The sequence below is a fragment of the Cuculus canorus genome, chromosome 6, assembly GCF_017976375.1.
Source record: "Cuculus canorus isolate bCucCan1 chromosome 6, bCucCan1.pri, whole genome shotgun sequence".
In the NCBI taxonomy this organism is placed as follows: domain Eukaryota; kingdom Metazoa; phylum Chordata; class Aves; order Cuculiformes; family Cuculidae; genus Cuculus; species Cuculus canorus.
The window spans coordinates 33,882,178-34,026,356 of NC_071406.1; the positions used below are offsets into that span (position 1 = coordinate 33,882,178).

Sequence of the window (144,179 nt, forward strand, 5' to 3'; positions counted from 1 at the left end):
CCCTCTGACAGCATGTATTCTTTCAATGTCTTTCCAGACACTGTTCATTCCTTGAAGGTGATAACATCTTGTGTTCAGTCTGATCTGCGCTGAACAGATGCCTCTTCTCTGGTCACCTCTGTTTGGGGTTTTCTTCGTAGCTCAAAGGCAAGGCTGGACAGAGCTGGAGCAGCTCCAAACCAGCGAGAGTTTTGACTGTTGTGAGGTTTCATAATAGCATTAAAATTGGAAAGTAATAGAATAGGCATAAGATTCCTGGGAAAGTTTATCCATATGCCTGCAAGTGGAAAATCCATCCCAAGTCCTGCCTGGCTGCACACATCGATGGGGATCGCTCCCTCCTGTTGCCCAGGCTGAGAAAGGACTCTCACTTTCTAGAACTCCTAAGCGAGTGCTACTGTTTATCTGCGGCCGCTCCGGGTCTGACGGTGGGGCGGGCACTGCCCCGTGGCCCCGCCCCACCGGTTTCGCTTTCGCCCCCCCCCCTCCGCACCGCCCCTTTCTCGTTCCCCACCGCCTTTCCCCGAAGTCACGTGGTGCGGCTGTTCCCTCCAGGGCTCTTCCTGCCCCCCCGCTCCCAGGCGATCGCTCCGCATCCCGCAGGCGCTGCCGGGCAGGGCGCTCGGAAAGGCTTTAGCAGCCCTGCCCGAGGGGCGAGGGGGAGGCGGCAGGTGGCCTGGGAGGAGACGCCCCAGCAAACATAATGCGGCGGCGACCGCAGCTTCTCCCCCCGGCGGCGGGGGGGAGGTGGCGCTGCTCCCGGAACAGACGCCCTCGGTAGGTGGGGCCTCGCGGCGCTCCGCGCGCCCATTGACCGAGGCGGCGGGGGCCGGGCCGCGATTGGCTGCACTGCCCCGTCCTCGCGCCGCGGGTCGCGGGCAGAGTGCGGCGGGCAGCGGCGGAGACGGCGACGGCGCGCAGCGGAGACCCCCGAGTGAGTGCGGGGAGCGGGCACGGGGGATGGTGCTTGTCGCGGCTGCGTGAGGTTCGAGCTGTGGGAGAAGCCCTCGAGGGTCAGGGGCGTCCTCCTGCGGTTTCCTTCCCAAAGCGAAACGGGCTTTCCATGCTCCGAGCCCTCGTCCCGGTGCTGCTCTCGCTGATTGACAGGCTGAGAGAGCTGGGATTGTTCAGCCTGGAGAAGAGAAGGCTTAGAGGAGACCTTATAGCGACCTTCCAGTACCTGAAGGGGCTACAGGAGAACTGGGGAGGGACTGTTTGTAAATGCCTGTAGTGACAGGACTAGGGGCAATGGGTATAAACTGGAGAGGGGCAGATTTAGACTGGGCATAAGGAGGAATTTCTTCCTCATGAGAGTGGTGAGGCACTGGCACAGGTTGCCCAGGGAAGCTGTGGCTGCCCCATCCCTGGAGGTGTTCAGGGCCAGGTTGGATGGGGTCTTGGGCAGCCTGATCCAGTGGGATGTCCCTGCCCAAGGCAGGGGGTTGGAACTGGTTAATCTTCAAGGTCCCTTCCAACCCAAAGCTTTCTGTGACTATGAAACCAGACTAACTTCATGCAGTTCAAAAGTTCTTCGAGCTTTCCTCACCCGTGTCATGTTTAACTCTTTGCTTTGGTGCCACTACAGCATGCTCAAATGCTGTGTTACCTATAATCCAAGTCCCATGCACATCAAAATCCTCAGAGTCCCTGCTTTAAACATAACAGCATTTTAAACTCCTGCTTACTTCTTACACATCACATGTGCCACTCAGCAGCTAAAGAAACTGGCATGCAGACACTAATTGGTTTGGATAACAGATAGCCCTTCACTGTGGAGCTGCCCTGTTCCTTGGATAGGTCCTATTCACACTTTTGTAAAAGCTGCAGGTACAAGTGGACCTGCATCCCACCACCCATGTTCTCAGCTTGGACTTTGACATGTCTTTACATGCCATTTCCACTGCAAAATGCTAATCTGCAACCCAGTGAGGAGACAGTAGCAGATCTGCAGCTGGAGATCATGCATCAGAACACGACAGGGTACCTGTATAGAAGTGCTATTGTGCAGCGCAGCAGCTCACAGTCATATTATCTCACTGACATTACTTAATTTAGTCCAAAAATTTGATCATGGGAACTAAAGCATATAGTGCAAAAAATAGCTCTCTGACTGCATAACACTCCATTTGAAGTGACTCAACATCTAGTCCATTTTCAAAGCAGGTAAGTGAGAACACAAATAGCACCTGAAAATGGGCCCCTAGAAGATTTTTTTATTTGCCCCTCACACTTTTCCCACCTCTTGCTGGTGGGGAGCACATCATGAGCAAGAAAAGGTGAAACTCCATGTGCAAGATCTCAACATGCAGAGTACATGTATAAAACAGGCAGGTCCTTGTTCCCATTTCCCTGCTAAGCAAGAGAGCGGTAACACTACCAGTACCCTAAATGCTGTAAAAAGGGGTTTAAAGGGGAAAAAAAATTGCAGGTTTTCATAGGGAAGGGTGATTTTCATGAAATAATGCACTGTCTTAATTTGCAATTTTAAAAATGTTTCTTTTCTTCTTAAAAAGCACAGAAGAAGCAGTGTTCCGTTTTAATGATTAGCTTTCTAAAACTGTTACAGCTGAGAAGAAAGTGGTTTTGTTTGCTGGAAACTTTTCCTTCTTACTCCAGTTTTGCCGTTGTTCATGAAAACTTTGAGTCACTTTTCACCAGTTCAATCAAAATACTGCTTAAATATTTACATTGAATTTCCCCCCTCAGGATGACTCAGTGGTTTCAGCTACAGCAACTTGATTCCAAGTTTTTGGAACAAGTTCACCAGCTATACGATGACAGCTTTCCTATGGAAATCAGGCAGTACCTTGCACAGTGGCTGGAAAACCAGGATTGGTAAGTATAGAAATTGGCCTTTCAGACGCTTCGGGAGCTGTACAGGTGCTCTAGCCTGTGTGTCTGCCCCTCTTCAGGACTTTGAAGGGCCTGACTCTTAGAGTAACAAGCTTGCTATTTCATATTTCCTTCAGTTGGTCTGTAACAAAAACAGCTGTTTCAAGACCAAACAGTTACTGCCTTGTGAGGTCAGTCTCTTGCTATTTGCAGGCTTTGAACTTTTTCAAAAAGAAGACACTCCACAGAAGTCTTGGCAGAGTGGTGTAGTGTGCACATGCATGAGGTTCACTTTTTGCTTCTTGGTGTGCATGGAATGAGTAAATGAAGTTGCACAGAATATGTTAAGAATAATACAGAGAAGAAAAACGTTTCTATATCAAGGAAAGTAAAGTCAAAGCTGAGAGAATGAAAGTGGCTTGTGTTTGAAAGTAATTCTTGCTGCTTGCATGTACTACAGTTGGAGTTGGGAATTAAAAATTAAGTTCTCCTGCATGCATTTATTGAATGGTGTATTGAAAGCATATTTAACACGAACACACCTTAAATTATTCTAGGGAACATGCAGCCAACAACGTATCTTTTGCTACGGTGTTATTCCATGACCTGCTGTCACAGCTTGATGATCAATTTAGTAGGTTCTTGATAGAAAACAACTTTTTGCTGCAGCACAACATACGGAAAAGCAAACGTAACCTTCAGGTATGCCTGGGGTATATGCCTATACATTTGCTTGAATTGCTTTGGTAGTGCAATTGGATGCCTCTAAGAGAACTACCCTACCGTGAGGGATTTTCACAAAGAAAGTGTGAGAATCGCAATGTAAAAGCCAGAATTCAAGCATTGCTGCGTTTTTGTTTTAATTGGCTACAGTTTGAAAGTTTCAGTTTCATTACCAGTACAGTTACAGTTTCTGGGAACTCTAGAAAAAAGAAAGTCATGGTTCGTAAGGGATGTACTGTACATATTTTGAGCACTTGCTCCAATGCAGTGTCCCTTACTACCACCCTTTCCCCAGCCAGTTTCCTCAGTTCAAGCTTCTGATGCAGAAACAACACAGGAGGAAATCCATGCTGTGTAACTGCAGAATTGCAGTTAATAGAAAGGACTTGTCATTAGATAGCACTTATGTACAGTGGATTTTACTGACAAAGAAAGGGGGCCAAAGCAATTAGTAGTGAGCAACAGCACAGAATGTCTTTTTAGTGGACTTAATTGCTTTCATTAGTCAGTCCTTCTCTCTGTAGGGTATTCCACATAATCGCCTTCTCCACAGCTTATTTCCTGAACACCTGTCTTGTCCTCACCTCGAGTCAGTGACTAGGGCAGTGTTTTCCAAGGAGAGGGGAACTTGACCAGGCTGTGTTTATCTAGCAGTAACTAATGATCAGTAATGAGAGATCAGTCAGGAAGACTGGTACAGCTCAGCAACCCCCAGGGCAGCACCATCTGGGGTAGAGCAGGGCAATACTTAATCTAGGGCATGTTTCAGCTTACGGATGTACAACAGTAGGCTTGAATTTGTATCCACCATTGACTGTGTTCATAAATAGCAGCTAACGTATCTCCTTCACATCGCTGTGCAAGAGCTCTACCTGTTGAACTAGAACAAGCCCCCTTCAAAACCAGCAGCTGTACTTCAGAGGTGTGGGAGGGTGGTTCTCAGGGGATTATGAGCTCTCTCTAGGACTGTAGGGTAGCATCTCACTTCTCCCAGGAATGTCTCTGACTCTTTCCTGTTTTGTGCATAGTCCCATCTCTCCATACACTAGTGATCAAAAATAGAATCTCCTTCTCGGACATGGTTGCAGCTGTCGTGCTCCCTGTTGTCTTGGAGCATGCCGTGACCGAGGCTCACACACAGTCACTCGCTGATCTTTTTGCCAATCAGTTTTCTGAAGGACAAGAGATTATGAGTATGAACTTTAACAATAGACTGTTTCTAATGCTAGGATAACTTCCAAGAAGACCCGATACACATGGCAATGATCATCTACAACTGTCTGAAAGAAGAGAGGAAGATACTGAACAGTGCCCAGTTGTCTAATCAGGTAACTTAGTCTTGGGATGTCTACTGGAGTTGTACCTGCCCTTTCCTGTCCCTTGGGAAAGGGGTGCAAACTGTGTAGCTAGATGTAATTCACTTGCGTAGCAATGAAGTCGTGCCTGACTCATATTAAGTTTTGATACCCAAATACTTCCTGATAGAGCAAGCTTTTGAATGTGTGTCGTAGAGAGTGGGAAGAGCACTCGGGCATAGACTTTCGGCAAAGGGCCTAATGCAAGTGTGTCCAAAACCAGCTCCTCTAAAAATGTGACTGTCAAAGACATTACCCAGTACCTTGTAGCTGTAGTGCAGTGGTCCGGTTTCTTTTCTGACATGTGATGTAAAGCACACACAACTGCCTTTCCAGTATATGAGATATTTGTGGTGTTAGAAAGGGAAATAGACCCTCCTGTACTTACTGTTGGCACCAGGTGCAACACCACACCCTACCTCTGCTTTCTGGTGAGTGTTCTCATTTCCCAAAGCTGAGAAGATAAAACGCAGAGCGAGCACAACTCTAAGCCAAAAACTGAAGGAGAATCTCGGGTATTAGAGTATGCTTGGATTGCCTTAATGACCTGACTATCTATCTATGATTGATGGCCTTTGCCAGTTTGCCAAAATAATTACTTCAGATGACAATACATTAAGTTGAAGCATTAGGCAGAGCAACAATGCATGCTTGACTATCCCACATTAGAGGAGCGCAGGTTTCTAGCAGTACTATTGTGTTGATGTGCGGAACAAAAAATCCTGTGTTTAAATTACTGCACCTCGACCCCTGTCAATTCATGCAATAAGCTTCCTGAATGATACAGCGATCAGCTTTCAAACTATATGGAGATCTGAAGTGTGCTTGAATGCCCTGTAGGAAAGAAATTGAGTACCAGATTTGCCTGTACGCAGACCTGTCTTGTTCTTGCTCATGGCCCATTTCTCCCCATATCCTTGTGGATGAATCTGACATTTAATGTTGATGTCATCCAGTGTTCAGGGTTGCTGACTTCTTGAAATATGTTTAGAAGATATGTGGAGATAAGCAAACAAATGGATTTGTGCAAAGCAAAAACAGAATATATTTATATCTTTGTATTGCTGTGATGAAAAAATGCAGCAATACCACACGACAGGCATTTTTGTTCCTCCTTTTTTTTTTTTCTGCATATCACTTGAACTGGATTTTATATTATAAAACCTTAGTATGATTTATCAGAACAAGCCATACAAAAAAAAAAAAAACAAGCCAACAAAAGTCTTCCATTAATGAAAAAAGCACCTGCTCTCATGGGTCACTCTGGTTTGATTCTCTTGTCGTTCTGCTTGCCTCCCTCAGATGGAAGTGGGAAGCATACAGAACACTGTGATTGGGATGCTGGACAAACAGAAGGAGCTTGATGTGAAAGTTAAGGCTGTAAAAAACAGTGTTATAGTAAGTATAGTATAACTATTTAAATGGTGTTTCTTGATTTATACATGTTAAAAAGCTTTCAGTGCATAAAGTAATTTCATTCTGAAATGACAAGTAAAAATAAAGTATATTTTGTTTTTCAACTCTTATCACCAGTACCTGTTTGAAAATAGAATGTAGTTACTTGTCAATAGCACTGTAATACAGACTGGGATTTGACTGGTTTAGCAAGATACATTTCTTGTGAACTTTGTCAGCAAAAGCATTTTGGTCATCTGAAATACTAGCTGAGGAAGAACTCTTAAGAAACCATATACTGACCATTCTTCTGTTGAATAGAAGACAGATTTTCAGTTAGCATATAAATTTTTTTTTTTTGTCTTAACAAATACTGAGATGACAGAAAGCTTTTCTCCAAGCTATACCTAAGAATATGAAAGTTTAAAACGCTGTGTTCTGTTCCAGGTTTTTCCCCTGGTGCTTAGGTTCCTCTGAATTTTGTGAACTTACATGGCTAGGCAATGATGGCTTTTCCATATTTTATAATTAACAGATTTCAGTTAGCCGAGAACAGGAAGCGAGGATAAATGGTGATTAAATTTAGGGGTATTTCCTGTTAGGAAGCTCCAAAGGCATTACTGTAAAACTGGACTTCATTTCTGCAAATGGCTGGTAGTTCTTGATCAGAAGTCTTGTTTTACATGAAATTATTAAATAGTTGTGGCCACTTTCATTTGTGCTTTATAGGATGTGGAGCAAGACATCAAGACATTAGAGGATATGCAAGATGAATACGACTTTAAGTATAAAACCTTGCAGAACAGAGGTGAGTAATTTATCAAGGACATACCCTATTGTGTATATTATAGTTTGTAAGAGTAAACTTTGCCATCTTGCATCAGGAAAATAAGCCTAATGATATATAGCCAAACTTACTGGTAATGTCCCTCCTTTATTAATTCTACTTTATGCTGTAACCTAGATTTCTGAAAATGCATTCTCTGCGTATGTCTCTTCTTACAGTAAGAGAGCCACTTTTTTTAACACAGCATTCCTTTGTCCTTTATATCCCTTTGCTACTAGCAAAAGCAAACCCTATAAACTCTGTGACCATTCAACCATACATATAAATAGTTATTTTTACACTTTTCTTTGCCATCTTGAATTTCACAGATGCCTTTCTGGCTTCAAATTCTGTACACCCTTGTGCACTGAGGAAAGCACACACACTAATTTCATTATATAGATCCGTCTCTCTTTCTGACTACTTTGTTCTATAAAAGGCTTCCATTTTCAAGACAAATTGGCAGTTGTCTGTCCCTCAGAAGAGGCACATGTTCAGAAGATACTAAGGGTAGCACTAAGCCACAACTTTGCTTTTTGTACTGGGGAACAGGTAGTGCTTCCGCGAGGCAGGTGTTAAAAAACTTTCAGTGCATAAAGTGCACCTCTAACTTAAGGCCAGTAGGCAGCAGAGATAGTAGCTAGGGCAACTATGCAGGATCTGTCAGCATGGGCTACCCCCAGGAGGCTGTGAACATCCTGCCTTGAAATAGCAGTTAACTTCTGTTGCCAGGTTAAGTAACATGAGTGATTAATGTCCAAAGTCACCAGGAGAACAAGTTCCTCTGTGTATATCTTTACACAATGTAATCATTATTTTAAATCAGGTTCTTGCTCTAAAAAGCAAACAAACTCATGTCTCAATTACTTCACTGGGATAGTGGCTTTTCGTTGCTTTAGGGCTCTGAGTGTAGAGTCTGTCCTTTCAGAATGGGCAAAGGAGGAATCACAAAATGGGTCTAGGAGGCAGTAAATATTTCATCCTGTAAGCCTTAAAGATATATTTCACCTGACATAAGCCAGGCAGGTTCTCTCTTAAACCCTGTGATTCCCCTACCCATACTTCCCTTTTCTCACAAGGCCATGACCTGTTGCAGTCCTTCAGCCTCACCTTCACAATTTGGACTTACTTTACAGAGCTTGAGTCAAACGGTGTGTCGCAGGAGGAATATAAGAAAGAACATACGAATCTCCAGAAGATGTTTTTATTACTTGACATCAAGAGAAAGGTAGCACTCTAGTTTTCTTTCAGAAGGCAACAGCACTTCATTTTGAACACGTGTTCATTTTCAGGGGGTTGACATAACAAATTATGTAAAAGAAAAAGCTTTTCTACTACTGTCAGTTGAACTAAGATTCTTTCCATCCTGACTGAAAATCTAGAATCCCTGTAAGCAATTCTGTTCTAGCAACCTTTATCAAACTCTGTCAGATAAAGCTAAAAGAACAGTGAGAGGGATAAGTATTGTCTCAATAGTCAAGCTCTTGAGGAAAAACTGATTAAACATTTTGCAGCTATGTTAGAGTTAAACATGCTCACTCTTGTTACAGTGCTCAGATCTGCAGCAAGCACTGGGGTGATCCCAGATACACTCTTGGCACATATGAGTCTGAAACACTGGCTCTTTAGAATTCAACAATAGTGAATATGCATTTTTTCTCCGGCTAATGTAATAAATTCTCCAGCTAAAAAGAAGCAGGTGTTTTAGGAAACATCCTCTGTTGACAAACTATTACTTTGAGATTCATGCAAAGTTTTGTAAGACAGGTAGCATTAGCTATAACAGTACTTAGTTTTCCTGTAAAAGTATTTTTAATAAGAAGTAATTTAATATTCTCTATAGGAAGTGGTGAACAAGATAGTACAGCTGCTGAATACCACAGAGCACACGCAGAGCGCTCTTATTAATGAGGAGCTGGTGGAGTGGAAACACAGGCAACAGACTGCATGTATTGGTGGCCCACCCAATGCCTGTCTTGACCAGCTGCAGAACTGGTAAGTCTCCAGTCAAGGACTGCATTAGCCAAGAACTTGAAAGTGTGTTACAAAGGAACACCAGATCTGTGAAATACACTGATTGTTTATATTACACATTTCATTCTGTCACAGCATAACTACATTTCATTAATTTTATTGCCTCACCACATTTCCAGTTAGCAAGAGATGTTCTTTATGCGCTGCTTAGTCCTTGGGGACAGTCACCTGGCTGGTGTCTTGCATTATTGCAACACAAAGACATGCTAAAAGTAATAAGACTGTGTAATTGTAGGTTCACCATTGTTGCTGAAAGTCTACAGCAAGTTCGTCAGCAGCTCAAGAAACTTGAAGAACTGGAACAGAAGTTTACCTATGATGCTGATCCCATCACAAAAAATAAACAAGTTCTGCAGGACCGAACACATAGTCTTTTCAAACAGCTCATCCAGAGGTATCAAACAAGAAGGGTCTTTATGTGTTTGCATGACTAAATGACAGAAGGCACCTTTCCTCCTTTTCCCTCAATATTTCCTGCATGCTAAATATTTTTGAGGTTTTCCTGTGTTTGGTACAACATTAAGCTAAATGACTATTTGTGAGATTTACTCCATTTATGGATTCCGCAGACTTAGGCCATGGAAAGAGTTTGTTATCAGTTATCATTTAAGTTAGCAGGAGCTATGCTACAATATGCATTGGTTATAGAATCGAACTCCTAGTCTTGTTTTAAGCTTCAGCCCTGCAAAGTTGAAGTAAAAGGAGGCAAAAACCCATCTGCACCAAGCTATGCCTGAGATAAACACACACTAGATTCTATAACTCTTTGTCTCTGGATGCATTCTCTTTGTCTCCAGCACAGGGAGACCAGCCATATCACTATATACCATTGCTGTATAAGTTTTACTGTAACTGGTAATTGCCCTACTTAAGATGAAAGTCCCATTTCTGTAAGTAGACAAGAATTCATACTGCAAGACTTGAAACTAGCTTAGATACAGTAGGTAACACCCTGTTATGGAGGGCTAGAACCCAAGTTTCCACAGTTCCATTTAGATGCTTTCACTACTAATCTTTAACTGGAAAATACAGCTACTGCTTTTCATTTAAGTGAAGGCAATGAGGAAGAGCTGTAGAAATCCAGCTGCTGTTTAGTTATGTTGCCTCTGGGTAGAGTAGAAGGAAAAGTCTCCATGCTTCCTAGAACTTGGTAACAGTAGAAATACTTAAGATTTTTGTGTCTACACACAGCACAGTGCTACAAAAAAGGTGGCCGAGACAGCAACAGTTTGTGGTGCATCAGAACAGGCTAGCATCAGGAGCTTGCTTTGTGGGGTTAGCTAGCCGTCATCAAATCTCCAGCTACCGTATCTAGCTTTTAGGCATTTGTTACATAGCACTGTAACCATAAGAATTTAGCAAGCACTGGGAAGTAGCAAACAAAGCAAGGCTCCTCTCTTGAATTATGCTAGTTATGTCACAGTGTTTACATACTGTTTCTTTTCAGGGAAGTTTGAGTTAGCACTCTCCCTCCTCAGGGCATCAATGTATTTAGGAAAAGCCAGCTCTTATGAAATCACTTCATACTTGCAATATTTCTAGTGCTGTTGATAACAGCTAAAAGAAGCCCATGCACAGACCTGTATGTAGATTGAAACAGAATGAATAAAGTCCATGGTATTACTGGTAAATCACCATTCTTTTAAAGTTCACTTTTGATGTAATTTCTTATTCGTTAAAGATAACATTGGTAAATCAAAGTGCCTTTAATCTGTTCTTCACATAGCTCCTTTGTGGTAGAGAGGCAGCCTTGCATGCCAACGCATCCTCAGAGGCCATTAGTTCTGAAGACAGGAGTACAGTTTACTGTAAAGCTGAGGTATGTTTTCCCTTTCCCCCATCTTGTTTCATGATAAGCCCGTCATGTCATTGGCTTTCTACAACTGAGAAGTTTGCAGATCTTACACAGTAGCCTAAGTGCTAAGGTCAGGAGGAGGAGGGAAGTGCTGTGTGGCAGGGAAGTGTATTTTAGGCAAGATTCACTTGCATTTAACTTTTACCCTTTACCAGAAGTGCAGGGGTTTAAGCGTATGAGGAAACGCAACAAAACAGCAGAACAAACACATGCAAACTGCTCTGTCATGTGAAAGAATAACTCATTTGCCCATCTAGTTTCCTCTCTAAATCAGGACCTAGGATCAGGTCTGCAGATCTTGCTTATTTGTCTTGTCACTGCAAATACAATGTCTTCTATGGAGCAAGCTTGGAGTCTGTATGTGGCCTTGAGTTGTGCAGCTTGAATATACTTGTGATAAGCAGTGCATTAGAAGAGAGCCTGTCTTTTGTAACTACACTTATTTTTCAAAAAACCTCTTTCTTTCCAGATTGCTGGTGAAATTGCAGGAATTGAACTACAACTTGAAAGTGAAAGTTTTATTTGATAAGTATGTTGCATTTTTCTTATCCCTGCATATATTAATGGTAAGCAGTCCCCATGTTCAGAAATCCAAAAGGCATTCATATTTTAAGTGCTGAGTTGGTCAGGAGAGGCTGGTTCTCCATTGCAGTGGGTATATCCTGCCTTTTTCTTACCCGTGCTCTTGCTCTAAATCTCTCTCTGCCATTAAAGACGTGTCACAAAGGACAGAGGGCCTCAGCGCTTGCTTTAAGGGTAGGGAAAGAAATGTAACAGGCTCTCCAAGATGATGATGCTGCCTGTAAGGTCATGAAAAGGGTCTGTGTTTTTAAGAAAGCTGGTGGGGTTTTGTCTTCACATTCAAATCTTTAAGGGACATTTTGTTCGCTTCAACCAGCTCCAAGGTCCAGAAACTTGGGTGAGGTGGGAGAAAGGAAAGTACTCTTACATGGATATGTGTGAGCTGAGGCTTTGAAAAGGGCACCAGATATAATGCAACTCAGTAAAATCTCAGGTGACTGGAAAACTGATTCAAGTGATGCAGCAATTTATGGAACTAGTGGTATACTTTGAAAGCAGATTCAGAATGACAGTACTAAATAAATTTCTCAGCAAGAGTTAAGGCCTCTATAGCAAAAGGACTTGTTTCAGTTATAAAGCCCCCATAGCACAGTTTAAGTCTTGCTAAAAAATACCCTGTGTAGTACAATATTTATTTTGACTGCTTGAACTAATTGCCTCCTTTGCACAAAAGATTTCACAGAAGCATTTTACCAGTTCTCAGTCAGCTACTGAAACAAACCACCCACATTTTCTGTGTTCGTGGCAATATCTTTAGAAGGTATTTTTTTTGTCATTTTTGGTTTTTTTTTTTTTGACAGAGACGTAAATGAGAAGAACTCGGTCAAAGGGTAAGTGGCATTACAACTTGGTATATTAGTATTGAGTTCTTTTAGTGAATTTGAGACCACTAATTCTCCTCTCTCTGTGAAGGTTCAGGAAATTTAATATTTTGGGAACAAGTACAAAAGTAATGAACATGGAAGAATCTACTAATGGAAGTCTAGCGGCAGAATTCAGGCACTTGGTAGGGTTGTTTTTCTTCTATTGACATATCCAGTTAATTTTGTGGGTAGAGGGTGTGGTAGGAAAGAGACAAATTGGTTTTGTTATTGCAGTCATTGTTTACTTTTGTATAAGAGGAACTGTGAACATCTCTGGTTTTACTTTGTTCTTCCCTTTTTGGAATCTTCAGCCTGTTTCAATTGAAATGCTACAGCTTTTTTTCACTGAAATACGTCCAGAAAGGCAACAGAGTATTTGCTGCCATACAGTTTATGTTGTAGTGATTTCTTTGGAGAAGCAAGAAAAAGAAGCTTTGAAAGGTCAAAAAAGACATTTTGAAGGAAGGCCCATAGGTAGCAAAGCTTGGAGTAGTTTAAAGAGCTTTGAGACTGGAAAAGGAAAGTTTTTGAGGAGAGGACAGCTACAAGAAATTCAGTGCCTTCAGCAGACTATCCAAAGCTATCTGCAGATAGTGAGATAAATCAGATTGGTTCCATTGTGAAAATAGGAAAGGAAAAATGCAAGTCTCTCTTCCTCACTGTCTTCCAGAAAAGATACTGTGTGGAGTTTATTATGGAGTTCAGAGGAGTACTTTGATAAAATAGTATTTCACCTGATCTTTCCTAATTTCATGCTGCTTCTGTTCTTATCAGGCTGCTTATGTAAAGGCATTACATCAAAAGGGTACAGTATCTGTTTTCATAGCCGAATGGTTTATTAAAGAGTTTATTAATCCTATGACTTTCACAGCTTAGAGCCAAATAGGATCAGTCACTACTGCAGCAGGTTTGCATACAGTTGAACAACTACAGCATGCAAACATTTGCATCCCTTATCACTTTCATTTGTGGTTAAGGTAGGTGAATGAGTGTGTCGTTTCTTCTTTTGCAGCAACTGAAAGAACAGAAGAATGCAGGAAGCAGAACAAATGAGGTGAGACTTGCATAACACTACAGAAGTGTTCAGGCATTTAAGACACTGCTCTACTCCGTGCCACACAGGAGAACAGATAAGTGTTTCTGGGAAAGGATCCGTGTAGGAGTTGTCTACAAATGAGAACTATTGTCACAATGGTGTCCCGTCCCCCAGACTCACTTTCACCTTTAATGGGACTTTCTGGCAAGGACAGTTTTTTCTGTGGCTTTGGGGTGGGTGCCTTAAGTACCTATTCTAATTGGCAGTTTTAGATAGTTTGCATTGTCACTTGACTTGACCTGTAAACTGTTACTGAGGTCCACAGCAAGTAACCTTGGGCAGAAAAAGTTTTTTCCACCCCGATGATAAATCTTTTACTTTCCTCTCAAGAATTTTCAGTCCTTGAAAGGATGGTGTTTTTTTTTTTTTTTTTTTTTATTTTAAAGGGTCCTCTTATTGTAACAGAAGAACTTCACTCTCTGAGTTTTGAGACACAGCTGTGCCAGCCTGGCTTGGTTATAGACCTGGAGGTACGCCTTAGATGAAACAGAAATGGACTTGAATTTCTCTATGTTGCTCATGCTGACAATCTAAATTGCTTTATTTTTTTCATAAAACGTATTTGGATATCAAAACACTCTCAATTGTTTTGTCTCAAAATACATGAATGACACTTCACGATATCTCTCAGTTCTCAGGGTAAATAAAAGTAGATGTGCTTTGCAAAGTGTGATAACCAACCCTTTCTTTTAAGCTCTCTAGGCATCATCTTCTGTTTATTTCAGAAGCTATGGTGCTAAAAACGCTGTTATTGTCAGTGCTATCATAACTGACACAAGATCAAAGTCTTTATCAGACAAAAATCACCCAAATCATTCTAGTACTTCATCGTTACTGACACACTTTATGCCCTACATACAAAATCCAGGAGAAAAAATTAAGACCACGCAAGCATGGCATTAAGAGTGGAAATGGTTTTGTGGGTAATGTAGAGTAGGACTGCAGCGGGGTACAGAGTAGTCTGACATGTCCTTTTCTGTCCCTTTCAGACCACATCACTTCCCATTGTCGTGATCTCAAATGTGAGCCAGCTTCCAAGTGGTTGGGCTTCTATATTATGGTTCAACATGCTGTCTACTGATCCCAAGGTATTTGAAAAATAAGCAAACAAAATAACCCCCTCACACACACGTCTACCTCCTTATGTGCAAGAAGAGGAGCCTCCACAATTCCTGAAACTGTATCTGAAATACTGTGTAATTTTCAAACATTGTCTGTATAAGAGTGGCTGCTGCATTTTTTTTCCTTGCAGATGACTCAACAGAGGGAGAAAGAGGGAGAGAGAGAAATAGGGAGGGAGGGGGCGAGAGGCATAGCATCCTACTTACCTATCCTAAACCGAACAATGTTTGAAACACATATAAAGATATTATACATTGTAGTCAGTATATGAGGTACACAGTGTGAAGCCAAGTCAACATTTAAGAATTCAAATACAGTGTATTTGAATAATCTAGGAATCCTGGCCACTGGGAGAAGACATGTCCAAAGCAATGTCCCAGAGATTGCTTTTCCTGGTAAAGAGTGCCTGTCAGAATAGCAGCCTGCTATTCTAGAGTTGTCTCAAGCGGTTCTTAAATCTGCATTTTGTTTGGGCAGTACAATTTTGTAAATTCAAGTGGCATTCCAAAATTAATGTTTTTTAATTGTAGATTGTATTTTTCCCTTCCATTCTAGAACTTGTCCTTCTTTCTGAACCCACCTTATGCAAAGTGGTCTAAACTTTCTGAAGTTCTGAGTTGGCAGTTTTCTTCTGTGACAAAGAGAGGACTTAATGCAGATCAGCTGAGCATGCTGGGAGAGAAGCTACTTGGTATGGTCTGATTCCATCACTTCAAACCTTTTGGTTCTACTGAACAAGCAGGTGGCCTGTTTGAATTGAAGCCAATTCTACATCTTTTCTACAAACTATTTTGAGTTTACATTTCCTCTCACACATTTTCACCTCATGTGATAACACTTTATAGCAATGAAGTGTTTTCCAGTTTTCAGTAGAGCTTGCAAATGAAGGCCAGGTCATGAAAAAAAATCTGCAGTTCTAACTTACGAATTCTGTGCTTGAGGGCAGCGCAGAGGGGCTGCTTCTGTCTTTTGAAGAGATACTGAAGTAATGCACGTGTTTAGTCAGTCTTTGAGGTGGCTATTTCTTGGCTTTTTTATGGTATTGTTTTTGGTTTTGTTTTTAAACCCATCTCCATTAGTGTTAACTTCATGCATGCCCCCAAGTACAGGGGAAGTTTACTCTATCTGCATAAACACAGTTGCAATATCAAAGTATAAATACTTTGAAACTATTAAAGGATATCAAATTGAACGTATCATAGACAGGAGTCCTTAATAAAAGCCTAGTCAGTCATGAATTTGGTTTTCCAAACTCTGTCAGTTTGCCCAATAGGCAGTGCACTTAACGCAGCTACTGAGTTTGCCTAGTAGATTAAAAGATAAAAATACTGTGGATTCGGTATAGTCTACTAACTTTTATTTTCAGGAAGCATTTTTATTTGAAGGGATTTGACATTAGTGGGTCTTAGTGGCAGGTACAGCTTTCCAGTCTCTAACTCGCTTCCTCTGATTTCCCCAAGACATAAGATATGACAAAAAGCTTACTGATTTAATGTTACTCTGTAGAATTCTGCAAGGAGAGTAATTTTCATTAGTCTAATTAGCCATTGCAAAGACGAAGTGACTACTGATGTATTTCTATGGTTAGCTTGCATTTTGGAACATCAAAGATTCTTAGTCAAGCTTTGAGTAACAGTAGGAAAGCTATTTAAATCTTATCTCTAGAGGTATAGAAGTATTTCACTACTGATAAAAAAAAATCTAAGTAGCTGAACACTATATATTCAGGATCACTTAGTACAAAGGGACACAGAATCTAGCAGGATGCTGGGGTATAAGTCACCTGCTGTGTTTGTGATGTTGTGATCAGGAAAATTATTTCAACAGGAATGAGATAAGTCTTTGGTTGGGACAGACATAGGAGTCCAGAGTTCCTGGGACAAAAGCCTACAAATCACCAGAACAGTGACAGGAAAGTGCTTAATCTCAGAAGTTGTTTGGCCTGCTGAGCTCCTCCAGAACAGCTTATGGATTGGAGTTGTCTTGTTTTGCTGGAGAAGAGATGCGCAAGATTTCAGTCTCCTTCCTGGAAGCATTTTAAAACTGGCAAGTGCTAGATGTAGCACAGCAGAGAAAATGTCAGAAATTACTTCATCCCCATTGCACAACATCTGTTTAAATACATTTGGTCATTGTCATGCAGTGAACTTCTCCAGAGGGGAACTCTGCAAGCCTTCCCTGCACTAGCTACGAAAATACTCTAGTTTTGTTCTTCTTTCTTAATCCAACAGCTCAGAGTTCTAAATAAACACTCAGAACTTGGAGCTGTAAGTACTTTTCTTTCAACCTTACCGAGTGACTTATGGAACATGACCGAAGTAAATTTATTCTGTTCAGGGCCAACAAGTGGTGGCTCTCATGATGGCCTGATTCCTTGGACAAGATTCTGCAAGGTATGAAAGCAGATTCAAAATTCAGACGGAACAGGGAGCTTTGTCTTGATGTAAGGGGGTTGGTGGGTTTGCTGTTTTGTGGTTGGTTGGGTTTTTTTTTTTACTCCTCTAGAGTGCTTTCTTTTTTAGTAGAAAGGTATTATTCTAGAGCAGATATAGTTGTGGGAGGTTTTGGTGGTGGTTCAAGGAGCAACAGCAGGAGGAGGAAAGGGCTTGTAATAGGAAGGAGTAGATGATTTTGAGATTGCTTTTGAGCCATGTGAATTGTATAGAAAAAAAAAGGCAGCTTTTAAACGCAGCATATTCATTATTAATGCAATTGCTATTAACAGCATAGTTCTCAATTTTAACTATTACAGAAAGTGTCAAAAAACCCCAGCAAGATGAGCAATTCTCTGTCATAAGGAAGGACATATACCAGACCAGGGGCAACAGGATTAGGGTGTGCATTAGCACAGGGCAGCCAGAAGGGTCAGTATGATGGTAGAAGGCCACAACATGAGATTTCATAACTCTGGCTGCAACAAGACCGGAGAATTCTTCTCATGCTCTTTGGCTTTAGACCCTAAACTGATATGGATAAGCAGGAGATGACAGCAGGTAGGAACAGAGTCTAGCAGAAGAGCAAATCTCTCATTACCTTTGAGCACTCGAGTTTATTAATAAAGATTTCATAAGGAATTGAAATCAGAGTCTGAACAGAAAGTATCTATAACCTGTTCTGCTAAGCAGCCTGGTTGAAAGCACCATGGGATGGTTTGAATGTCCAAGAGCTCCAATAAGGACTGTCTCTTCTCTTTTTAGAGTCACTGCATGAGGTGATGGATCACATTTGTGGGTGCTGTAGGCTTAGGCAGGCATTTCTCTCACACTGCCTCTTGCCTTAAGACTAAGTAAATGCTTCATTCCTAGTAGTTTCTGTCCTTCTGGACTAGAGAAACAGAAAGTAAAATGGAAATCGTAAGAGAATATGGAGATGGTAAGAAAGAATACAGAGAGGAGAAAATGCAAGAAGTAGATGCTGGCAGGATTCTGAGCTTGCTTCCTCTCTGCTTGGAGGAACTCATGTTTCTTTCTCTCTTTTTGCCTCCCTCTCTCTCATGCTTTTCCATATTCTGAATTTCAGGAAAACATAAATGATAAAAATTTCCCCTTTTGGCTGTGGATTGAGGGAATCCTGGAACTTATTAAGAAACACCTCCTGTGTCTCTGGAATGATGGGTAAGACCTGAGTAAAGTTTCATTTAGGGTAGCATCTGCATTGTTGGGTTGTGAAGTTGGTTGTGCCGATACTTTGGATACAATAAAGTGGAATTTGCAACCAGATCTGAGGCAAATTCTAGTAGTGATGAAGCCTCTGAGGCAACTGCTTTTAAGGAAAAACTTCAGATGACTAAGCTGTCCCATTTAAGTCACAGAGCAGGACTCTAAATGTTAGTTGTTGGGTTTTTTTTTTCCGCTGCTCCCCCACTATAAGTGGGTTCTTTCCACACTGTAGAACAGAGCTTCTTTTGTGTTTGACAGGGAAGACTAAGATGCAAAGCATAAGTCATCAAGTCATCATCCATCATAAAAAAAAAAAACCCAAAAAATTTCCCCAAAAGCAAACATTATTGTGAGCCTCCTCCAGGTGGCAGCAGCCAGATTCTAAACTTCTGTGTCTGCAATAAGAGTCCAGAAAGTAATCTTTACGAGTTTTAGTAGAATATTTTTAATTAGTAAGACTGCCAGATGGAAAACTAGTTCTATTTGCCCTTTAATACTGGTTTAGTAAACATTTAATTCTGGTATTGCCAATTCCAGAAGTAATTGCTGCCAGAAGGAGGTTCAGCCAAGGTCGCAATCCTGCCTTTTAGGTTTAGCCACATTATGAAACCCTGTCAATAGCACACTCACAGTGGAGCATCCTAGTATTGCACAAGTCTTCAGGATCTACAATGGTGAGATTGTCCTGTCTTGCTTATTTCAGCAGCAGGCTTCAAATTTTTTATCCTCCAGCTCCAATGAGTTCTGTCACAGGCCTTTTTCGCAAAAGACTTGTTTCACTGCCTAAAGGCTATGTATTTCCTAGCTAAGTGGAACCCAGCACAGCGGGAACTTTTGCCACCATTGCTAAAGCACAGTTGCAGTTCTGTCCCATTTGATGTTCTGCTGCTGGATGGCTGTGTGCCTACAGGATTGGGTTTGCATGAGGCTTTAATAGTCTTAAACATCATTACTCATTGCTCTCAGTTATGAGAGCAATCCCCTGTTAGGGTTTAACAGAAAAAAAGAGGTGCAAATTAAATTGTGAATGTAATCAAAACCAGAGATTTAGCATTATCAGTTTTTTCCTTTCTCAGCTGGCTTTGTTGGGAGTCACAGATCTTTATTTTCTAGAAAGTTGAAAAAGGAAAATGAAGGGAAAACTCCTGCCAACTGCAAAAATACTTGAGTGGGAAAGAGACAAATCTATAGTATTCATTAGTATAGAGACTCCCCTTGTATTCAAAATAATAAGTATTACAGCCTCAAAAACACTTGCCTTTCTTCATACTTGAGACTAAAGACTATCAATGTACCCGGTACATTTACTGCCAAACAGATGTGTTACCATGGCATTTTAAAAAAACAAACACCTAAAAACCATCCCCCAAACCCGTAAAGCAAAACAGCTTACAGCACCTGAAAGTTCTGAGGAAAACCATGATTTAGTAGTTTTTGTGTAAAAAGCACTTTCCCTAGCTTAATGCATGGAGGGACAGGAGTAGTAGTACTTTTTGGATAGTATTCAAAACTTCACTATTAATGGAGTATTTTTAGGAATAAGGAGCAATGCAAAGAAATTATGACCTTTTTTTTTAAAAAAAAAGCAGTTGGGGTTTGACCAGGGTTGTGCTCTAGTGCTGGCTTGTACAACTCCCTCCACAGTACCTGTGCAGACCAGTCCATTTCTTAAAATCACCAAACTTGGATTCCTTGCCTACACAATAACATTTGCTGAGCTTAGCATATTTGGGGACCTGAAGTCACACAAGCTTAACAGCTCACCTAGAAAATGTGCACAAGGAATAAACAAACCTCACACCTGTATGAATGCAGTCTAGTAGCTAGCAGACCTTGTTTTGTCAGCCGAAGATGAGAAAGAACCATTTCTTAATGTAGTTTTGAAGTTAAAACTGCTAGTTAGGATCTAACCATTTTGCACACATATAACTTTATTTCTGCTTCCCCAGCCCAGTTTTGACAGCAATGAGAATCTTTTCAGTCTGAGCTCAGAAATGCAATTGTATAAGCCGCCAGGCAAAAGGAAGAGTGTTGAGGGAAGCTGTGGCAATTCATGGCTTTCACAGCGTAGCTCCAGCCAGTCAGTCTTACTGCTAACTTCCCAGCTGTTCACAGGACAAAGCCTTCTGTGTGGCTTGTGCAAGTATTTTAGCTTTTTAGTTTTCATAGCTAGTCCTGCTTTTTTTTTTTTTATGTTGAGACGCAAACTCTGCTTTTTCTTTTCAACGTTACAGCTGCATCATGGGTTTCATCAGTAAGGAGAAGGAACGTGCATTACTGAAGGACCAGAGTCCAGGAACATTTTTACTAAGATTCAGTGAAAGCAGCAGAGAGGGAGCTATCACATTTACTTGGGTAGAAGGATCTCAAAATGGTAAGTCAGTAACAGAGAACATCGTTGTCTTCAAAATATGAGCTTACATCAGAACAAGAGGTCTTTGTGCTCTTCCCTTTCACGCTGCAAATCAGTACAGTACACCACCCTAGCAGTCCCCACCCATACAAGCAACAGGCCACAAGCCATAGCAGGCATGTGCATGCCTTGTTGTAATTCATGAGCCTCACAAAGTTTCAGCTGAGATTAATTACAATACCCAAGTACTGCTTCTGGCCTGGAAGCTTGTTGAGGATGACAAACTGCCTCCTTAGAGTCTCTCTTAGCAACACACCATTAGTACACAACACACCTGCATCTCCCTACAAATTCTTTTTACCTTCACCATTGGAGATTTCTTTCCCAGGAAAAGTTTGCTACAGCCACATTCAGGCCTCTGTGCTATTGTTCTTTTCCACTTCAGCTCGTGTGCACCACTCCTTTATCAGTTTCTTTTACTCCTAGACCAATACATTTGTTCCCTCCTTCTCACATTCTCCTCAGGTAAACCACACATTTGCTTACTTCAGGTTCCTAGAACTTCAGTTCTCCTTCCTCCCCGTTCTAGAAAGGCTAATGGAGAGCTTAGTTTTTCAGTTAGCTAACCTACTTCTCCTACCATCTTTTGGAAGCCCAGAGACATATGAGCTGTAAAAAAACTATTATCTTCCCTGTATCCAAACAGGACTCTTTCTCCTATCATACTACTTAAATCAACCCCACCTGCCAGGATGTTGCAGCTGTTTCCACTTCACTTGGGTTAGACCAAGACCTGCAACAGCTGGAAGAGAAAGTGCTGAATGTACCTGATTTACTCCTTTCCCTTTGCTGCCCTCATAGCTGGGACATCCAAAAATTGAGTGAAAGGTGATGGTATTTGGGGCATTTAGGGTAGCTTTATCTGTCCCCCTTCATGGTTCATGAGAACTCCACATGGTGTAATGGGATCAAGCTTCCTGAGAGGCAGTAGAGTTTGAAAGACATCCTTTGGAATAATGTTGAAAAGATAGCACAACTTCAATTAGTTAATGAAATAACCAGTGTTCATTTCCACAGACAGGTCACCCCAATCATTCTGAATACAAAATACTGTAAAAGCTGTTACTGTGTGTTGTCCCCCCATGTGCTTTCCTACCCCACAAAACAATTGTCCTTTCCCTTTAACAGTTATTAAATATTTACCTGCAGAACAGTAGGCGTCATCCAGGTAAGCCATTTGTTCACATGGCCTCTGAATTTGTGGAAGTGGCTGCAGCTTTACTGAACGGTTTTAGGAAAAACTTTGAAACCACCTTTAAGAGTCACTGTTTCTCCCATCTGCAGAGCCCCAGTTTCATTCAGTAGAACCATACACCAAGAAGGAACTCTCTGCTGTTACGTTCCCGGATATCATTCGCAACTACAAAGTGATGGCAGCTGAAAACATTCCTGAAAATCCGCTGAGATTTCTGTACCCGAATATACCCAAAGACAATGCCTTTGGCAAATACTACTCCAGGCCTAAGGAGGGTGAGTGCTAGAAGTGGTTCACATGATGCAAGCATGATGTTTGTGCGTCAGATACTTGGGCATTTCCGTCAAAGGCATAGGAAAAGCTTGGAATCTGTACTTAGACTCAGATGGCTAACAGTTGTTCTCTCGACTTGTTCGTGGGGATACGGGTGAAGAAAGGGAGAGCAAAGCTTCCAGTCTGCATCTTACAAAGGGAGGAAAGATGCATTTCTGTGGCATGGAAAGAAAGGGTAGCAGGTGGACTGAATGCCTTGGCAGCCTAACCCATGCTTGAATGCTGCTCAGCTGAAAGGCAAGAACAAGCACCTAAGCTTTAGTAAGTCAGGAAAAGGTGTATTTTTAAAGAGGCAGAACATGAGATCTAGTCAGATCAAAAACTGAATTGTCGCTGGGCTTCTAATTCGGCTTTCACGTGAGCCTGTGTGATATTTCAGAGATGTAGGTTCCCACTAACAACTGGAAGCCGAATGGTTCATTCGGCTATTACACAGGACTGATCTGGGCTGTGTGGCCTGGCAGGATGTCTTGATACAGCTACATCAAACTTTAGGAAAGGTTTTGTTCTCCATTTTCTATATGGGAAGAAAAAAGGAAAACCTGACAAAAAAATGGAATAAATTAACCATAGTGCTGTAAAATGCACAAGAGAGAGACTTTCACATTATTTGTGTCACAGGCTTTATTTTTGGTACAATAAAGGTGGCATTGTGAAGTAAACTTGCTAAAAAAACCCAAGGTTTGTTTTTTTCTCCTTGAAGCACCAGAGCCTATGGATTTGGATGGTCCCAAAGGAAACGGCTACATCAAGACTGAGTTAATCTCTGTATCTGAAGTGTAAGTTTCCACAGAAGTGTTGGATTTCTAGGAACTGATAATAACTTTTTAGCTGTAGTTCATGTCTCTTCACCATATTTTAGATGTAAGTGCCTCTGGCAAATCTTTATTCTCTTTGAGGATCCGATTATACCAGAATGCTGTGTTTGAAACACCATTTCTAGGTAAAAACCTTGCAGAACCTTGCAGGTACTGGCAAATCATTTCTTGAAAAGCAAGTTCTTAATGACTTGTTTGACAACCCAGTGATCTACATTCTAATCAGTTTTCATTTAAAGCTGTGCTGGTTTTGTAAAACATGGTGTACTGCTCACAGGCTGGTCTTCTTCACAAGGGCCACTCTTTAGTGGCCCTTCTGAACTCAGAGCTAGATGTGGTAGCCTAGCTGTGCCTCATTTCTTTAGTGAAGGTTTGTCCCTGCTTTTCTCCTTCTAGCCATCCTTCCAGGCTCCAGTCTCCAGAAAATCTGCTCCCCATGTCTCCTGAAGAGTTTGATGAGATGTCTCGGATGGTGGATCCAGCAGAAATTGATACTGTGGTATGTATCACAAACCAGCTGTGGGGTTCAGCTGCAACTTGCTTTATTTGGTATTTTTCCCCTCCAGACAAACATCAGACACTTAACACAAGCTAATGCGTCCCGTCAAAGTCATAGGAAAAGCTTGGAATCTGGAGTTAGACTCAGATGGCTAACAGTTTTTCTCTCCACTTGTTTGTGGGGATAGGGGTGAAGAAAGGGAGAGCAAAGCTTCCAGTCTGCATCTTACAAAGGGAGGAAAGATGGGAAGGGAAGAAGGAGTAATGCTGTATTCCTTCCAGTGGAGCCTGGGGTGTTGAGGGAAGCTGGAGCAGGTATGCAGCTTGGAAGTGTTGCCCTGCTGATGCCCATGAGGTGCTCCCCGTTACAGAGCAGGGACATCCTGTTGAGATGTACTTCAGAAAAAAATCAAAATTAAAGCATGGCACTTTTTTTTTTTTTCCTCATGGTAGTTTGATCCTAAGAGGTGACTCTGGTGCTGTTTGGGGAGGACCTGGTTGTGCTCTGTGGCTGGCAAAGACTGAAGTATTAGAGCTTTACTTGAATTAATCGACATGTACTTTTCCTGTTGCAGATGTGTTCAGCATATTCAACTTAAAGGCTGAGCTTTTTGCTGCATCGTTAACACAGCTGATTAGCTTACACATCCTGCTCTGCAGTCAGTCACTTGATGACATGCTTCACGTCAGTTCTTTGGGAAGGTCCTAGATATTTCACAGCGCATCACTTTCTCAACCTGAGGGTCCAGTAGCAATTTTTAACTAGTGGGAGTATAAACAGCAGTCCGCGTAGCCTCCTGTCATGCAGTAGTTTTGTTTAGTTCTTTGTTGAAGGATTTCCGGTTATCAAGACACCAGAGTGGAGGAGGAAAGGAGGAGAGGAATGAGAGGGCCTCAGCAAGAATGATGGGAGAAACATGCCTTTTTTCATTTAAGGGAATTAGTTAAAATTTAACATTTAAAACAGTTGGCTGCACATAGAAAGCTTCAAAGGAAAGCTAGTTCTTTTGCAGGGGTTCTGTGCAGGATGCTTGCACCACCTGAAGGATGAAGTTCTGCTTCCACCAGAGGAGGAACAAATTTGTTTCTCAGTGTATTTGAAGATAAGAACGCACAGTTAGGAGACAGGGTTGTCTTAAGCAGCTGGTCTCTTGGACTAAGGGCACGGATCAGTCCAGACCGCTCCTCAGCGTGCAGCTGAGCAGAAGGACTGCAGCCACTGCTGGATCCCACAGGTTCAGGTACAGGACCCCCAGCTCTAGGTCTTCTCCAGCCTCAGCCTATCTGTGAGACAGGGGCTGCTGCAGCTTCTCAGCCTACTACTACCTATTCCCAGCAGTGGCCAGGGTGATTCAGGGATGGCAGAGCTGCTTCTCTACTGTTCAGAATTGCCAGATCAATCAGCAGGTGCTTAGAAAAATAAAAGACTGGTTCAATTTAGTGTTTTGTGGCCAGGGAGACTAATGTGCCCCCTGCAAAAGCCAGAGAGAAAGACAATTTAAAGTACCTATAGCATGTAACACGTATTTAAATGGAAAGCATTGCTAAACTGACTTATTTTTGGTACCCTGGGTTCCTGAGGTTAACAGTGCTACCGAATATCACAACTAGTAACAATGCTTTTCTATTATAAATAGCTGAATGTGTATCTATATTGTAATAAAAAAATCAAATACATGTTTCTTGAGCTACACCTTGCGCTCATGATCCATATGCAGCATATGTTTTCATTACTTTTCATTACTTTTATGTTTCATTTCTACCAACCAGAGTGAAATTTGCTTGTGAGCTTTAAATCAATGGCCTTACTCGTGACTTTACATGCCAAATAGTTCTAAAAGCAATGTGTTTTTTTTCCTCAATGGAATATTCTTTTACCATTTTAAATAAATAGAACTGTCAGTGACACTTTTGTTCTTTCTGTATGTTCTGGCTACTTCTATTATAAAGATGATGGGTCTGCCAGTAGTTTACTGTACATCTCATTGTAAACTTGTTTGTGCAGTTGAACTGTTACAGGTCTGAAATCCAAGGCAATAATATAGATGCTTTTAGCTTACTGCACTGCTGCAGGTCAGTCTGCCTCACAGAGTTCTTAGGAGGTGGTTGTTAGAATGATTTTTTTTTTTTATTACTGCTTGTAACACATCACTTTTTTTTCTTCCCCGAGCAAACTTCAATAAACTCAACTTGAATTTCTAGTTCCAGTTGATTAGTAGGATAATTATCTATAGCTAAACTTGGCGAGCTATGAAGCTGGCCCACTGCCACATCATTTTTCTCTGGTGCTGCTAAGTGACATGAACCCTTGTCTCACACTTGTCAGGCTTTTATATTAACTATATAGGCAAAAGAATAATAAAAGGAAAGAAACTATTGGTGAGATGAAGGGTAGTAGGTGTGAAGAGTAGGCATGAGAAAGCAAAAGTGGTTGAGGGCATATGGCCAATCTATTTAAGAATCGTAGCATTAACAAAACAGTACCAGTGAAAGGACTCAGCTCTAGAAGTGCAGGTTTAGGAGAAAAAGAAGAACACAAAGCTAGATCAGATAAACTCATTCTGATTTCCTGCAAGCTTTGCACAACAGAAATGACTGCAGTAGGTTTTCCTGGACAGCCTTCCCCAGGCCCAAAGGCTTACTTTGACAGCAGTCACAGAGATAACCCATAAAATGCACCACCACTATCATTGCCGTTTTGGTATTTCCATTTATTATGCTGTAAAAAGCGACACTATCTGGATTTTATTTCTTAAAATAAATAACTTTCATTTTCAGAACCAGTACAGCTCAAGTTTAGATTCATTCATGGGAAACTGCTAGAAATACATTCATCACTGTCTGTTCCCCACAGTACAGAACCTAAAGTCAAGATCAGCCCAGTCAGTTACAATGACCAGAAGTACACTGCCAATAAGTAGTCACTGATAGACAGTCCAGCTCTGAAGCAAAAAAGTCTGATACGATACATTTTGTTCACAAAGATAGGCTAATTAATGCTAAGACTATCACAATATTTCTGAGTACGAAGCATTAAGTTAGCTTAACGATTTTAGGTTGTGATACAGAAGAAACATATATGACATAAAACCAAAAGGAGTGGGGAAATCCTCTTTGGAGCATAAGGAAGTCAGCATTTGATAAGATAACCAAAAGCTATTTATGGTAAATCCTACATGTCAGTGTCATGAATGATAAACAGCCAAACCAATGTACTGCATATATTTATATTTATAAATAACGCCATGTCTAAATAGCTGCATCGCTGAATCGGACATTACAAAATAATGCATCTTCTCACAATGAGAAAAACTAACCAGCAAAAATGCACTGAAGCTAACACCGGCTAAAAGCACTCGGTATGATTCAGAAAAGCATTAAGTTTAGGGAGAGCCATGATCTTTAATGCTAACGCAGTTAAAATGCCTTCTTTTGGTTTTTTTAATAGATGTGTGTTGTACAATATACCTATCATTTAAAAATACCAAAATGAACAATGCAAATTTCAGTTAAAGCTAAATTGGATATTCTTCTGAGAAGCCAAGGGGTATGTTTTAAGAGGAAAAAAATAAATGTGGAAGAAGTCAGATCAGCACTGAGATACAGAATACTAAACTAGAGTCCATCTGAAAACTTTCCTCTACACAAAGTTGACATATCTGTTGCCAGAGAAAACATGCTAGAATTTAGTTCAGGGTGCACAGCAGGGAAGAGGCCTTGTGCTACTCAGTGGCCAGTGTAGCTCAATAAAGAGCCAGAGGCCAGGTCATTTAGTTCTTGATTAGAACGAAGGTGGCTGTGACACAGGACATGCAAAGAATGGTTTTGAAGCCTTCAGAAGAACAGCTGACCTTCAGAAAAAAGAAAGGGGTTAAAAAAAACCCCAAAACACAACAGCTTAAGAACAATAAGATTCTTGAGAAAAAGTGTTTGATAACCATGCCAGCCAGCTTCGCAATGTGATTTCAGGGCTTTAGACTTTCAGACTCTTCCAAGATTTCATTGCCATGAAGACAGTCACTGCTTGTGATGAGTATCAAGCACTTTTCCATGAGCTCTGTCCTCCCTGCAGGGAGGCAGTATGGCATATCAACGAGACTGTACAGGAATTCAAGAGGATTTATTCTCAACTACCTTGACCTGCTGGGTCACTCTGGAGAAGTTACTTCTCTCTGTGTCTTAATGGACTCACTTGCAAAAGGAAGATAATGTGGTTCAGATCATCTTTATAAAGTGCTTGGGCCATTCTAGAAAGAATTTGGGTGCTATTTCAGAATTACTTTAGTGCCTAAACAGAAATTGTGAACTTTGAGATCTACTAATGACTTGTACACTAGGTGCTAGGATGAAAATAGCCATACATGCAACTCTCAAGCATCATCTCCCTTTCTATGTGCTAAACAAGTCTTCCCTAAAATTCTTGTGCTAAAATTCTTGCCCGTGTCCAGCAATTGTGGTGTTTTGTGGATAGCCAATGCTTCACGGTAAGTGACTGTTCCCTTTTGAGGTTTTATGCCATAATATTGGCAGAAGCAATTGCACATGGGACAGGGAACTGTCGCAACATTGTACTTCTGCAAACAACAAGTATCTGTATTGACATTTGCCATGATGGGCAGGTCGAGCTGGCTTCAGTGGCAAGACAATAAAATGCCACCATTCACCACAAAAGGTATCACCTACTTGTGTTTTGGTTGCTGAACTCCCATTCTACACCAGTGGAATCCCACTGATGCAATATCCTGTTTCCTGGTTGCTGGCAGTGCAAGAAAACAACATAACCAAAAATTTGGCTTGCCTCCTGCCCTGCTCATGCTTTGATTGGCTCTATGCTCCTTAAAGCTGTTTCACTCCATCTGTGTTCCTTATAAAAGCCTAAATTAAGCCAGATTTACATGTAATATTTGGTTTAGTACTTTCCCTTTCATATACTTCCACTCCCCTCACTGGTTCCTGGCACAATCACTGAGAACACCACCTGTGAGCCCAAAAGGGGCTTTTGCAGCTTGTCAAGGCTTGCTGTAGTGCAAATAAACCTGCAAGGAACACGACTGCATAGAGTGAAAGCACCCACTTCCCCAGTGGTGGGGAAGTACTTTAGCAGCTGAACATGGAGAGAGAGGAGGGAGGCAAAACAAAGGGAACTGAAAGAAACGCCTCCGAAACAAAAACAAACATCCCACTAAACACTGTTTGATGTTACGAGTCACATTCCCCTATGCCATTTGGTCAAACAAACCTTAAAACAGATTCCCTGACAAGACTATCTCTACTAACAAGCCTAGACCAATAACAACTGCCACCTATATACTCTGTTGATATTTATATCATGTAAACAAGGTACTGTGGAAATTTTTATTTTATATTTTCCCAAAGATGAGTGCTGATCTGTAGTTAAAACACCCTGCCTAAAGCTACATCAGCACCCTCAGCTTTTGAAAAACCTCACTGATGCTCATACCTGACAGTACTCTGGCTCATCTCGGCCATACTGGAAACAGGGCTATAGAAACAAAAACTCAACAGAGAAATTCTTGACCGTAGACTAGAGTTCACATAGAACACAAAAATAAATTAAGTAGTGCACAGTAAAGCCAACAACAGCTAAATATTTTTATACATCAATTATATGCAGCATGAGGTAATATTGCTCACATTATGGAGGGAGATTCTTAGTTGGTTTTGTTTCTTTTGAGAGATTGGATTTGTCCTGTGCGTATAGAAACTCCTGTAACATAACACTGAAGTAACAGAGACTTCTGTAAAATATATACCACTATCAGATAGAAACACACACGCTCTTCATTACTTATGTATGCCACAATTAAATAGGTAAGTGATTCAATTCTTAGGATCTAGCTGAAGATTATTATAGTAAGCCATCGAGATTTTTATGAACTGTTCGGTTCTCCTTGCCGTTGTTGGAATCCTCTGATGGCGTGTATTGGACCTGATATTCTTGAAGAATTTTAAATACGTCATGGTGTCCAAAATGTAAAGCTTCATCCATTGGAGTGTTATTCCACCTACAAGAAGCAGCACAGTGTTTGTAAGATCAGCATGTAAGTACAGAGTCAAAAGCACCAAAATTCTAGTTCTTTCCATACTGGGCTAATAATTCAGCACACAGACAACACCAAGTTCAGCAGCTGTGAAAATACTTTGTAAGCTGAGCATAACCTTTTAAATAATGGTTCTAATGATTCACCATTTTTCATTCCTGCTCATCCTGCAGAGAACCAGAAAGAACCTGTTCCTTCTGCTTCATTGTACTGGCTGAATGCACTCCTCTCTTATTCGATCAGTCAACTCTCCTCCAAACTGGCACGGAAACCACTCACCTGTCTTTGGGGAAAGGATTCACTTTGCATGCTTCCAGCAGAAACTTAACAACGTCCACATGTCCTATTAAAAAACCCAACAGGATTGTGAGTGAACATATTTATATATATATATATATATATATATATATATATATGCGTATATATAGATATAATATTTTAAAAGGCAGGTATACATATATGGAGAGTGAAGATACTGTAAAGAAAATTGACCACGGGCCATTAACAGACAGCAAATCGCCCAGGGGGAGACATTACCTTCTGCAGCTGCTACATGCAGCGCTGTTCGTGAGTCATAGTCTCTTTGTTCCATATCCATCCCTGACAGAGCAAATCTGGAAAAAAAAAACATAACCCCAAAAAATGATTACAGAGAAGTCTTACATAACTAAAACAAGTTATGGAACTTGTGGATGGATGGATGGAACAATGCCCCTGTGCTAAAATGAGGAGACATCTGCTGCAAGAGGATATAAACGGCATCAAGACCACACCACACCTTCAGTTACAATGGGGCTCTTATTGCTTTGGCTCTAAAAAGAAGGTAGGCACTCAATTTTCTTATCTGATTTAAATATCTAACAGAGACAAACTAAGTCATATAAGGCAAAGTACATTTATGCCAGGAAGGACTCCCAAGCCTGAAAATCTGATCAGTGTTACAGTATTGGGAGAGTTCGTTCATCATGCTATGGTGCTCCAGGACAGAAGAGCTACACTATCCACATTTTTCCAGCCACTAACTATATTCAGGTATATTCCAGCCACATCAATATATTTATTTTGTCTCTTACTGTTAGTGTTGTCAGATTCTACTCCAGCTTTCAAAAGCAAAGCTAGATTTCCCCTCTTCTCCAACAACAGTGTGCATTTTCCAGCCTGATTTTTGGTGGCAGTTTCAGAACTGAAATATAAAGCAGGCCAGGGTACAGCTTGCATTTTCTGCCATTGCTATAAAATGACAGGTTAAGGAAATTTATTTCAGTACTACCCAAAGAAAGGGAAGACAATGGAATTTCTTCCTTTTTGATGGTTAGTTTTGAGATGTCTTTGTTGTTTGGGTGAATACATTCAGTCTGCAGTGTAGCTCAGATGTCCCCAACATTGACACAGAGCACATTCATGAGTGAAGAACAACAGCAGGTACCAAATAAGAGCTTTCCTATTCCCAGCCCTGCCCCAGTTTTTACCTCCGGAGTGCAGACACATCCCCCGTGTAGGCAGCAAACAGCAGATTTATGACAGACTTCACCTAAAGAGAGAGATGAAGGCCAGTTTATTTACCTTCTTCCCTCAAGAAGGAAGTACACTGAAAACCCAGAAAAGCCCAGTGTGGCCAGTCAGTCCAGTGCTTATGAACCTGTTAATTTTATCCACTTCCCTGGCCATATTTTGCAGTACAGTGCGAGACACCTGCAGCACTCACTCCAGCTTGCTTTGCCACCAGTACTGCCAGGGTCGAAGTCATAAGGACAAAGAAGGAATCCTAAAACGTGCATTTCTATTCTTCTGTGGTTAGAAAAGAGCCTTGCTGTATTGACAAACTGTATTTCTCTCTTTGATTCCCCAATGATACTGAGTATCGAATTACAAAGACAGCATCACTTTGCACAATTCACAAGCCATAAACACCTCATAAGACAAACTCATGCTTGAAGAGAAATGGTTTTGGGTTTTATTTTTTACACAGAAGAGACTCCTAATTAAGAGAAATCCATGTGAGCAGAAGAGAGGAAGTGGTACTGGTTTGGCTTTGTATCACAGATTTTCCTTGCATAGATCTGATATAGAGACTTTCTTCAAATAAATAATTTCAAGCAATTCTATCACATAATGAATGACTTACAAGAAAAGCAGCATTTCAAGGCAGACAAAAGCAGGATCTCTCTAGATCTGATAGCATAGGTAATGTCTCAGGCAAGTAGCACTTTTCTCAGCTGTATTAATGAATAACAAACCACACTGTTAGGCTATCAACTTCGTCCCACACACATTTTTACACATCCTAGGCTATAACAACCCCAAAGTTTTAACAAGAGCCCAAACCAACAAGACTGATGGTTTTAATCAACCTACTTTAGCTTCTTTCATGAACAGCTATGGGCACCGTTTCCAGTAAACTTTCTAAATGCTGTGTTGCTTTTTAAGTTGAGCCTACAAAGTTCCATCGCTGCTACCAGCCAAGTAACAGAGATAAAGATGTTAAACTGATGCTGCTTCGAGTAGGAAAAACAAAAAAAAAGTGCCACCGCCCACAAGCGAGCCTCCCACAGATTCCTGCAAAAACACTGGTGTATTTTCACAGGGCCACAGATAAACCAAAATCTGTGCCTCTCAGAAACTGAGGTGGTGGAATTGCTTGTTATTTTGTACACCTCAAATGCGCAGATGCAGAGTCTGAAGTAAAAGAAGACACAGCCAGGGGAGAAACAGAGCCTCACTCCTTACTCCAGCATCCGCAGACTCTTGTGGCTGTGTTTCAGCTGGCACCATGTGGCTTGCCAAGCGCAGGAGCATTGCACACGTGTGAGACCCACTTGGCAGCATCTGCATGTCTTCATCCCCTCATCCCCTGGGCTGCATCTAAACCTGACTGGCTCCAAAGGGAAACACCATTTTCCCTGGGGCTCTAACATCACTGACTCACGAAGTACCTTTAACACTGGCAAACCCAAGATCACTTCCCAAAGCCTCCTCACAACCATTATAGAGGACAGGCCTGAAGTAATTCTGTTCCTCCTATAAGATTTGTTTAAAGCTTCTGAAAAAAAAACAACCAGCAACCGAGAACCCAACAGCATATCAATGTGGGCTTTTCTGGGGATGCAGCACCAGCCGTCCCTGCCTGAACCCACACACCCCTACTAACCCTTCCCTGCGGCCCCGGGGCAGCCGCTGCATCCACAGCTGGACCCACCGCCTCTCCAGTCCCTGCAGCTACAAGGCAGGGGAATGATCCCTCACCAGCACCCCGCGGGGATGCTGCATCCCGTCATTGCTGTCGTGAACTCACAGCTCTCATGGACGCAGAGAATCCCATCATCAAGACCTGCTAAGTGTAGCCAACACCCAAGAGCGCCTCTCATCTTACTTTCAGTAGAAAACACCACAGCCACACCAAAATATTAAAACCTCCTAAAAGAATGTGCATCTTTCACAGACACTAGGCTGCAGAGTATGTAGATGCAAGAGGAATTTATTCATCACGATGATTCAGGAGCTGTCCCTGCTGAGGGAGAGGTTGGGCATTGCTCTCCTGCTGGTACCCCGCCAGCAGACTGGGCTGGCTGCACTCGGACATTTCAGGTCCAGCAGGTGCCAAGCACTCCCCTTTTCCAGGATCTAGGATGAGCAAAGAGCATTGTCTTCAATAAAAACCATTTCAGAGGTAACAGATCAGTTTGGCTGGGCTTCTTTATGTTTCTGGGAAATGCAAATGTATTTTAAAATAATAAAATAAAAATAACACACATTCCTTCCTTAGAAGAAAAAGCTTCCCAATCACAGCTGGGGCCAAGAACCCTTCTGATTCAGCTGAGCATTGTGCTAAGAAGCCATTTTCATTTTCTATAGCGATGTGTCAAAATGTAATTTGGAGGTTCCTGAGGCCTTCTAACATGATAACCTCAAGCCATCTCTCTCTGCAGTCTAGCAGAGGTTAAAGGCACTCCTTTCTCAAGATAAGTAAAAGACAACTTCCCATTATCACAAACTCAACTTCTGGATGGATGAAAACAAAAAGAAATCCAAGTCCAGACAAAAAGAGAAAAATCTTTGCTTGTTTAGTTCAGGAGAAGGAAATTTGAGAAGAAATATGATTGCTCTCTGTACAAAAGTAAAAGTAGTGGGATTTAAAATGGAGAAGAAAACAAATTTAAGAGGACAATTATGGCAAAGTAATTATCAAAAATTCTTTAGGAATGAACTCAAGCTGGGAAAAAGCAGAGAGACTGTAGCCATCATAGTTGAAACAAAACCCCATACGGCTACCTGCCCCTGTTTCCAATAAGACTTTTGTGATTTTATAGAAGAATTACATTAAATTTGCTAGCAACAAAACACACCTAGACTCTGTAACTGCACCCTACTCCATCACCAGAATAGTTTAGGCCAAAAATTTAACCATTTTATAAGGTATGAGATGAAATTGCTCAAATGGCAGCAATAAACAACAAGGACATAAAAAGTGAATTAAAAAAAAAAAACCATAAAAATCTGCAAATACAAATGCATTTTGGATTAAGAGTAACAATATACAGTTTCCAGGAGCATATTCTGGAATATTCTTTAGTTTTCAAGAGACTATTAATATAAGTAGCATACATATTGAACCATGATGTAAGAGGTTATCATTCACATTGAGAAAATGTTATTATCTGAAAATAACTTGCTGCCATAAGCTTTCTGTCTGCACAAAATCTCACTTAAGCTGCCATAAAATCAAGCACAATCAAGGCTTCAAAAACCGCAAGAAAAACTTCGCTACTCCAAAACTCACAGCCTACTAGCCTGAAATAACAGCACCAGTGGAACAATTAACAGCGAAAGAAACTCTGAAGTTTCAGCAAACATACGATTGTGGGGGGTTTTAACTGCAGGAGAGAGAAAAAAAAAAAAGTCAAGATGACGGATGAGCTGTATTCATTCAAACTAAGTTAGGCACAGGGGACGAAGCAACTAACTGATGTTCTGAGACTCCATTTCTCACCAAGTGCTTGGTTACCTGTTCTGTACCATGCTCAGTACTGGTGCTTCTGTTAACTGTACTGATGAACACACTTTTGCCCTGATCTTCAGAAATGGGAATTCTTAACTATGAGAATTTAATTCAAGGAGAAGGGATGGAGCCCCTTTGCCATACACAAGCTGGATCAAACATTACCACACAGCTATCCAGCAGTATCAAACCTAGAGTGAAAACTGTTCCACATTTTGTCAAATGGGAGATAAAACCTGCATACCCCACGCCAGAAAAATTTAACAGCTCTCCTATCATCATGCCAGAAATACTGAGCAATACTCACTTAGCTACGATGAAACCCTCTTTGTACAACATTCCTTCCCAAGTGCTGGATATAATCCGTGTTGTCTAGGTGGTGAAACCAGCAAGGAAAGGCTGCTCAGGAATATGTCTGTCACTCAACACTAAAGATCAGAAATCCCAGACCACAACTTGCATTTTCATTTTAGAATAGTAGGTCTTAGACTTAGCTGGATGAAGCTAGGATTAACTAAGTCTAGTGCTGCCAATGGTACTGCTTTATGCTGGAGGTGGTCAAATGACCACAACCTCCAAAGGTTCCTTTCCAACTAACTGCCCTGTGATGCAGTAAGAATGTGAGCAGTGTGAGAAAGAAAAATCAAGACTGTTGCTGAAGAACTACACTGAGGTCAAATTAAAGAAAGGAAACAGAGTTTAGAGTGGCAGGAAGTCACACCACTGTGGCAGACATTTCAGATAAACACGGGGTGGGGGACAAAAGGGGAAAAAGGGGGAAAAAACCCAACCCAAAACTCCAAATCCAGTGAGATACAGTATTGAAAGTTACAAGGAAAACTGAGCATTAAAGTGACTCCTAGTTTAATACTTTAATCGTGCTGTTTTTAAAATAATACCTAAGCTTTATCCTGCTAAAAGTTTTGAAGAAACCTTCTCCAAGCAGCAGCATTCAGATGTGAAACCAATTGCTCATGAGCGGAGGAAGCACAGCAGAACACAAGGGCTACCTTGGTGTTTCAGGGAGCATGTGCCCAGCACACAGCCTAGCTGTCCCTTGTTTCTCTCTAACACGCTGCCAGAGTGCTTTGGTAAGACAGGATACCTTTGCTTTTGTTTTGCAGCTTCTCAGTGCACCAACCTGAAAAACCTAACCAAAAAATTAAGTTTAACTTCACTGTTAAAACAACCTGCTAAAAAAACACTTGTTATTGCAAGTGAAGTTTCAACACACCTACTTTATCTGGAAGGCTTGACTGGTATGTGGGAACAGCCTTGGCAGAGTATTTGTGATAAAGCAGTCTTTCCTAGTTGAGCTGCACACCCAAATCTAGCCCCCACGAGAATTTAAGTAGTCTCATGATGGTTAACAGCAAATCCCAATACAAGATCAGGATGAGAATCACTTCTCTTTCAACACAGACTGGTTTAGATTTTTTTTTAACGTGGAAGGACAGCACGTGTATCACTGCCTAACTCTAATGCGGTGAAGCTCTCTCCAAACACTTTGCAGAGAGCAAGCTGCTATCTTTATTACCAAGGTGATAAATCAGAGCCCAGAGCTGGAAGTGAACTGCTATGGTCCCACACCTTCTGCCTACACTTCAGCATTATTATAAAACAACTAAACCTCAAAGAGGAAACAAAGCCAAGCAGCCGGCTGTACCAGCCCCGTGCTCTCTGCCTGCCTGCATGTCCCTGTCCCTACAGGGCTGTTTCCCGCGCTACTGTTGCTGCAGTGACTCTTCCACAGCAGGGTGAGCCTCTGCTCCATTACTCACTTAGGTCAGGAGAGAAAAGCCAAACAGCTGTGCAAAGAAAGAAAGCAAATCCTTTAGAAAAAATTAATTTAGCTCAGAGATGGGTTAATTCCATGAGAAGCTCTTAGCTAAAAAGGTCACTGAATCTGGATTTTAATTTCCTACTGTGTCCTGCTTCCTGAAAGCCCTCCCCGCTCCTCCCTCAGTTTCTTGGAAAACATTATAGAATTTACAGTCTAAAAAAATATTTCCAGCTTCACTGTTTCTCCAGGTGGCTGAGGAACACAGTCAAGCCCAACGGTTTAAAATGTTGCTGCTAAAGACAACAGAAATGAGGCTAAACAAACTACCCTAACCCTTCCAACGCTCTTTACATGATATTTAGGGACAAAGCAGGCCAAACACAGAGACAAACTGAGATGTGAACTGCAGCTCAGGACTTCCCTAATGACAAATAACTGACATATACTGAGCCTGGGTCCAGATGCACTGGGGTCTCAGAGTGGGTCCCAAACAAAAGCAAGGCTCATGGTGCGTGACACTGCCACCCAGCCTCCTGACAAATGCTCCTGGCTGTAGAAGAGCCACACTGAAAAGGAAATAAAGCTCTGCAACTCTCCCCCAACACAGAATACAGCAGAGAAATTAGAACAACTTGTCTGACATGTCTCTGAGGCACAGTTCCCCACGCCACTGAAAGCTCCCAAGCCTACCTCAGCTATCTTCCTTTGGCACCTGTGCCAACAGCCGAGGGTGACGCAGCACCATTTCCCTACTAACCCAATAAGTCTGACAGACATTATTTCTTAACTGTAGATCCTGGCAGCACATTGTTACAACCAGGAGAAAGAGGACAGTGCAAAGAGCTCCATAATTTCTCTGACAGAGTCTCAATGAAAGCCCCCATTTGGCAGCTGAGTCACACTGACATAGGGACACCAGAGCAATGGCCCCATGCCCACAACCACGGCTCTGCATGGAGCTTTCGCACCGATTGTTCACAGCACCCAGCTTCACTAATCCGGCTCAGCGCTGGATTAATGCCTAAATACAAAAAATAGATTTTTAAGCTGTCTAGGTGAGTGCTCTTCTCACGAGAGTGGATTAACATTTTGTACTGGGAAGAGACCGACTACTATAAAGTTGTCCCATTCTCCTGACCTTTGCAAATAGCCATGTGCCAACAAGTAATGCAGGAGCAAAGAGTCTACAGGAGCCACAGAAGGGCTACACAAAGTAGTAAAAGCTCCAAAATCAACACAAATTCAAGTTCACAGTAACACTATTCTGCTACTTTTCCTAAAGCTGATCCCCTGTTGAGGGTCATCTGAGTATGCGGCAAAAAGCACTCATTCCGCCTGCTCTCTGGAAAAATTCAGATTTTTAAATGCTTTTTTAATCAATGGAAAAAAATGCCTGAAATTGAAGACACCAATATAAATTCTGAAACAGCAGCCGTGACTTATGAAAAACAGGAAAAGTAAACCTAGAGCCCTAACAGTTTTTATACACTGAACTTGTAGTTGCAGTGTGATGAAGCACAGCCTACAAACAGCTTTCTCCCTGCATGTAAAGTTTCAAAACAAAATTGAAAAACAAAACAAAAAAAACCCAAAACCTGCTCAAAATGAATTTTGAAGCTTCAACTTTGAAATTGAACCAAGAATGCAAGTAGATCCTAAGAGAACAAAAATAAACGAGGGATGAGTCTTGGAGAGGAAAGTAGGTGGCTGTTCAGACACTAGATGGGATCAGTTATTTTAAAAACTGATCATTTCCGTATTTACAATTAATTTGCAATAAACTGGTATCTGCTCTCCAGGGCCTGCTGGCAAGGCTAGTGTTGTAAAAAGAAAAAAAAAAAAAAATCACTGTTCAAGTAAAAAAGATACAGTTTTCATTTAAAACATTGTTCCTCAATATGAAGGTTGTGCTGTATTCTGCAGGGAAAGAAATCTCAATTGAAAGCCACCATCTCTGCCAAGGAGCCTCTGCTTTGTTTCCCATGAAATAAAGTGAAAGTTGCTACGTCAGCGTAAGTAAAATATTTGCTTTTAAAAGCAAAAACTTAGACTGAGCCCCAAACAAATACCCAAAAAAACCAATAAGGGTTTGTCAAAAGCACTTCAGTATTACTCTGTCCTCCCACTGGAGATGCTCAACAGCTTTTCAAATTGCCAGTTTTCAGCCTGGCACAAACATCTCTATAGCACCAGCATATTTGAAGGACTAAAATTGGTATCTAGATGCCCACAGTGCCAGTACAGGAGAAGGTACAGGTGTAGCACCTCTCCAACTGCAATCTCCAGGCACAGCTGAGCCGAGATGCCACGGCCAAATGTAAGCGCTGGGGTTTTCTCACGGAATCCCAGACCAGTTTAGCTGCCACTCAGGTGAGGGCCGGCTCCAAAGGGGTCTCAGAGCTCACCTGGTGAGGTTCTGCCCCTGTGTATTTCTAGGGATGGACAGTCCCATGAAGGCATTTTAAGCAGCCTCTGGATTAACCCACAACATTACTTTATTCCACAGAAAGCTAACAGTTAGATAAGAAGAGAACTTCTCTATTACCTTTCTGAAGCCTGCAAAATGAAGTCTTTCAGCTTGAGTGTGGTCACAGACCACCCCTACCCTCTGCAGCAACTCAATGCCAATCACCTCTAACAGTGCCTCTTGCCCTAACATTAAACAAACACAAGGCTCACCATTAGAATTCCTTGGGAAAGTCTTTGTTCTCTTATACTATAAATAGAGAATATGTGAATAAATTAATTCATGCACTTAGACATATTAATGACATATAATAATATTTGAAAATACAAACAAAGCTAACTGCACAGGAGGATATTGGGAAGAGTTACAAGACAGGTGCTAACCGCTAACAAACAGATCAAGCCAACAGAAAAAAACTATGCAGTCCTAAGATTGGTTTGGGGGTTTTTTCCCAAATTTTGCATCAGCCTGGTGAAAATCCTAGCATGCTGGCAAATGTCTTGTTTTTGCAATTCAACTTGAAAAATTGTTTCAAATCCAAACCTGATATTTTAGAATAAAGCCAGTCATTTTCTTCTTCTAACTTCCTACACTTTTAAATTGGTAGAACAATTCTATGGTCCTATAAGGGTTCCTTCAAAAGACTGAAAACAGAGCAAAGAGTTTTGACTAGGTTCAAGTAAGTCTCAGAAGTGCTAACACATAAACAAGCTTGTAATGGTAGCTCAGTCTTAGTACCTCTCACAGAAGCTCTGTGTGTAGCTGAATATAACGTTTAATTACAGCTAACATAGACACTGAAGACTTCTCTTAACACCAAGGGAAAAAAAAAATCATAAACCCTTTGCTTCACTCTGAGAACAACTCACACAGCCTGCTTTACTGGATAATGTATAGGCTAAAGTCACAGAAGGAAAAGGGCAGCCTTCCTGGACGGCTTTTCCCTCTCTCTCCCGGCTCATTCTACCATTCACATCTCCTTCAGATTCAAACCCTTTAGAGATAGGTCAGTAAGTCTAAAGTTCTAGAGCATGACTACCCAAAACTGCAGATAATTAGAGAGTATCAACACTGCATTTACAGTAAGCTGATTGTCTTTCCCTACCTCAGCCCAAAGGCCTTTTTCATAAGAATACTTTAAAATAATTTAGCTATTTAAAAACACCTAAAACCAATACTTGCTACAACATAACATGATACTGTAACTGTTTGTCCATTTTTCCTGTTGTTACCATACTATTTTGCATAAAATTTTAAAAGCCCAACAACAACACAGGAAGCAGCAATTGGGAGCAGAAGGTTACCTTTTCTTCTGATCATATTTGGAGCTATGAAAGATGGACTAAACAAGAATTCCGCTCTTCCAATACCAACCTCTTCGCTGATACAATGATCATCAAGTTGGGACACAGTCCAGGAAAGAGTCTGTCTCACTGGTATTCCTCAAAACATCTCTCTATCTGTGAAAGGGCTAATTCATCTTAAATACTACCACTCAGGAGGTGCAAGTTCTTCAAAGAGTTAAAAACAAAAATCCTTTAACGCATATGGAGAAAAAGCAATGGTCATAGATAGAATTGAGCTCAGTTCTATAACTAATTCATCCTCTGCATGCCCAGAGATTACTGAATTTCATTCTTCTAATTTTTAAATTATAAGTGAGATTTAGCATCCTGTAAATGAAATTTAAAATACTATATGTTTCCAACATACTCTGTGAATCCATAAGTAATAGTCTACTTCATACTATGTTTGGTTTTGCTCAGGTGCTGGAAAGCCAGTAACAACAGCACTGGTTGAACTGTCCTTGAAGACAGCAAGCTACACAAGCAGAGACCTTATTTCATGACAACAAATGCTGTAAATTTGCAAGGACTTATTATTTACAGTTCTTCTAGCTACTGATTAATTCTAAAGTATCAGTAAACTGATTCTGTTTAAATTACAAGTAAGACTACTTAATTAAAACAAATTAAGAGTTATGTAATTAAACAAAATGTTTACTAGATCAAGTGAAACATCTACTTACCATCAGCAACTGTGATTCTTTCAGCAACACCATGCCCATCTATTCCGCTCCCGAGATGTGTCTCATAGGGTGAGCTGAGGCTGTTTTGGCTAGCTGTATTTCTCAACACCCACACTCCTACCACTGCCTCTCTCATTGAAGGCAGAAAAACCAATTCTTCACTAATAATGCCTCTAGAATTTGAGCTCTAGAGGTGCAAAGTGGGTCACATAAACCAAAACACATAAACCAAAATTTAGTTGAATCCCTGCATACAAGCCTCTCCTCCCAAACCAAGGTATCCAAATTAATTTTTGCCTAGAAAAGAGTACATAGTACCATAAAAATGCCCAGAGTGCATGGATGGGGCAGTTTCTCCTGTCCTGTGGCATCAGTCAGGGCAAGAGGTACTCAGCATGACAACAGGAACTGTTGTGGGAGGGGCAGTGCATGATTGATGGTGTCTTTACCCTTTTAGCAGATAATAACTAGTTTTAAAGAATAACTGGTTCAAGAAGTAGACAGGAAAACCAACGTGCAAGTATGAGCATAAGAGTCAGAGGCACTGACTCCATCAATATTAGATTACATGATCCCAGAACAGAGAATTCTCTGGGTGGAAGATAATTCCTGCAAAAGGGCCTTAATATTCCCCTGTACACAACTCTAGTATGCAATACTAAAACCAAGTACTAAGTTGAACGCAGCCAATACTATTCTGACACAGATACCTCTGAAAAACTCACAGGTGACCTTCATTGATTAACAGTAACAGGAGACCTTTAGTAACTAATTCTGAAGCTTCACCAGAGCTTCAGTGATGATGTCTTGCCTAGAGAACTTTCCTCCCCATGCACACATGTGCTTGGCCAAAGAAAAGTCTGGTAGAAAAGTAGCTTATCTCAAGCACTACTCAGTAACAGTTACTTGCAGGTGTCTTATGCATTGCTTTGTACCCATGACCTTTGTTTTGGGGATGATTATTTTGGTTTGAAAAGGTAAGAATACTAGGAAGACAAAAGAGATTCGAGTACCAAAACTGCCTTGGCTAGATTACAATGAGCATGGTCATGCTTGGTTCTACCTGATGTTTCTAACTTCTGATATTAGTTAATCAATACACTTTCTACCTTTGGAGACAATTAAGCTGAGCATAGCACTAACAAAGCTCCCAAAACAGAAGTAGAAAATTTAATCATCTTCCTCTAGACTTAAGACCTAAAGTTGGTCGATTCCACATACTGACAGAGTAATTAAAAACAACTTTGATGGACATTCAGAAACTCATATACGATGCCTGCAAGCAAATATTTTAAGTCCTAATGAGGAAAACCAAATTAGAACAACTATGGTGAACAAGACATTTCCAGACATTCATGACATTCATAACAAGAGGGAGTAACAGAAAAATCTGACCTGGCTCCTGTCCTGATGACAAAAGATGTTACTGCTGTGCGGTGGTTTGCCATGAATTGTAGGACACAGGAACAATGCATAGACAAATTATTTCAACAAAAAGTTTACTAGATCAAGTGAAACATTTAATGCATAGAGAGGCATAAAGACTTTCACTCCTCAAATCAGAAGATGAAGACAGGCAAATTTTCAGTTGTAGGTGGTATATATTTGCCATCAGTATTTTTGATGGAAATATTTGAATCTTGATGTCCAAAGCATCAAAGTTAAGTGGAAAAAAAATTAAGGACCCTCTCAAATGCTTTAACTGTACTGTCAAACTATTTCATTATTTCTCAGCACCAAGGAAATAATGTTTTGACAGTTAATTATGACAACTGGAAGTTGCAAAATAGTAAAATAATAATTCTTGAAGAAAATCATTACAGGAACCTCAGGGTCATCATCACATCTCATAATAATGACTTTGGTAGTTCCTGTTCGGTCCCTTCATAGGCTAACCCCTTCAAACACTTCTGCAGGAAAAAGCATAGAGAATATGCAGAGAAATCCTAACAAAAAGAATGAACCCTGACCAGTTCACTCTGGATGCAAGGAAAAAAACCCAAGAGCCTTTGAAGTAGTGGACACAGACATTACTAACACTGCAAGATTTGGGACCAAAGGACTGGGATCAATGATAGTCACATGAATAAAGCAGAATGCTGATGGGTGCTTTACTGCCGCTAGCTGCATTAAGCAGACAGGACAAAAGAACGTCTGCCTTTACAAGGACCTATTCACTATGACCAATATCCACACAACCAAACAGAATAATGCTCCTGCTTTCTGGGCTGTAGGTACCTTGCAATTTATAGAGGATAGTTTACTCTTAATTGCAGAACTTGGAGCTGGAATTATTCCTAAAATTTGATGTTGACAAAAGATATTTACTGAAATATTACAAGCAAGAGACCGACTACACCCTCCAGGCTAAAAGCAAAATAGAGAAGTCTTGACAGAAATTTGCATTCTGTTCTTGTTGGGAGGGTTGTTTCTAAACTATTAGGAAATTATTTCAAGAAACCTTCTCCTAATTTCTAGCCTATTTATTCAGCAGCTGTTTTTCTTACATTGGAAATATTTATTAGCCTAAACAGATCTTCCACCTGCAGTTTCATCTCCAAACCACTAGAAACAGTCATATTCCACATCAGCCTTTGGCATATGGGGCAAAACATACTCAGCTGTTTTAACCTGCTTCCCCATGTCCTCAGTCATAATTCTTAATCCTCTTCTGCAATGGCACAGGTGGGGTTTTTAAACACCTTAGATCAGAATAGTTTATTCTCAGAGCAAGATTACATTTTAACTAGCTGTCTTGAAACAATTACAGGTTGGAGAAGTTTTAAAGACAAGTCCTTTAAAAGAAGGGTGAAACGCACTCATCAAACAGAAAGCCAAAGCTACACACAACCAAAACCAGGTCTACCAGTCAAAAAAACCCACTGAATGATTAGTTCTGGAATAAACAATAAAGTTGTCTGCCTCAAAGAAAAAGCTGGGCTAGTGAATGACATCAACAGGAAGCAAGCAACATTATCTCTTCCTATCACTCCACTTTTGTTCTCAGTTCATTGTTTTGATCATAAGCACTCTAATCACAAGGGGTCCTAATAGTAATATGCTGTCCCTCAGCAAATAACATAATTCCACATTTGCATTTAGCCTGTTACACTTTAGTAGCAAACTAAAGGGAATAGAGAGTTTTCAAATCCTTAAGTAATTTTGTTTTCTATGATATAATAAAAAAATTAATTAGGATCCAGTAGAAAAATACAGCAGGAGCTGAAAATATTAGTTACTGCTGACCAAAGGCTATTTTTATCTATGCCACTTCTAGGACTCTCTAAAGGCCAATAGATTTACACACGGTGACAACACAGTAGTCACCATCATAAGCTGCAGAAAATTTCCACTGAACATCAGGAAAAAACTTCTCACAATGGAATTGGTAAAGCACCGGGACAAGTTACCCACTAAGGTTACAGAAACCCCTTCCTTACAGGTCTTCAGCATTTGATCAGCAAAGTCCCTGAGGAGCACGATCTAACTGATGTTGGACTGCTTTGAGCAGGAGGTTGGACTAGATGACTTCCAGAGATCCCTTCCAAGTTCTATGGTCTTATGGTTTCATTCTTAGGTTGCTTGCAGTCACTACAATCTCCTGCAATTCATACAAATGGCTTATGATGATCACACCCAGCTAAATAAAAATTATCTGAATCAGGAAAAGATATGGTATGAAGACAAATTCCTAATTTACAGTGTGAACAAGAATTTTGTAACAACACATGAATACTTCAAATTGAGTATGCCAGCTATCTGGCAACTGAAGTGAAAAGCCTACTTAACAATAGCACTTAGCTATTAAAGTTCCTTCCAAAAAAATAACAGGTATTTGTTATTCGAAACAATTGTTTTAAATTTTCAGAACATTCAAAAATCAGATTCAAGCAACTTCACTGAAAAGTCATGATGTCAGACTAACAGAAGTGAAACTATTGGGGGGAGGGGAAAGTCAGACTTCATTCCAAGTTTGACCAAATAATAATGTAATTAATGTACATTGATCTCTAACAGGACAAGCACTACCAGCTACCCATAATTTACAAAATAACACTTAACTAGACAAGACCTGCTGTAACCGATCAGATAAAGGCAGAGCAGATAAATTTTCCAGAGGAAATCTGGAAAGAAGATATGCAGAATACTTTTGCCCTCTGCAAGCATAGTTCCTAGTATCAGGAAAGTATGCGGATGACACTACAGAAGGCACCGGCTATGTGCCAGCTAGGTCAAAATCAGAGCAGAACAGCAACTGAAACAGGAAGCATTACCTCAGAAGAGATCTGCTCCCCTGCATGCCTGCAGCACAGATGAAATACAGGAAAGTACGGCTGGCTGGTACGTTTTTGCGAAAAGCATCCTAAAATTCTTTCCTTTGTCCCTTGTCCTTCCTTCAATCCTGTTTCCTCATCAGCCTGAGGGCTGAGGTGCCAAAATCCTTCTTACTGTAAGCGTGCAAACACTCTTTCCCTTTTTACAGGATGGTCCAGTTAACTCCAGTGAACACACTTATGCATCCAAACCAACTTCATTACCTTCATTAAAATCTGTTCTAAAATCTGTTTTAACTACTTAAACTGGTGCAATTAATAATAATAAAAAACCCCAACTTGCTACCACCCCACTTCTGCCAGTCTAAACTCTTCTGTAGGGCTTGCTTTAGTTAAACGGCAGCATCAGACGTAACCACTTCCTAAGGCCTGCTACACACAGAAAAAAATGCATGTTCATTTTCAGAAGTGACTGAGCCACGTGCAGTGCTGTGCCACTCTTAAGTCTTGCAAATTCTTTTAAATGCTAGGTGTTTAATTGATACCAAAAGTCTGCATAAAGCAGTATGAGAAATCAGTAATAAAATTAACCTCTCCTTGCATTAAAACCAGATCAGCCTCTTGCCATTGTTGCAACTACTATGGATATTTGTGACATTCAAATTCCCCAAGGAGACTTGGCACTGAAGATAAAATTATTAAGTGGATTTAGTCATTCTTATAAGAAACCCGACGAAAAAAGTCTCCTCTTTTACTAGAATAACTGCTTCTGAACTCCCACCAGAAAAGTACAGAAATATTTAAACAAAATTTTAAAAACAAAATAGTAAAAGCTGACAAATAATAGTTTAGGATACTAAAACACTACATATAAACTACAAAGCTCATAATTAACTACTTTGCTTAGTTAACTACTGTGCATCAATGACATGTATGTATCAAGACAAAGAGAAATAAGAACAATGAACAAAAAACATACCCTATTCCCCTCCTCCTGCCCACCCTCTTCCAACTCCACTGCCTTTTTATTCATCTACCCACCCACTGGTCTTTTGACACAAAATGCACAATGAAAACCAAAATAAGAGCCAAATAATTCTACAGTAAATCAGCTGTAATTCTCTTTGTATCTATTACTCTTCTACCTTTCTTTGCCTTTACGATATTTAAACTCTTGAGATGTGACATTTTATACAGCTTGTTTTAAAAACATAGTACAAATAACTGCAGTTTTTAAACCTATGTACAGAAACACTACATTAATAATTACATCCCTCCTTAGTATATTCATGTCCCTAGGGACAAAACCTTGCCTCAGAATCATCACAGTATAAATACTATTTAGAATCTTGAATAAATTTTCACCAAAAAAAAAAAAAAAAGTAAGCCCAAAACAAATGGCAAGTGCTTTGCCAGGAACTCAGATTCAACGAACCGTTGTTCAGACCCTACTGTTGCCAGTACAAGGATGTGGTGTTTGGACCACCTTCCTTGATATGCGTGATTTATTACAAGCTATATTTTTCACTTCATAATGTTCAGTATCAACAGTTACTACCCTGGCACTGGTACTATTAACCACATATTTTCCAAGTGACTGCATTATTATCTTCTAAACAACACAAATCCATAGTGACATTAATAACCTACTGCACCACGACTTTTTTATTAGAAAAGTCACAGTAAGTTTTGCTGCTTCGATTTTTGCTTTCAACTCCCTAAGATAACAGTTCAAAGAGAAAAATAATTACATTATTGTTCAAAATGTTTAAGTAATCTTACAAAGGTTTTTGATGATCAGTTTAACTAAATCTGCTCATTCCACCTACTTTTCCAGAACTTTATCTTTTTTAGAATGCAGTGCTACTTCACTTCAGTCTCAAAAATGTACTTGAACAAATCTGTTCTCCATTGAGAGAAAAAAAAATACAATAAAAATCAGCTTAAAATAAATTTATTAAACAATACAAAAATAAGCATGCTAGAAATTGAGATACATAAATAACATACAATGCAAATGAAAAATGGAAAACGAGACAAGTAACTTAACAACTGAGCCAAAAAGTACAACACAAATGCTAAAATAAAATTTTAAAAAGCATTTACATTTCTAATGAAATGTTAATGATGCTGACAAAGAAAAACAAACAAACAGCTAAAATGCTTGAATATCAAGAATTGCTATTACTGTAGCACAGGTGAACACTAAAACCATTGCAGACTTGGAACATTCAATGACTAGCCTCCAGCACCGCAGTCGTTCAGATCCACTCACCAAACACAACACAGGCATGGGTAAGTCCTCATGGCAGACCTGACTACTGTCCCAGCTGCCTGCATACCCTGCCAGGAACATGAGCCATATGCAAGCATGGTAGGCCAGAACAAAAAACTGTGAGCGTAGGCAAGTTACAATATTTTGTAATATTGGTCCAAAGGGGTCTCCTCCTGACCCCTCCTAACTAAAGGCTGGCTTAAATTCTGAGACAGGCTTCAAAAAGCATCTATTACAGAACTGTAATACATAGATCTAAAGTAAAGATTGTGTAAGCTGTACCCTAAATATTTTTATTATGCATACTAAAAATCTCGTAGTCTTAATTTTTTATTTCTCACTCAGGACTTGCTTCTACGCTGAGTTTTGTATGTAACTGATGAACACAAATACGGGCAAGGTTTTTATTTTCAAGTTGAAACTCAGATGGAACAGTTTTCCATCTTCAACCAGGTTTTTAGAATCAGCTTCAAATCATACTAAAAATTGGAAAATAATGTGTAGAATTACCAAGCAAATCCTGCAATCACACATTTTCTTTTTTTTAATTAAATCAGTAATTTAACCAGAAACATGTCATCACTGTAAATACTTCTCATTAGCAGCACAGACATGTTATGTCCCCTCTCGCCACAGAGGGTATTTCAGACATAGTTTTGCAGGATCTGAATACTTGTTAAGTCTCTGTAACACTACTGTAAAATCCTCAAATGCCTTTACTTAATTTACTTTATTTTCAGGATAAGCGCTGACAAACCTAACCTTATAAAACAGCTATTATTGAGCAATTTAATACTGATGTTTATTAAGGATATCTGTACCACAGATCTACCTCTTCACCCCAGCAGGACTTCAGACCCACTGAAGGTTGATGTTCTGTATTGTTTTGCTCAAACCTTTTAAGCTTAGGCTTCAAAGACAAGAAGCCTATCCTTTTACAATACACTGCTAGATGAATATTATTCAGGGTTTAGTCAGAGCTTATTCCAAGTGTTTATGTAAAACTAACAATACCTAAACAGAGGAATTAAGAACAGCTTGCTTTCCCAGAGAACATCAGCTTTCCTTTATACATCTTCCCGAATTGACAGGCCAAAAAAAAGGGTCAAAAGGGTCAAAAAAGAGGCAGGAGAAAAAACAACTCTCCCCTCATGCAAAACTCGCATACGAATGCACTTTGGAGGTTTTGATAAACTAAAAAGGGAGAGGGATATTAGGAGAGGGCAGGGAGAAGGGGCGGAGGTGTTATTATACTAAGGAATTATCTGTCATTGTCTCTTAAGAGACACTCTGGCAGCTAATACCATTTATCATTATTTGGACAAGTTTTCTGCAGTTTTATAGGCCAGGACTCTGCATGCTGTGTATTAGGAGTGGGATACAACAAATTATCTGCAAATTTCTAAAGAGAAAAGCTTTATAGAGAATCATTTTCTAAGATTTTCAGCATCATTAGGACTCTAATAGCTACAAGAATTAAACAAGCCTGTGCCCTCTGTCTGGCACTGTTTATTGAGTCTGTAAACTACTTCAAGCTACACACTACTAGAGATACTCAAAATTACTTAATTATACAGATGAACAGATGTGGTTGCCTGTAGAAGACTGCAAATTCTGCTTCTTAGCAAACTGACAGAGGTGCAGACTCACTACCATTTTTAAAAGTAGCAATCCATGATAACTTTTAAAAGATCCACTCATGTGTAAGAAAATGAAACCTCTGAGCATATGTTTGAACATGAACATATATTAGCAGTTGAAAAATAAGTTAACTGTAAACAGTTTTAATAATATCTACCTATCTGCTTTGCTTTCAATATATTTCCTGCTCGCTGCTCAGTTGGTTGCAGCTCTCAAACCCAGATTGCTTAGATTCCTCTCTCGGGTGCAGCACAGCAGTATTTGGAAGGCAGATTTCTGAGTCATAGCTACCAGCTGGCAGTATAAGCAGAAAGCAAGACATTGGGAATAGTTTGGTCAGAAGTCGTTCTGCTGCATTAGTTAACTTGCAAACAAGGCAGGTTTTTCCTCCCCTTCTCCCAGTCCTCCCCAGCCACTTTTGCTCTTTTTATTTAAGTGTGAGCATTAACCATCATTAAATGTCTGATTAAAAAAAAAGAAAAAAAATTCACTAGAATGGCATTTCAAAAGGATTCATTTCTGTTTAAAGCAATTTGAAAGTTCATATTAAAAAAAAGAATGTAAAATAATAACATGACCCCAAACCTATCTCCACTTAATAAAAAAATATTTAGAGATTTATGAATTTGCTGTATTTTTCTGACACTATTTTACTTTATATTTTAATTACAATTCTTCAATCTTTACATGTTGACCCCGATCAGAGGACACATTATAAGTTCTTGCTTAGCTCTAAAGTTAATTAACTTAAAATTCTCAGATATAAACAAAAATAAACAGATATACACAAAAGTGGTATATCATTGAAGACATTCATATTTACCTTTTTTTTTTTTTAAAGTAAAAGTGTTTCAAAGTCACTTCAAACGTCAGTTTACAGTTTTGGGTTTTGATGTTTGCAAGTGCTTTCCCCCTCACCTTGAACCTTGACAGTCTTTTTGGTATAGCATACAGCATTTACACAAAATGTATATATAAATGAAACACCAGGCAAACAATATTCAAATCGAAGTTAATTCTAGAGATGCTTGAGGGTTTTTGAAATGAAGAATTTAATGAAACTAGAACTCATTTGTTTAGTTTTGCTCTCCCCGACCTTCCATTCTATACACTATGGTTCTGGAGATGTCCTCGTTTGATTCAGGTGACACTTTTTTCCATACTGTTTCTTTTAAAGCAAGTTCTTGCTGGAGATTCTCATAGTCCATTGGTCCAAAGGAATGCTAGTTGTTCAAGCAACATACATTATTTATTAGTGTATTTGAAGGAAAAAAATCCATACTTGCAGTCAATGATAACAGACTTGAGTTTTTCACCTCAACATAAAATGTTATTTTCTCTTTTCCAGTTATAAAAAATTCAAATTCCAAATTGGGTATTCCTTAGATGTACACACGCAAATAGAAGCATTTTAAAAATCATTCTACTGTATCTTCTCCTATTGAAATCTTTGTCCCTTAGCTAAAACATTAACAGTAATAAAACCAAAGAGGCTTTCCTTATCTCAAGAATCCTCACATTTTTATCTTTTGAACATGTAGCTGGAGTGGGTTCAGTTCATTCCCAGAGATTGCTTATAGCACTTCCTTAGTAACAGGCACTTGTCTACAATCTGAATTCTCTGCCTGTGCAACTCTCAGTAAGTCATGCAGTCTCACAGAGATCACTGTGAAACAATGCTGAACATACACCTCGTGCGCCACAGTACAGAACAGAAAGGCTAAGGCCACCAGCTGGTCAAGTCTTTATTAAAGGCAACCAGAAGAGTAAAACTCTTTGCAACTTTTTATCAGATACTATATACTTACTCTGGCAAGGGAGATGAACTTCATGAAATGGAGTTACAAATCTGATATGAAACTCTACCATACAAAACCTTGTCATAGTGTGGTCTACCCCAGGTAAGTGTCCCCCCAATAATGTAAATGAGCTAGTTTATCCAAAAGCTTTGATGCAATACATGTCATTGAGCAGCTCTGCATTTAAAGAAGATCATTCCATATTTCTTCTTATGTCTACAAACAATACTCATTAACATACATATTAACTTACCCGCTGATCACCACCTTCTCTGCGAGGATCAAGCTTTTTTGCAAAGTGTCTCAAATTATCGTAGTTATGGAAATTGCACAAAGAAACCAGATCCTGTCAATATTCAGAGAACACATATTATTATTCACATGTGATAGTCAAATACATATGAGATTCTAATGATACTACCACTGATGCTTTACATCATATCCTAGTTATTTAAACCAGCCACAGAAGAAGCTTATTAAATAAATTAGTACAAATGCCCTTTGAACATAATACAGTTATATGATTAAGTCATAAAACAACTTCAAACTCCTTTTTGAAGAAATACAAAGCAGGTGGCAATTTGCAAAATATCTATTTTAATACATTATTACTGCAGCTGGATTAAACACTTTAGGAACAGGAAGAGCAACCTGGGCTAAAACTTTAAAATTCAATCAAAAGATGAAAAAAAAAAATGTGAAATGAAGGTTATAATTACAGGATTTTGCTATTCTGTTGTAATTTTAAAGGTGAGCATTACATTAGTGTTACTTGTATGCCATAATCATCTATCACTTACTAGGTCCTATAACACAGAATAAATGCAGTAAATCCTTCACCTATCTCCTACTCAATGATTTTCTATTTAAATTATCAAGTACAAGGCTATTTCATATGACATATTTTAAAAGCTTTTAAACTAGAATTAGTAACTTCTTATTCTTAATTTACACCTCCACAGATATTAGATAAATAGAAGTATGAAAAGTTTTAACTGCTGCTCATCTACATGAACTAAAGCCTTGCATACTGTAAATCCCATGCTACAGTCACTAAGTGAAGATATAGTCACACAAGTTTTCACCCCAGTAACTGAAGTCCATCCAGAATTTTATCACTGCAGTTTAACTGTTATCACTACTTTAAAACAAACAAAACCAACCCCAAAACAAAACCAAAAATCCCAACCAGAAAAAAACTGGTTATGCCTTCAACTTCCAACGCGTTACAAATAATCTTACATTTCCTATAGGTCTCTAGAGAGTGAACAATTCTCTTCTATGAGACCTTTTTCCTCATTTATAATTACTTCATCAGTATTACAAGATGGTTTTAGGGAGAAAATAAGAAAGACGCTATTTTTTCAGCATTCTCCTCTACCAAAATATACTATCTCAAAACAATTTTATTAATCATTATGAAATACTCTACAAAATCTCTCCTGCCTCTAATGCTGCTATCAACAGACCATCTACAACTCTTTCAAAAGGAAGACATCAAGCTAGAAAGAGCTTGCCATATAACAGGGTCTAATGTATGAAGACTTTTTCATGTCACAAAGATCTGTTTTATGAAAACACATCAGAAAAACAATATTTCATGAGCATCTTTTTCTTCAGTTGTAACAAAATAGGAGTTGTGTTTCCGACGTTTTGAAAATTATTTGCTTTATGACTGGAGAGGAAAAGAAGTCTGTAACTGAAGGTCTACAGCTTCTAATGCAGCATAGAAAAGACCAGCTCCTTCATTACTTTATGAAGTGCTCTTTTTCGAAGCTTTTCCATGTCAAATTTCTCCAGTGTTTTTGGCATTGTATTTTCTAAATGCTCACCAATTTACAGTGTTATTAATTACTAAAATGCAAACATCTCTTCTTGGCCTTTCACCCTTGTAGCAGACAAATCTTTCTATGTATGGAAGAGCAATGAATCACTACTTAATTCAGTTGTATCTCTAACTGAAGCTCACTAAGCATCAGCTGCAAAGGCGAAAAAAAAATCAAACACCAAAGGTAATGCTGCTTACATGACAGAAGTGAATTCCTTTAACACTGTTGCCCATCTTGTCCAAAGGTGGTGACCAGCACATCAAGCCCATGACATTAGGAACAACCAGAAGAATCCCACCAGCAACTCCAGATTTTGCAGGAAGACCGACCTACAGAATAATTACATAGTTACGATCCTCTGCAAACATTCTTCACTATCGTAATACAATACCATAGCATTTTACTGAAGATTATTATGCAACGTTTATAAAACATAGATCCGGAAACATTCTATCACTTATCTCTTTTTACAAAGACAATAACCTGAAGCAGAGGTCACGGTAGTCCAAGGTATGCCATCAGGAAGTTATTTGCTCTCAGTAACAGAGTCAGTATTACAGTGAAAAAGACAATTCCAATCTATTACAAAAAAAGCAATTATGACTAAGCAGTAGTACACAAGAGTATCTTTGATGAACAGCTTTTGCAACAAGGGAGTAGTACAAAGCTATATAAATTAAAAAGCCTTCACTGGAAAAGGAAAAAATCAAAACCCCAAGAAAAGAGAAGAATCTGTCCATAAAGCCTTACAATAACCTATTTATTTACAATCTGGATAAAGGTATTGCTTTTTTCCTATAGGAACCGACGTGTCATAACCCCATAGCTCATTAAACAATAACTTTTAGGTCACATAAAGCATTAGAATAAATTTCACATGCATGCGATGAGGAAAACCTAAAAACACTCAAACCAAATTGATGGAAACACAAATAAGATACAGTATATCTTGCAGTACAACTTACTGCTGGAAGACAGAAGCATGGTACATATCCTATATATGAAAGGCACTTTTACAGCACATGCAAATAATTCATGAAACAGCTGAAGTCAATGAAGGAGAAGTAACTGCCTGCAAAGGCTTTCTGCTATTCTTTACTCCTATATAGCAGGACTTAGTTATGCTGTGTGCAGTTACATCTGCATCAATCACCTGTATTCTCTCACGAACAACCTCTCTTACATGACAATATCTATGTATCAACATGAAAAGGACTCCCAAAGGTGAGCTGAAGTGGCAAAGAATAATAACTACTAAAAGGTATGGTGGGACATTTTCCTATATGGCTTGTTCAATTTCTAAACAATCCATGTAACACCCCCACCTCTCTACCCCAGAAGCAAGCAAGCCAGCCCTGGAACACGGAAACCAAAAGCACAGATTAATCTTCATGGTCAATTATAATTAATGTCTGTGAACTACTTACATGGAAAGCAAATTGCCCTGAGAAGTCATACATGCCACAGGAATGCATTAAACTCAAGGTATTCCGGACTGCTTCAGGACTCAGTACTCTTTCACCAGTGATTGGGCAAAACCCACCGTTAGCCAGAGTTGCTGCCATCACACTTGCCGACTCACACGTTACTTCTATTGAGCAAAGCTTATGAAAGAGAAATTGAGATTATAAGAACTGATACTTCTAGTACAATAAGGCCAACTATAGCAGGATCAACAGTATGTTTCTATAGAAATAGTATTTCATAAAATAATCCGTAGCATAACATTTATTACAGGTGACGCCAGTAGCATCAATTAATATGGTCCAAATCTTCCTACTATAAAGATCCCAGCAACAGTGTTTGTAAGCCCTCTTAATAGTTCAGGATAGTATTTTACATAGGTTAGTGTCTTCACTTGATTCCTCCCCCACCCCCCATTATGTTTCTTTCAGAGGAAGAGGTCTGGTAAACAATCTCAGTATTTTGCATCTGGTTAAATGGCAAAGCCACAGAATGACTGCTTTTTTTCAATTTGAGTTTGTTTTGTGTGGCTTTTTTTTTCAAGCCTTAGAAGACCACACACATCTATTAAAAGTACACTTTAAAGCTGCAAACTCTAGCACATGCAAGTCTTAATGCCAGCACTTCCTGCTGATGCAGCCTTATTTCACCTTTCTCTCAGATATGTTTTCTGATACATTAATGATACGACCACACGATAGTTCCTCCCAGGATCCCTGCTTCAGTACAAACTATACATACTTTGGTGACACATCAGGAAATGTGATATGATGGCATCACCTGATGCTGCCTCATTTCTGCAGAAACCAAAAGATAAGCTGGTTTCAACCTGAAGCTGAAATGCTACTCTGAAAAGTAAACAAACTAGTGCTTGTATTCTTGCTTTTGCCAAACAGTCATTACATGATACTTCATGAAGTTACCTAAGCCAAGTTTGCATGAGTGGTTACTACCTGGAATTCTTATTTTCCGGGTGCCAAACTCAATACATCCTAGTCCAATCAACAGGAGTTGCAAATCAAGAGATTGTCAGAGACGCATCTAAAATGGCAACTGTGTTTTAAACATATGAAGTATTACACAATATCACCTACTTTAAAAAAAAAAAAGTGTTTCTAGGTTCTCAACTTAAGCACCTGCATTTTGTACCGCCGTTCTCTAATGAGAATAACACATCCTCACTTTACAGAGACAATAGGAAAATAAGTTTATTCCTCTTTAGAAAGTTCCCAATTACACAAGGGAGGAAGGAGCATTGCAGAAAACCCAAAGAAAAGAACTAACTGTCCTTTAAAGTAGAATCTGGGTAGAGTATTGGAAAGTAAGTGGTGTACAGTGAGAAGAAAAGAAAACAGAATTGCCGCTCGTGTATGAGCTGTCATTTTTCTGAGTATGGAGTAAAAAGGGGATTTTGCAAGAAAAAAAAAAAGAAACATACACAGTCATGAAATTAGAGATCCTACTGCAAGAAAATGAGGCCAAATTAAAATAAATCAGAAATGTTAGTTTTTGCATTACGAATAGCTTTGCACTCAGAAGCGTATCAGGACTTGAGGCAGTGGGATAGGAAGCATTTTTAAAAGCATATTTAAACAATAAATTCAAATCAATTATGGGTTTTGTTCTGTAATAACAGTAGTTCAGAGTAGACTATTGCCTTGTACCTAATCTCCAGCTCAACAAGAGGTCTGCTAAGGCTCACCACACATACCCTACTTCATAAATAGACATTCAACTGAACAATTCAGGGAGGCGCATCCCAATACAAAAAACTCAGATAAAATTTGCATTAAAAAAATATTGTTTATGATTTACATAAGTAAAAGCAAGTATCACACATCAAAACAATATTCATTTTGAGAACTAAACTCTGGAATTTTGTTTTAAATTATCCCAGATGGAGTGAGTCAGCAACACTACGTGAACTGCCTCTTGAGAGCTACGTGCTGCAGAGCTGACCAAGTTGTGAATGCTTTAAACATTAGGAAACTCTTACTGAGGAAACACTTCACACTTGCCAAGTTTTCATTTTGTGACAGTTGCAAACAACTCGCTGAAAGTGCATAAGGAAAAAAAAAAAGGAGGGGAGGGGAGAATATCTATGGCTAGATTCTTTGTTTTACTCATAAGCAATGAATTAAACAAAATGAAGGAGAAATTCATATTATTTCATTTATAAGACTACCCCCTAGCTTACAATAGAGCATGCTTATATTATTTTAGTTACACAGTTTAAAGTACTTCACTGTACAATACAGAGCTGCAACCCAAAGAAGCAGAAATATTCTGTGAAACTCACTGAAGTAATAAAAGACATTTTAAGCTTCTAACTACTAGTGTTTTAAACACTATTCCTAGTTTGCATTAGCAATAAAGACACCTATGTATATGAGCTAAACAAAAGCAAATCTGGATACATTGTTCATTTACAGAGTTTAAGAGAAGCTGACAAGTTTAAATAAAAGTCATTAAAGTCTTTATATCTATGAACAACTCTACTTCTTATAATAGTAATTCTAATTCTATAATGAGTCTCAATTTTAAAGTCAGTTACCTGAAAATAGAAGTCTAGTATAGCAACCATATCCGTTCCTTCAGGAAAACACTGAGGAAGAAAAGTAGAGAGTTTTTAGGTAATGTTATTGCATTTTTTAAATATTTACTTAAATGTAACAAGTAGAAGTTCTAAATAATGTCATATTTAAAAATAACAGGGCAGTTGAGATCAATAACTTAGGTATTAAAATCTTTTCTAGTACCAGCTTTTTTGACATCTTTAAATCAAACTACAAAATCTAGAATTTTCATAAAGTCACTTGTACAGCACAGATTATGCATTTTACAACAAGTAAAACAAATTATGGCTATTGTACAGAAAAAAGACTACAGGTGTTTGATTAGAATGACGTTAAGTATCACACTTTCTAAATGAAAGCATTTTGAGTGAAAGTATGAAAACATATAGTACTAGAATAACTTATGCCATACTGTACATAACATAAATTCAAAATCTTCACAGACTATAAAAAACAGCCCACCACACAGCCTTCAAAAATATTATTAAAAAAAAAAAAAGAGATCCACCTTTTTTTCTTTCAAGTAATAGCCAATTGCAAAGTTTCTATCTCCACTCTCTCTTTCAGACTGGAACCTTAAAATAAAACAAAAAAAAAGCAGAATAATAACTCATCAAACGATCAAAAAAAAGCTAAACTTCACAATTCAATAAAGCTGCATGAAAAGGATACATTACTTCAGACCACAAACATTCTACTAATGGCACAGAAGTTCCCACAGAAGCTCAACATAGCACACCCAGCTGGAGTGAATTAGGTTTGATGCTCAAATACATACAGTATCGGTTTCCTTATCTCCAGGTCAGCTTACACATGCTAAGGTAAAGAAGCACAAGATCCTACTTTTAGAAGCATTTCTAAGAAGGCCATAGTGGAATGAAACATCCCACCTCAAGCTGTAGTGAAAGGGCCATTCAGTGGCAACACTGCCCAAACCAGAGAAGAACTGGAGGACCAGGCTGCAGGTCAAACGGTGACCAGACTGATGCTGCCCTGTTATTGTGGTGATTAGCTTCAGGATGAAACCTGAAGGAGGAATCTGTACAGATACAAGGGTAGGTAATTCTCTCCGACCAGGTTCCTTCCAGGGTAAACACTTCTACATTAACAAAGCTCAGGAAAAAACACCCATCTCATTCAACCTGGAAAGAACTCTGCTATGCGGAATCCTTATTATTTTCCCAGTGCTGCCTTAAAAATCTCTGAAGATTTTTGGAATGCTGTGCATTGAGTTAATCGGGGGAATTGCTTTAGAAAAGAACTGAAACACGCAAAATAAAAAATGTATAGAGCCCTACCTATACAAAGTATTGCTTTCTAACATTTAATACGGAGCCATTAAGATGCAGGGTTTAATTTTTAATATGAAGGAATTGTTGCACTTAGAGCTCTCTCTGCCATAGCACCAATAGAGCATGCAGACAGAATAATGACATTTCAAAGAGGTACCTGACCCTTTAAGTGACATTCAGCCACACTGATGTCGGAGACATGCACAGCTTCGGTTCTTGTACATTTTAAGACAAAGACACCCTCTAATACTGGAGATGAAATGATGGTTTCAAGATAAATAACTAAATTTTGTCATAAGCTCAATATGCAAACCACCAGTTGAGGCCCTTTCCACCTAACTTCATTAAATAAATTAAAACTACTTACGTAGCATTACTGAATCCAACATACTCATTACCAGCCATCTTATTCATGAATTGCATCACCTGTTAGAGACAAGAGAGCAGAGGAGAAAAGCATGCTAACATTTTCAAACATTAAAAAGCTATAATTGAGGAACTTTCAAATCTAGCCTTACCCTAAATCTTGTAACACAATTCTACAAATGGAATCCAAATTCTTAAATGTTTAGACAACCAAGTACAGATAAAAAGACAAAATATTTGAAATTAGTTAAATTTCACCTGCAATTCCCTTGCCATCTTGAGACTTTTATAACTGAATTTAGTTTAAAAAGGAATGTAATAGCATTAACTTACGTAGTCAAATTTTTCTGCATTATTTGCTCCTTGCTGCAAGAAAAGAAAAAATAATTTACAAAAATTGTTAACATAAGAAAGAAGTTAGTTTGGTATTAGGATTTTTAATGCATATAACTAAGGTATGAGGCTAATTAAGAATAATGTCCTAAGATCATTTCATATATTAATGAAAAAATTAAAGTGTTAGATAAGTAAATCTTTAATTATTATTTAAATTAAATAATTCGATAAGAGTCTTATTAAACACTTGTAAGCTGGAAATGAACTTACTTAAACTAAAAAGGTATGCTTTATTTTAAGTGCTCTCTATTTAACTTTAGCATAAGTAAATGTAGCAGTTTAAGCAAAAAATACAAAAGTAATTACAATAAGGATAATTATAATGAGAACACTAAATTGTTATATAGATTGGTAACCCAAATGTATTCGTACAAACTACCAAAAGAGCTGAGCACAGGAAAAATTCAGCCTACTGAAGTTAAAATATTTGTGTGGCTGGACACCACACTAAGAATTTAGATTGAAAACAAATAAAAAATATCTGATTTGATTAATATCTGATTAATGTCCTACATATTAAAAGTTAGTTAGAAAAACAGAATTTCACATCATAAAGTACATTATTGTGCTAACAATATAAGGAAAAATCTAAATTCATCTTAACAAGGATGCTAATAAAACTTAATTCTTAGGGTTGTTTTTTTCTGGGGAGGGTGAGGGGTCTTATTTTGAGGCTTCCCCTCCAACCCTGTTTAAGAACATTTTCAAATTTAGTAGCTGCCAGTTAAAGATGTTTTAATTCCTTATAGGTCTGACAGGCGACTTTTCACAAATTCCTATAGCAAAATGTTGACAGAGGGGTGGGAGGTAAATAATAGAGCATGGTTTGCTGGGGGGAAGCTTTTCATTTTTTGAAGTAGCCAACCAGAATTTTTTGAGGAAGTTTAAGAAACCAGGGCACCACACAAGCAAGTGGAAACAATGTATCTGGAGTGGTTTTAATAAAGAATTGTAGTATTAAGGATACTCTATTTAAATAACAGAACTCTGCTTACCATATCTCAAATAATTCAAGACACTACTTGCACTGTTTTTAGCATAGGGATGGGGAAGGAAGAGGAAAAAAATGAAGCTTTATATCAACCAGTATTTTACTTAATGAAATGCGTAAAGCCAGTCTCATTTCCCACTCTGTATGTGGATTAGGCCGTTGCAGATAATCTTTGAAGCCCATGCATCAGCTCATCTACAAGAGGATGTGCAGTACATACACGTAAGATCACTCGCTGAAAGGAACACCACACTGTTTCATCCAAAATTATGCACCAGTGGTTACCTTATCCTTAAAGGCTAATAGCCCTTACTCCTAGAGGTAATAATCTCTAGCTAATTTGCAATACGATAAAAAAAACAACACGATACATTTCATCAAAATGTTCTCGTATAATATACCAGAACACAAGTCTTAAAAATTTAACTCCAAAATCTGTTCAATGAAAAATAATTAAAAGAAGAAATTACAACTTCATTGAACTGTTGCAGTTGTCAAAATATTCCATAGATCCTAATGCTGTAAAATATGTAACAACATTTAAACCACAAAAAACCTTTTCAACCTTTCAAATGCACAATGAACATCTTTTCTGAGAAAGTGGGTCAGCACTAGTTATGGGATGCTGCATTGGTAATTGTATGGTTAGACATGTATAATAAATTGAAACAAGTTCTTTTGTTAAAAAAAGAAAGAGGGAGAAAGGAATCATGCTTTCCACAAAATATAAGTACATAATACTTCACTTTTTTTTCTGAGTTGAAAAAAAAAGTTCCTAAACTTGTCAACAAGAACCTGGCTTTACTCGCAGCATATAAAATGGTGGGCAAAAGACTCAAAACTTTTTCCACATCAACGTGTAATAAAAAAAAAAGTTTCTTATTAAAATTTACATCTAATCTTGCATTTGGGGAAGAAAATCTTCTGCACGCTGACTTAGAGCAATGCAGTTTTAGTCCTTGATGTTCCACACACTTGTATAGGCACTTCATGTCAAACAAAAGCCTTGTTACTGAAATTAGACTGTTTCATATACCTAAATATTTGCCAAGTAATCATATGGCCAAGACCTCAGTATGGACTTAGCCTAACACCAACTAAACCAGAGAACTTTGCTCCGCACACACAATGACTAAAATACCCAACATTAGTTTCTCTCTTTCAGCTGCTGAAAGAGGTATGCTGCTCCTCCTAAAAAGCTGAAGAGACAGAGGCAACACACAATCTACAATTAAAATCCAATGGCAAATATAAAATTCTAACATCAATAATGCTGAGCAACATTTCCATAATAATTTACACAAGTCTGAGGGACAAGAAAACTTCTATTCTTGGACAAGTGCTGCTTATTTTTAGCTTGATTGTGTAAGCTTACGAGGCTGGGGGCACTGCAAGAATATTTCTTAAGAAGCATTAAGTCCAGATGCAATTTATCTGTCTAGGACATCAAAGGAAAACATTCCATGCACTAACTCCACAAACACTTAGTTACCATTTACCTGGAACATATGTTCATATACACACTTACTGTACACATGCTTGTGTATATATACATATGAAAAAACACTTCTAAATAAATACAAAATGAAATTTAACACGTTAAGACTGAAGCAGTTTAATAGGCAGAAAATCCAAACTTGCAGAAGACAGCTCCAATACAATTTTGTAAAACACTTAAATCACAATGGACACTATGGCTGTCAACTATAAACTTTGAATTTTTTGACTGTGTACTGGTTTTAGTGATGTTTTTTAAAAACAAACAAGCAACAACAAAAAACAAGTAAGGTACTTTTATTATTTCTATTTATACTAGATAAATATAGCAGTTGCATGCCTACATGTACATAGGAAAGGAGAGACCCATGGATACTTACCAGAACTTGCAACAACAAAATTAGGGCAGTACTTATTAGAAAAGTAGTTAATATTAGCCACTTTTCACTGATGAACATTCAGTGTTTATACAATCAGACCAAATAAGCTCTTACCATGTGTCTCTTGTTAAAATAAGTTTTTGATTTTGAACCTAAGGCCAAGCTGATAAAAATATCTGGATCATGAGAAATTTATAATTTAATAATAGAAGATGACTTAAAAATTACTTTTTGTAAACCAAAATTTATCACCTACCACTGTACTGTGATGAAAACTACATCAGAATGCAAGAAAACATTTTTTATGTTTGTGCACTTTAATGTCTTTATTTTCTGTTCTTAAACACACTTTTAATTTTATTTGTTAATCTGGACCTATTCTGTGAGAACTGGTGTCTTGACCGCTTAGCGTGCCATTTTCAGCTCTGAAATTGAGAGCACAACCGTCAGACAGTATTAACCTACTGGGACAAATACCATTACTATTTCAAATACATGTAAGAGTTATTTTTGTGTCCTTCAGTGTGGAATATTTGCATATGCAACCACTTAATACATGTAATTTCAAGTATCACTTCTACATAGTCCATGTCAAATAACATACATTTGAGTTATAATAAAAAGCAAGTGCAGAATAATATGAATGCATGGTCTACCCAAAATTAGTTATTACAGAGAAAATTAATAACTCAGAGAGAGAGGAAAGTTCATCAAAATAAAGACAAGTATCTGGCAGAGAAGATCACAATGACAACACGTGTTTTAAAGTGGGTATATATGTATATTTACACATTAGTCTACCAGGAAAGATAAATGGAGTGGGTAGAATAGAGCAATTAAGGCTAAATCTGTACTATTCATTGTAAATATATCATCAAATAAACCATGCATTTTCACATCCCTCGAGTATTACCATAACTGTATGTGTTTCCTAATAAACTGTATTCTGACAGCAAACAGAAACCTTAGCACAGCTGGACAGGTTTTTCTACCACTCTTTGCCACATATACTTTAAGACTTCTCAGCGTAATATCAGATATATCTCCTTATGTTTTGTACTAGAAAAAAACACAAACTAAAAAAAAAATTTCCTTGAATTAACTTTTTCCCAGGGTCACTAAGATCATCATTTTCTTGTACACCAAACTTTTCACAAGGACTATGATAACGCTATGACCCCCTAATGCTTCCCACACAAATTCATTACTGTAGAATGCCTCCCTTCACAGAGCAAAGTCTATTGTCACTATCTGCGTGAGACTGTGCAGGTGGATGTCAGCATTTACAGGATTTACACACACCGCACTTGCCCAAACCTTTGCTGTGATGCTAGGAAAGCTTTTATCTACAGATAGAATCTTGAAGCATACAATAAAAATGGCTTAAGATTAATCCCTTGTCCTCTGGTGATTCCTTCCACAGCCAGCTGCCTTCTTGCACATATTTCACCTCCTGTTCACTCTACACACTCCCTCCCTGGTAGTACAGATACATGGAAGCAGGCGATTGCTATGCAACCACTGATATTCCCAGAGCACCACAAATTGAATTCAAGTTTTAAAAAAAAAACAACCAACAGACCAAAGCATCAAATTCTATCAATGAAGACTTTTCCCAGTCAGAGTGACGTACAGAAAGCTGTGTGGATACAGAGCACTGAACCTGTACTAAATCTGTACAGGAGCTCAATCTCCTTCTTTCAAGCACCTTTATTTCCTTGGCAACATGGAATAATTTACCATTTTATCTATTACCTCTTTTCACAATCTCCAGTATTGTCAATGCAATTTTCTTTTGATAACAATTACTTGAAATTCATTATAACTGTGCAATTTCTATAACTACTATTAAAGGCAAGGGCCTGTACAATTACAAACACGGGAAAAAGGTCCTCAGGGTTCTTTCCAAAATCTTATCTCATTAAAACTGGCCCAGATGATGTACTTTTGCTACAGCATTTTTATTGCAGATACGTGCTTTGAACTGCTGGAACAGTCTTCGGACTGCAATGCAAGTACAGTTAGTACAGAGCCATGAGTTAAGGCACCAAAACCTAAATACATAGTAGTTCCAAGGACATGACAGTAGGAGAATCATTTAAGCTGGTAAAAGTATGATACAGTCAAGCTAAGATGTACATATGCTTTACTATTTATTATTATGAATAGCAAGAACTAATATAACATTATGGTTGAGGTCTATGCTCTGTTCCAAGGTGCGTATACCAAATTTTTAAGGGAGTCAGGACTGGGTATGTGATGCTAGGAACCCCTTTTTGACACCAAACTGTTAACATTACATATTCTGACAGGAAGATCACTCCAAGCATCATCTCTTATCCACGAGTAATCATAATTTATGTCAGACTGTAACGGCAGTTGTGTGCAGGATTATGCACACTAACAGCTGTTCAATTAAGTACAATGTATGCAAGTTTTGAAAGACTTCTTACATTGATTTCTCGGAGATAAAAAAAACGAACATCAAAGAAGGTAAAAGCCTTCTTAGCACTGAAATACAGGCAACAATCTCTCCATAGCTACCAATAAACCTGTCATACACAGGTAAATTTGACCAGGTTTAATAGCCACTAGTCTACCTGGTCCTTCAAGATATGTAACAAACACCTTAAATAGACAACGAATGCAGAAGAACTGAGGGCAAAATATGGGTTAATGAAGCCATCTTTTCCAGAAAAAAAGTGTTAAATTAGATCAAATATAAACATGAATTACCTGAATCACTGTATAGTTAGCAGGAATATTGTTAAGTTGCAGATTGTAAAAGAAGTTATTTCACATCAAAAATATAACTATTAAGAACTATGAAGTAACTTCATAACTCTGCCTCCTAGGGGGTTTAGTTTGGTTAGTTATTCAGATGGATAAATGGTTTCCTATTGGCACCAGTACATACAATAACCCACATTTCAATCATTCTGAAAACAAGTAACGGAGTATGGAGAAGTACAATATGTGGTCCATTAGAGCGTGCCAGTTATCACATGCAAAACCAGCAGTGCGATACGATACTCTTCAATAAGAACATTACAGCAAAAAAAAAAAAAAAAAAAAAGAAAATAAAAAAAACCACCCCGGCAAAAACAATTCCCCAACCTTCTAACAAATACCACAACTGCATGCAGTAAACAAATCCATGTTATCTATTTAGAAGTACACAATTTATCAAGAATTATGTGCCTTCTGCAAGAGGCACATGGTTGTGTTTGCCTCATGACCAGTAGGGCGCATTGTAGTAGGACTAACATTCTGACATTTCAGACAAATGTGCTAAGTCAGAGTTTTAAAATTCACTATTATCCAAGTGAATTTCAATGCTCAGTCAACCTTTAAAAAATATTAAATGTGAATAATTTACCTGTCATACTTAAGGCCATTTTCCTTCACCTACAGCTATTAAAGATAATGTCTTTAAAGCAGGAGTTCTTTAAATATAAATATATAGAAAATCATAATATAAATAATTTTAAGATCAACAATTTGGAAATATGAGGTCGTGGACACACTGTAGCTAATGGACTTGAAACATAACCAAGATAAAGGCCATAAAGGGATTTTTAGACATTTAAAGTAGCAGCATTAAGTTTTCCCACTTCAAAAACTCCAGGAGACTGACATATTCCCCACAATTCTATGCAGGTACCCTTAAACAAAAGAAGTTTTTTGTACCAGTGGCTATCAAAAAAAAGGCAGAAAATACAAGTATCTGACAAACGTTAGTATTACATGGAATTTACCCCACTTACAACCTCGACAGATACATACAGCTATTCTGCCAAAACACAAAAACACAGCTTTCAAAAGTGGTGAGGTCACAGACTAAAGACGTAAAGTCATTATCCAGCAATGGTTTACTCAGCAAAATACAGGGAAACTGTTTACAAGCACACTTATTTAAGTAAGCGCATTTAAACATCCTAACAAAAGCTACGCGATATATGTTAAATATTTATTTGACAGAATGTTAATAGCAGACAAATTCACTACCAAGACTGACCATGCAAATGTAGCTGCATTGCTCCTGTACAAATTATAGTATCTTCCATTTATTCTGCACAGCAAGAAATACTCTTATAACTTCATGCTATATAGGAGCATTAGACATTCAGAACTATATTCCTGAGGGCTTGTATATTCCTGAGGACATACTGTTAGCATTTAACAAGTATGAGCCAATTCTCTCAAGAGAATAGCAAATGTATGCAGTTAAAGAAGGAGCAAAGTAAAAACACTAAGGAAAAAGTCTTTTGCAGTGTTATCTTGTAAAAACTGCTAGCCTAATATTGCACTTGCTTGGAAACGTTACTATTTCCAAAACAGAGTTTGTCTACCTGCTCATGAGTAAACTGCCATCATGATACTGTGCACATAGAATGAAAACAGTTCATAACTTCTATATGCAGATGCTTTGTACAGCTGTAGATACTTTCTCTACATTCTGTTAAAATACTCTGAGAGAAACTAAATATGAACATTTTACCTTGATTAAAGATGTTACCACATTGCTCCAGCATTCACCATAGGGTTATGAGGCTTGTCTGTGAAATAAGAGTTTTCAATTACAATTACATCCCAAGACACACGGTCAAACAAACTAGTAATGTGTTTAAGTGAAAAATGATAAATAATAAATGTATGACTTGAGGCTATGATTATGGAACGTGATCCTAAATTAAAAACACAGTAATCCAATATCACACAGAATTTTTTGTAATTCTAAGCAAAAGTATTTTACAGCTTAGAACACACCCAGCCTAATGGTAGCTAACAGTCCAGTAAATTAATCAGTGTGGAAACATTTCTTTTCTTGAAAATTCTGAATTCTCTCCAGTGTTTCAAGATTTGATCAATGCAACATTTGTAAAGTGGAAAAACCCCTAAGGGACTTTCCAATTTTTCTTCCAAGACACCAAGTCTCAGTGATTCTAAAGTCATTCAAACAGGTCCTTTAACATAACAAAGTCAAGTTCTTGAACCTCCTTACTGCTGTACATAAATACAAAACCCCAATTCTTTTTAAGAATCGGAGGTTTCTATTGGCAGCTTCTGAAATACAAGTAACAATTTACTCAGCATATCTAGAATATACCTTACTTCATACCTGACTTGCATATACCTGGCTACACTTAATTTTTTTTCTTTTTAATCAGTAATCTGGCATATTAACAGTATGTTGCATTCCCAGTCACTCCTGGCTACTTATATGAACGAATTGCCTTTTTTCTTCTTCTTCTTTATCCACAAATGCTTTCCTTATCAGCTGTCTGCTTTTCCCAAATACAAGTCTTCATTCATCAACATCTACCTCGTACAGTTGGTTTTTTTAATCTTAATTGGCATTATTGCTGCGCCTCCTAAGTTGAACGTTCTGGTGCCTGAAAATCTTAACTAATTCTCCATACAGTAATATTGCAATAGTTTTAATTCTTTGTTTCATTTGCTGTTACTTTACCTCCAAATTCTAAAAGATATTCATTTAAAAAAACACACAAACTGCTCACTATTTTATGTATAATACACACACATAGACTAAAGGAACTTGAAATGATTGCTTTTTGGAGATTAGTTTGATATTCATAGTATACACACAGACAGATTTTCCCATAAAAATTACACTAGTCATGGTCAATGGCACTTAGCCACCTATGACTATCAGCTAACATCCAAAAAACTAACCATTTCAAGTTTGTTTCAGTATTTTTCAGAAAGTCAACATTAAAAAGGACTTTAAAAAATATCAAGTTATTTTCTATTAGTGAAAAGGTAAGACCAATACTTTCTGCCCAAAAAAGTGAAGCTCTCCTAATATATACAAACTTAACGTCTTTATCTTTAAAATTTTTTGTACCATTCTCCTTACCTCTCTGCAACAGGCTCATGAATTCTTCTCATTTCATCTGACTGTACTTAAGATTAAGACTCACCTATACCTAACCTCCAGTTCCACTCATGTCAATAACCCAAGTGACTGGTCAAATACATTTGACTTTTAATTAAAACCAGATTTTAAGTAGCAAAACCATAGCATTTTCATAGCTTCCAAACTATAGTTTTTCCTTACGGACCAAAAACCTGAACGCAAATTAAAGATGTTACAAGTCAAATGACTATTCAGAGCATCACAGACTGCTGGTCAGATGGGACATCTGGAGGTCACCTCCTCTACCCTCCCACTCAAAGCAAGGCTATCGCCAAGGTTACATCAGGCCAGTCATGCCTTTAGCTGAGTCTTGAAAACCTCTGTATGTAGCAAATCCTCTACCTCTCCAGGCATTCTGTTCCTCCTAGAGATGTTTACCCTAACATCCAACCCGCACCTCCCAAGCCACAGTGTGGGGACGCTGGCCCTTGTTATACCACCTGCTGCTATCTAGAGGAGTTACACAAATCTCTGTCTTTGCAATTGCTCTTCAAGAGTTTTAAATGGCTCCCAGGGGAGACCCTAACCTTCCCTTTCAACTGCTCCTAGGGAGTTTTGTGCCCTGGACCCCACAGCCGCTTTGGCAGCCCTCCACTGGACTCCCAGTTTCTCAATATTCTCTTTGAACTGGTGATCCCAACACCGGATACAACACTGGCCTCATGCATGATGAGAACACATTGTCACCCTTTTCTTGTTCTAGCTATACCTTTGTTTTTTCCAGCTTCTTCTCATCAACATCAGGTCCAGTCCAGTCCATAAACACGTTAATTACTTAACCACCTACAACCTATTCTAAAAGTATTCTTATAAATGTTTTGCTCTCGATTCTTCTGCACATGTCTCTGGTTTCAATCTGCCAAACAGCATGAAGCATAAAAAACCTCCCAAACCCCACATCACATGTATATTTAAATAAAAAAGGCCAATGTAACATTTATTTTGAATTCAGCAGCTCAAAAAACCCTTCTTTGAGGGTCTCTCCTACTGCTGCCTAACACCAGCACATCACAGTGCTTAACAGGACACTTTCCATTAATCCACCGCTGCCTCTCTGAAGCAGAATAAGCCCTGTCAAGGTATCCAGGTCCCAGGAAAGCAATTTGCACTTTTATCTGGATAGCACCAGATAATGCTATCCAAACACTTTCCATACACCAGATATCTGTAATTGACAGATAACCCTTCTATCCTGTCACAATAGCAACAGGTTTCCTATAGAGGTGGTCAATGCCCCAAGCCTGTCAGTGTTTAAAAGGCATTTCATCTGTGACCTTAACATGCTTTAACTTTTTGGTCAGTCCAAGTGATCAGGCAGTTGGACTAGACAGTTGTTGTAGGTCCCTTTCAACTGAACTATCCTATATACCAACCTACAAAGAAGAACCTCTCCACAGAGCTTAAGATATACTGGCCTTTTTTAAGTGGCAGGATGCCTATATAAATCTTACATTCTGAAAGATTCCTACTCTTGTCACAAAGAGAAGTCTTCATTCCCATCAATAATACTTCCAAAGGCAGTATTTTTTTCCCTCTTAGGCATGTATGGGTTCTGACTCTACATTAATTTTCAGGAAAGTTTTACATAGGGGTTCTGAAGTTGCAGCAACTACTGATTTACCTCACAGTGGGTGCCACCAGTGAGGAGATTCCACATTGTACAACAACAAGGAATGAAGACTGATCCTATAATTGTAACAGTTTGCCAAAGAGGGTAACTATAATCATCTATTAATCTTTAGAAAGAGGTATCTTTTGCACACTGAAAAGCTAATGGACACACATCACTGAAAAACACACACACACATACTCCTCATATAGTAATCAAATCATAAAGGCAATTATCTGCTCAGACTGAAAAAAAACCCTTTACACAGCTTCTCTTCAAGTCTCAGCTATTGCCATTATCATCGCATTATACTTGGAGTAAAGTCATGATTTTATCCTTAATGTAAAGCACAAATCATAATAAACCCTTCGAGTTTAACTGGGTGCCCTGATTAAGTCTAGCACTGACTCAATGATTTGTTTCTTGCATAAACAACTTACGTGTCTCTCAACAGTAAATACATTCTCCAACACAGTGCTCTGTTTTTCCTGTAGGGAGGAGATACTTGTCTAGAACAGCCTTTTGTACAGAGAACTGCTGTATATTTAAAAGGTATATCTAAATTAAAACTAAAACCCCAATAATTTATTTATTTACCTTAAAAATCTCTCCACTGGACACCACTATTGAGTAGCAAAAAATATAGGGTTATTTTAGTACCTCAAAACTGATTGACAATTAGGATGACTCCTCTAGCAACCTGCTATGTGATTATGCCATATGTGAACTAGGTCTTTCCTTAATGAGCTCAAATTACAGAGCTTTTCCTCTGCCAGTTCTTCTGTCCTTTTTTATGCATCATTCGCCTTAGTCTGTCCTCTTACAACTGGCTTGCAGTTTTTGAGCACAAAAAGCAAAGGTCGCCACACAACACAGTGCGGATGTTTTAATACATGGAACAGTGCATGATGACAAGTTTTTTCTGAAGTGACATTAAAATTTGGTTGTCCAAAACAAAACTTAAAGAATTCCACTTTCAGGTAGCAAAATCCTTCAGCGTAATAAACCATTTCCTGGCTATCACTCATTCAGTTACAATGCAACATTTATTACTGGACTAAGTTCTACAAATAATTATGGTCACTGGACTAATTTATCACCAAGAGAAGGTCCCATGTATGTATAAGGGAGACTAACTGTACATACATACCAGTACTGGCAGACAGATTGCATCATGAACTCAATAGGTATGAAAAAACTGCAAAACTCCTCAATGACCATAAAAATTATTCCTGATGATGCTCATTTCAGTCACATTTTACAACGTAAAATTCCTGATCTACTTCAATCAACTAGAATAATCTGGTTTTAATTAACACAGGAATTGCTTTAGTCCTGCAGAAATCTGAATTGTTTGATGGGCCATATATTCCCTTTGATTAAAAAAGTTTTAAAAGTAAATAAAGCTGCAGAAGCTTCTGCATTTTCACTGTGTAGCACAGATCCTACTCAATACACAAATTATAACAAAAACATGTTACTAAGAATAAGCCAGCATTTTAGTTACGATGTAAAATTGTTTTATAGTATTCTCCATTCTTTCCAACCTGAATCTCAAAGAAGAGTAAACAAAGAAATGAAACAGCACCCTGTTTTAGGAACCCTTACTCCATACATCAATTTAAACCTACAAGTAAAGCATAATCCCTTCTTTGCTCCTCGTTCACAGCAACTCAACTTTCCTTCCCCTATGACTAAAGTGTTCCTATTTATTAGACTTTTATCTTCTGTTTTATCCTTCTGTTTAAGGACTGTATAGATAAAAGGCTGTTCTGATTAGTTCTAACACATTTTTCTCATACCAGTTATATCAGCATACACTTAAAAATTAAAATTTTGATAATGTGAATTAGTCCTCTCTATTAAGTTCACACACACTTGTCAAACTTTCAATAATCTCAAATATTTTATTGCATAACTCTTATAAACATTCTTAAAGTCTAACAGCAATATAATAAAAGACTAGAGCCTAACAATCTGTTTTCTTTCAAAGTTCAATTTCAAAAGGAGAAAATTAATACCACACTTCCTGTCATTTCATTAAAAAATAAGGAAAAAAAAACTGGAACTCCTATATTGATCCAAAGGAAACAATTTTCAGCACCATCAAAACTTTTTTTTTATTTATGGGATTAAAGGCAGACTTCTTTGCACTGTACAACACTGTATTTCGAAAAACTGCGAAAACAAAAACAAGACCACAAAGCCAGACAAAATTATTCCCTCTTGGCAAAGACAAAATTCCCCATTAGTGACATGTTTTTATTTCATTAACACTTACTAACATAATAAAAAAGAAGAAATAAATTGTCGAGATTATTTTATTAGTAAATTCAGAAAGATTATTTTTAGGCATGTACTAAATATGATCATGTATCACTTATATATTAATTATGTAGCTATTTAAGTCTGAATTCAATTTGTCCTTGACAAAAATATGGTCCAAGCCTTATACTGTTAATTAAATATTAATTGCAATACCATGGCAACAGAAACATTGTCTGTTCTCTTAGCAAGAAAGATCTGCTAGAAGAAACATTTGTGTTTCAGAGATAATATCCAGGTGTTTCCTCTAAGGCTACATGAGTCAGCCCTCTCACATTTTTGCCACAATGTTTTTAAAAAATAACATTTTTTACACCTGAGAATTAATATAATACCAAAAGAAATAATCTAGATAAGAACTGTACAAGAAATTCTTGCTAAAGCACTTCTGCCACAGGAAAAAAAAAAATATAGAAACAATGTTTTGAATCAGTAGCCAAATTCATTTTAGAGTAACCCCTGGGAAGATGTGCTCAATTTTGCCTTCTGGAAACTTGCCAGCACTGGCCTTCGGCACCTGCTTCACAAAGGGCTGAGATGGAAGTGATACATGTTTCTTAAAATCTATTTAACGTCTTTCACCCTTTCACTGTCATTTTACTGAAGGTGTGATCAAGGAACACTTCCTACCAACTCAACTAAATAAACACACGTTTCAAATACCTGCATGATCAAAATTCTTTGATGTTCCTACAGCTGGATACTAGCAAATAGAACAGACGTAATACAGCGTCTTTTACTACCACACTAAACTAGAGAAAACCGAATGACAAAGGATAAGCCTACATTGCTGATAGCAAAGTACTTTGGGATACAGTCTAATAATAAGATTTAACAGGATACAGTAAAGTTGAAAGACTAAAAAAAACTGTGAGGCTTGTTCTATAATGTTCTAAAATAGAGTATTTGCATTATCATGTATTATATATCTCTTTACTAAGTATTACATATCTCTTACCATCTTCATTCAGAAACAGTTTGTTGAATCTTAGTCCACTGGGCTCTTTACCAACATATCTGTGCACATACTCTGTGCCGAGATCATTAACAGCAATAGCATATTTCAAAGGCTTTACACAGGACTGAAGACAAAACGGAACCTTGGTATCACCAACAGAATGCCTGGGAAAAAACACAGATAAAGGTTTGAAATTTGCTGCTTGCCAGTTGTGGCAAGTAAGATTGTTAAATGCTTCATTTATTCTTAAACATACTAGGACTATTAATGAAAGCATGCAATAAAACCCAAAAGCATATTATTATTATGTCTCATTTTAAAGAGCAGAACAAAAAGATGTAAAGGTTTTAACAACTGTCTCCATAGGCTACGCATAAGAAAGTTGCTGGTGATTACTGTAGATGTAACAAAAAGCAAGCTCAGAAATAGGTTTGAGCCAGAGCAAAAAAGTCACCTCAGAGCTCTAGTATCACACTTGCTCTTCTCAATTGCAAACCACATGAGCAACAAGGTATGACCCGAATATAGCCACTATAACATATTTACAATCTATATGAACAATGACAACACCCAATTCATGTCTGGAATTTGAAGGCAATAATTAAATAGCTGTATTTACATTCCTTTTGATGATGGCATAGGTATTTTATTACAGCAATAGTCAGACTGGCATCAAAGGCTGACTCATCCAAGGAGCATATGCCTCATCTAGAGCAAAAAGCTCCAAGCAACCATTTGCTGATGGCAAAATCAGAAGTGTATTTGCTTCTTTCTTTGCAGAAAACGTGAGAAGACTTCAGAGAAACTCACAAAATTTTGGCATTACAAAAACTGTTACATAACACTAAACATTAAAAAATAGCATTATAAAAACCCCTCCATTAGTACATGTTATAATATCCAAAACAGAGCAAAATGCTAATTTAAAATAGTCAAAAAGGATTACAGAGCATACAGAAACAAACCAACACATCACATTAAAGTAAACCCAAATCAATCATCACTGTAGGTCTCATGCTCTCTCAGGAATGTCCCATTTTTCCAGCACATACCAAATACCTAAAAATTCTGGTATTCACAATATGCAGCGTGACTCAATCAAACTACAGGACAGTAGAGACATGGAAGCTGATGAGTAACTCACACTGTTGAGTCTCAAAGGTGGATATAGAATATTTTACTTTATTTCTCAGCTAGATGGTGTGAGATAACTCTTTACATTTGGGTTCCTAACTGTCTCTGCTACACTAGTTACTGCTCAAGAAAAAAAAACATAAAGTCACTCTAGCTATATCTAAGACCTACACACCCCCCTTACAGGAGAAAGTTTAATAAACCTGAAAGGTAAGTTCTGTCAACTTTCCATGTCTTCATTTTCTTTTTAAAGAATACAGATCTGAAATTTTCCAGTGATATATAGTGATCATCTATTAATGCAACAGTAATAACATTAAAATGCAAAAAGGAAAAAACTTTTATGCATACCATGACCTACAGAAAAAAAAAATACAGGTCAAGGCTTGGGTAATATTAGACAAAGCTCTTCTACTTCCAAAGATTAATACTACATAAGCATTGTGTCTATCTTGTCCTTTGACAATAACTGAAATCACCCACGGTTTCATTATTGTGTTTGGATCTTAAGCATAATATAATCTAGCTTTAAATATAGTATTTACAAATACTATTTAAATAATATTCTATAAAAATAACAAAATAATTAAGCTTAACCAGAGAAGTTGAAAATATGCCAAGAAAGACGACCAAGTGGGTTTTAATTCTTGAATAACTCAGTAAAGCTTCTTCTTTATTAAACCATGAGACATCGTGAAGCACTGTACACATCAGATAGTTTAAATAACTGAAACACCAAACTCTGGAAGTTAGAATATACCTCTGTCCATCCACTGTGCAAAGTGACACACCCCACAAATCAGGGCTGAACTTGGCCAATTGTGGAATATAGTCAGCAACCTATCACGATGGGAAATAAAAGAGACATTGCAACATGCAGAGTATTTAATTATATGCTAAGGTAGATTAATTAAAATACATGCCAATGCAAAGGACAACACAAAGTGCAACTGAATTATTCCAATAATAATCACCTGGTATATCTAACGCTTCCTTACAAATGATTATATTCACTAGATCATTATCAAATAAAATACTTTTTTCAACAACAGTGTAAACTTCAGCACAGTCTAAGAGTAATCTCCATCCTACTTTATGCATTTATAGCATAAAAAAGTTTAACTTGTAAAAGGCCCCCGTTTGGGGGCCTTCTGTTTATTTATTAAAAATAAACGCTAGAATAAATTTTAACTAACATAGGTGTGGTGTTGACAATTGTTTCTTTCACACAAACGAGTCAGCCCTGTAGAGCAGCTTAATTCTACAGACTAAGCTCAGTCTGACAAATTATATAGCAGTTTCATAGTTTATGTAAAATAAAGAACAGTATTTTCTCATTCTAACCTCAAAGCTATAAGATTGTCAGAGACAAGAAGCTCTATTTCTAACACTGTTTACAATTTGCAGATAGAACTGAACTTCTAGAACTATTTAATCAAGTTATTGATTTAACATTTTGCTAAAAACATCAAAATCTGTCTACTTAACAAAGAATTATTAACATCAAGAAGCCTATGGGAGTATGACAAGCAGCTAAAGCTGAATTTACCTTTCCTCCAGATTGCTTTTTTGCACTTTCATACAGCTCATCAATATGTGAAGTAAACGACATAAAATCTGGAATGACAAACTTCCTCCTAAAAGCTTGAGTAAGCAACACGATATTACTTTGTACACACCTGCAAAAAGTTGAAAATGTTTATTAGCGCAGAAGTACTGTCAAAAAGCCTACTTAAGCAGCTATTATATATATAATATATATAATATATATAATATATATAATATATATAATATATATAATATAAATGCTATTTATATTGCGACTGTAAGTCCCTTGAAGTTATATGTCTACCAGAACGTCTTCATTATAAAGACTTTACAATTTTCCACTCCATTACAGTAATAATTTTTAAAATAATATCTAGAATTCTTTCATTGCATTTGCTTTTATGCGTTTTTATTGAAAGTCCTTATTTGAAGTTTCAACTGTAAGGCTGCAGTGCAAGGTACTATCAATTTGCCTTCTGGTACCACTTAAGCTTACAAAAGTGTTCTAAGCCACCCATTTCTTAGGATCCAGACACACAACAGCCGTGTAACCCAGCCCTTGTCCAAAGAAGTGCTAATTTTAGAGTTAGATCAGAATTCCGAGGTTCAAGGTTGGTTTCTCTCACTTCCAACTGGTTTCACCCAAAAACTGAACAAGAACAGACCAAACTGGAAGGGCTTTCCCACTCTAATATGAACAAAACCCCATGGAAGTACTCATTAACACTTTCTAAACTAAGCAGAAGTTAACAGTGAGCAGTACTGCAAGTCTCTGGCTTTAAACTATACCAGTTAGGGAATCTTTGCTGCCTTTTAACCCACAACACCTAATCGCCCACGCGCTCTGAACATCAGCTCACTGGGTACACCAGAAAAAACTAAGAGGTAAAAAGGAAAAGACTTATCTAGGAGAAACAGAAGAAGGGAATGATCGAAACACAAGCTGAGACATGCTGCTGAAAGTGGTGTGCCTGTGGTGGGGGGTGAGTGGGAGCAGGGGAGGGAACTGGGAGCCATAATCAGTCAGTTGAAATATGACCTGATGAAGGGCATTAACAGCCCAGACCCAGGCAAGGGAGATTTAACACCACAGAAACAATTCTGTTAACACTTTCACACTATGCTTTCTGGCAGTGTTGACAAAAGCAGAAACATGCTGTTAACACAGACAAATGGAGAAGTTAAGGACATCCATGTCCGTACCTCAAAGGTATGGACAAAGAACTTATCTTCCCAATGAAGAACAGAAAAAATTAATTTAGAGGGAAATATTTTCACTTTAAATAGACACTTCCAGTAATCCTATTATAAAGAGTCATTCCCAGTTCTAAACACACATGAAGACCAGTAAATAGACAGAATTTTTCTTCTTTTCTCTTTGAATCTCTTTCTCCTTTAAAGCTTCAGTTTGAACTCTTTTGCACTCAGGAGAATTTATCTCAAATTCTACTGACAGCCATTTGAAATGCTGGAAGGCTCAACTCTCCAAGAGTGAATAAGAAACAGTAGAGGAGTTGCCATTGTACAGACTAGCATCTTAAGAATTGCTCTGCCTGTAACATGCTTCTTTGTTAGCCGATGTTAAAACTGCAGCTGATTTGGATTTATTGCAATGTGTCATGCCTATCTACAGATCTTGAAAAAAAAACATGTTTATTTTGTTCCCAGCAGCCTCCAACCATAGTTACCTACTCCAGGTGCAACAACCCCTTTTCAAAAGCAACTAGTAACAGTTATGGCAGCTATGTGTGCCAAAGGAATAACAATGTAATATGCACTAGGTTTAAACTTCAGATGCTCTCCTACATTGTCCATGCCACCTGGTAAGAACTCTGTAAGAAGAACAAGAACAAAAACACTTTAAGCTCACCTAAGCCTATTAGAACAACTCAATATGAAGTGTGGAAAACAAGGAGAAGGCAGTATTCACTGAAACACAGTCTTCTGATAGCATGTTATGTTTCAGACACAAGAAGGGCATTGACGTCTAGGATGCTTACTGCAGCAATTCAATCATTTTAAGCTAGAGATTGAAACTCACTGCAGAAATAGCTATGCTGCTTAAGAATATTACCTGTTTCTGCAAGAAGTTATTGTCCCCAAGGCTTCTGCCAACATCAGTGTCTTAACCAAGACAAATCATGTGAATTCACAGACTAAACTAAATACAGGGGTTCAGTTAATTTAGATGGGTATTCAGAACACTTACTGCATGGACAAAATAACAGGGGTCTTCACAAGCTCCAATTAACAGGGCAGTAATATTTTCAGTTAACAGACGAAATCAGCCTTGACAGCCTCTAATGTTCTGCATCTGACATCTCCTCCCCACCTGAATTTCTAACTGGTTTGTGTTCCAGGTAACCCTTCAGAGATTAATGGCCTGAGGCTCAGGAGAAGTGGAGCAGCAGGAAAAGATCACAAGGAGGAATTTAAATAAATGAATATACTGATAAATAAAAATCTTTCTAAAGTCCAATTTTACATTACTCCAAACTTTATCGTATCAACCTAAAAAAATCTGTCTTGCCAAATCCCAGTCCAAATGTTTGTTCCCCATTTTTGAAAATATGTCTTTCAAACTATAACACTTCCCAGACAGGAAGATCAGGATGCAAGTCTTATCACCTTGAAAAAATTTTAAGGAACTTCTAAAAACCTGAAAGTAAGTTTGAGCATTTTTTTTGGAAACTGAATCTTTGGTCTCTAGCATAAAGTCAGAATCACTTTGTTTCCTTCATCATAAAACCTGTCACTTTCATCCATTCTTTTTCAAGTTCTGGCTCAGCCTGCAGATTATGGCTTTATCACCCAAAGCAGCTACTTTTTAAAATTACAGTCTCAACTCCCACGAACTCTGAAAAACTGTTTGGCTATCCACACAACTGAAGGGACACCATTTTTCCTGTTTCAAAAGCTACAGAATAAGCATTACAGCAAGGAATGCAAAATTCGATTTCTAACTAGCAAGATCAGCAAGGCTGTAAAATTGTTCAGTATATTTAGATATTTTAGGAAAAAAAGTGACATCATTTTGACAAATTAGATATTAATATTATAACACAGTAGAAATCCTCTACCTCTTCTGTCAAAAGCTTTCTAAATACTCAAACAAAGGTGACAAAAACATTTATTAATACTTGGGTTAAACATACCTAAATTAAAGCACTATTCCAGATTTGCTACCTAGACTGGAAGAGCAGCACAGCTGCTTAGGAACGAATAGATAACTCTGTTTGAGATCCAGCAACATGCTGGATCAGGTCTACGCTCAGAATTTAGCACAACCAAATTACTGCTTCCCACTCGCAGAACGGAGGAGATCTGGCTAACGAGACCACAGTTCTAGGACTATAAAGCAGGACAGACAACACTGTGTGACAAAGGTCTACACTGCCTAAGTAAGTCTACAATGCCAAGTCAGTTATTCCGAAAAAAAACCCAAAAAACTAATTTAAGCCTCAAACTTGCAACTGTTACTCAACATCTATCATCTCATTCACATTTACATCATTTTCAAAATAAGTCAATTCTGATTGCCTCATGTCTCTCCTTCCCCCTCCTAGCCCATTACCCAAAATATTGCTAGTTAAGAAACAGGACTTTTTGTAAAGCTCCTGGTTTTGTGTTAGCAACGAGCTGTGAATTAAAGAAAGCACCAAGAAGGGTAGGGTGATTTCTTACAATGATTATTAGAAATTTTTTCTAAAAATGAACTACAATACCACAGAATCTCTCTCTAAAGATCGAAGATTAAAAAGTGAATCTGTTCTGCCTATAACATGGAGATGTTTATTTAAGTGGAGAGCACTGGAGAGCCAAAAATCTTCAAAATAAAGCAATTTCAGCCAAATTGGAGTCTATTGTTTAAAGCCACTACAAAGCCGCTGGAAATCCTGTTATAAAGACAGACAGTACAGATGCAGGAGCTAAAATATTTGCAGGTAACTTCTGCTAGACTTGATTGATTCAGTCAAGCTTATGCCCTCACTTCTCCATGTCACTTATCCTTGATGCTTTATTTGATCTAGGAGATTTGGATTCAAATTCAACAGGAGAATTACAGCACTGACTTCTACATTTAGGGAACTGAAGCTTCAAATACCTGATGTAAGCACACTTGAGTAGATACATTATTATATTTCACATCTTAAACGCTTGGAAAAAGACAGAAAATACAGGGACCTTGGCCAAGTATCTATGCAACAAATCAGTGTGCCTAGGAGGTAGATATTGAAGTTTGTGGAGGTTTAATTTATAACCAAGGTTAACACCTGCTGCTGCAAAGAAAAATCTGAAAAGATTCACCTCTCCATCCTCTGTATGGTCTTCACGTTCAAAACTCTTCCTACACAGAAAGCAACCATGCAAGCTTTCCACAAATTATCACACTAACAGCCATTCCCCTAGCACAGAGGATCCAATCCTAGAGACAGGACACAGGCTAATCTTCAGCCCTGTAACTAATTAATTAATTAATTCACAGTTTACTGTTACAAACAAGCCTTCTAGTATAAATGCAATGCATAATAGCAAAAGTATTTCCTTTCCAATTCAACCATACAGCCAGGAAGGTTTCTAACTCTGTAACAATTTAGAGTTCTTACTAGGCTGACAAATAACAAGTGAAGACCTCGTCTGAAACACAGGAATAAAGTTAGTCCATGACGTACCTTCGAGAAGTACTCCACATTTGATTAAGGAGTTGACTGGGTTTTTTTTTTGTTATGCACAGACATTAATTTTTTCTCAACTTACTTTCAAAAATGTTTGCATAGATTAAAACGTATAATATATACACACACTTTATATGTATAAATAAATGATGCAAATATATAATAAAGTATAATTATATAATATGCTATGTATTACTTTTATATATATACACAATTATATATGAATATATATACACACAATCTTTGATACACACATCTATACTTTAAGTTGTAACTGAGGGGAAATAGCACTAAACAGCACTAGTTCACAAATTCAAAAAATGCTACAGAACAACAAAAATATACCAACTTTTACAAAGATATACTCTTTATGAAAGAAGCAAATTTTAGATATTATGTCATTTACCTTGTAAATGGCAAAAACTTATAGACTCAAAAATAGTCTACAAATTTCATTTCAAGATTTAAGAGTCTCTAGAATTCCAATATTTTGGCACACAAAAATTGTAAGTAGGTGAGCAAAGGAGCATATTTGGAATGAACTGAAGACAACCTGAACAGTGCTTATACTGTTCAGCCAGCCGACCAAAGACTTTTCTTTAAAAAAAAAGCACCACGAAAATATGGCATACAAATCTTTTCCGAAACAGACCAGAGCAGTGTCTACAGTCCTAACTGCTCTCATCTCCACATACCTTGAAATGTTAACTTCACTCTATTTTTTCATATATTCACTTTCATATTTAACTACATACTCTGAACATCTCCCGACACAGAAGCAGCACCCTGAACTTCAGATTGGAAACAGAACTCATGATGCAGCGAGACAAGTTTTATGTACTCGTACTAAATACTCCATGCTGTATTAATTATTTGGCACCTGACCAAGAGTTGCAGTATGGGTTCAGACACAGATGCACACAACACCAATACATGAAACTCTCATGGAGATCACACAGTCTGTCTGCTGCACAAAACCAGAGAATAAACTCATACGAAAATAGCATCAGCAGGATTGTGTTTGACTCTCTTTCTAATTACATGCAGATTTATATAACTTATGTCTCCCCTAAGACAGCAATAACACACACAACATTCATTCAGGATTATACAGTTACATTATTGACAGAAAGTTTACTTTTTAAAAAGGTCTTTGTCCAGCATAACACCATCTGAAGTTGTCTGAAGGGTCAGTCTTAGCATATCCATGCACTCTTTCAATCGGGGATCAGATGTACGTAATCCTGTAGATTTGAGTGCCTATTACAATAAAACAATAATTACTAAAATGAAAAAATACGCTATTACAATCAAGTTCTCTTCTGCTCAGTCTTATGTATCATGATAAGATATGTCTGCCACTGCATTACCAACACAGAGACATTTTGACACCTTATTGACCCTTTTGCCTTTTCCTTTTGCCATTTTGGCTACACCTGATGTCAAAGTATTAATGTCATTCAAAATCCACAGCGGTCCAATGACAAGTGCAAATACTACCCAGCCCTGCCACAGACACAGATGCTTTCAAGTACACTCTTCTGCACAGCACAGTAGCGAATAACAATACTAGTATGCTTATTATCTTAACTACAGAAATGGCATTCAAAATACAGTTACACTCCTTGCTGCAGCTGACCAGGTATAACAGAAACTCTTTGATCTGTATTCTTGCATCTAGAATGTTAAATAAAGCTTGTACTTAGCTTTCATATACTCTGGAACAGTAAACTTACAGTTATGAACTTATGAACAGGTATTTTTTCTTGCCCTTCTGCAATAGTATAGAAAAGTAGATCTTCTAAGCTGGGAAGGAGACCTTGTTTCACTTTACTGGAAAAAAAAAAAAAGAAAATATATGCATAGATTAGTTTAGTTCAGCACATATTTTTATTTATACAGTTTTGCATTCTTCACAAGGGAACACATATTCACTACCAATATAACTGATATCATTAATTTCAAAGAACGTTTTTATCAGTGAACACAAAGCTAAATTCTGCTTAGAGAAGGAAAAAAACAGGTAATGTTAAAATTAGCATACATATACTTTACAAAGCAAACAACTGCAACATGGTCATGTCTTCACTGATATATGGCTGAGATTATATTTAGAGTTATTTTGGAGCAGATTCATCATGTTTCCCTCCTCTTGAAGTTAGAGGACACACATGTTGCCTGACAGAGTGATAAAGCATTCACAAGACTCAGACTTACACACCTCATAAGAAAGGCTTTGGACTTCAGTAAAGCCTTTGACACCGTTTCTCACAGCATTCTGCTTCAGAAACTGTCAGCCTCTGGACTGGACAGGTGCACACTCTCCTGGGTTGAAAACTGGTTGGATGGCCAGGTCCAGAGAGTGGTGGTAAATGCTGGAGTTAACTCCAGCTGGAGGCCAGTTACAAGTGGGGTTCCTCAGGGCTCAGTACTGGGTCCAATCCTGCTTGATGTATTTATCAATGACCTGGATGAAGGCATTGAGTGCACCCTCAGCATGTTTGCAGATGACACTAAGCTGGGTGGAAGCGTGGATCTGCTGGAGGGTAGGGAGGCTCTGCAAAGGGATCCTAACAGGCTGGACCGCTGGGCCGAGGTTTAACAAGGCCAAATTCCGGGTCCTGCACTTGGGGCACAACAACCCCATGCAGTGCTACCGACGGGGGGAAGAGTGGCTGGAGAGCTGGAGTGGAGTGGCTGGAGGAGAAGGACCTGGGGGTAATGGTTGACAGCCGACTGAACATGAGCCAGCAGTGTGCCCAGGTGGCCAAGAAGGCCAATGGCATATTGGCTTGTATCAGAAAACAGTGTGACCAGCAGGTCCAGGGAGGTTATTCTCCCTCTGTACTTGGCACTGGTGAGGACCGAACCTTGAGTACTGTGTTCAGTTCTGGGCCTCTTATCACAGTAAGGATGCTGAGGCTCTGGAGCGTGTCCAGACGAGCAACGAAGCTGGTGAAGGGGCTGGAGAACAAGTCTTACGAGGAGCGGCTGAGAGAGCTGGGGTTGTTTAGCCTGGAGAAGAGGAGGCTGAGGGGAGACCTTATTACTCTCTACAACTACCTGAAAGGAAGTTGTGGAGAGGAGGGAGCTGGCCTCTTCTCCCAAGTGACAGAGGACAGGACAAGGGGGAATGGCCTGAAGCTCCACCAGGGGAGGTTCAGGCTAGATATCAGAAAAAAATTCTTCACAGAAAGAGTCATCGGGCACTGGAACAGGCTGCCCAGGAAGGTGGTCGAGTTGCCTTCCCTGGAGGTGTTTAAGGAATGGGTGGATAAAGTTCTTAGGGACATGGTTTAAGGGAGTGTTAGGAATGGTTGGACTCGATGATCCAGTGGGTCCTTTCCAACCTGGTGATTCTATGATTCTATGAAAGCTGTAAGAGCAGATGGATCCAGTGGTTCCACAGGCAAGAGAAAGTAGGGATGATGAATGTGTATTATTTTCTTCAGAACAGTCCTGGTTTCAGGAACTCCTAGAAGCAGTCCTAAAGCTTATCTCCTTCTAGAAGCTTATGTAAGCCACAGCACTTGCAGTGAAAGCAAGAAAAGTAATCTGCAGACTAATACAGCAACCTGCTCAGGCACAAGAAGCAGTGACTCCCATCATGCGTAGATTGTAGAGTAAGCTAAAATGCAGTGTAGGTACACCTTCAATGGTCATTACATTTATCAGTTTGGATACACTGCCTCTCCAAGTATTTCATGTGTTAACTATTTTACTCTGAGTTACGCTTCCTGCATGCCTGCATTTTTTTAAAATCCATTTTAAGTGAAAAGTGAAGGAAATCTACCAGATAAAGCATCAAGAGTCCTTCTAAGAGAGAAAGGTGTAATACTGACAACCTTCTCTCAAAGCCTGTGGAAGTTCTCTATAGGTGTAACCTCGGTGTTTCACCCGTCCTTGCTATTTCAAAGCACTCTGCAGCAGGCAGGAGTGCAGATCTGCCCTCAGTTCTTCATGCTTCCCCTGGAAGTACAGCATGGTACCATACAGCTGGAATGGACACTTCCAAATGGCAGGGATAGCGAAGGCTTCTCATCAGTTCTTTTAGGCCCTGAAGTGCTCAGGCCCTGAAGTGCTCAGGCTAGTGTCAGTTCTAGACAAAGTCAGTTTAAAGAAAGCCAATGATCTGATGTTTGAAGAGCAAAAATAAATAAAAACAAAACAAAACAGATCTCTAGTAAAAGTAGACATAAACTAAAATGCAGAGTATGCAGTCTCACATTATTTTAGCTATCAATTTTAAGCTCAATCCTATAATCTATTAAGAGTGGCAATACTTTGCTACTATATTGCAATATATAAGAGTTGTTGACTGAAAATGGAACGCTCAGTAGCAACGTATCTGTTTTTATACATTTATGTATGTACAAAAAGCAGGTCAGGAAATTTTTCACAAGATTAGTAATTCTTTGCATATCAGTACTCAGGGTTATAACTACAATAAAATACTACAACTAAGCACAGAGCCTCTGTGAGCCAATTCAATCCCACAGACTGAGGCTAACCCTCCCCCCTCTCCCTGTACTAGCTCAATCCAGCTCAACAACTGGTCAGACCTATGATTATTTTTAATAAAAATCTGATTATATCCAAATACCCTTTTAAATCTAAGACAACCTCTAGACTGCACTCCCTCCTTTACTCACAACTAGCAGTGAAAACAAGCACTAAAACCTCACTTCTGATTTTCTGATTTATTTAAAACACTGTACTTACATACTAAGAACAGAAGACAGCTTTGTAACCCAACAGAACTCTCCCTGTCTTACAGTCTGGAAACGCTCACAACTACCTGAAGCAAACTACTGAACACCCTTTTTTCCTAAAGAAAAGTCTTTCACACAGCACATAATGCTTTCAATCTTTTTAGAACAGTACGGCCAGTCAAGCCAACAGAACTAAACCAACTAACATACCCATGAAAGCTTCACCCTCTATCTGCATCCCAAGTCTTGTTTTTTCAAGTTACACAGCCTGCACCCCTACACTTTCCCCATTTACACAGAGCATTTAACTAAGCTCCCCAGAGTGCTGAGATATCATTGTTTATGGAATGTCTTTGCTACAAGACTCAGTACTGGATTGCTGAAGGTCTGACAGAGGAAACCTACATATTTTATCACTTCGACGAAACAAGCCTGCAAACAAATGGAGGAATTTTAACTGATAACCTACTTAATCACATTTTTTTTAGCTATTACACAGAATTTTACAGCTGTTCCAAATGTGGAGTTTCTATCTGGAAGGGTTCAGAAAAAAACTTCAGAGATTTGATCAAGACTTTTGTCTGCCTCTTCACAAAATTTTCTTCTGTTAAAGAGATGTGTACCTTTCACAAATTCTCTTGACACAATTTCCATATCTTTCACATCTGCTGCTGTTCAATATTGGGTCAGTCAGCCTAATTTAAAAATGGATCTGCACTGACTGTCAGAGCAAAGAGGATGACATTCAATATATTTACAGAAAATTGCTCTTTGTCAAATAGCCCATCTCTTGATAAAGTTTATCAGCTAAATAGAGGTGGAAAGACTTGCTCTGCAGTTTATCAGGTCCATGATGTCAGTAACTAATGTTTGCTTATCCTAAAGGCTATGTTTTGGCACCATGAGTATACTTAGCAAGATAGTGCTGTTCAGCACATGTTCTGAAGAGCTGTTTTTCAAGTCGGGGAACTTGCAATTTCCATAGCCAAACGAAAGTCAAAATTCCAGTTTATTCCATTTCATGAATAACGAATTTTTATACTTATTTCCTTTCTCTGAAAGAAGAAAAACGTAAGCACCAGACTATTACACAACTTGACTTCTTCAGTGGGACTCTAGTCTGTGGACTAGAATACTGCTGGATGCTCCATACTGCTCTTTAAATATAAATAAAACCAGAATGCAGGAATTCCGAGTACAAGGACTTTGTGGTCCTTATTGTTCCTTCCTTCAGCTCTCCCTTTTGCATCAATATGATGCAATATACAATCAATACAGTGAAACATTCTTATTTTTGTACTTCAAGATGTAACTGGCAAAATGCAGAACAGGATTATTGAGTAACAGAAGATGTAAAGATATGATATTACTAATAATACTATCAGTCTCTTTATACTGAGACTATATATACTATATATATATCATACTCATAAGAGTATGAGGTCACAACAACTGGAAGGAAGAAAGGCTGGAAGGGCTGCAAACTGCAGTCGGTAGCCACCCTTATCTAGAGGAGGCATCTTGAAGAAGTGACAATACTACAGATAACTGATCTCCAACTAAGACATATAAATGCCTGTTAAGTCACTAAGTAACTACTTTCTGTCCACTTGCACAGTTAGATACCGATACGACTAGTGGTAGGAAACCATTTGCTTGAGAACTTACCAACATTCAGACAAAGCTACATATTTATAAACTTTCACCAAAGACGGACATGTTCTAGTAGATGTCAAAGTGCTTATGGTAAAAAAGAGAAATGTTAATTCAAAACCTTAGCCTCAACGGAAGTTATGAAAGGTCTAAAAAAAGCGCACTTCTAGCAGTTTCTTGCAAGTATTATATCCACACTCCGACACGAGTAACAGTGAGATGATCACTGCCTATACAGGTACTCCTCTGGAAACTGGTTTGAGTGCAAAAGCAAAATTACTTCTAAACAGTGTCTCTAGAATTCTTCCCTGTTCTTAAAAAGGAAAGCTACCACTCCCTTGTCATTTTAAGGAAAAAAAAAAATGTAAACAATTAATAAAATACTTTCATTTTGCTGTACTCCACATGCACCCATCACTAGAAAAATTTTGCTGTACTTTAAAAATCTGGATTGCTCATGTTTTGCTTCTCCCTCTCACCTTACTCAAGGCCTTTGTAATTTAGAAATAGCTTATACTAAGATAAACTATGTTTGATCCTACCAGTGTCCAGCATAAGATGGAAGAACAATGCACACTTCTACTGAAAGTAAAAGTGAACAACACAGAGTTATACTGAAAGTAGAAGTGTACAGTATTAAATATTATACAGGTTTATAATTTAGGGCTGTACTGGATTATTGCGTTTTAAGTATTTAAGCATGAACATAGATGCAATTTTATTTTAGTTCACAGTCTTCATTAATCAAAATTACCAGCCTTTGACCATTCTCAGTTTAAGCTCAACTATTTTTCCTTTCCAAAACAGATTAAGTTTCAGGTGGATACACAGGCTGGATAGCAGGGATAAGGAGGTGGTAGAAGTTGTTCAGGAAAAAATGCACAAGATGATCTGGTTATGCAATGGGATGCTAGTTATTTCATCAGCCACCAGACCTCATAATTTATTCCCCTGACGAGGCCTTAAACTGTTCTAAATTTCTGTATAGCCCGTTCACGAAACATTTTAGGTTTTCACTTGCAACTCCTACTCTGTATACAAGGCAAGCAAACACCCAAGAAAATCTTAGTGCTGTCCTTTGACCCTGTCATCTATTCCAGCATCCCAGAACCATGACCACACAGACAAATGGAAAAATATAATCCCCCCAAACAAAAAAAAGAAAGCATAGAAAGGAGTACTGTCTTCCCAATTGGGCCCACAAACCATCTACCAAACCTAACTCAAATACCGCTAGATGGCAAAATGCTAGAATCAGCAGAACACACTGACTGTGCTGACTTAGCCCAGTTGTCAATTTAGTCCAGAAACCTGTCTTTTGAAGAACTTCATTTTTCTTCTACATCCCGTGCTCTGTCTTAATATAGCAACAATGTCCCCACATAATGCACCATTACAAATGCTTAAGGAAGAATTCCATTATTCTGCATTAAGAAAAGTAAGAATCAAAGTATACAGTCGTCTGGCTAATATGCCATAGGAATTCCTGCAAAGCCTGAACTGAAATGAAACTGTTTCCAGACTTTTCCTTGTTCATAACTGTGTGCTGTATGTTTTGTATAATTGTTGCTTGTTCATCTTGCAGTAAGGGCCAAAGAACAAGCATCTGACTTTCGAATACATCCTTTCATCAAAAGCCAAAAATTATTAGTAGTGTATAATTGGTTTGTGACTACGCAGCCTTACTAGACACCACAGAAATTAAAGGATTTCCCTGACTGATGCTAGCTGTAGGAATGCGTTATAAAAACCCAGTTTAAGAAAATGTTACCTTTTAATAAACCACATTCTCAACACCCTCAAAAACCCCTCACAGTTGGCATACTGCTTTTTCCTCAGTTTTTAATGGTACTGTCTGTATTTCTCATAGAAAATGGAAGTGTAACCTTTACAAAGCACACCTACATGAGCCTCAGCTGAATAATTTTTTTGATTCCAAAAATCAGACATGCATGCATTTTTTTTTAGGAGTTTGACAGCAGAAATTCTAAGTGATGCCTTTAAAGAAGACCATATCTCTTAGAAACAAAAGGCTCAAACCAAGCTGGGCAGCCACAGCATTTGGTAGGAGAAAGAGGCCCAGAACAAGAGAGTTTCTTCCTCTGCCTGCCATGTTGAAGGAGTACAAGTTCATGCCGGAAAAAAAAAAAGAAGACCAAAAACAAACCAAAACTCAAAAATAGAACTAATAACAAGCTAAGGGGTGAAGGCTTCTTGACTGGCCTCGTGGAATCTTCTACAAACTTTCTCTTATTATCAGGCTCGCAGAGACATTACTCAGTGTTAAGACAAGGTGCTCCTTTCTTGGCCTCATTTCCTCCGTCCTTTGTTTTTTGCATCTAGGTAATAAGCAGAGCAAAGCCTGGGAAAACAGTTTGGTTTTTAGATTTTAATTATGCTGCCCCATAAGCAGTGCAGAGAAGACACATGGCTGTCTGCAGGACAGCCAAAGCACATGGTACAAACACATGCAAAGGAGTGAGCGCATGGTCCAAACACCTGCAGTTAGGCCATCAAACGTCCATCAGATAAACTAAACATACCAGGTCTCAACACACCTTGGGGAAACTGTCAGATGGAGGGGAGGCAGGGTGGGGGAGAAATTAAGACTTTTTCTAGCGAGACCTGCATAATGCTGAGGACTAGCAGGGCAGAGCGCTTATGAGAACCATCACAGGAGCAGCTGCGCAGGATGGTGGTTGAGTGACCATCCCTGGAGGTATTTAAAAGACTAGTGGGTGAAGTGCTTAGGGATACGATTTAGTAGTGAACAGGTATGTCCAGTTCTGGAATCCTCAACATAAGAAGGAGCTGTTGGAACAGGTCCAGAGGAGGGCTACAGAGATGATCAGAGGGCTGAAGCACCTCCCATAAGAGGATAGACTGAGAGAGTTTGGGCTTGTTCAGCCTGGAAAAGAGAAGGCTCCAAGGCGACATTATAGTGAAATCCCAGTACCTGAAGGGGCTACAAGAAAGCTGCGGAGGGACTGTTTACAAAGGCTTGTAGTGACAGGACGAGGGGCAATGGCTATAAACTGGAGAGGGGCAGATTTAGATGAGACATAAGGAGATAGTCCTTCACAACAAGAGTGGTGAGGCACTGGCACAAGGTTGCCCAGGGAAGCTGTGGCTGCCCCATACCTGGGAGTGTCCAAGGCCAGCCTGGATGGGCCTCGGGCAGCCTGATCTGCTGGGATGTCCCTGCCCATGGCAGGGGGTTGGAACTAGATGATCTTCGGGGTCCCTTCCAACCCAAACTACTCTATGACTTGATGATCTCAAAGGTCTTTTCCAAGCAAGCGATTCTGTCACTCTATGATTAATGCATTCCCCTCGTTACTGTGCTCTATCCCCAGTATCCCGTTCTGGGCATTAACAGGGACAAACTGGAGCTGAGGCTCCTGTCTCTGTTTCAGGAACATTTCAGGCTCCTTGCTAAGTGAAGGAATGTTACCTTCACGAACAGCCTTACCATTCTACTACCCCTACGTGCCTTTGTCGCTCAGGATCAGGCCAGGCCCTCCTAGCACAGGGACAGACGCTGCAGCACCCACCGCCGCCGGAGCTCTCGGGTGCAACGCGGCTGCGGGGGCGGCAGCGCTGCCGGGCTCCCAGGCGGATCCGCGCACCTCCTGCGTTTCGTTATCAGCGTTACACGGCGCGGCTTCCACCTCCCGCGGGAAGGGCCGGGTACCGCTGAAAGCGCGCTGCCCCCCACCGTGGCTGCGGGCGGGGACCCCGGCGGGGCTGCGCGAGCCCCCCCTCTCCGGCCCCGGGAGCAGCCGCGGAGCCGCGTGCGGCCCCCCCGGCCCCGCCCCTTCCGCGCGCAACACGCGCCGGGGGTGTGGGGGGCGGCTTTCGCATGGCGCCTCCGCATCCCGCGCCGCCCGCCACGCACTCACTTCTCTCCGCCGCCTCCAGCCAGCTCTTTGCCACCGCCGTGGTTGTTGCTGTGGCCGCCATCGGCCGGGGGCTCGCCCGGCGCAGGCGCCCCCTTCCCCGGCTCCTCCAAGGCTCCCTCGGAGCGAGTGCACAGACCCCGCGCCGGCCCCGCGCCGCGGCGGGAAGCGTTCGGGCCGGCGGCGAGGGCGGCCAGCGGCGGCGGGAGACGGCGAGAGGCGGGTCCAGGAGCCGGGCCGGCCAGCGGGCCGAGCAGGAGCAGCTCCCGCAGCAGCGCCGAGCGCCACAGCCGCATCATGCTGCGCCGCCGCCCTCCGAGTGCGCCCGCCGGCTGCCCGCCCCGCCGCTCGTGCCGCGCTGCACCCGCCCCCGCTTCCGCCCCATTGGCCGCACCCGCGCGGCTGTCAGCGCGCCGCGCTCCCATTGGCCCGCGGGGGCGCCGCTCCGCAACGGCCACGCCCCTGGGTAGGCCACCCACCCCCACCCCCACCCCCCCACGGGCCTGGGCGCACCGCGGGGCCGCACGGTGACCGCGCCCGGTGAGCTGTGGGACTCGCGCCGCGCTCGCCCGCCCCGCCACTCCCCTCTGTTCGCTTCTTCTGGGGCGCTTCTCGGCGGTGCATGAGGGGGACCGGGCGAGGTCCCCGCCGGCCCCGGGGTGGGCGAAGCGCTCCCGGCGCCTGCCTCGCGTGCGAGGGTTGGAAACGAGACGGGTCCCTGCCGTGTCGGGGTTGGTTTGCCATGCATACAGCCGACTCGTTAGAATTGAATGGTCTTGGCTCTCGAGCGCCCCGTCGGGCTCGGGGAGCGGCGGGGGCCGAAGAGCCGCTGCTCGAGGGGTTGTCCCCACCGAGGGGCTCCTGCCGTCGCCTACCGAGATGCCAAAACTCTTAAAAGGAAAAAAGCAGACAAGCAAGGATCCTGCTATCACAGCATCCCACCGTGCTGCTCGCTGGCAGACGGCATATTGGGAGTCACACATTTTTGCAGTTACTTAGTGAAACTCTTTGCTCACATAACCGATTGCTAAATTTGTCCTAGAGAAGTACAAATCTATATTAGTAAATTATATCCATTATGGGTAACAGTAGAAGATAAGATCTTTTACCATCCAACTTCATCAGTAAAGCCAACATGGAAACCAATATTTAAATTTCCACTAGCCTTCTCACTTCACGAACCATCATTTTCTGAGGAAAGATGTCAATACCTCTGGAATCCTGAGTCGATTACCAATAAACTTCCTTCCAAACAAATTCCCCATGCACTAAGGTATATCTCTTTTGGTATGCTTATTATGTTTCGGGAAGACCGGCGTGGAGAAGTTGTAGTCCTGAGCTAAAATGATCCTGCTGCCACACTTTATTGGAAATGTTTTACTCTGAAGATACCGATATTTATTTTCCACCACCCCAAGACTAGAAGTTTCATCAGTCTAGCCGTAGTAAGTTGCTCTTGAAGTACCACATTAAAACAGAGGGGGTTTTGTTACCTGTTTTCCGTCCAATCTGAGTTTGAAATAATCACTACAGATAGACATAGAAAGTAGTCTTTGCTTATATTTAGAACAGCACAAATGCCCACAGAGGTTCCTTCTGTCAATAAATTGTCACAACAGCCATGAGAGGTTTTGAAAACAGGTTTAGACATAACTGATAATGTGTGCCTATAAAATGCACCAGTGGTTTTCCTTCCCACTGAATAAGGAAACTTGAAATGTCAGTGTAGGAAGTGTAACCCTGGCTTATATTTACTTCACATACAAAAATGCAAAGTACCTACAGTTCTCACATATTTATTAAGTTATCTATTGTATTTACTGGAACTGACTCTGGGTTTCCATTTGCTAAGTCTTTTGGGCAAGACAGTAACTGACTCTTTTATCCTGCCACCCAGGCAGGATATTTCTCGTTTTTATAATTCTGTTAGGTAACATACTCCAAAGAGAGAAGCCTCTCAAGCACTTTTTCTGTTCTCTCTGCAGAGACTACTGCTCTAGAATCGGACACAGCAAGCACGCTTCCTGTATGTGCATTTGGTCACTAATTGAACACACAGTTCTGTAGACATTTACAATATTCCCTGCTGATTTTAAGTGCCAAGGTGATATTTTTGGTTGTGACAGCTGCGTTCTTTCACAAGCCAGCTGTTTAGCAAACTGACCTTGTTCAGAAAACTTGTCTAATTCTTCTCTTATATTGTAGGAGGAGAAGAAGAGGAAGAATGCAAAAATGCAGTGATCTGGATATTTCCTTTTCATGCTCTGGTTTCTGTTCAGAGCATTGCAAATAAGGTTGTAAGACTGAAAAGAAAAAAATACTACATTAACAAAAAAATTTGCCTCTCATGACAACCCCCTATGTTACACATTCTTGACCCTACGTGAACTCATTTTACTCATTTTCCTCCCCCCCCCCCCCCCCCCCCCCACCCCCCCCCCCCCCCCCCCCCCCCCCACCACACACACAACACACACTTTGTAATGCTATTGGTTTATGCCTTTATTTAACCTTTTGGTATCACATCAGTAATCTCACAAGTATTCTTCAGTAAAGCTTTGCTTAAAACTCACTTCAAGAAATTAATCCTCAGCTTCTCTCCATGGAATTTCCCTTGTGTGTGTTTTAGTTCCTCAGTGCAGGCATAAAAAGAAAGTTGCTCTGTATGTGGAACTACAAATGCACAGCTCAGGAACAATGCAAATGATAAATATAGTTTTCAGATTCACCAAGTTCAAGGGCAATAGTGACTCATTCCCTATTCTGAGAACTTCAGCTGCATATTTTCAGGCCATCACTCCTTCTTCCTACTATGACTAAGACTAAGAAGTTTCACTAGATGATTCTTTCCTTTCCCAAAAGCATACTAGGGAGTCTTAATTTAAAGATGGATTTTTTTATTTTTTTTTTTACTTTTAAAATTAAGCATTAAAAAAATACAGTGAAGATAACATCACAAAATACATCCATTTGCTTGTGGAAAGTGTTGTACATAAGCCTGTTTAAAACAACTCTTGTTTTCTGTTTTTGATTCCAGGTGTTTAGTCTGGGCTTCCCTATACCTCAGAGAAACTCCCCTTTAGATTTCCCTCTTGAGCAAAACAATATTACTGGTCTCTTTGGGAACAGGGGACAGACCATCTGCCTTACCATTCTGTGTCTCACAAAGTATCCCAAGAGAAACAGAAAATTAAAAAAAATTGGTTTCCAACACAGTGCAAAGAAATTTGAAATTGGAATTCCCTATACCTTTTATTTTGAACTTGGTTACAAAATTGGCAGTAACCATAAGCCAATGATTCTCTTTGTGATTTCCACAACTATATACATACTTCTGTAAGTAAAAAATCAGGAGAATTTTAAGACAACACGGTTCTTCTGTAAAGAAAAAAAGAAAAAAAAAGTGCATCTTTTAAATAGCCATTACTTAATTTTAAGTATTCCACTCAAACTTTATTACAGGAAAATTCTCCTAGTATATCCCTCTAAAAATAATCCATATTTTCTTTCTAAAAGGGGCATAGCAGTGTTAATCTTCTAGGAGAAAGAGCTCTGAAAAAGCAGGTGGAAAGAGGTCTTCTCAGTTCAAGCACATACCACTGTTAACAGCTTTCAGGAAGGTTAAATCCTTCCATCAGATCGGCAGGGCCGATCTCAGATAAGCAGTAGAAATTAAGGGATTATCTTGGCTATGACATGAACTGTTTTACTTTGTTATTTTAAATGGTTACGTTGGCTCCACTTCATTTGTTGCTGAGTAACGCTTTCTAAATGAGAACTGAGGACCAGACACTGCAATTTTGACTCTATTTGAGTATTCTTTACCAATTCTAGCTGCAGTTCCTAAAATATTTTTTTTCTTTTGTGAGGTTAACTTGCTGCATATTTGGGTAACATTTTGATACCAGTTCAAATCAGTCACAAGAAACATTCCAAGCTGGACTGTACAGAGGATACCTAACAGCTTCCTCTGACCATAGAAGCATAACAAGTAAATAAAGTTACTATTTAACCTAAGAAAATGAAGGTTTACTTGTTTAGGCATAATAGCTCAGAAACTGAATGAGGAGGAAATATATTCAGAGGAATAGTTCACCTGGAAGGTAACAGTTGAGGGAGGTGACCGCAAATGACAAACAATAGCAAAAATTCCAAATAATCTTCCTCCTCTAGTGCACTAGTGACACCATAGCTTCATTTCCTCAACACTTTCATTCCAAGTCAATGTGGGCAGTGAGCATTTAATTAAAAATAAAACAACAAAAAATATCTGGAGGATGTGCTGAGACTCCCATGAAGAGAGACTATGAGGGCCTGGGACATTCCTGGCATGATTAAGAGACCATGTATTATGTTTTTAGTGTACATGACAGAGTAAGTAAATATCAGAAGTAGGTTTATTGAGGATGATCTGCAAAGTACTGACACAAAGTCAAGGGATGAAAGGAAAGAAAATGCATAAAACCCACAGAACTGCTGTTTGATTTTGAATAAATGGAAAAGGAAGATGATTAAAACACAAAACCAAATCTTTGCAAATAATAATATTTCAGAATGATTCTCTTTTTGACTCGTTTCCTAACCTGGAGTTACTGAGGAAGATTGTTTGCCACTGAAAAATCACTGCATAGGAGTAGTCTCAGAGGGACGAAGTTTATTCCCTCCAGTCTTGGTCACTTCCGTACTCCATGGCTCTGGGTTTTCAGTATTGACCTCCTTTGTTAACTGCCTTGAAAATTAAATCATGAAGAGAGGATGAGCACTAAAGTGGGCATAAAGGAACTAGATTCATTTTTAAAATACAAATGAACAATGCACTTATGTTTCTATGAGGTTACAATCATGCACCAGTTATGTACTAAAGCCGTCAATTGTTAGGTCCTGTCTGTCAATAACCTCCAAAGGGAAACAATGTTGAATATGTACATCCTATATACACAAATTACAAAGTAACTCTAGCCTCTAATGGTAAAATTTGACCTACAGATAACCTTGGTTCTTCTGCATTCATATGTTGTATCGATGTTACCAGACAAACGGGCCAAAAATTTCTTTTACTATTACATGGACAAATTGCATTGCAATTTCTGAATTATGGTCTTAATTGTTCAGTCTGTCAGTCACAATTTTTACCTATTACTTTGTTTGTTAATGTGATTCCTTTCATCTTCGCGGTGAGACAGCACTATTGTTCGTCGTGCACATTATGGGTTATAGCACTTTTCAGGTGCAAAATTCTTTACACATCAGAAACATTCACCTACAGAAGCCAACAGCTGACCTGCTGGAGAAGTATCCCCTGCCACATCCAGCACACTGCATATTATTTGTGCTCCAATATACCAAAATTCATAGCATTTAGAAATTCCATGCATTCCACCCACAATTATATTTAATGCTTAATTCTGATGACACCTGTCAAACTGCAGTTTCAGGGTCTTGATACTGTAGCAGGCCAGGGAGTAGGAGCAAACTTGGATCTTTCTGTTTGTGATCATCAAATATTAGCCTTGGTAAACCCTGTGCTAGCAAATAGAAAGAAGAAAAAAACAATCACTCGGCTGCTCCATTCTTATCCCAAATGTCTGTGCCAAGCCACACATGAGAGAGCTTGGGAGCTTAGAGGAGCCCATGAAAGCTGCTTTTTGAGAACAGCTAGGTAAAAGTGCTGCCTGCATTTAAGCAAGGGTCAGAGCACTTTAGGCTGGTGACAAGCTGGCTCCCCCATGTACAAAGCTATGCAGTGTGTTTGATCGGCGGGCTCAACCTTTAAAATCTGCATGTGCCGCCCTGTTCATGAAGTGACAGAAATGACAGTGAACTGCAGCCACCACCCTCATCCCAGGCTGTTCACTTTCAGCTTTGAATTCCAGCTCCTTACAAAAAAGACATTTGGTAGAAACGCAGTCTTTTCAGGCAAAGACACAAGACGTGAATCCCATGTAGTGGTCCCATGTAGGAAAAATCCTCTCTCACACCATCTGGTTTTGCCCTTCCCCAAACTGAGGTTGAATACTTGTGTCTGGTAGAAGCTCAAGCTTAGGGATGCACAGGCTTAGCAGCAGGGCTACCCATCCAGGAGGAAAACAAAACAAGGTAAAAGCGAGCGCAAGCAAAAGCAGCAGTCAGATTGTAATGAAACTGTTGCATCACAAGTGGTGATCCAAATGGCTTAAAAGTATTCCAACTTCCAGGAAAGCTCTCAGGAGTACATAAAATCAGTCTGACTGCACACAGGGAAAAATGCTAGCACCAACAAAACCACCACTAGCTCTGAAACTACCAAAGTAATAGGTAAACCATATGCTCCTTTCTGCCCTGATACTTTTGGAACCTTCTCATTTGAATGTACACTTCAGGTGACTTAAGGGCTCAAGCCTTCCTTTGCATCCTCCATGAGTTTGCAAGTCTTCTTGCAAGCTGTTTAAAGTCTCCTGTTGACTTAAAACCAAAACAGTCCACTAAAGACCAAGGAAAAAAAAATCTGATGTTTTTTTTTAATTCTTGGAAGGGTTGTAACCTTGAAGAAAGATTTCTTTTTCCCTATTTATCCACCTCTGTAAACAACTAACTTTTCTTAGAAGGTGAAAAGGAAGGAAGCAAGGGAGCATAACAAAGCAAGATACTCTTGTATACCAGAACACAAACTTACTGGTGTTGCTGGTGACTGTGGGAAACACTACCCACAGCCCTTCTAGTAGCACACAATGTACCGTTGCACTCCAAGGGTAATTTAATATTTAGACAAGGACTTTTCGAAACAGTTCCACAAACAGTAGGGCCAGTGGGGACTGAAGAATCTGCGAAACTGGATTTCAAAGATTAAAAAAAAATAGATCCATCAAGTTAGTAAATTAGCCTGGAATAAGCATGTGATTTGTCTAATTACTTGTTTAGTGCTTAAATGTCTGTATGTTCATTCCGAACTTTCCAAGAAGACAAACATTCAAAATTTCTTGTAAGTATGTTTGGTGCATTTTGAAACATTTGTGAAAGGAAAGATCTGTGTTTCTTTAGAGTTAAACTCCTGTCCACAAACATCTTCACATCATCCTTTAACTGCTCCATAATGCTCCATATTCAAGACAGAGCTTTGAAAACAACACTCACTGAAGTCAGGAAGATGATGGAAAAACACACAAGAAAATAAAATCTACTTTTTAAATAGTATTTTTAGCTCTCAGCATAGTTTTCATAGCCTATTAGATCCAATAATTTGGGCTTTTGCCTCAAACTGTCTGAGTTTTGCTGTTAAAATTCAGAACATTTCTAACACTACATGGTCTCTATCAGCAAAATCTCTCATTCCCACGCACATGCCGTGGCTTGTCACCCCCTCACAGCTGTTTTGAGACAACAATTTAATTGTGTCATGCCATAAACTGTGCGAGTGAAATAACCTTGGTTAAAAATTGATGAGTGATAATCTTCCTCCTTGAGAAGGAGTTTCACATAACAAAACTGCGAAACATGTCTTGAGGAGCCTTGAATTAGAGGTAATATAGGATGGCTCAAAGGAAGAGCAGGAGCCAAGAAATGTGGATAACTGTGTTTCTCTCTTTATCCTTGGCCTTGTACCACAGGAAAAGGATGTTGTCAGACAACAGACTTCACAGCCTTCCCGTCACAGGCAATTTTTAAACGATGACCAAGTGCTTAGATATTTTGAATATTTAGATAAATTTCAACTGGTTGCTTGATCAACAATGAGAGCCTTGGGCAATTAGATATGCATGAAGCCAAAGCAGTCGTCTGTCTGGATATATGGATTTTATGAGGAAATATAAGCAGTCCTGGAATTACTAGAACATCCCTTATTCTGTCACATAATTGCAAACAAAGTAATTTTGTAATGTCCTGCAGGAATCACCGAGGACATCATGGGCCTGGTATGAGAACAGATCTAACAAAGCCTACCAGTAGGCCATTCGATTTATTTTTTTCTTTAGGCTCTTGGCTATGTGTGCTGTGTTAGACTAAACTCTCGTTAGACACTTGAGGATCAGCTCTGCTAGAACAGAGTCAGAATGGTGGCATAGCTGAGCAAGGAGACCAGAACAGGCTGTGGTAGAGAGGATATTTTGAGCTAGAAGGACTTCAAGACAACAAATTAAAAATGAACTATGTTTAGTATTTTGGGCCAGAAAGCATGCAAAACAGACACATATAATTATTCGTGTATCTGTAGTTAGGAAAACACCATCCAGCCACCCTTCTACTTACTCCCCAGCTTTGCCTTACTGCATCATGTCTGCGGCAGTATTACAAACTCTCAATGCAGGGCACATGTCTTGTAGTTAGTCATGTTTAATCAAGAAATTACATTTATTTTATTTCTTTGACTTTCTTTACGTGTATTCTGATGCAGTTTTTATCCACTTTACCTCACTTTGTATATTTCTGCAACATTTTTGTCTGGTTATCTATTTTCTAAGTTGTATCTCTTTGTCTTTTGATTGACATACTTTAATAGAGAAAGCATGTTCTAAAAAAATAGTTTAAACAGTGATTAATTTTGTTCTGCTTTACCTATTAGCTACATTGTTTGGTATGTCAACATATTTTATTAACTTTAAAGGTGAAATTCAGTGTTGGAAAAGCATAAGCACTAGAATGCATTGCTCTTTAAACAGCACTACGATTGAAAGGTAATAACTGCTCAGTGTGGCTTACTCGATCTGCCTTGGTGTTAAGCCAAATAAATTCTACCACTTGAAATTAAAGGTAATTCTTAAACTACCAGTAGTTGTTAATGATTACTAGAACTTGAAATAATTGATCAAAATCCACAAGCTAGTGAGTAATAACAACCTACAAACATCCTGAATATAGAGATTATACCCTTTATTTTAACAGCTAGCAGGGAAAAGGTTAATTTACATTTCAAGACTGATTTGCGTAACAAGAAACATTAACTTATTAAGTTAATGAACTGGTACATCACCAGCTCAATCCAATGACCCTGTACTTCAGGAAAAGCAGATGGATGCATGTGGTAGAATGCTGTTGATCATTTCCTGGCAATTTGGCTGGGTTCTGGATGCCCAGTACACCCCAGTCAGATGGCATTCAGCCTTGCTCAGGATTACCATCGGCTTAAGCAGTCATTTGGAAAAAGAAAACCACAAGGAACAGTCTTCCCATGTAGTAGTTCTGAAAAAAAAAAAAGATTGCTGGCATTTTTTTTTATTTTTATTTTTTTTGTGTCTCTGAATAGATTGCACACAATTGGCTCCAACACCATCTATTAAATGTTACAGGGAGGAGAAAAAGAATGAGCACCTTTAACAGCATTACAGTTGTACTTTCTTTCTTGCTGATTTCTGTCTTGTATGCTTCTAGCATTTAGGGAACATTTTTTTGCATATTGAGACTTGCAACTCTGAAGTCAGAAGAGCGTAACATGTATGAGATGAAGGGTAGAAGCAGTATAGTCACCAGATGGCTGTCACCCAGAGAGGCAGCCATGAACCAAATTCCAAGTTAAGTACTGCTGAACCTCTGTGTTGGGAATTTTGTGCTCCAAAAAGAGCAGCAGCAGAGCAGACTGGCTTCAGCTTGCCCATAGCAGGACAAAGCTAGTTTCTTTGTACCTTTGGTACCTACTGGTCTTCTCGATTCAAGGGCATGAGTAGCAGGCAGCTGTGCCACAAAAGTTACAGGTGTAACCTTTGGATGCATATTTCATAGTTCTCCTATAAAGACAGCCTGCTTATTCCAGCTGGAACTCAAACTGCTTAACCACCAACTCTCAGAGGCTTTCAGGAGCTGCAAATGGATAGAGATTTTTTCCAAATGGTCTGGCAGCCTGTTACACATTATCTCAAAGCAGAATGGGCAGAGAGATGGCAGGATGCTCTGCCTCGAGCAGAAAGGGATGTCTTAGGAAACAGACAGTTGACTGGGTCACAGCTTGTGTGTGTGCAAAGGTCTTGGCAAGTTTACTAAAAGGGCATGCAATGCGAAGAGAGAGAGGTCATTTGTATGAATGCCTTCCTCAAAAGTGTCAAGAAAATAAGAGATGCTAGGCTTCCACCAAAGGCAGTAGGAGATCTAGGTGCTTGAATTCTTTACAACCGGGCTGCATAAGAATAAAATTATTCCTAACTACTTCACTCTTCCTCCCTAAAGAGTTACATGATCTTTTTACCATATAGTAATAAAGCGACAAGAGAAAAGCCCTGAGGAAAGGTGTTACTGATAACTATGAGGTATGCAGTATTTTTAATGAAGCTAATTAGTTTTGGTTTTATGAAAAATAGAAAAAGATACATATGTTTCATAAGTGACCCTGTGAAATGAACAGTGGCATATTCTACCAAAAAAAAAAATATCGGAACACTTTAGGTGCAAGCTTACACAGAAGACTGTTTAAAGAGGTATTTTTCACTTAGCAAATAATCTGTTTACTCTCACTGTTGTGAACCTTTTCATTTTTTACTCATATTAGTGCAGCAGATGGAACTCACTTTTGCACGGGAAAGCGTTTTATGCATCCTCGGTAGAATGTGGTACCTTTTAGTGGCACTGCCAGTCTGTTCAGCCTTTGTGAGACATGAGGCAGCACATGGGAGCCCTGCTCCTGGCACAGCCGCAGCTGTCGATGCTTTGCATGCTGCCCCGAATATTGGGAATGATGAGCTTTTGGAGCTTGGGTTGGTGTCATGAGCAAGTAGGAGCACAAATTGTTTAGCAAATGCCCAAACACAGAGGCAAGCTTATAATTTTTATAACTGTCCTTTAGAGCTGAATCTTGCTTAAAGCAACAATTCTGAGAACAATAAATAAATATATTTTTTAAAAGCCTTTAAAAGTCTTTTCTGCCACAAGGAAGTTAATCTTTCATGAAACCTGGAGGAACAGATGTGACTGTGTTCCCAAGCAAGTAAAATCTGGAAGGAAATGAACCCCATTATCCAGGAAATGGGAATGATTTGAAGCAGCTGTAAACTGGAGCCTGCTGGCTCTCCCTGGCAAGTTCTGTGGCTGTTACTCGTCTGTGCAAAGTGGGACTTCAATGACCCCTTGATTAATTTTAGACTGTTAGGGACACCTCCCCTAAGACTGGCTGCTGCCACCCAGCTAATATACAGATTAGTTTAGGGAAAGCGTAGATGCTGCCCTAAACCTGTGTGAAAGCCGTGATAGAGTGCAAACCCTGTATTGCACAACAAAGTCCTGCTCTGACTCAGTGCAACGGATTTCCTGGATGCTCATGGCAATGTTCAGCTGGACACAAGGAGGATACACGAGAGAGTGGGAGCACAGCTCCGTCAGTTACACCACTGATGTGATCCATCCATGGCTTGAAATAAGAGTTACTGGCAAGTTTCCAAACTTCTGGGCAGCCTTCCTGCATACAAGATTGACACGCTTGTTGCAAACCCATGCAGCTATTTAGGTCTAAACCCTAAGGATTAAAAAAATCCACGTGAGGCTTCCCCTCTGAATTCTCAGGTCCATGCACCTGTGCCTTGCTCTTCCTCACCACAAGCACATCCTTCCCAGGTGCTGCTGAAAAAGGGCGTCGCCATCACCCTCACCTCATAGCCATCTTTTACATCCTGGCTGGCAGCCATCCATGCTTCCAAGGAACTGAAGATAAATGAAGAGAGAGCTTTCATCAACCTCATAGCACTGCAAGTGCACAAAGCAAACTTTGCCTGCCTGAATAAAGGTGCATTATCAAAGAGGCTATAATACCATAGCCACACTAATGCAGTATCTTGTGCTGGACTGTGTTTGCAGTAATATGGATGGTGTCATTAACCACTCGCATTTTTGGATATGCTAAATCATCCCAAGAGCTCTGACAAAGAGCAAGTAGAAGACATCTTTCGTTGTTCATCTGGAGAAGGAAAAGAAAACAAACCCACTGTGTTTATTTCGCTACTTGAGCACTGCTGAGAAGACTACCAGCAGTCAAGTGCTTCATCAGCTGCTTCGGGACATGCAGGTGACATCAGCCATGACATTGAAGAGAGTGCACGACAATAACAAAGAAAGCAAGAGTTTTCTTGAGTGAGCTAGTCTGTGCTCTCCAACTGGCTCTGAGCCCCAGCTCCGAAGGTCACATAGCTGACATATCATCCTGTGAGTCATTCCCTGATACTCTGTGTGTGTCCGGCATAACTCACGTGGTTTGGCAGCATCAAGGGAGGTTCCTTCTCCTTTCATGCTGCCCAGAGTCAGTGTTATCCTACAAGACAGTAAAGCCAGTAGAAGACACATGTACAGCAATTTGACCACCTTGGTAGTCGTTATCACCTCCTAGAGTGGCAGCATCAAACAAGATTCATACCCCAAACATCACTTGCAAAGCTGTCCAGATGGAGAAGTCTGTATCAACACAGAAAAAATCCACCTACCTACACTAAAAATAAAGACTTAGAACACGGGTCAACTAATTGACTCTTTAAAGCCCCTGCTTAAATACCAGAACGTGTGCAGATCTTAGCCATATGTAAACAACAGATGCATTCAAGAAACACTAAGACAGATGCCTGATCAGCTCAGCACTGTGGAATCAAACCCAACAGGTAATACAGATTTAATTCATGTCTGCACCATTACAACCTCTGAATCTACTTCCTAACCGGACAGTCAAAGCACTGGGGATGCAGCTGGCACCCTGACAGCACTAGGATATTGCTAAGCATCACTCCATCAAATGAGTGCTCGCTCAAAGGCAGCATTCTCCCACACAAGTACTATTTCTGCCCAAGCTGGCAGGTACAGGAGCCAAAGCCTCAGCCTGCAGCAGGCAGCTGGAGTCAGCTGGGAAAACAGGCACTGAAGACACACATAAAAGTGGTGGGGTTACACTAATGAGAGGGAAAGGCAGGGAGAAACCTCAGATGCAGTAGATCTTTCACCAGAAGGTCAAAGGTGGAGCAGAGGGGTTTGTGATCAAGGGAAGAAGAAAACAACAAAAAATAAACCATTAAAGTACATGTGAAAATTATAGTCCTCAAACTAAAGTCACACCTGACTCCCCTAAATGAAAAAACTCACATACACCAAAGGGAAGACACAATGTTTAGGGAATGAGGGCATGGAAACAACAGATGAAAGAAGCAGAAACAAGGTGGGACAGGAGTCCCCACAGCTTGCCATGCGTGCCTCCATCCCTTTCAGCCAGGCGCTGCCAATTAACCTAGCGGAACAAATGCCCCGTCTGGAAGGAAAACTGTCTCACTGGAGTGTACAACAGCACTCAGCATACAATTTGTAAATGTAATGACAATGAAAGGATCATGCTAATGGCCACATAGCTATAATGAGAATACAGTGACACAGGTCATGCACAGTACCTCTCTACAGATGCAAAACAGAATTGCCACTGTGGTTGAGCAGTCTGTTGATCATACAGACTGATATTTAAGACGGGGACTCAAAATCAGGGTTTTTTTTTCATGAAGAAGACAGACCCACACACCGAGGAGCTTGCATGCAGTGTCGCTGGTGTGTGCTCTCTTTTCACCAGCAACACAGGTAGTAGGTCACAGTCCACACATCTGTGACACTTGAGAGGACAGTGCAAGCAGCTGCTGCTGCCACTCCAGCAGACACTGCTGTTTGAGAGAGCATGAGTTGAGCGGGAAATTAACCCAGATGAGCCTGTGAGTCAAAGACAAGTCATACTATACACCTGAAAAAACACAGCTGTATAACTGTCCACTATGAAATGCTACACCATACATTTGGGATAGATGCCATGTGGAGAAGGGTGGTTAGGAAAAGCACACACAAAATTCACAGGTTACAAAAGATGCTCAAGTACATTTTTCTGACTAAGGCTCACATACACCATTTCCTGAACTATGTGCAGAAGTTATTCATTAGCAGTTCACATTCAGACATAGAGATATTTGTTCAGAACAAGAGGAAGATCAGTTATTAACTCCAACCTGAGATAGAGGTGTAGAAGCTTAACTTTCCTGAGAGACAGGTACCTCATCGTGTTTCTAGAGCGGATGGCTCCTGCTGTTGCTTGCTCCAATGCAAGAGATTAAATACTGGCATGCAGAAAAGTGGTTCAATGGGGACAAAGGACACCACACTGAGTACCCAAGCAATAAAATAGGGTTGTTTTAATTTAAATTCACATTTAAATTAAAGTTCACATTCTATTACAGTGTTACTAAAAACAATATTGTGAAAAAAAAGATTTAATACTGCTAATCAGTCCTAGGGCTTTGGTTTTTAAATTTTTGGCAAGCTGCGATGTTTCCACACTTGTGCTGAATGAGTGATGTTTCAGACCTCTACAGGACCATTTATGTACGTATGTTTTTAATGTGGGGAAACACTCTTGTGTTTCTGAAGACTACTCTTGAAGTGTAACTTTAAGCTCATTCATCAGACCTAATTCAGATCTTGGATATCAAAAGTTGCTGCACAAATACAGCTTCTTCATGCACAGCAGTGTGTATATACGATTTTTACCATTTTATACTGTTGATCCTTTAGTAAGGGGAGCTGTAGTTTTCATTTAATAACACCTAAAAATCATTCCAGGTTTATCGCTATGTGACACAGCAACTTCTCCCATACTTAGTAACAGCATCAGCAGCGGGTGGTAAGCAAGTACTCTCACAAGCAGGTTTCACATGTTACACAACCACTTGCCCTCACCATGTATTCTGGAGCTGAACCTGCTCTCTCAAAAGTCATAACAACATTCAGAGCATCTCTGATAATTGGCACTGAACACCTTCCTCAGAGGAGCCTCTCCCGTTCAGGGAGGATCCATCTAATTCCAAAACAGAGGGTCTGATCCAGTCTTTGAATCATTCAAGGTAACTGCTGAATTCCCAAAGCATTGAGAGGTCTCCACCCTTCTCTGTAGTCTTCAGAGCTGGGCTCAACACCAGCTAAGATCAGGTGAAGCTCATCTGCTGGGTGACGGCCTACACATGGCAAGCTGGCAGTGGTTTCTGAGTTTTGGCCCATCTTTTCTAAAATGAGCAAGAGAACTCCCCCACACCTGCTCATTTGCAAATTCATTTTCTGTCTGACAGTATGTTTTACTAGCCTGCAATTGCAGTGCTGGAGGAAGCACAAGCAGAGCTGGGGGCTGGAGCATTGCCACAATGCTCTGCTTTGGGAGGCAGCCTTCCATACAAAGATGACCTTGTACTCTTCCACCAAGGCTGTGTTTCATCCCGCCCCATCCCAGTGAGACTTCTGCAACTGCTGCCTTGCAGCCGAGACACTGAAACCCAGGAGAGTCACGCAGCTGCATGGCACACATTAGCAGATTTATTTAAATTGATTTTGCCTCAGAGAAAACTGGGACTGTCGGTCTATTTACATTAAGTTTCAGGAATATTTCATGACCATTTACTTTTTTAATTAAAAAATGTACTACCTTTCCTGTTAAGCAGCAGTCTTTTACTGTCTCTCTAGCACATGTTAACTCAGGAAGGGATCAGTGGCACAACAAACAAGACCCTGTCAGCACGTTTTCCACTCTCGAAAACATGGGCTGGCCAGGCACACCTGCAGGTGGACGATGCTCTTGAGGGCTGAAATATCAGTGGTCTGCTCCAGGGTTTAGAGAGGACAGCTCAGACCAGGGAACAGCCTGGCAAGCAAGAGATGAAGCCAGGAACATTTCCCCAAATCGGGGGGAGGGAGCTCTCTACTGCCTCAGCTGAAAGTGCCTGGGGGTCCCGAAGGTGTTTATCTCTTCTGAGGAGAAGTCAGCTGAAGTCTGGAGTAGAGAGTCTCCTCTCGTTTTCAAGGAATGCTCCTGTCAGGCAAACTTATAGATGTTACTTCAGCACACACTGCTCTTCAGGAGGAAGCCTTCTCACGCTGAAATTTTGACAAAGTATTTAAAGGAGCTTTGTTTTTCTGGCCACCCTTGCAACATCCTTTTCTGACACATCACCACATGCTTTGTGGAGGAGAGGCTCACCAGAGAACTGCACTTTCTGGCAAGCTCCCTTATAAGGTAAAGCTCCAGGCCCAGCTGGGTTAGCCATTCCTTAGTCTTTAGTCTTCATTGCAAAAATAGGCCTCTTGATCTGGTATCCATTATACCAGTATCAAACTGGAAAGAAGATAAACAGAATTCCTCTTTTATTTTCTTTGCTAAATGCCAGCTGACTTCACCATTTAAAAAGAAAAAAATAATAAAAATCCACTCCACACCCCAAACCAAACAATGCAGAGAACATGTAATGTTTTTGTACCATTAGCTTTGCCCACCAACAATAGCTTGCAAACCCTTCAGTGCTTGTCTCTTTATCACATGTTCATACAGTGCTTAACTCAAAAGAGCTCTGCCCCTTGTCCCTGATCCCCGGCATTAGTCATTGTAAGCATTACATAGGGAAAGCTCCATCAAACAGCGCCCTACGATGACTTGAGTTGCCAGGAGTACTGAGCTGGGACATTACTCGCCCCTCCCAGGAGCCCTCTCGGAAAGGGTACCAGAGAATGGTAATTACACACACAACCAGCCCAACTAGCTCCCTTTGAACAACTACTATCTTCAGATGCAGGGACATGCAAAGCAATTTGAAGATGATGAGCACTTCAGTTACCACAGTAGCAATTCTGAGAAAGGAAAGGAAGGGACAGATGAATACTCAGACTGTGGGCATATATGTATATTTATACTACATTCATGTTGGAAGCCAGGTTTCAGCATGCCCTGTGTTTGTTCTGAAACTGATAAGGCTCAACCCAGATCTCAATTTTTAAATTTCAAAGGAGCTGCAGAGATAAAAGTTTTGTACTTAGTTCTGCACACTGACTGTGATGCTCTGTTAACGTTATCCACATAAGACATCCTAAACCTGTAAACTCTTTAACAAGTGGACACCTCTCTGCTGAGTGAAATGGATTAAAACACTTGCCTAAAAAATGTGCTTTTCTTAAAGCAGACCTATCTGCCTAGAGCTAGCTTTGGGCACAGAGTCAATGAACTTTTGAAGCAAGGCAACAGAGAAGATGATAATCTGCAGCAGGGACACGCAGCTAAGGATAGCAATCAGTGGCCAAGAGTATTTTTAGCCTCCAGCCTTAGCTGCCTAAGCAGCAGCAATTACTTTTGGAATTACAAACTAATAGAATTTATCATTTGTTTGTAAATGATTAGCCATATGTCCATTGATTTTTCAATACTGTCTGCTTAAAAGTTGATAGCCAGCACTACAAATGCACAGTCGCCTGCTCTGCAAGGCAACTGGAAAAGAGTCATTTTGCACCTCCTTAGCTGGGAGATGACTCACTTCCAGCGCTGAAATGCCATTAGTTATGTGGCAGTTTCTCAAACCCTAAGAGCATTCAATTGGAATAATATCATGGGGAAAAAAAGGTCATGTTAACTAAAGGGACAAGCTGAAATTCATTACCTTCCATCTGCTGCCACTTTATTTGTTACCTGCCTGGTAGAAAATTGCCTCACTAGGTGAGGTTCCTTTTGAAAAGACACTGATGAGCACTTTGCAAAACCAGCACATAACAGACTCTCCATCCAGAGGTCCTGTGATCCTTTTTCCTCCCCAGTAAAATAGCTGTGCAGTAAGGAAGCTGTGCCACCTGGGCTCGGTTGGCAGAGTAGGGCTGCCTCCATGCTCTTGGGTAGCAGGGGCATACGAGCCCTGCTGAATGGGTGCCTGGACATGTGCAGAGTCAATGGGGGTTTATCACTCCATCCAAAATTAATCTCATAATAATCAAAGTATTTGTGCATCAGCATGCTCTTCGCTGTAGATAACAGCCAGGGCTGCTGTGGCTACAGGAGACTTGGTCTATCAGCCAGGACACGTAGTGTCTCTCATTGTTTTCATGGGTGCAAATACTATTGCAGTAGTTGGAAAAAAAGGCTAGGAGATCATGAAGCCACTGGAGGACAACCAGGATTATTCAGCTGGTAGGTCTGTAGTGCAAAGAAGCGTTGTGCTGCACAGAGTCCACAGTGTAAGTGTCCTTTTTTTGTTTACTTCGTTGAGTAACACCACCATGAATACCACAGCAACGGCTTAATCCAAGATAACATTCTGTGTGTTTGAGAGAAGGAGGAGGAGAACTGAGAAGGAACATGCTGTAAAAACAAACTGAGTATGCAGAAATGAGGGATATTTCTGTTTCTTCTACAAAGGTCTTTAAGCAAAACAAAATAAAACACGTTGTAACTAAATTCATCCTGTTCTGAGCCAATCACTCCATTTCCTCCCGTACCTGCCATATCCAAATTACTTCTCCGTTTAGCAGCACTTCCCTGCTGTATCAGCAAAGTCAGCCCAGGCTTTTCACTGCCTTTCTCAAAGTCTTAGAACTGGCCACATTAACAGGTGTGGCCTTTTGGCATGGATCCTTCATCATGAAAAACAATCAAACCAACCAAAAAAACCCCTCAACCATAAAAAAAAAAAAGTATCAGCCCAGCATTTCCCTTATGCCACTGACATTAATTATGCAAGCAGTAACGTTACTGCTCAAACATCCCAACTACATTAGGCACTTCCTTGCTGCCCTCATCTGAGTGGCTGTTTGCTTTGCAAGTGCTGCAGGGCAAAGATCTGTCTCCCAAGGCTCCGAAGTGCATAGAACACTATTGGCATCACATAAAACTATCATAAAATATACACAAGCATAGGTCATTATTATTAAGACTGTTGCTATCTTTGCTGATTATTTTACTGTGCAGTGGCTATCTCATTCCTATTTATTGTAAGCTCATTATAGGTTTATTCAAATGCAAAGGTAATCTAGCAAATGCAAGCGATTAATAATTTCCCCAACAAATATAACCTGTTAGAAGACAGAAAGGGAGTCATTTTGCAGGAGGGCCTAGGAAAGCATTCAGAGCTGCTGGGAAAAGCTGTCCAGAAGCACAGCCTACAGGTGGCAACCTGACACTGCACTTCAGGCAGCGGGGCTCAGCCTTGAGCTTATGGAAAGACTGTTCAAGAAATTAAAGCCCTCCTTACAGGATGAGAAAGGGGTTGCGGTTGTAAGGGGGATACACGGCTTTTGGGAGTTCACATCTAAATGTAACCTCGCAGGAGCGAAGGCCTGCCTCTTACCCTTTCTAGGGAAGGGGCTGAAACAGGAGGTCCCAAAACAGTTATGGGCACAAGAAGAGGATACCTCAGGGGGAAAAAGGTGAATGGAGGTTGGAATCATCATGTTAACGATGATTTTCACTTACTTTTCCTGGAAGTGAACAAGGCACCATAATTAGTAATATCACCTCCTTTCCAACAAGCCAGGAAGGCCTGGAGTCCACATAAGCATTGTTTACACCAGATACAGAGAGGATAAGTGGCAAAAGGAAACATGGCTTACAAAGACCAGCTGAGTCTCTTGGGTCTTCAGGGAGGTTTCCTGAGTAGTTCTGCCATGCAGCCTGCTCACTTTGTTGGCTACCTCTTCCGTCTCCATCCACATTCCTATTCCCACAGTGGTTCACAGGGACAGATCCTAACCCCATCCTTCTGCACCCCTGGAATCACTTTGACTACCAGGCAACACTACGACTCCCTCCAGTTTCTACCAGTGTACCACAGCAGGGCCAGCAGGCTCAGGCACAGCAAATTGCTACGGCCAAGGCACTCAGGGGCTGCATGGCTCCCACCTATCATAGTCAGGGCTGTGCTGGTACCAGGTTGCTGTCGTTATCTAGATCAGGGTGAAGAAGAAGAGGAGAGACCGTGGCAGGTGCTGATGCTGACAGCTGTGCTTCCAGCTGTGCTCCCTGGCATCCTACACCAGAAACAAGGGATCCTTTCAATTCCACTCTCCCTGGGCAGCTAGATCTCCAGCAGTCTTATAACTCCCAAATAAATGAAAAATGCAGCCTGTGTCTTGAAAATGCAGTATGTTGTCTTGAAAAATGCAGGCATTCAGCCACTCCAGAACAAATGAGTAAGGGTGACTCTGGTCTGATATCTCTAAAAAGCCTGATTTTCAGCTGCATAGCCATTTTTCAAAATTGGCTCTCCTTGATGAGTTTTTCAAATGGATGGCCAACCAACACCTATGACTCTTAAAAATATCAGTCTTAATATTTGCCTTGTGAAGGCCAGATACAATTTGAAGACACTTAATGCTACCAGGTAGTTCAGTGATGCAGTTAACAGCAGCAAGTCTAATGGAAATAACCTGGAATAACCTATTCTGAATCACTGCTAGACATTTAGTTCAGGGATAAAGGGAGCATTATTTCCTGATTTTTTCTTTATTCTGTTGGGTGGAAAGTCATATGGAAGCAATCATTACATGAGCGTCTGGGAGAAGGTTCCAGAGCAGAATCAAAGAATAGGGTTTTTTTTCTCTGTTGCTATTCTGTAGTTTTCTTCACGTGGAAAAATCCTAACTGGTGAGTTGTAGTGTTTGCTTACCTCTTTCTTAGGGCATGCAAGAGTGTCACATAAACCCCCAATTTAGGTCTTAAACCATTTCAGTTACAACATGATGAAGTTCTGGTAGGCACAGATCTGGTAGAGACTTCCAAAAGCACTGTGATCCACTGTGGATCTCTCCTCAGAAGCTCAAGCATCACTGTGCATATTTTCAGAAATGAAAATCAAGAGGGACACACAGTGGGAAAAAGTTAATTGTAGATATAAAATATAGGGAAGCTGACTTTTTTATAAAGCTCCATATGTACATGTATTTCCTTTGCACTTTTCCCTACAAACCAGCAGGGTGTGCCTATACACCAGCTTTCTTACATGTACACAACTCATTTTTTCCCTTAAATGATGCAAACTCTCTTGTTTACGCATCATAGCCTTTCTTTAGTCAAAGAAAAGCGGCTATGCACTGAATCAGACCTAACAAAAAAGGTCATCCTTGCTGACACTACACCACCTACTGTAGTTTCTCACTAAGTACAACTGAACTCAGCAATACGAAAATCACTAGGAAGCCAATAAGTAGAAATCATTTCTGGTTTTCTAATAAACATAAAATACTCTCAAACTCCTCTTTATGCTGCCTGCCTCTTAGGCAGATCAGCTTGTCTGTCTCTCCCAAGCAAGACCTCTAAAACTAGATTTTCTTGGAAGGCAAATGATGGGCACCACAGCTCCTTCTTCCACACTTCCAATGCCTCCAGACCCTGCTTAGCACCACTAAACTTAGTGAGTTCGCTGGTTCACAGGGTTGAGACTGGACTCTGTGAAGTGCCCCATCAGCAGCACAGCCAAGGCCACCTCCAAGAATGGGATATAATTGCTGAATTGCACCACACTGAAAGCTAAATCTACACAGAATACTTTTATATTATCAGGCCATTTAGTTTGCTGCTGAGTGAGATGCACAAGGACAGTTGTGCCAAAAGTCATGAGAAATTGCATTTTAAGCCATTTAAAAGCACTTTGTGTGGCTGAAAGGAACACCTGATTTTTTTCCCTAATGCTGCAAGATACAATATTGTACACATCACTCTGCGAATTCACTTCCACTGACCCCAAAAAAACTACAGCTGGCATTTGATCTGTTTTTGACACTAATGCAAAAAAAGCTGTCCTGGATCACTAGGAAGTACCATCTGCTCTTTGCACTGAAATGCCATCAATTCACACACCAAGACCAGGAGTTTCAGAAATAACTAGTCTGAAGTGAGATGCCCTTGATCCAATGTTTAGGTACCTGTTTTGACTCTGAGGGAGAGCTGAGCATGCTGCAGATCCCGTTATCCTGAACCCTAAACTCAATGCCCCCTGCCACTGCAGCCTCGGTGGTTGTCCTCTGCGTTTCTCCAGCCTGGGGACTAGTGATTAAAGGACTGGTTTGTACTAACTGCTGATTTTTACAGTCTCCCAGATGAGTGAAATTCTCCAAGATCAGACCACCAGTTTGAAGTGACTAGATGCTACTGACTTTTGATTTCTAAGCCAGGACTACCTTTCTAGGCTTGCTCAATTTCTTTTTATAAAAATCAAGTTAGAATTTATGATTTACACTGTATAGAGTTTAATAAAAGACGAATTCCAACTTTTAGTGATTACAAGGTGGAAAAAGTTTACAGATGGCAATAGGAATGTGATGCTAATTTTGCAGCTACGGTCCATGCACTCTCATTTACATAAAGACTTTCAGTACGTACGTCTTGTTCCTACCACACTGATATACTGTGTTCATTTTTCTTCTGAAGGGAACCAGAGAAATGAAGTCTTATATCTACCGTGGTGGTTCTAGGAAGACATTTTTTGTACCAGTGGAGATCTGGCATTCGTACAATGCAACACAAAAACCCGAAAGCCTTATAAAAGATGTTTCACTATATTAGTGACTATCATTTTTGATGTAAAACCACTTTAATGAATACCTGACAAGTAAACCTTTTAAAAGGAATGATTTCACTTGACATGAATGCATTCAACTACTGTTTTGTTTGAATGAGTATTCTTCTTAAACAGCCAGCTAAAGATGTAGTGATGCTGTAAGTCGAAGGGTTTCCTGCCTTTACAGCACTCAGGACCATGTTTCAACCCTGCTAGTGCTTCTCAGGGGTGATACTTGATTTTTAAGAACAAGCTTGGGGGGGATTTGGCATAAGCAGGAGAGAGAGCCTTCAAGCAAATGGTGTTTGCTGTATAAACAGAGAGCAATCCTCACCATGAGTACAATCAAGTATTGTGCGCAGAATATTTTTTTCCAGCAACCATATTTATCTTCTTTCCATCGAACATGAACCAACATAAATCCAGCCTCCATGATCTCAACACTTTCAGATCATATGTGGCAGCCTATAATTCCTGCTCAGACCCAGCCAACACCTCTCCAGTTGAAGGAGAAAACCAGCATGTAAATACGCCTTGCAGCTCTGTGGCCCTCCCAGGCTTGGCGAAACACTGCCCAAGCACACTTTGAGCAGGTGCCTCCTGCATCAGAGCAGTCTGTCCGAGTTGTGCCAGGACCCACAGAGGTGAGCAAGCTTGTAGTCACAAAGGGAAGCATAAAATAAAATTTGATGACAAAGAACTCTGTTTTGAAGTAAAAATATGGTCAACTTTCTTTATAGTGATGGCATTAAACTGGATTGCATTGATTCACATGCAGAGCAGTTTCTGCTGCCACTGAAATAATTTGACGTTTACTTAGTTTAGGGGTGGGGGTTTTTGACTGCTTATCTTCTGTAGAATCAAAGAAATCTAACATCTAGAGAGGATACGTCCTGTACATGTGTACCTGGACAAGGAATTTTCCAACCCACCAAAATGAGTCAGTAGTACTGGAATACTGATTAAGAGGGCCGAGAAACCCCGTACGGGCAAGTGGTAAGAGAGGCATGCTTTTTTGAGAAATAAAAAAGCCTACAAACAGATCTCGTTTCTCTAAAGGGCAGCCATGCCTTTTAATTACCAGCAGGTGTCATTGGAAATAAGATGTGTCTGAGCTGACACCATATCCCCTACCCAGGGCAAAAAACCTGTCTCTATTTGAATGGTGTCTGGGCACGGGGTCCTGAGGAGGAGATAAATGAAAGTTATATTTCCCACTGGGTGAGGTCTGTGGTCACTCAAAGACACGGTTACATCCCACATAGGTGACCAGGATGATATTGCAGAAGTCACCTCCGACTAGGCAGTATGCTAATGGGACACACTACATTCATTTTCATATGAAGAACTACTGATACAGGGCAAAGAGACCCATGAATTCTTATCCTCTATTGATTTTTCCAAGTAGGTACTAACAAAATCCATACAAGAAAGCTGAGGGCAATTAAAAGGAACTTCAGCGCCTCGGGACATATGGTGAAGGGATCGCCCAGCTGGGAAGAGTCTGATGAGTTATTCTACAAGCGACTGAGAGAAGATTTGTAATTGCTAACCCTTGTCCTTGTGGGGAACTTCAACTTGCCAGATGTCTGCTGGATGTATAATACAGCAGAAAGGAAACAGTCTAAGAGGTTCCTTGAGTTGTGGAACACAACTTCCTGACACAACTGATGAGTGACCCAACTAAAGGTGCCCTGTTGGACCTGTTGTTTGCAAACAGAGAAGGCCTTATGGGAGATGTGACAGCTGGAGGATGCCTGGGGTGTAGCAATGTGATAGGATTCTCAGTTCTAGGAGAAGTAAGGAGGGGGGTAGGTAGAATGGCCACCTTGGACTTCTGGTGGGCATACTTCAGATGTTAGAAGGCTGCGTTGACAAAGTTCTTGGAGCGGCAGTCCTAAAAGGTAAAGGAATCCAAGAGGGCTGGATGCTCTTCAAGAAGGAAATCTGGTGCACAAGAGACTAGGCCCATCACCTATGCCAGAAAATTGAGCTGTTGGGAGCGAAAACCAGCTTGGCTGAGCATGAGAGATCTGGGTGACTCTCAGAAAAAAGGGGAGAAAGTATACGAGCTTTGGGAGAAGGGGCAGGCATCTCAGGAGGACTACAGGGATGAGGTGAGATCATGTAGAGAGAAAACCAGAAGGGCTAAAGCCCAGCTAGAACTTAAATTTTCACATATCTGTGGAAGATATAAAAAATATTTTCTACAAATATATCCAAATAAAAGAAAGGCCAAGGAGAATTTCCATCCCTTACTGGATGCGGTTGGGGACCATTAGTGAAAAAGGACAAGGATAACACTGAAGTACTTAACGCCTTCTTTGCCTCAGCCTTTAATAATGCAAGGTAAGATGTTCTCTGGGTACTCAGCCTCACCAGCCAGAGGACAGGGAGGGAGGGCAGAACAAAGTTCGCATGACCCAAGAGGAAATGGTGAAGACCTGATTGGCCAATTAGACATTCACAAGTCTGTGAGACCAGATGGGATCCACCTGAGGATATAAAGGGAGCTAGTGGAAGCACTTGCCAAACCCCTTTCCGTCGTCTAGCAGCAGTCCTGGCTGACTGGGGAAGCTCCATGGGACTGGAGGCTGGCAGATATTACACCAATTTACAAGAAGGGTCAGAGAGAGGAATCAGGAAACTACAGGTCTGTCAGTATGACCTCAGTGCCAGGGAAGACCATGGAGCAGGGCATCTCAGGTGCCATCTCACAGCACATGCTGGGCAACCAGATGATCTGGCCCACTCAGCATGGGTTTATGAAAGGCAGGTTCTGCAAACATTAACCTGATTACCTTTATGACAAGGTGACCTGCTTGATGGATGAGGAAAAAGCTGTGGATATAGCATACCTAGACTTTAGTGAAGAATTTTACACAGTTTCTCATAGTATCCTACTTGAGAAACTGGCTAACACTGGCCTGGACAGGCACACCCTCTGCTGGGTTAAAAACTGGCTGCATGGCCAGGACTAAACTGTGGTGGCAAATGGAGTTAACTCCAGCTGAAGGCTGGTCACAAGTGTTGTTCCCCAGGGCTCAGTGCTGGGTCCAGTCCTGTTCAATATCTTTATCAACAACCTGGATGAGGGGATTGAATGCACCCTTAGGAAGTTTGTGGAATGACCCTAAACTGTGAGAAATGTCAATCTGTTGGAGTGTAGGGAGGCTCTACAGAGGGATCTGAACAGGTTGGACCTATGGGCTGAGGCCAATGGAAGACTGTTTAACAAGGCCAAGTGCAGAGTCCTGCACTTGGGACACAAAAACTCTGTGCAGTGCTACAGGCTTGGGGAAGAGTGGCTGCAGAGCTGCCTGGCAGAGAAGGACCTGCAGGTATTGGTTGAAGAACCAACTGAACATGAGCCAGCAGTGTGCCCAAGTGGCCAAGAAGGCCAACAGCATCTTGACTTGTATCAGAAACGGTGTGGCCAGCAGGTCCAGGGAGGTGATTCTCCCTCTGTACTCTGCACTGTTGAGGCTGCACCTGTATTCAGTTTAGGGCCCCTCACTACAAGAAAGACATTGAGGTCCTGGAGCGTGTCCAGACAAGAGCGACAAAGCTGGTGAAGGGGCTGGAGAACAAGTCTTACGAGGAGAGGCTGAGAGAACTGGGGTTGTTTAGCCTGGAGAAGAGGAGGCTGAGGGGAGACCTTATCACTGTCTACAACTACTTGAAATCAGGCTGTAGAGAGGTGGGTGCTGGTCTCTTCTCCCAAGTGATAGGCAATAGGACAAGAAGGAATGACCTTAAGCTGCACCAGGGGTGGTTCAGATTAGACATTAGGAAAAAAATCTTCACTGAAAGGGTTACCAAGTACTGGAATGGCTGCCCAGGGAGGTGATTGAGTCACGATCCCTGGAAGTATTTAGAATACAGGGAGATGAAGTGCCTAGTGATTCTATGAACTGACTCTTCTTTGCTTTTTGGGGGGTATTAACATTATGGTACAGATGCTGTGTGCATTTTTTCCAGGAAATATTTCTGTTTTGTGCCACTTCAGCCTGCATTGCTCTTTGCAGAGGGGCAGTGAACCTGGTGCCAGGCTGCTCTGCTGCAGTCCAGCATGAATGCATGGATGAGGGATTTTAGCAGGACATGCTAGAGCGAGTGTTTGAGTGTTTTCTCTTTTTGGAAGCACTGAGATTCCCAAAGCATTACTTTCCAAGATGAGAGTTATGAATGGTGAGCAAAAAAATACAAGCAAATAAAGATCCACAGCAATTTCTAAGCTTCAAGTGAACACTATCTAGGTCATCTTTTTAGCACACTTCAACAGCTGCTACCACTCAATGGGAGCCTGTGGAACCCAAATGTCCTCTCAGTCAGCCCACCAGAAATACTGGGGACATGTTTGCAACACAGGCTGCAGTGATACCCACCACTTTTGGAGCACCATCTTCCAGAAAGAAACCTTCACAGGTGTGTGCCAGGACCCAGACCTCTACCACCACTTGCATTCCCCAGCTCCCAGGGGCTTTGCACAGGATACCTGCAAAAGGCACGCCCACGTGCACCTTGGGCTGGGGCACCTTGGTGACAGCCATGCTGTGGGACCCCAGTTCTGCAGGAGAAACCTGTCGGACAGCAGCACAAGCATGAAGGCCATTTGGCCCTGAGTGAGAGTCTTCGGCTCTGCTGGACCTCTGGTAAGAGGGAATGAAAATCGTTGCTTTGCCCGAAAGGGAAGACCTGAGCTTCAGTTCATGAATACCCAGAAAGCAGGCGTTACCTGCAGGAACACTCCAAGTAAGCAACCACAAGGTCTCATCTGCTGAGTGACTAGGAGTGAAGGAAATCAAGACAATTATAACTCTATTAAATATAAACATTGATTAGTACAGTTCATAAAGTCAGTTTTCTTGAATTATATCATGTTATCCTTGCTCTTCTTTTTCTTGTTTCTGACTCTGCTGCCAGAAAAGTGAGTGTCCATTCCAGAATCCATACAGCCTTGTATTTTGTTCCCCTACTGGAACAAATAGAAAGGGGAGGATGGATGCTTCATAGAAATTGATTTTCAACAGCCCTGTGGAAGAGTGGGAGTACAAATGTCTGACATTCCCCTACATAGCTTCAAGCATCCTTACGCCCTGCTTACAGGCTCTGTCAGCCTGTGCTTAACCCGAAATACCTTGACGTAGAAATGATTCACTTGGAAGAACTAGTGGCTAGTGTTTCTTCCATCAGCTTGCAAGAAACATTCAATAAAATTTAAAAAAACCCAAGGAAATAATGGATTTTACTGAAATTAAATGCACTGGTCAAGCTTTGAAACTTAAGAATAAGATAAAAGGGTGACCAACACACTCGCTATGGCTTGAGGGAAGGAAGACATGGTAAAAAGGAGATTTAAATTTCTGGCCAATAATGTACCCCTTGGTCGTAGGATTTGTTTTTCTTTCACTATCTCCACTAGACTTGGCAAACACTTCACCTAGACTTTCCAAGCATTTTCACTGCTAGTTTATAGCACCTCTTACTTCTGGCTGAGCCATTGAGGCAGAAGCAGTGGCGCCAGCTGGGCATGCCCCAGCACTTACTTTAACTGTGGTCTGGGTTGCCTGCACTCCAGTGGTCAGCAACAACTCCGCTCTTCTTGGGGCAGCCGGGTGGGAGCCGCTCCTTCAGTCTGTGCTTCCAAGCAGGAAGCTTTTGGCCCCTCCCTCCCTTTCTGCATTTAGTGGCCAGATTACCAGCACAAACCCCAGGAAAGCAAAGCACAAGAGATTTGTGCTTCGCTGGTTTTGAGTTAGCAAACATCCCAGTTTGAGCAGCAGGAGCAGCACAGAAACACATGTGGTCCTAGCACTGCTTTACAGCAGGACTGGACTAACCCACACTCATTTTTGTTGGAGAAGAAGCAAGCTCACAACTGATGTCACCATCTCAGCATGGAGATGCTGCCAGGGATCTCTAGGCACTGTGGGATTTTCTGTGCACACAGGCACAGGGAAGAGGAGTAGACAGAAAACATACACATAAAATCATGGTTGCATCATTCATATAATCTTTTCATCATCTACTTCCCCAACAACTCTTTCCAGCTCTCCCTTTCCTGGCCTTATTCATCTTGGGACCGTAGGCTCCAGGAGTCTCACGGCAGGGAACGTATCCTCATGCAAGTCCACTGCAGTGGCTATAGGCAGCAAGCAAAAACCCATCAGTCCCCATTTTCCTCTCCAGAGGATAAAAGAGTTTGATATCCCAACATCTACCAATGTTCAAACAGTGACAAAATAAGCAGCTTACTTTTATAAACAATTTCACTCTCTAAATGCTATGTGTGGTCAAACTGGATCTTCTAAGATGTGCAGGGTAGCTGCTCAGCTGGTACTAAAGATATCAGTAAGGGATATTTCCTCAGACATAACAGCCTTGGGGAGTGAAAGCCATGCCTTGTGACAGGGCAGAGATAAAAATTATTGGTACTAGGAAAAAAAAAGAGAAGGAAGAAACAGGAAAAATCAGAAGAAAATTAAATGCTGTATTTTTCAACTGCATGTTAATAGACACTGAACAGAGGCTAATGTTACACTGAAAAACAAACCAGGTTTTGCCCTGAAGCTGTCACTTATGCTGTACTCAGACATTTTTGCAATGAGTGTATATTTCCCTGCTTTTTTTTCACCAAGCACTATCAGCAAAGGGACCAGCTTTTACCCCTTCACTGGTATGGTGGAGATCTCTCTGTTTGCTGGGAGAGTGAGTAGGTGGGAGGGGAAGCAGAGAAGGGGCCCATGAGGCCAGGGCAGCTCAGGTGCCCTTGCTTGAAAGCCGGAGCAGAGCAGGTGGCAGGGCTGGCGAACCCTGGTAAGGTGTCACAGCAGATGGGCTCTGCTCCACTCCGGTCATCCTTACAAATCACAGCTGGAAAGGCACCAGGAAGACCACAGTTGTGTTTTCTCCTCAGATTTCTCTCTCCTTGCAGAAAGATCAGACTACAAGCACACGGATCAAGATTTTCTTCATATGAGTCTTTCCTTACCAAAGCCAAAACTGCCAGAAATGTGGCCCTGACTGACCCCTTTTCCCCTCACAGGGGGGAAACTTTTATAACTGAAAAGCACTTTTTTTTTGCATACTTAGATGAAAAAAACCCTTCTGATTCTTGTGGTTTGTGTCAGAGCTTCTCTTGTCTTGGCCAAGCTAATCCTCCCATGGCTGGTTTGCTCCCACAGTTGGTTGGATCCCAGCACAGCAAAGGCCCTGTGCATGAAACACTTCCATTTACAGACCATTAGCTGCACCTACCTCTCCACATGCTCAGCTTTTGCTGGAAGCCCAGGGCAGCTGCAATTGGTTTGCCTGGCTGTATCAGAGCTCTGCTGAGGCAGGGATAGTGTCTGTGGGAACTAATTAGTATCCGTGGTGTATTACCCATCCTATTTCTTCCTTATTTCATCTCAATGCTCCCTGTGATTATGAAAGCTTAAACTGGATTTATTTTTTCCTCTAACCCAAAGTCTCCTTTGCCTGCTTGGTACAGGGAATGAGGAGCAAGCAGAGTTTCTTTGCTGCCATGTTGCATGGTAACACCACGGAAAACCCAGCGGGAGACCTCTGGATCTGGTAAAAGAGACAAGAAGTCTGTTTTGGTATCGATTATTTCCAAAACATTAAGAGTCAAATGCTTCAACAATTATGCAATTATGACCTTTAGCAGAAGCAGCATAAATATAATACTTGTTTACATTTTCTGAAACAGAAGAAAAAGATTAATTGGTGTATTTTTTAATGGAAAATATTTTTTGTGATTTCACAGAGGAAAAGCACTCCCTCTTCGTCCCTTCCCAGTTGTGACTACAGCAGGTCAACAGCAGGAGCAGTCCTGTGCCCTGCTCCCTTGGGAGATGTCCCCCTTCTGTTTGTCCACACCAGGCGCGTGTGCCCCGACACAGCACCCCCAGGGAACCAGTGCAGTGAGACCATTGCCCTTTCTTTCAGGCTAAAAACAGACATAGAAGTCACTGTCATTAGCTTTGATGCCCATGGAAAGCCCTCAGGCATTCTACCCTCGTGTCCACACTACCTTCCTCAGTAAAACAAAAATCAAGAGAGGTGCTTGCCCTGCTGGGCTGTGGGATCCTGGTGATAAGGGAGGTCGAGTTTTTCAGAGATCACAGCGAACATGGCACCATCTCCTGAGCATCTATACAGTGCAAGGTGAAGAACCATCGTGGTGAGAGGCTGCCATTTGCTGTCATCCCAAGTAACTAAGGGGAAAACTTGTTTTAATTCTATAACTGCTTCAAGAGCCTTGTGAAAAAAGAAGAGAGACAGACCAGGGAGTGGATGAGGCAGCAAATAGCAGCGTGCGAAGGCGATGGTAGAGTGAGGATGAGTCAGTGTGGGCAGGCTGGGGGCGAGGGCTGTGAGTGGGACTGGGGAAGCAGGTATGCAGGTGGGCATGGCTCAGTGTCGGCACAGCCCTGTGGGTCAGAGAGGCTGCTGCTTGGCACTCCCGGTGAGGTCTCACTCGGCGTCCTTGCAAAACACACCTTCTTGAACTGCCAAGGGGACGAAAGAGTATAGTAATAAAATCTGATTTTACACAAAACTAGAAAGCTGAAAACTCTGCTGGTTGATGGCTCTGGGCACTATCCTGCATCCCAGACACTGGGCAGCTTTTGGGGGAGCAGTGCTGGCTCCAGGAAGAGCCTCCAAGTAGGAGAGGGCTCATAACACCCAGACCTCAACACCCTTGAAACAGCTTTCCAGACTGAGTGATCATTGTAGTTAAAATGGATCCAAGCGTCATGTCAGAGTAGCGACAAAATTACAGGTCTGAGAGGTGGGGAAAGGCACGTATCTGACTGCCTGGAATCAATGATGATAAAAGAAACTTTGAGCTCTAATTCATTGTAATTGCACCTCAATCCAAGAGCAGACAGGAGTAGAAGTTTGCCTCAAAAAATATCATGTTGCAATTTAATTTCCCTCCATTTCTAATCCCTGGTTTTAAATATAAGTATTTTAAATTGTGGTGGGTGCTACCTCCATAGACCACAGATTGTTGAAAATGAAAATGGTAAATAAAAAGCTATGTAATAAGTAAACCTCTGCTATCTCCAGCAATTTGCATTCCATGAAATTACTCGTAGGTGATGAGCCCCAGGAACTGTGCAGGCAAGTAAGGGAGTACTATGATAGCTGAAACTGCCAGAGGTTCGTCACCTTCATACAAGATGTCCATCGTGCAGCCTGAAGGTCTCCCATGGTGTCTATCCTTCCCACTGGCAGGATTAACTAGCTGTAGATGTATCAGACTGGGCGGTGGTTTCAGTGAGACCTTGTTTAGCCACAAGGAGGCTGGAGCCACAAGCTGTAGCTGGTGGTGGCTGTGCCAGCAGTGGCCATGTACAGGTCTGACAACACTCAGCAAAGGACAGTGTTGCTCACACACACTGGGAAATGCAACTGTGTGCTGCAGTGGACACATTTAGAAACATACTGACAGTTTTAAAAATACAATAATTTTACACATCTACTACTTCAAGAGTTTAGTGTGTTTTTTAATTATTGAAAATAACACCCTTTCTCCCTGCTAAAAAGTGCTCTGTGTATCAAGCATAGTGAAAAGCAATTCTGCGGTCCCTCATCTGTGCAGAACATTTCAAAAAATATATCAGTAAATTTTAAAAGCTTCCTTCTGCAAACATCTGCTTGGAGAATGAAATCCCTACTCTACAAGCCTTCTTGCAGGACCAGCTAGTGGGGTGCAGGGCAATAACGGGTAATTAGCAAGCAATATCTTAAAAATGATCCATGAAATTTCTTTGTTAAAATACCACTAATAGACATGCATGCTTTCCACCAGAAGCTAAGCAGTTTTCCTGAACACACAGGTAATCTTGAACTAGCAGGTCCACAGGGTCTGGAAATGTGCAGGAATCCACTTGTAGGACCTGGGAGGGCATCCCTTCTGGGAGCTGTGTTTCAGCATGATATCCTCATGGCTCATGAGATGCCTGAGCCATTTACCCTTGTTGGCAGCAAATCTAATTGCAATTCATCACTAAATGGGCAGGAAAACATACAGGGAAATATTTCCCTCTCATTTAATTTTATAGACTGGCAAGGTGTGCCTTGGAGGATGACTTTTAAATTTTCCCCTCTGCACTCAAACCAGACAAAAACTACTAACAGACTCGTGTAAATTGATACTGTTGATTAAGTCTGCGTGAAAATGAAGCTTAACCATCAAAAACACAGACATCAGATTCAGCTGGTTCTGCTGGTTCTGCTGGTTCATCGTGACAGGATTTGTATTTTCTTCTTCATTTATTGAATGAGAGCTTTATTGATTGATTTATTTTAGTCAGATTTTTCTCATGTTGTGCAGACTTATCACGTCTGATTGGTAGGGCATGAAATAACAACACCTAAAAATAGCAGCGAGGAAGAGAGTTTGCTCTACTTCCACCCCAAAAGTTACCATATGGCACTGCCAAGAAGCAGGGTCCCACAAGGACAGAGTCAGCAAGCCAATGGGATACAGGTGATGTTACCATCATGGGGACACCAAGACCAATAGCAGAGGAGCCAAATCAAGGTCATTTGGAGGCATTTAATTGCAAGTGGTTTGCATTCACAGAGGTACAGCCAAAATGTGGGCTTTCTGGACTAGAGTACTAGGGTTATGTCATAGGTGGGATCCAGTGCCAGTCTTTAGAAGCAGTAGTGATGGGCACTATAAAAAATCCCACCAACTTCAGCTTTTCTGCGAGCTCTGGGCATGATCCTATTCCCACAGACGTGCGTGGGCATTTTGCAACTATTCCCAGTAAATGTAGATCTGTTCTCCTCTCCTTGTTCCATCAGCAGCTCTGCTTGGCATTCCTTCCCCCTCTTGGCTCTCCTTCCCTGGCAGGAGTTTGCCAGGGTCAGCACCCACAGCCCTGGGCAGGGCCTCACCACCCATCCTGTGCCCTCCTCATGCTGTGCACAGCAGCTGGAAACCAGGCAGTTCCCAGACAACAGCCAGCTGATTTACCTCCCACATCAGCAGGATAACTGGCTCCTGGAGCGGAGCATCCAACAGGAAATGCCTCCCAGCCCCTGAGCTGCTGGGAAAGAGCTATTAGGGAGTGCTTGCGTTTGTAACTGCACCTTTAAATTCATTTTACTATTGCAGTCATTTAGATAACTACTTAATTGCAGTCATCTATCTGCGTCTGTCTCGGTCCGACACCCACAGATGCGGCCACCCACGCAGCCACCCACGCTGGCCCACGTTCTGACTCATGCTCTGTGCCACTGTCAAAAAAACGCCCTCTCCCTGCTGAACACAAACACTCTCTTCAAATGTGTGCTACTACTTTGATCTATTTCCATAGATTCCTGTGAGTCGTTTGATCCGTCTCTGATCTAAACCCAGTAGACTAGAGCCTACATGTGTGTTGTTTTGCATGAATTTCACTTGCACAGGGAACTGACCCTGCTGTAATGCACAGGCATGTGAGAGCAGAAAATCGCTGGGAAGTTCTTCCAGGAGTGAATCGCTTACTTATTCAAAACCAAGAGCAATTATTTCCTATTAAAAAGTCCTATTGTGCTCTTAAAAAAATTAAAATAAAAATAACAATAAAAATATATATAACAGGGATAGCATTACTCTGAGACATAAGGTCACAGGGATGCCCAGAAACCCTCTCCACTGACTCTCCTTGCGGTGTGTTACCACACAGCCTTTTCCCATCCCTACCAGCTCTGTATCCTCTCCCTCACTTTGCAGATGGCAACATGGCAGTGCCAAACCTTAACATGCCCATCCCAGCAGGAATGGGAGCCAGTCTGTCTCTAGCAGTACAGCTTAATTAAGGTGGTGGGGACGCATGGTCACAGGCAACTTGCGTTGTGCAATTTGGCTGCTGTCTCGGAAGAAGGCAGTAACGGCACCCAGGCTACCACCAAAATGCCTTGCTCGTCAGAGGTTCCCACTGACTGTCCAGCAGATTTGTGGTCCCTCATTATCCCAAATCCTGAGAGCTGTGCCCTAGAGGTACCCAAATTCTTCCTGAGTGGCTATTTTCACCTGGCGATCTATCCACATACAGCTCTTGTGTGTGAATCCATGGAAGCGATTGGGGACCAGATCTAAGCCTGATATCCCTTCAAGCCATGACATGGTTTGGAGGGATGCTGACATGGCTAAACGTAGATACTTGTTCCCATCTGGATGCTGTTTGCCAGGTCATGCCTGCCGGTGCCTGAGTTAACCTCACTGCCCCTCCGCTCCTAGCAGGCAGGACCATTGGCTATGCCTGCACTTGACCTTGCAGACATACCCTCTGCCCTCATCTGCTTGCAGTTATCACTGTTAGATCTGCTGTTATTTTTCTCACTGCTACCACCTCTCTGTGTGCAGCAAGCAGGCGGGCAGACTCCTCTCCCAAATGCTTTGCAGGCATGTAGCAGATGGTGCCTGTCACTAAAAGCAAATAAATGCTTTGGTGCCCTGATTTATCTGCACAAATACCACCTGGATTATTCAGGACAGAAGCCCAGTTAAAAATGCCTTTCTTAGTGCATTTGCACTCAGCTTGTGCCACCAAGCACATGGAGTTCACAGTTACATGGAGTGTATCTTATATTGTTGTTGATGGCTTATTTAGATTTGCACAGATGCATTTGAAAAATAAAAAAAAAAAAGAAAGAAAAAAAGAGAGAAGCCAGATGGGTTTCATGAAGTTGTCACAAGGATCATTCCAAGACATGCCTAAAATGCTAAATATTAAGGAAAAAAATTAAAGATGTGAAACTTCGAGCCTATACCTGAGTTTCCTGAAGTTGGTGGCAAAGCTCTCGTCATGTCCCTGCAAGAGGGCTGCAGGCATGCAGTTAGAGATGGGAAGCCCAGTGCCAAATTTCTTTCTTTTGCTCCCTGAATATAAGTGCAAATTAACTCCTTTCTGCACAGCAGATTAGTAACTGAAAGCTGAATCTTGCTGCTAGATTCAAAGCTCCCCAGTAGCTGAGTCTTGGGCTCACCCTTTTATTTTCCTGATTCATCTAACCATCTATCTACCTACCTACCTCTTGGATCTCAATATTGCCAATAATCCTGGCACCAGCAAGACAGAAGTTACCCATGCACATCCATCTCCCCCTGAAAAGTACAGCCGAGTTGTAAAGGAGCTCTGGGAACCAGAGGTTTATTTAAACAAAGTCAGTGGGGCTGGGCATTCACTGCACTCGGCATGTCTAATCTCAGCTCTCCCTGCAGCCGGCAAGAGAGGTAGCACCATATCTCACAGCCATGCATCCTGGCAAGCACTGCATGATGCATCACCGGCAACACTGTTGGGATGGAGTGGGATGATTAGTGTTTTAAACATCTTGGACTAGTGAAGCATTCATTTCAATTACTTGATTTGTCACAGGAGTAACCTGCACATCAGGAGAGTGATCAACACCTATGAAAACATACAGCTGTCCCCCAATTCTGGACACCCCAAAGAGCGCCAAGACTAGGATGCACACCCTGGGAAGTACAGCAAGGCTCAGCAGCTGGAGATAACAGCCCACCAGGCCTTTTTTACAGGAAACCTCTAACTATGTAGCACTTTGGTACTGAGCAAGGGCTTCTCCCTTTTTTCCCTGCTTGTTTTTCTTCTTTTTCTTTCATTTTGTTTTTGTTTGCTTTCAGGAGAACTGGGGGAGAAGGAAGAGAAAGAGGTAGAAAAAACATTGTGTGATTTAATTTCAATTGCATTGCACTTTCCTTGTGCTTTTTTTGTGCTCAATGAGAGCAACACATGCAAGTAGGAAAGAACAGCACATTTCACCAGCCTGAAAAATATTGCCTTAGGCCTAACCCAAATTTTCACCAGCTTCACTGGAGGATGAATCAAGTCTTTTGGATAGCCAGAGCTGCAATCTGTGATACCAGAGGCGTTAGGAAAATGATATTATATGGCACCTTAAGTCTCAAATATTTTTGGTGCATTGGATACCAGGACTACTGAGTATCTTGCTCAGGAAGCAGTATGCAGCCCTTGCTGATCCCTTGCAGTGATTCCAAGCACGAAAGCAATCAAGAGGGAGATTTTTTTCTTCCAGGTCATAAATGATATGCAGTATATTAGTGGAATCTAAGAGAATCACAAAACCTTGTGGAAACTGCCCATTTTTCCTTCTTACTCCTAACACATCATCTCTAAATTATGCACCCCAGAGGACATGCAGTTAAAACATGGTTCTTTATTCAATTATTTCTTTACATGTCTTATTTAAGATCAAGACAAATACTGCTTGCATGCTGGCTTTCCCAGCATTAATCATCTCCTGTATCCTGGGCTGCCAGGGATGCAGGAGGCAGAAGGAGTGTGACAGCCACGTGTGTGGGTGGGTGGGTACGGAGGTGGGTGTTTGGCTGTTGGAGCAGAGGTTTGCAGCAAGCCAGTGTGAATGTTAAAATTGAGAGCCTTCCCAGGGTCTTGCACAACGCTACCTGTTTATTTTATTTTTTTTTAAATATTTTTTCTTTGCAAATTTTATTAGCAATTAAAATGCATATTGGGAGCTTGGGCTGAACTTCTCTTGGGGCAAGACGAGGTATTTGTTTCTTTCGTGGAAGCTCACACATCTCTGGTCTTTGAACACCTATTTTCAGGCTTGCCTTTGCGTTACAGCTGTAGCATCTTGGCACTTGATTGCTGTCGCCGTGAGACCTCACTCCCCATTGGGAGCTGCTGGAAGCGCCTTGGCTGCATCTAAAGAGGGGAACATTTGTACTCACTCTCTACAGCACAGGAAGAAAGTTGTGTGTCAAGAAACAATATCGGCACAGTGTGCAAAAATCCAGTCAATGTAGCCTTTAACAGTGTGGGCGCACAAAAGCACAGGCATGGCTGGCACCACTCACAGCAGGAATTAATTCAATTCAGAGGAGTAAAAATACATTTGCTGTGAGGCATCACACTGTAAGAGACATGGCACTGCTCTGCAGAGGGGCGGCTGTCCACAGAAGCCCCAGTGTACAGACTGGGATTATGGTTTTCCCTCTGCCACAAGCTCTCTGTGATCTCCCAGCCACTTGCTCTCAAACCACCTAATCCCTTTCATCAACATTTATTTAGCTCAAGAACTGCCAGTTTCACTTTGACTGTGGTCCTAGTCTGGTTTTTATTAATTATTATTAATAATTATTAATAATTAATTTGAAATTGATGAGTGTAATTTCTAAACAAAGGCAGCCAGAAAGGCTTTTGCACTGACACAAGTAAACCTAATTATAGTGAGCCCAATTAAATGCTCCCAATTTAAACACCTCAATTAATCTGTGCATAGCCACAACTGAGAGTCAGTCCTTTAGAATGACTCGCCATAGCAGTTTACACATTATGGGGTATTATCCAACCTCTTTTATAACTGAATGCTGGTTCTTATTTTTTATTAGAATCATGGTATCATTTAGTTGGAAAAGACCCTTAAGATTGAGTCCAGTTCTAAACCTAGCATCACCAAATCCACCACAAAGCCATGTGCCTAAGCACCATGTATCTTCTTACTTCCCATCTAGTTACAACAGTAAGGAAACCATTGCACCTCCCGCAGAGGCGATACACGATGCACTTGTGTCCTCAATGAGTTAAGTGGCTTTTTTTGCTTGCACAGCATGACTCCCCTTGTTGGATACCCTCAGCTGCAAACAGAGCCTGGATTGGTATTACAGAACTGCTGATGTGAAGAATAGTCTAAAACAGGACAAGTGGACAACAGCCAAAGCTCACACAAGCAGCAATGCAGAAACCAATCTCACCCACCTATACCTTCAGCTGACTGCCAGTAACAGCAAGGAAGGCTTTAAGCTCACCAAAGCCGTAGGCGGTGTGATAGCATCCATCCTCCTGCATCCTTCCTTCTCCATACTTCCCAAGGAACGTCCTCAACACAGCAAAGAAAAAAAAAAAGGGCAAAACATAGCAGTTCCTTAAATACACTTTCGCCTTCTTTTCAGAAGAGAGTTTTTACCAAAGATCCTGACATGGGAGACCAAGGAGGGAGAGGCTGCATCTCAGCCTGCCTGGAGGAAATGTAATCAGCAAAGTCTCTGGAGAACAGGTGCCAGCTGCTGACCCAATCCCAACTGTGCCAGCACCACCTCTTTGATTTCAGCTGGGGAGATAAATGTGAAAAAAAAAAAAGGTAAAAAATGAATGTCTTTGGTTCCATTCATCAAGCAATAAAAGGGTGGTGTGTGTATGGCAAATGGGAATCTAAGGGTAAATGCAGAGCAAAAAGGGCCTTGCGCCTTGCCTTCCTTCTTTGAAATACATATAAATAATAGCTTTAAAGGATGGCTTTTCTGTTTTCTATTTAACAATGGAAAGAAAAACACAAACTTGGCGGTTTTGCTCTCAGCCACAAAGACTGTAAAGGGTTTTTTTTGGAGGAAAGAAAAATGGCATCTCTGAGCCTAACATATTCAAGACTCCAAATGCTCCAAAAATAAACCTGAGCATCACAAGGCAGGCAGCACTGTAAAGCAGGCTCTGTGTGGGGATCACCTGCCCCTGTGAGAGCAGATTTTGTGAGGCATTATAGCAAAGTCGTCTGGTGAGGACTCTGCTGTCTAATCCGCAAAGCACAACTGATACTGTAGGTAGGAATCTTGGAGGTACTCAATATTCACACTGGCAGACTGGGACTTCATATAGCAGAGCCCTTTCTAAACAGCTTAAGAAAAAGTGAGTGATTGGGGAAAGAAGGAAAAAAAGGGAATGAAATACAGGATGACTTATATAGATGTAACAGCTAACTACGGCTTACTTATTGCTTTAGAAACATGCCTTTTGAAAAGTACTGGGTCAGTTGTCTCCCAGTCTTGGAGTCTCTACTGGACACCTTGTTCTTACACAAAGTACAAAGTAAACATGGTCCCTATGGTGGAAAACTGGTGTTTTGTTCCAACAATGGTAATGGATCATTTCTGGAATTAATACTCAATATAATGCTATATTAGGCTGTAAAATATGCATTGGGTTTCCTGATTAAATCAGTGTTTACACAATGTGAGCAAAGGGGAAAATTCTCTAAAGAGCACTGAGGAATGATCTCACTGGAAAAGCCCAGTTTTACAATTTAATTTGTTGTTATCAAGTTAGTCTTGATAAAACCTCTTTGATGTGTTTTCTGCACTGCTGGAATTTACATCATTTTTCAAGGATTGTGTGTCTACTGGTCTCAGATGCAATGTTCTTTCCTGTGGGGAAAAGCTGGAGCATTCTGCTCCCTCCTCCTCCTCACAGCCCAGTCATCAGCATGACATCTCTGCCAAAAAATGCAGAGACAAGGATCCCTGCTGCATCCCAGTACACGGCCAAACCACAGAGCCCTCTGATCCTCTCAATTTATTCCCATTGCACTACTGAAGGAAAGGAGGGCTTTTGGGGATGTGGAGGTTGGCTCTGGCAGAGTGGCTGGCTCATGAGTCAGGTAGCCTTTACTGCTGCGTCTCCTCTGCATTTTCTCTGTTGAAGTAGATTTGTGGAGGAATGATGAAGTCAGTGGTACAGGTAGATGTTGAACAGCAATATCTAGACAATAGATACAGCAATATGTAGACTAATTTTGGATGATATGTTCACACCGTAGCCCACAAACACCTATGCACCTGAGTAGGATGAGTAAAGATGTATACAACTTTCTGGGATCAGTCCCCCGACTTGCTTTTTATCCTAAACCGTGGTGAAATAAAAGGTACTATCACCTCTGCTACAACTCAGCTTTTGAGCTTAGTGGAAAAAAACAGCAGACCTTTACATTCAGTGGAATGGCTTGGAGGGGTTATGCAACATTGCCTGGCCCCAGGCATGGCTTCTGCTCCCAGCCCCTCCCTGGTGAAGAGCACAGGGGTCCCTGCCCTCTCACTTGCCATGCCAAACACGCTGGGCTCCCTGTGGTCACCTGGGTCTGTCACTTTTTCTGCTCTGCTTTTCTCCTGAGCTTTACAGTTGTACTCTCATTAATTACTGCTCTGAGTAGCGTGATGGACAGGGATGGTCTTAGGCTTCGGGGGCAATGGGGGAGAAACAGTGTTTCAGTGCAATCCAGCTTTCACGATGTCTGCATCTCTTCCCACTCACTTGAGCAGAAAACAACAGCAGTGACAAGCATGGGAGCAGCATCGCCCGCTGCCTGCTCCCACTCACTCCAGGAAGAAAACAGCCTTCCCTCAGTTCCTCTTCCCTGTCTCAGCTTCCAGCAGCACACCAGGCTTCCAGCAGAATAAAGAAGATGGGTCAGCCAAGCAGATATGCTTCTCACACAAATTAAACATCTGATTGATTCATTTCCAAGGATGGGCATTATAGGAGTGTTTGAAGGGACTGCAACTGGTCTTAAAACACACATATACAATGTTATCCACCTCTCTCCACTACCACCAGCCTCACCCCCCGCAACACTCAGCTGTGAGCTTCAAGAGGGAAAAAGAAAACTGAAACAAAAAAAAAAGGAAGGAAAGAAAGCAAGAAAAGAAAAAAAAAAAAAGAGAAAAATCAAGATGCAATTCCAGTTCCTAGATTTCCCCTCGGTTGTCACACCTTCTCTGGGAGGAGAGAAGCAGGATCTCTCTATAGTGCCCAGCTCCCCATATTCTCTCTGTCTGCAACCAGCTACTGAGACAGGACACAAGGCAGTCCAAAACCTGGCTTTAGCTAATGGCAATGCCATGGCCTTACCCCATGTCTGGAGCGAGGTACAACCTCCTCGTGTCCCTTGCAAGTCACAGGGATGTGGGTGGCATTGCCAAGAATGAGGACTTTGAAACCCTGATTTCTGAATAGTTAAACTAGGATGAGAGACCATCTGCAAGCCAAGGAAGAGCTTTTCTTGAGCAGGAAAGGGAACAGTGCCTCTTAATATAGCAAGAGGAGTAATATAAAAAGAGTTTTCCCTATCTCCCACCTCCTATCCCTCCCACAGACTGACTTATTTAGTGCCTGGCTACACCACAGCACGCAGAAAAACCATTAGGGTTGCCAAATGCCTGTTTCAGGAGACAATTTACATAGACAAAATAATTGAAGTTCTAATTCACTGCTCCTCAGTGAGCACCTGAGGCTAAGGCTGGCCAAAAAATTCTTCTGAAAAGCTCCTGAGGTTTCAGCAACTTTGCTGGCTGTGAAGTTGTGAGCAGACTGTGGACTTCAGCTCCTTCTGCAAATCCTGGGAAGTTTCTCTGGTCCTGGCTATGCCTCTGAGCATGCCAGGAGCCAGGCTGCAGGAGCAGGATACCATGGGGAAGGGCCATGTTGTGTCCCTTTCTGCCCCAGCAACATGTGGGATGAGGGGGGGCACTCAGTAGAGGTGGCTACATGATGCAACAGCTGTCGCAACCTGGAGTCTTTGAGTTTGGAATGAGGAAAGTCAAGACCCCAGCTCTGGTGGACTAAGGAGACCTCCCTTCTAATACCAGCTCTCTTCAGCACAGAGAGACCTTAGTCAAGGCAATGCATTCAGACCACAAAGTCATAAGTTAAGACCGCAGAGAATGTTTGCATGCAAATTTGGAGAACACTTGAACAAGTCTCTCCTAGGAAGAAATATCCTGCAGTTTCCCTGCCTTTTCATGGACATCAAGCATCCCCCTCCTAGTCCCAGCGGAGCAAAGCTCTGTTGTTGTCCCTTGACACATCTGCAAGAGCATCTCTGCACCCCAGGTGTCTGCACACCAAGAACTCCAAGCTAAGAAGAGCCATTTCTTAATTCTGGCCAATCTAAGTATTTGTCATCACAAAGGCACTTGCAACAGAAACCCCAATGTTGAAGAGACATGGCTATTGGTGATCATTGTCAGAAATGAAGATTCTCCATTAAAAAAATGGAGAATCTCCATTCTAATTTTATGGAGTTTCCCTCTAATAATATTATTTTTACCTATTAAATTACATGTCAGAAGTTAGTTATTGTATCATGTCATGTTATGACAAGAATAATAGTTGAAATAGTCTCATTTAATTTTCCATTTACAATCACAGAGAGCAGCTGTATCTGGTACTATTTGAGACAGCTTGTCTTTGTTCTAAAGCAAAGGAGCTCCTGTTTGTGCCTAAGCGAAGCTGTCAAACCATTTTGTTACAACCTGAGCAAGAGACACTTTGATCTAGAAGCAAAGGCAAGTAGTTTAATCAGTATCAAGCCCAAATGACTCTCAATTAAAAAAAAAAAATTGTTGAAGTTCTTATGTCATATTGTGATGGTCAGTATTGTAAGGACATGTAATGCACTGCCTTCATAGGGTATGACATGAAAATTTGGAAAAGCAAAACATCCTTAGGTACTAACCACATTCTGAGATACCCAAGAAATTTTCCTCAGGATTCTAAAAACAATATATTTTTCCAAAATTCCAGTTTATAGAAACTTCAAATATTTGGGATCATTCTAATTCAGCATCTATCATTTTCCTTTGTGATATCTCATAATATTTCAAAAGCACGTTTCCATTTAACAAAGAAGGTGCCAAGATAAATAATCTAAGATTTTTTCCTTGAATTTATGATACATTTATAGATTAAAATATCAAAATAAAATAAAATTATTTTTATTAAAATATCAAAATAAAGTATTTTTATATGATTTGCAAAAAAAAAAAAGTTTGAAGAGCATCACAAGACATTTCATAATTTTTAATTTCACAGAAGATTTCAGGTTTAGGGATGAAGTAACATTCCCTTGTTTTTCTCATCAGCTTTACTGGCCAGCTCTGTTGATGAATAGGGAAAGAAGAAGCCCTGTCATCTTCACTGTGCAGGAACATTTTCTCGCTGGAGGTTGCAGTGACAGCAGGAGGTGTGGAAAAGGACCACAGGTTTGTGGTTTTTTCTGGAGTACAAAGCTCCTTGAGAAACCCCATCTCCTGCTCCTGTACTGTAGAGCATCTTTGCTCTTCCTTTTTTTTGCCACCCCTCAGTCTTGATCATTGCTTTTTATTTATGCAAACTTAAAACCATATGTCTTAAAGGCCTGTTTCACCACTTCAGCAGATGCAGAGCACAACAGCTGAATATTAATGCAACTTGGCATCACAACAGTTTTGGGGGTTTTATTTTTTTTAATTAACTCTCTACCATATTACAGCAAGGAAACAGTTTCTCTTCTTTTATTACCGTCCTAACCCTGAGCCAAGTGTTAAATAAGACTTAATTTAATTAGTTCTTATATTCTCCTCTATTGCAGGATTATTCAGTAACACAAGGTTCTTACCCAGCTCCTTTTCTTGCAGGCAGATAAAAATCCTGCTGATGGTGGTGGGAACACATCAGACACCTAATTTACATGCAAGACGTGTTATTGGATTATGAAAAGTAGAGATATTTTCAACCAGTCCTGCGGCTCACTTTTTTGCTCTGCTGCACGTTCACAAGCCGCTCTGCTCTATATGCTCTTCCACAGTCAATGGGGATGTGGCCAGCATCAGCCCCCATGCTCAGTACCACGAGGTTCATCCTGTCTTTGGGTCACTCCTGAAAAATTAAAGCTTCAACTGTAGATTCAATGTTTATATGCTGGCATCTTGTTATCCTACTGGCATGACTCCTCTCCTTCACCTCTAGCTTTTGTCTGCAGACTACATGAGCCCATTTTCCTTATCCTTCTGTTTTCAAGTAGTGCTCAGTGGTCATAGGAAATGCTTCCATTCCCCTATTTAAGCACATTCCTACTTGGCATTTTCAGCCAATTGCATCCAGAAGACATCCTCCCAGCTTATTCATGAGACCACAGAGTAGGACCACACCAAAAGCCTTGCTGAAGACAAAGACTATGGTATCTATTGAATCCCCACACATTACTATTAAAAAACTGAAAGAATTGGGGGGAGTGCTGTGCACCAGTGGAGCTACACTCGGTCTGTCGATGGGGTCTTCCGCTGGGATTTGGAGACATGGAGTCTCTTCAGTGTGTGCCCAAGGTAGAAACTGACTGAGTAGGACCTTGAGGGATGAGGCTGTGTAAATACTGGTTGGAGCAGGAGCAAGCCCAGGTCTTGTTCTGAGCTGGAACAGCTGTGAAAAGCCAGCTGTACCTCCAAAGCAGCCTCCAATGGTCCCCAGTGCTTTCTCTGCGTAGTGAGCGGTAAAGGCAACTAATACGATGCTGCTGAGAGGTTTGACACTGATGATGCTTTGGCACTGCTAGCCATGGCTCATTACCGCGATCTGTCTGCTGGGAGCAGCAACACAAACTGGGCACCCCAGACTGGACATAGCTTTAGAAATCTTATAGATGTTTTCGATACGGGGTGGGTGTGTCTCATCCCTTTTGAAGCAGCAATAAACAAACTAAATGTTGTCATTACTCATTTGAAATCAATCAACACTGGACAGCCACAGCCTGGATGGAGCACAGAAAGTGAAGCCCTTGTAAAGAGCCCTTGGGAAGGGGAAGCACAGCGCCATGTCACACAGATCATCCTTGTGGAGTAAGAAATTGTGCCCTGAGCTTACTAGCCAGGTAGAGTCTGTTCCACAAAGCACATACTTCTAGCCAAAATTGGAGAGCATCACCTTGAAGCAGCAAATCACAGCAAAACCCAGAGCCTCGGGACAGTGCACCTGAGAGGGCAAGCAGTACCCAGCTCTGAAGGCTTTCTTCTGTCCAGAGCAGAAAATCCATAGTTTGAATGAGGCTTCTCTGCCATGAGTCACATCCACTAATATCACAATACTCCTGCCAGCAGGCTTGTCTGAGTCAGGGCTAAAACCCTGCCCCGCTACTGACTGTCTTCTGTGCCGGCTCTGCCCTTGTCAGCTGAACCACCTGTGCTTCCGAGCACACTGCCTGTGGCACAATTGATAGCAATGCTCCAAAAGTAGAACAAGGAGAAGTTTTGGCCACAAGGATTATCTGGAGAATATGTCAAATGGCAGCAGCTCTGAGAGGGGAAGGGAGAGATTGGAAGAGCAAGGAGGGGGCAGAAGCCTGGACAGGAGTGGGTGTCTAGACCTGGTACTGGTGACAGTGTACCATGAGGTGTTCGTGTCTGTGAAAAAGCTCTCTGTGAAAGAAAAATAACATTCAAGTAATGAGGTGAAAGGTCTGGAAAAAGCAGCAAGTGAAAGGGAAGGAGGAGGAAGAAAACATGGGCACAGAAGTAGGTTGGTGCCACATAGCAAGTTTCTGATGTAGTCAGGAAAGGCATCTAGAGTTCCTGATTCCCAGTCCTACGCCGTTACTGGGAGACCATCTGTCCTCTCCCAGGGGGAAGGAGCCCCCAGGTCAGGCAAGAGTGAAAAATAGCAGGCGGTGCTGAGCATCAGCATGGCACTGCTTTCTCAGGGTTCCTACTCCAGCACCTCTGCTCTCTGTACGGATGTGCCTGCTGGTACCTGATCTCTGGGTAAGTGGCATCCCTCCTCTGGGACCTGCCATACTTACCTGCCCCCTAAAGTGCTTAGTAGATGCTTTAGAAATATCAGATTGTTTTTTCCCCAATGCACAAAATAGGTAATCCAATTCCTCCCTCTGAAACCTTTTAAAGTGGGGTTTGGGTTGGGCTTTTCCTTGATGAAAGGTTGTCTTTCTCAAGGCAGATGTTCCCTCAAATCCTGTTTGAATGCAGGACTGTAGGGGAAAGCAACAAAATGATAACAGCTTAGTGGTGGAATTCTTTTTTTTTTTTAACTTTTTTCCTCTTTTCTCCCCTCCTGCCCCTATTCCTACAACCTTAAATTGAAGGAAAATTTTAGTAATTCTTTTTCACAGCATCATTTGTCGTTGTGAGAGCAGGCACAACATTCACCCATTTCCTTAAGTCCTGATGCTCAAGCAGTGCTGGAGGAAGAACCTGAAAGCTGTGTTGGGAATACCTTTGGGCCTGTCTGTGCTGCTCAGCTGCAAGGAGGGCACATCCTCATTGCACTGACTTCATGCCCCGGAGCTGCCAACACCCAGCAGATCACCTGCCCTCACCCTGCCTGTGCATGCCACAGCAGGTACCGGTGCACTGGGCCATGGGGGTGACCTGCAGCAGCTTCAGGGTGGGGAGGACACGGTCCGGATGTCTCCTTCAGGAGAGTGCCAGTCTACTGGCATGATCAAAGGGCAGCATGATGGTGGCCCAGGTCTCCTGTCAAGGAGACTGTACTGCCCAGCACAGGCCAGGAGGCTTCTTATCTTCATCATTAAAAAGCAATGACATGCAGGGGATGCCTACATGGATGTCAGAGGACAAGATGCACGCATCATTGGGTGCACTCAGCCTCTCATCATCAGGGTTCCTCTAGGTGTATCAGGTTAAGGGTCCAAGATTGAGAGACCAAAAAATTCCCAACAACTCTGAAAATCAGTGTAGCTCATCCACAAAGAACAAGGCATCTCCGGTGGGTAATTTAGCAGCACCTCATGGCATCAGGAGCAGGGTAAGAAGCAGCAGGTAAAACATCCTACCCCTTCCTGAGTGTAGCTGTAGACTTGCCCAGAAGCCTTGCCAACAACGCAGGTTTCAAAGTGCTTTGCCCATATCACAGCCTGTGAGGAGCAGAATATTTCACACTAACTTAATATACAGGGTCTATAGCAGGGGGGTGAAAGGTTGCATCCAGCCTCACTGTCAGCCAGGGACAAGGAAACCTGGCAGCCTTTGACCAGCATCTCTGGCATTCCCAAGTCAGCAACTCACCACCCCTCCTGGGTCACAGGGGTGACAGCAGCTCTTCACACAGCCGCAGTGAGGACCAAACCAAATCAGTCTCTTCCCATCCCATGGGAATGCAAACTTTTGACACCGTTCAAGAGGCCCCATCAATGTACACTGTGCATTTACATGTCTCTGCTTTCTCCCTGTGAAACACGGTTGCCAATTTTGCTGTGTTTCCAGTAATAAACTTTTAATGCCATGTATTCAGGATCCCTTGTTTGCCCTGTAGAAAGCTTCCCTTCATGCATCAGACTCGGAGAACAAAGCATGGGCTGTTTAGCCGCAGGATTTAACCACCTGTTGTAATACTTTGTTGATCTAATCTTTGTTTTAATTAAAAGCCTTTCAGTTTGGTTTGCAGGTTTTTTTAGCTCCCTACACCAAACACAGGATTGCCACCTGCTTCATCAAACTCTGTCTTGGCCATGGAGTTCACATCAAAACTCTTTAATTGCCCCCAAATGCATGGAAATGGCTAAAAAAACCCCAAAGCTACCTCAATTGTTCAACCTGAGACAGTACAGGAAAGGGTGAAAATAAATGGCTCCAGGTAAGCAGGGAGCCAGCAAGGCAGTTCAACAGTGTCTGTTGATCTTCAAGCCTGCTAATCTCTGTTTGAGGGAAGAAACAAACTACCTTTGGGAAATGAGAAGGGATTCCACTCAATGGGCACCCAGAGGATTTTTTCAGGCACCAAGAGAAAGCTGTTTGCATGAGGATAAGACTTAAACTTGGTTTCAAGCACTGACATGAATTATTCTCTATCTCATAAAAACATCTGTGGTTACACCAGAGATCTCCCTGCAACAGATGCATACCTGAAAATGGCCAGTTTGAATATCATTCCAACTTTATACCTGTATGAATTTAAATAAAACCCAGGCTCCACTAGCCAGCCGAAGTACTTTTTAGCCTTTTGAGCCAGTCACCCCAGAAGAGGAAAATCAACAAACAGAAAAGTGAGACTTTAGAAGACAGAAAAAAGAGAAAAATCCAGCCACCTGTGATGAAGCCATGCGCTGGTACTGCCTTCCCCAGCCCCAGCTCCTCTGCAAGAAGATGCAATCCTCTCTTTATAATTCATTGTCCCTATCAAGCTTTATAAAGATTTTGTTTTCTTTCTAAGTACAGTGATAACCCTTTAAAACTGGCTACACGCTTAACCCACCAAAGTAATTTGAAAACTCTATATTCACACTATTTCTGGCATTTCACCTTTCAATGCTAGCAATACAGCAGGGAATCCTATACTGCTCCAACCAGCCCTACAGAATCATCTTCAGCTAATGGCCTGTGAGAAAACAAAGCCAAAATATTATCTAAGATAACTGCAGCAAGGCTTTGGGAGAATAAAACTACTGCAGTTTTCCATGCATTCCTCCCTGCTTTGGCAAGAGGTGTATATTAAAAGCCAAGACACCTTTGGTGCCACCACCATCCACAGCTTCCAACGCTTTCCTCAGCTTCCCTGAATGTGGGCTGCTGCCAAGAGTGGGTCTGGCCAGTGAGGCAGTTGGGGTACAATGGGGATGGCTGCTCCTCACTGTAACATGCCGCCGAGACCTGTTAGGATGTCACAACAGGCGGAGTGTCGTGCCTCACCGCTTCATCGAGCAACAAGCAAAAGAGAAAGGGAAAAAAAAGATTCAGAGCTAATATGTGAGTGGGCTGGCATGAGCAAAGGAGATGAACATGAAGTAAAACATGCTGGATGCTACAGTAATAACGAGGCTCACACAAGAGAGGCTGGAGTGAGCCAGGGAGGCAAGATACGAGAGGGATGCTGCTGTGCTCAGTCTATGTGTGGTGGCGAAGTTAAAGCTCCTGAATGAGCATGAGGTGGATCCTGAAGCTGCCGTGTGAGTGGGAGGCTGACACCGCTCCAGTGAAACCTGCGGGACCACATCAATCCCAGGCAGGGACCATGTCCCTGTCCAGGCTCAACCAGGGAGTTTCATTTTGTGTACGGGGAAAAGGCAGGATTTTGTCCCTTTAAAAAAATGTGATTCTTATAAATGCAGTGAGTCCTGTCAACGGCGCTGCTGAGCACAGAGACGAGTGACTTCAACAGGTCCTTGAGAAACATAAGAATGCATCCCCCGATATTTCTATATTATTTCTTTATACAGCACAGTAATGCTGAAGCAACTTTGTGTCCGTGCAAATCCCCTTTTTGGGACAAGCAGGAGGGTGGCTGTGGCCATGGCCGCTGCTAAGCAGCATTCCTGTGCCTGCGCCTCCGGGCTCTGCCCATCAGAGGCAGCAGCTGGAGGAAGGGCTGTTGCCCTGAGATCCTGTGGGCGTTGGACATGGCCCCTTTTCAGCAGTCGAACACAAATTTACAGAGCACAAACTTTTAATGGCATATGTATGAGTCATTACGGGGTTTCAAAATGCATACATATGATCACATCCTAATTTGGTGTGTCACAGATGAGCTGCCCTAAACCTGTGGGGTTACTTGGCTCCAAAGAAACATCGGAAATTCCTGCCCAACCTTGTGATGAAAAAAGTAATTTGTATTCATGTCACTGCATGCAAAGAGTTAATTTTTTCTTTTTTTAATTTTGGCACTGGATTTCAATGGAGGCTTATGTGCGGTTTTACAACCCAGCATTGCTATGTTTTGCATCACCAATTTACAACCAAGTAATACCAAACAATAAGTAAACACAAGATTTTTTGGCTACATGGATTTTCCAAGGTGATTAAATAATTTTCTAAATAATTCTGAGAACTAATCTGCCTAAAATCCCCAGGGTAATAGGAAATTAACTGCATCCACACATGCTCCACAAATATAGGAGGAATTACAATTTATTGAGAAGTAATATAAAATATTTAAGAAAGTAAATAAAATCACGTAAGAACCCTTGCAATGTAGACTAAATCTACCCGAACCAGCAGCAACCTTTGCTGCAGCAGCTCCTCTGGGGGACTCCATGTGTGCTCAGGCTTTGCACAGTCCCTGCTCTGTCAGAGCATCACAGATGATGCACATTGCAGATGAACACACTTTAAACACCTCTGAATATTTTGTTAATTGGGCAAAAGCATTCATCAGCCCTTTCACCATCTCAAGCCACAGCTCCCCCCACACACACCCTGAGAGCAGGAGTCTTTGCGGACTTACCCAAAGAACACGGATTCAGGAGCATCACAGGTTGGGCTGGGGTTTGTGGTTTTGGGATGAGCAGTTGTCTGGGGCACTATCTGATGACCCAATAACTGGGTAGTAGCCTATGTTAGGGCTTCCCAAGCTTTTCCATAGTGGAAGCCACCTCCAGCACCTCCTTCAGCCCAGGGGCTGCTGCCTGCTGGTGCTACCACTTTACACAGGGATTGGGCAGGCAGCCTTGACCCCTCTCCTTTGGTGGGAACCACAGCCCAAAACCATGTGAGAAGGGACCTCACCCTTTGCAAAGACGAAGGCTTCAGGTGCAAGCAATGGGGCAGGCCTGCCTTGGGGACCTATCCCGGGCAGGGCAGATCTTCATCCCTCTGCAGCCAGGCAGGAGGAGTGCAGAGACGCCAGAGGAAGGGCTCTGGAAAGCCATCTGTCCTGAGCAGCTCGAGGAAAATTATATTTCATGTTCTGCTCCTTCTCTGCCCACAGAGTTCTTTCTCGTGGTGGTGCGTTGGTGTATGTGAGGGATTTATCCTTTCCCCACTGAATCACTGCAGCATAACATCTTTTCAACCCTTCTGTACAGCAGAAAAGAGCCTCACAATATTTCTCCTCATTTTCCCGCTTAAGGACACAGCCAGTGTGCTCACAGCATGACCCCTCCTAGCCCTGGTGAAGGCATGCCTGCCTGGGAGAGCAGACATCCCCGCTCCTGCCAGCTGGCACCCTGAAACCTCAGTGCAGTCCACCTGCGGCCAGCACAAAGGTGCTAGGGAAGCTGCTGCTGTTTTTTTCACCTGGAAAAATCTCTCTGTGCTCAAGAGAAAGAGTAGAAAGGGGTACCCTGAGCAGGGTCTGCTCTTCCCACTGCCTCAGGAGCCCAGATCCAAGCCAAAGCATTACCAAAGCCCCATCACTACAAGAGCAAGCTTTAACTAGGGGTCACTGGAGGACCATGGCTGAACCTGGTGTTCGTGTACAAGTTTTCTGATTTTTTAAAAGAAAACCCAGAGTGAGTGAGTCCTGCATATGATCCTATGGGCAAAGCCACTGCCATGAGTGAAGACATGGCCACAAGCAGATGCTTTGCCTGCAGACCATCGCATAAACTGCTTGTTTAGAAAAAGACACAGCAGCTTTAGGCAGGTAGCCAGCAATAAAAGTTCAAATGACGAGTGTTTCCGGCTGCATGAGAAACAGGCACCTCCCGAAATTTCAAATTAACATTAACGACCCATCTGTAATAGTTGTTTAATCCAATAGTGCATTCCAACTGAGGGCCTTGCAACATTAAGCTCCACAGTACCTTGATAATACACTGAATCCTGGTAGGGCCTAACACAAACCATTGGGACCTAGTAGGACCATGCTGGTCCAACATCCCTGTGCTTTGATTGAATTTCAGGCTCTACCCAGCCTAGATGAAGTTAAAAATTACTTTTCTGGTATTTGTCTGCGATCTGGAAGATCAATAAATAACTTGCAACATACTGTGTCTCATCCAAGACAACAGTGCCTAGGCTCTTTCCTTCCTCTTCCCATTTCCTCTCCTAGAACACAGTAAGATCACACTTGGAAGGGCAGACAGAAAACATAAAACATAAAGCTATGGGCTCACATTTCCCACATTTGCTCTCCCCTGGGCTGGAGAAGGCACAGCAGATGCCATTAGGTAGAGCAGACTCGCCCCTCTGATTCAAATCATATGATTTCTGTGCCATCTCAGCAACCCGGGTGGTTTTGGATTGGTTCCCTTCTTGTGCATTCTTCAATACTTTTGCTCCCTGGCCCATTTCTCTCATTTTCTGTCCTCCAATGTACTCATACTTCAGCACTTGACTATCAAGATGTGGGCTGCTGTTTAGAAAGCAAGTTGAAACACAGTGGATCACCAAGATAGTCGTAGGGCCAGGCAACCATGCTTTGTCTCCTGACCCAAAAGCCACTTAGAACTGCCTGGTATCACATCCTAGTAGATCTGCTTTGTTCATGTTCTCATACGAACATAAGCACATGCAGGAGGTGGAGAGGGAATTCAGTGGAGAGGGAATTCAGTAAGGCTGCCACACTGCAGCTGTCTTCTGGGTTTCAGTTCCTCCCTCTTCACCTTAGCCCACTAAAGCCCTGAAGCTTCCACCAGTGAGAGCCGCAGTTCAAGATCATCCCTCCTCCCTGGCCCCAAAAAATTAGCATCTCCTTTTAGAAAACACAACTTAAAAAAAAAAAAAAAAAAAAAAAAAAAAAAAAAGAAGGAAACCCCCTGGGGAAATTAAAGAGTTCTCATGGTGAATTTTATTTTGTATGCAACAATATAAACATATGAACAGGAACAGGCATCAGTTGCAGGGCTGGCCTTTGATCCAGAGTACCCTGAATCTAGCAACCCTTCCACAGCAGACAAGGGCAAGCCTCCACCTGAGAGTCCAGAGGCTTAGCCAAGTTGCAGTCCACCAAGACCTTTGTCATGGAAAGACCAACACTTGAATACTTGCTATGAACAAATGGAAGTGCAGTCTCAGAATGTACCTCCCACCTCCCCCAGGCTTAAAAAAAATAAATCATAAAGCTGCAAACCAGTAAAAAAAACTGCTTCCAACTTATCGAGACTGAAATGGCCTGTAGGATTACAAACTGAAATACCGTTCTAGAGATAACCAACTGGTTGTGCACAAAGTACTGTATTTACAACTCAAAAATATAACTGTTATATACTTTAATTTATAGCAAATGTAATACATTAGTGTTTACAAAATGAATTCTGGACTCAACTGAAACAGAGTGCTGCTTAGCAAGTTGTTCTTCCTTCCCCTCACTTTAACCGAAGAGACCAGCAAGTTTAAGAGCTTCCTCTGTGATCCTCACACAACTTTTGATTGTGCCAGGTGTTTATTGATAAACAAAACATTTCCTGCATCTCTAAAGTCTTGTTGCTTGGTACCTTCCACCACTCAAGCTGTACAGTTCAAACCTTAAGCTGTCCTTTACCAAGTTCCATACATGTCTCGTGAAAGCTACTCAGATACTAACCAGGGCACTGGCTAACATTACAAACCAAAAAAATACCTTATCCATACTACTAGCTCACACAACGGGGAAGAAGAAATAACTACACATTCCATCTTTTCTTTCTAACAGCAAAGCTGTAAACTCCATTGCTTAAAGTCAGATACTTCAGTAAGTGAAACAGTACCATACAGTTCAAGAAACATTTGTTTAAAAAAACAACATTTTAATAGTATAAAAAGTTGTTTACTGGTGTTTCTACTATAAAGCTTTGTTCCACAAATTAAAAGTGATAAAATAATTAGATATGTTTACAGTGACAAGAGACTGCAGTGTAGACATTTCAGCTCACATTTTGCTGATCATTTCAGTACAACATAAGACTGTGACTGAATCATTAATACACATCTATGACACAGAGCAAACCGCAGACAATGAAGTGCACACCTGAATGTGGAAGTTTACCCACTAGCACGGTAACTTGCTCTCTTCAGCCCCCCATTCCCCTCCAGAACACACTGCAGGCAAAAACTGTATTCAGAAACTAAGGCATATAACTCTTTTGACCGCAGGAAAGCAACTCTTATTGAGAGTTACACAGAGGAAAATTGGATGCACACAAACACACCATGGTAAGTCTGAAGTTATATGCCAACTGTTACTCCCAGATAAATGACATCTGCAAAAAGTGAAAATGTACAAAAAATAAAAACTGTCAAATAAATAAAGAATACAGATGTTAATTAAACACACATATAAAGAAACGTATTGGCATACTGTATGCAGTTTACGGTATATTCATAGAATCATGTGGGATGGACAGCACTTAATAAGGAGTCACATGCTAAAGACATAACTCCTCATCTCCCCCCGCCAAAAGATCTTATGGTTTCTGGATGTCAAATGCAACCTTTTATGCTGGTGCATAAATCCTGCATCGTATTTAATCGTTGCCACACCTAGGACGCTT

At 40.8% G+C, this 144,179-nt stretch overlaps 3 protein-coding genes across 5 annotated transcripts in view; 1 reads left to right on the forward strand and 2 right to left on the reverse strand.

The window, feature by feature from the left end:
- Nucleotides 1-777: 777 nt before the first annotated feature.
- Nucleotides 778-29,946, forward strand: STAT1 (signal transducer and activator of transcription 1). 3 transcript variants are annotated; one of them, XM_054069424.1, is made up of 24 exons: nt 779-934; nt 2,707-2,835; nt 3,390-3,534; nt 4,785-4,883; nt 6,213-6,308; nt 7,035-7,113; nt 8,268-8,359; nt 8,975-9,126; nt 9,401-9,559; nt 10,892-10,984; nt 11,490-11,549; nt 12,403-12,432; nt 12,515-12,608; nt 13,478-13,519; nt 13,948-14,031; nt 14,551-14,649; nt 15,239-15,374; nt 17,021-17,076; nt 18,203-18,297; nt 20,577-20,716; nt 22,040-22,225; nt 22,987-23,062; nt 23,498-23,600; nt 29,835-29,894. In XM_054069424.1, the coding sequence occupies exons 2-24, from the start codon at nt 2,708-2,710 to the stop codon at nt 29,877-29,879; spliced, it is 2,289 nt and encodes a 762-aa protein (XP_053925399.1). In that variant the 5' UTR covers nt 779-934; nt 2,707; the 3' UTR covers nt 29,880-29,894. The 3 variants fall into 3 exon arrangements, with proteins under 3 accessions (XP_053925401.1, XP_053925399.1, XP_053925400.1); XM_054069425.1 differs by lacking the exon at nt 29,835-29,894 and adding an exon at nt 24,175-25,505; XM_054069426.1 differs by lacking the exon at nt 10,892-10,984 and having other exon boundaries at nt 778-934; nt 29,835-29,946.
- On the reverse strand, nt 25,650-90,512 carry GLS (glutaminase). The gene is given in 19 exon segments (XM_054069427.1): nt 25,650-29,625; nt 29,941-30,004; nt 30,199-30,275; nt 31,131-31,192; nt 51,179-51,271; nt 52,952-53,083; nt 54,182-54,358; nt 56,773-56,823; nt 57,303-57,369; nt 58,454-58,512; nt 58,786-58,818; nt 66,218-66,240; nt 66,243-66,275; nt 72,550-72,713; nt 74,444-74,523; nt 75,233-75,362; nt 81,046-81,167; nt 81,644-81,740; nt 90,175-90,512. Coding segments are annotated over 19 exon segments (1,917 nt in total). The 5' UTR covers nt 90,471-90,512; the 3' UTR covers nt 25,650-29,468.
- Nucleotides 90,513-142,883: 52,371 nt separating this feature from the next.
- NAB1 (NGFI-A binding protein 1) overlaps nt 142,884-144,179 on the reverse strand; it is a 20,004-nt gene continuing 18,708 nt past the window's right edge. The window contains 1 exon segment of the mRNA XM_054069428.1: nt 142,884-144,179. This exon segment is cut by the window's right edge and continues 965 nt beyond it. The gene's annotated coding sequence lies outside the window, so the exon portion shown is untranslated.

Excerpts from the sequence above, each read along its gene's own strand:
- STAT1 (XM_054069424.1), top strand. The coding sequence starts at position 2,708 with ATGACTCAGTGGTTTCAGCTACAGCAACTTGATTCCAAGTTTTTGGAA. Across the intron at positions 8,360-8,974 it reads TACTTGACATCAAGAGAAAG|GAAGTGGTGAACAAGATAGT; the intron begins GTAGCACTCTAG and ends TATTCTCTATAG. Across the intron at positions 12,609-13,477 it reads CGGCAGAATTCAGGCACTTG|CAACTGAAAGAACAGAAGAA; the intron begins GTAGGGTTGTTT and ends CTTCTTTTGCAG.